This window comes from Cryptomeria japonica, chromosome 11, assembly GCF_030272615.1.
Source record: "Cryptomeria japonica chromosome 11, Sugi_1.0, whole genome shotgun sequence".
Classification (NCBI taxonomy): Eukaryota; Viridiplantae; Streptophyta; class Pinopsida; order Cupressales; family Cupressaceae; genus Cryptomeria; species Cryptomeria japonica.
This window is the reverse complement of record NC_081415.1, coordinates 146222422-146366600: the sequence shown is the minus strand read 5'-3', so window position 1 is coordinate 146366600 and position 144179 is coordinate 146222422.

The following is a 144179-nucleotide window of genomic DNA, read 5'->3' as shown; positions in this document are numbered from 1 at the left end:
TTATCACTTCATGTCTATCCTTGTCTTGCATATCAGCCTATTCAGCCTGTTGCTCCTATCCTATTCACTCAGATGGTGTTTTCTAAGTAACATCCTCTACGTCCAGAGCATCGACATCAATAGTGTCAATTGGTTCAACAACCGGATTTCCTTCCTCATTGAATACTTCATCCAGTTTAGATATTACCGGTTCTTGGTTGGCTAGACGCACTTTGTAAGAATGGACACCGGTTGTCATATACTGATGAGTGTCCTTTTTGACATCATCAACTCTTCCTTCTAACAGCAAGAGTCTTCTTCTTCTAGTGAAGAAGAGTCTTTTATTTTGGTCAATAACATCAAATAACTCAGAATTTGACAGGTTAGGAAAGTACTGTGCAAAAACTTTCTCCCTAATTTCTTGTTCCTTCTCTATGGTAATGCACCATTTATTATCTAATGACTTGTATAAAGAATCTGGTGTCTGATATTTAATCTCTGAGGGTGACTAGTCATAGGTGCACAAATACTTAATAATCTCTTATTCTACCTCTTCCTTTTCCTCATCACTAAAATCATCAAAGTAATCTACTAAGTAATGTAGCAATTTTCTCCTAATATTCTTTATTGTTCTTTGACAATGTGTCAAAGGTTTATAGGAAGAGATATCAATATTTACTGGTGCAGATGATGCTGGTTCATACTTTGTGTTTTTCTTTGTCTATCTGACCTTCTTGGGCATCTCCTCAGACATAGTCTCTTTAGAGTTTGGTTCATTGGTTTTAGTCTTCCTTTTCCTCTCAAAGACTTTAGTAGGTGACCCCTTGGTAACTTTAGGAGTTTCTATAGTAATTGGTGCCAATGCTAAAGGCACTACTTTTGCCTTCTTCACTGAAGGTTCTTTTCCTTTCTTTGTAGAGGGTTCCTCAACCGGTGTAACCCTTTCCAGATAGGTTCCAGTTCTCTTTTCCTTTGGATCAAGAGGTGAGGCAATAAGGGTAGAGGCATACCCATCTAGCATATCATACATCACCTCATAGCCCATTGGCTCCACTTCTTCCTCTTTGGGCTCTACGACCTCCATTATGCATTGACGAACTTTGATGATAAAGCAGATATCATCTTCATACTTCTTGACTATGTCACTGAATATCCTCATCCTCAGGCTCATCTTGCCTCTAAACTCATCAAAGTACCTGTTCAGAACATCAGGGTAGCTAGTTTTGACTGCTTGTAGACTTTCTTTGATCTACTTGGTTACCGGTTGGTCAGTAGACCATTGGACATCACCTACTCCTGGAAAGTAGCCATGGAGGTAAAAGAATAACTTGACCAGTAGCTGACCAAACTTGAACTTCAATGCATTATCCTGTTTGATTGATTTCAGATTCAACAAGAGTTGCCTTTTCATACCAGGGCAAAGGTTGAATGATGCATCCTCCTTGATCATTCGATAAGCAACATTTACTACTGCAGCAAATATAGAGTTAATTTTGCTGGCTGAGAACGTCCCGTATCCAATCACCATGCATGCATATTTCATGAGGTCATCCTTGATGGAATTAACAGTCATTCCTCGTGAGTCATTCATTGAACCAGTGAGCTTGGACATTTCAGTCTTTCTTACCATCCTTAGGGCTGGAACTTCCCTTGTATTGCAGAAATTGGTGATGGCATGAATTGCTTGTGGTGTAATATCATGCGTTCTCTCTAGGTACATATTGTCACCATGGACTCTACTCAGAATGATCCTAATGTGATCATCTATGAGATCTTCTAGGAAGTAAACAACATTGTGGAGCTTCTTCTTCTCGAGTATACTATACTCCGGTTTGATCTTCTTATCTTTTACACAAAATAAACCTAGCTGTGAGTGGATAGCTAGAGACCCTAAGTCTTCAATTTTGCAATCTATGTAATCTAAGATTCCTTCTTCTACTATAACACCAGCTGGTACTTGAGACAAGGCATTATATTTAGACTTGCATTGAATAAAGCTTGCAAACTCAACAGATGCACTAGAACTGGTATGAGATGTGGAAGCCATGATAGAAACTTAAAAACTTGAGAAATACCTTTTGAAAATCATGACTTTAGGGCTTTCAGATTCTCCTTCACCTCACACTCTGTCAGTTACAGAATCACCACTTTGTGTTCTTCACTTGACCATTTGCAATTTGAATTTGAATCTCCTTCATGGTTTCTCAATCTCTCAGAATCGCAACACAAATCACCTTTTCTTCACTCTACTCTTTGAAAACTTTCTTTTCTTGAAAAATGATAAGTGAGAAATGATTTCAAAATTCCTTTTAAATAGGTTCCTCACCTACCGCAATTAATGCTCCACTATTAGGGCATAAACCTTAATTTGTCTTTTATCATTTCTGATCTTCCACCACACGACAGGTATCACACAGTAGTTAAGATCTTTTATTGGTGTAAACAGGGGTTTGAAACATTTCCCCGTTTGCTCCCCCTAAGCCTTTCTTAAGCTTATTTTGCCAGTTCCATGATTTCCACACCAGGTGTAGAAACCGGTTCTTCTTCCAACATTGTTGATTTCCTCTTCTAGGTTTTGTTCATATCCACTTGAACTATTTGAACATCAATTTCTCCTTCCAGAGTGACTAGTATATCATCTGATATACTCTTTCTACTTTTCTAGAATCTTGTTGAATGACCCGGTTTGTTGCAATGATAGCAAATCATTCCAGGTGCTCTCCAAGGTCCATTATTCATGTTTCCATTCTTCCTTCTGCATGTTGTAGTAGTGTGACCATGATCATGACAAATCCAACAGTTTTCTCTCCATCTAGTTGCCAGTTGATAGCCACTATTACCTTACTGATGATTATAAGCATTAAATCGGTTGGGGTTCCAGTTCACAAAGGATTCTAGACCAGCTCCTTGAGTCCTCTGTGGATATCTTCTAGTGTTGTCCATAATAGACCTGCATTCAGATGCTCTATGCCCAAACTTGTTGCATGCATAACAATAACCATTGAACTTATTAGATCTAGGTACATTGTTTATAAAGTAAGGAAAATTATTATAGGCTTTGCTCCTACATACATTGGCAGTGTGTCCTTCTTTAAGACAGTTCAAGCAAACATGTTTTAACTTTTGCTTACCTTTTCCTTTGAATTCTGGTTGCTTCTTTGATGCTTTAGCATTTGTTCCTGAGGTTTCTCCTTCCTCATGACTGGAATAACCAAGTTCATCAGTATTCTTGATAGGTTTGGTAGATTCAAGCTTTTGCTCTATCTTGATAGTACTCTTGTTGAACTTAGCAAGTATTCCCTTTGACTCAGAGAGTTCTTTGGAAATAATAGCATTTTCCTCCATCGGGTTTGCATTCTCAGAGATGGTTGTATTTAGTTCACCTTGTACTTCTTCTTTTTCCATTCTACTTTCATGGAGTTGAGCAATTAGGGCACTGATTTCTTGCTTCACCTTGGAGATCTCATGATCTTTGTCTTTCACCAGATCTTTAGTTTTCCTCCGGTTCTCAAGCTCTTGACACATTTGGATAGTCAGTCCTTCTAGCTCCTTTCTCAAGTTGGAGTTTGATTCATTCATCTTTTCTACTTCTTGAATTAGGGCTTCCATATCCACTTCATTAGAAGAACTATTTCCAGATAGCTCCATCATTTTTTCAGCATGTTCCCTTTTGCTTGAGAGGCTTTATATTTAACCATAAGATCATCATAGGCTTGCTCAAACTAAGTGAGCCAATGAGTAAGTTCCCTCAATGTGTATTTCCCCATATCTCTTACGAAGTGGTTAAACTTATAGAAAGGTTGGCTTTGATACCAATTGATGAATACTAAGAGGGGGAGTGAATTAGTATGCCGAAAAACTTTGCACTAGAACACTTTGCTAGACTAACAGTAAACCAATAAAATAGTTTAGTAGACAAACCGGTTAGCACACATGTAAACCAAATAGAAAATAATGCATTCACCCACATAATCACAAACACCATAACACAAGAGATTTTGACATGGAAACCCAAATGGAAAAAACCACGATGAGATGGAACTCACAAGTAACTATCTATAGAATAGGAACCAGACCGGTTAAGGTCAGACTGATTAAGGTCTTACAATGTTATTTACCAGAACAGATCTTGCTAGGAATCTCAATCTCTGTTAGGAGATAAGTCTGATTAAAGACTACCTTGCTAGAGGATTTTAGATCCATAGATGTGAACCACCTTGTTAGAGGATTTACAAAAGGCTTTTGGGCCTACTTGATTAAGGGATACAGACTTGTCAAAGATGTGAGTAATTAACAAGTGAATGATCTAGCAAATAGCACAGATTGCTTGGTTAGGTCCTTGATAGCTCTTTCCTAATGCTTTCCACCATTACTTCAGTCTTCTACACATTCAAACTCTCTCTAACTCATCAACCACCTTAAACCCTAGCAACAACATTGACCATAACAACCTAGAAGCCTAGACATGATTTCCTTGTAAAGGAATCTAATTTCATGTTGGTCCAATAGGATTACAATACAATTTCCTAGGTTCAATGCACCTAGACATATTATGGTAACACAAGTGTTGGCACCATCAAACAATCGGTGGATGGTAACTCATCACAAAAATGTCAGTTGGTAACTCATCATAGAGTATTACCGGTTCATACAAAATACCTGTTCAAGCAAAATTCTGGTTGTCGATTTGACAAAAATGAAGACTAGTAAAAAATGTGTTATGCCACTTTGATCCCTCATACTGCTTGAGATCGATATGTCGCTTCAGAATAGTAAACACATTCTAAAAAACACCAATAGTCTAAAGACTACAATACAACATACTAGTCGGAACAAATACCGGTTGATCTCTAACTCATACATATAAAGGAGATCTCAATGCAAGTGTGTGTCCATCAATGACAATCACATCATAAACATAAAAAATGCCAACAAAGACATGTTTGATTGCACACATTGACGAAAGTTGGTTATGGCATAAGAGACTTTGTCATGTAAATTTTGATTGCATTGTAAAGATTAGTTCAACTAAGGTAGTAAGGGATTTACCTAAGATTGTGAAACCTCGTATTCTAGTATGTAAGGAATGTCAAATAGGAAAGCAAGTTAGAACAACATTTAAGAGCATTACTGAGAAATCCAATAATATTCTTGAGTTAATTCATATTGATTTATGTGGTCCAACAAGAACAAGAAGTCTACAGGGTGATAGATAATTTATACTAATAATTAATGATTATTCTAGAATGTGTTGGGTTACTTTTCTCAAGGAGAAATCAGAAGCTTTTGAGAGATTCAGGATATACAAGGCAATGTTAGAGAATGAAACCGACAATAAAATCAAATGTTTGAGATCAAATAAAAGAGGAGAATTTACATCTAGAGAATTTAATGCATTCTGTGAAGTGAATGGGATCAAAAGACAACTATCAGCACCTTAGACACCCCAATAGAATGGAGTTGTGGAAAGGAAGAACTGAATTGTTCTGGATGTAGCAAGAACCATGTTGATAGAAGTGAATCTACCTCATGTGTATAGGAGAGAAGCAGTGAATAGAGTGGTTTATACTTTTGACAGAGTTCACATAAAAGGTGAAACTGGTAAGACACCTTATGAACTATGGTTTGGTCATACTCCTACTCTTAAATACTTCAGAATATTTGGACTAGAAACTAAACTGTTGGATTCCAAGGATTCAACATCTAATCGGTCACATCTCTAACTATTCTTTTACTCATTCATACCGAGAAGGTAATTCGGCTGTAGACTACTTGGCCAACATGAGAATTAGTAGTTCATGTCCAAGACAGTTGTCTATGGTAGATGAGATTCCGGACACTCTAGTGTAGATTTTGAATCGGGAGAAATTATCAATCCCTAGGATAGGGATTGGATAGACTTAAGTACCTGGACTTGCCTATTCAAGATAAAAGCTGAGTTTGAGGGTCTTTCATGTGGTGAGAAATGAAAAGTACTCATTATGGCGATCACCTATCCTTTCTTAGACTGCAGAAGAAGATTTGACTGGATTTGTTTGGGTAGAAATCTCGATTTTGTCTCCTAATAGGCTATTTTAGGAAGAATGGAGGATAGAAGGGTTGTATCCAAAGTAGTATTTTTGCAAAGACTAGTCTGGTTTTTTTTTTAATTTTCTTCTTATTTGAATCATGGTTCATCATTTTGGTTTGAGCTACATGTGTCGAGAGGAGACTTTCAAAGTGCAATGCGATTGACCATTTGACATTGATGTAGATGGACAGGCAACAATCATGGTGATTATCATAGAGGCACTCAATGGAGATAGACATTGGTGTTACTATTTCATCAATGAGACCATCCTCTGCCTGTTAGTGGATACTCTTCCCTCCAAGGAGGCATGTATAGAGAAAATATATGGGTTTTTTAGGTAAGTTGATGCAAATATTGTTGGCAATGCAGTCATGGAACTTGAGGAGGTGTGGGCGAGTATTTTGGGGCCGTTTTTTAACCTTGCGTGCTTCTTGTCCGATGTAGAAGTTTTAGACATAGACGATGAGGCATAGGTTGCTGTGATGGATTTGAGGAAGAAGCAGGGAAACTTCATGGGAAAATCTTGGGATGTATTCCAAGCAGGGTTCTCCTCAGGAGAATTGGGACCATTCTGAAGGATGATTCAAGAGGAGATGGGATGGATATCTGCTAACAACATCGAAAAGGTGGCTACTTTAAGTGTTCAAATTGCTACAATTTTGAGGCTTGTGTAGTGGCATAGGTTGTGCTGGATGGTTTTTTGGGTTTTATTTTTGTTTTTATAGTTTGGGCCATATCTTGTTGTGGACCGATGCATATGTAATTTAGATTTTATCAATATAGGGTTCTATCCCCATTATAGATATCACTTACCTAAAATATATATATATATATATATTTTCTGGATTCAATAATTTTTTATCTACAAATTTTTGTAATATGCGAGAGGTCTTTCAGAAACATGGTTGGGGGGATGAGGCAGTCACAGATCCCCTGCAACCTATGGATACGTTTGGGCAGCATGTGGGCCATGTTCCCTAGTGAGTATTTTGTGGTGGGCAGTGGGTTGACATTGTTGTAAAACATGATGTTCAACATGTTGATGAGGGTTTTCATCGAAGGAAAGTTTAGCAAAGGGATTTTTGATACCATCTTGTTTCTAGCTATTTCTAAGATTTTTTTATGCAGAGGGGAAAACATGTTTGGAAGGCTGTGAATATGGTTCCTATTGTTTGGCAACAAGGTTTTAATGGGGTTGATAAACTTAGGGCTTCCAATGGTGTTAATGTGACTAAGCCTAATTTGAATGTCATGCAGAATGATGGGGCTAGGGATTCTATTGGCAAATGCATGCTCCAATGCAAAATTGTAGGTGATTGAAGGTATTGTCATTGATGGCAACCTTGGAATTCTATAGCACCAGCAGGCACCAGCACCGACAGACTCTACATCAGCAAATAGTTCACTGATAGCGACAAAGATGATTACCGACATCCTAGCCGACATATTTTTTGTTTATTGCATAATGTATTTCATTGTAATATCTTTTGTAAGCTGACATGGCATATTGTAATGAGACTCATAAGTTTGAGATCTTGTAGAAAATTTTGTATGTATGTAAGAAGGTTATGATAGATGGATATGATGAGCGAATATTGAAGTAAGATTTATGATTATTGCAAGAGCTTAAACCGGTACTGAACCTGGCATAGAAGATGATTTTTTTAGTAGTACATCACTTCGGAATTCTATAATCCACTTTTGTAAGTCAGTGAGACTTCCTTTTGTAATTGAGCAATGAGCTCTAGGTAGTGAGCCTTCCTACATGTACAGGCACCACATTTTGTAAGTAATATTCACTTATTGGCCAATGAGAGAATATTATGGGTCACAAATCCCACTGAGGTTTTTCCCACACCAGGTTTCCTTGCCAAAAATATTGTGTTATGGTGTGCTTTCTATGTTGTGTTTATTATTCTTATTTACTGCATTAATTCTGGTTTACCGGTACTCTGTTTTGGAATGTAATTTACTTAATAAGTTAAGAAAATCCACAAACCAGTTAGATATTGATTCACCCCCCTCTCAATATCTTTGGGAATTCTAACAGTTTCCTACACTAAACAAGCCTTGGTGGAGTTGCAATCGGTGGAAAACCCTAATATTTCCTCACTAGGGGAGATTTTGGTGGGCGCTACCAGTGATGATCATCCTTTGGTTGTTAAAAAAAATATGGGGATTTCAAAGCCACAATAGTTTGGATCCTAGTGCCTTCAATTGATGCCTCTATTAATCTATTGGATAAGAAAACTTAGGATCTTCAGGTGCTTACACTCATAATTCAGGTTTGGGGTGATGTTAATCCCCTTTCAAAATTGTAGTGTAGGATTCATTCACACTGGTATGGTACTTTATATTTCCAAGTCTTGTCTGCTAGTTCTTTGTTTTTTGGTTTTGATTCACCTGAAGCTAGAGATAAGGCTTTGGAATTTCCTTTTTTCTGGTTGGGAAGGAATTTCATTTTTGTGGAGATATGGAAATCACTCTTTGAGCCTTCTTAGATCTCCTCCAAATAGGTCCCACTATGGTTTAAGCCCCCTCAGTTGCCTTTTGAATTTGTTGATTCTGATATCTTGCAAAAAAATGGGGATTCTTTCAGAAAGTTCTTATTATCTCACTCAGTGTTTGAGGATGATTTGTTCCTTGTTAAAATTTTTGTGTTAGTTAATTCAAAAGTTTCTCCTCCTCAGACTTGCAATATTAGGTCTACTGCTAGTATTTGGCATCAAAACATTGTTAGGGATTCCGATGGTTTTGGTCGCTCCTTTGGTTCTATGGATTCTATTTTATTTTTTGATATGAAAAGGATGATGTCTAAATCTACTTCTAAAGAGCTTGAATCCTCTGCTGGGAGGGATTTTACTAACTTGGATTCACTCTCTTGTGCTAAAATGCAAAATATTTTAAAGGATTGTAATATCCCTTCTTTTATCCCACCTTCATATCCCTTGGGAATGAATGCTTCATCTGGGGTTGTTATTGTTCTGGATAAGACTAATTGGTCCATTCCTATAAATTCTCTGGTTACTGATATGGTTAATTGTTTTGATAAGGTTAATGGTTTGGACCCCCTGAATTCTGTACCTGATATTTTTGTTAATCCTTTTTCAAAATCTGATACTCTGGTTAAACTTCCTCATGAACAAGGAAGAACAAGTTCCCTTCCTAAATCTTCTCGTAAGGTTTTGGATAGTCCACTTATTGTTCCAAATGATCATCTCATTGCTCAAGTGTAAAATATTGTTAACATGAATATTATTACCCTTAACTCTCATATAGTAGATAAAGTGATTACCTTGATTGATAATGATTTACTTAAGTTGGATACAGATTTATCTGCATTTCCTACAACTAATGTTTTTCAGGTGCTTGATCCTAATAAGGATATGAATCCTTTTGTCCCTAGTGTTCCTTTGGGTAGCAATGGTTTTGAGGTTCTGGATCAAGATAAGGATAGGCTTCCTAGTGGACCTGATCCTTTAGGTACCACTAGTAGACTGCCCTTGGTTTAGTCTCCACTCTCTCCTACATCTCCATTTAATACCCCTTCGAAGAGGGGTCATAAACCTAAGGATGTTAAGTGTTGGTATTTTTGATATGTTGATATGGTTTTGTCATTGATGTTAACACTTATCAACTCTAGTTAGCACTTGGAGAATTGGCTATGTTCACTAGCAAGCAAGTGACTTATGCACAGTCACTGGTATCTAGTTCACTGACAGAATATATTGTTCACCGGTAGTGAGCTCTTGGTGCTTGGCCTTTTTGCATGTGTACACCCTCTATTGTATACACATACTATCTATAGTAGTATCATCTAATTGTGGGTAAGGTTTCCCACCATGGTTTTTCCCCTTACAGGGTTTCCACATACAAACATTGGTGTTATGTGTTGTAGATGTTATTGTCTTTCTATTTCATGCATTAATCTTTATCGGTACTGCAATTAACTGATAATCTGTCTACCGGCATTAAGTTTGGTTTACCAGTATTATGTTGGCATTTTTGATGATGTTGTGATTGTCATTGATGGACACACACTTATTTTGTGATCACTTTCTTTATGTATGAGTTATGCTCAACCGGTAATTGTTCCAATTGATATTATGTGCTATATTCTTTATACTATCGGTGTTTTGCAGAAGATGTTTACCAATCACAAATTGACTAAAGACCTCAAGCAGTTCGAGAATCTCAAGTGGTATGAAGGAACAAAATGGTAGTTAACATTTTTCCAGTCTTCACTTTGACAACCGGTAATCGATAAATTGTATGAATCAGTATTACTCTATGATGAGTTACCAACCAGTATTTCTATGATGAGTTACCATCCATTGACACTTTGGTAGTGATTTTGTGTTGTGTTACCAAATGTGTCTAGATGCACTAAACCTAGGAACTTGTAATTTAATCCTATTGGACCGACCTAAAATCAGACTCCTTTATAAGGACATCATGTCTAGGGTTTTAGTTGTTGATGAGGGTTTTTATGTGTGATCATAGAAGAGAAGATTAGGTCTGTGTGATGAAATGGAGTGTAGAGATATTGAAGACTGAAGTAATGCTAAATGTGCATTAAAAATGATTTATCAAGGATCTAACCAAGCATACTATGCTAGTATCTAGATCATCTACTTGTTGATTACTTGTATCTTCGACAAGTCTAAAACCCTTAACCGAGTAGGCCTAGCAAAGCCTTTATAAATCATCTAACAAGGTGGTTCACAACTATGAATCTAAAATCCTCTCACAAGGTAGTCTTTAACAAGACTTATCTCCTAATAGAGATCTAGATTCCTAATAGGAACTATTTTGGTGAAGAACAATTGTATGAGCTTAACCGGTTTGGTTTCTATTCGGCAGATAGTTACCTGTGAGTTTCTTCTCACTGTGGTTTTTCCCATTTGGGTTTCCACATCAAAACATATTGTGTTATGGTGATTGTTCTCTTGTGGGTGAATTCTTTATTTTCTATTTGGTTTTCATTTATCTTAGTTGGTTTATTAGTAAATTTGTTGTACTGGTTATCTGTTAAACTGTTTAAGAGTTTGAGTTCAACATTTTTTGGTATCCTAATTCACCCCCCCTCTTAGTATTCATCATATTAAGCATTAAGTTTGGTTAAGTTGTTTTTGGTTTGAATTTATTAGACAATTGATTCACCTCCCCCCTCTCAGTTGTCTTCGGGACCTAATAATTGGTATTAGAGTCTAGTCCTCTTTTTACAAAAGTTTAACAGCTTGAGGAGATCTAATTTCTTCTAACTATTTTAGGAAGGACAGTCCTAAACTTGATGGCACCAACTATGGCATATGGAAGATTAGGATGGAGACACATCTGAATTGCATTGGAAAGGATATCTGGGAAGTTACAAAGAATGGCTATACTGCTCCTACTCATAATCAACCTAATCCACCTAACTTGGCTAAAGATGAAGAAAATGATTGCAAAGCAAGAGAAGAACTTTTGAGCATATTATCAAATTAAAAAATCATGGGATTATCAAATAGATCTACTGCTAAATCATTTTGGGACCATTTGGAAACATTGAATGAAGGAGATTCCATAGTCAAAATTGAAAAACTTGAAAGCTTTCGAGTTAGGTATGAAAATCTGAAAATGGAAGAAGATGAAAGGATTTCTACTTTTATGGAAATAGTTAATGAAATTGTTTTGGGTATTAAATGTTGTGGAGGAGCCTTAAGTGAAGATGAAATTGTTTCAGAAGTTTTAAGAGGATTGCCACCAGCATACAAAATGAAAGTTACTGCTATAAATGAGTTAAGAACAATGCATAATAAATCAATAACTAGAGATACATTGATTGGAAAACTTTCAGCTTGTGAAATTGAGGAATTTGGCCCTGTTGATACTATAAAGGTAGATCTAGCTTTTAAGGCATCAACATCATCTGCTTCATCATCATTTGACAAGTCTGATTGGAAAGCCTTTTATGCAAGAGAACTTGAAAAAAGCAAGAGAGAAAATGAAGAACTTGAAGCACTATTTGCAACGAAAATGCCTAAGGGTCCAGTTGGAAGTAAATATGAAGGTAAAGCACACTTTAAATGTTTCAACTATAATAAGATTGATCATATGGATTCAAGATGCCTTGATAGACATGCAAGATTAAAACAAGAACTTAGAAGATCATACAAGCCTAACCCTGAATATCAGAGATATAGATTTAAGAAGAATAAAGACAAGTCTTGTTATCTTGCTGATGGAGTCACTGGTGATTCTAATGAGGATCCGATAGACAATGGATGGGTCTTTGTTGCTATAATAGAAGATCAATCGGCACCTACTATTCAACCGATAGAGCAGGCCCTGGCAGCTAAAATTGAAGTAAAGGATGAATGGATCATTGATTCAGGATGTTCACATCATATGATTGGTGATAAAAGAAAGTTCTTGACTATTCAAGAATATAATGGAGGTCTAGTAAGATTTGGAGATGATAAAGCTTGTTTGATCAGAGGAAGAGGTACTATATCTCTTGATGGTAAGAATAATACTGACAATGTTTACTATGTTGAAGGTTTAAAGCACAATCTTTTGAGTGTTGGTCAATTAGTTGAAAAAACATTTTAGTTACAATTCAAGAATGGGAAATGCAAAATTATGAACATAACTGGTTTGGAAATTGCAACCAGTAATCAAAATAGAGGTAATATATTTCATTTGAATAACAGTGAAAAGACATGCTTGATTGCACATATTGATGAAAGTTGGCTATGGCATAAGAGACTTTGTCATGTAAATTTTAATTGCATTGTGAAAATCAGTACTACTAAGGAAGTTAGAGATTTACCTAAGATTGTTAAACCTCACAATCTGGTATGCAAGGAGTGTCAATTTGGAAAACAAGTTAGGGCATCTTTTAAAAGTATTCCAGAAAAATCCAATAATGCTCTTGACTTAATTCATACTGATTTATGTGGTCCAGCTAGAACTAAAAGCTTAAAAGGTGATAGATATTTCATGCTAATCATTGATGACTATTCTAGAATGTGTTGGGTTACTTTTCTCAGAGAAAAATCAGAAGCACTTGGGACATTAAAGCTATTCGAGGAAATGGTAGAAAATGAAACCGGTAAGAAAATCAAATGTCTAAGATCAGATCAAGGAGGTGAATTCACATCTAAGGAATTTAATACATTTGTGAAGTAAATGGAATCAGAAGATAGTTATCAGCACCCTGAACACCCTAGCAAAATGGAGTTGTAGAAAGGAAAAATAGAACTATCTTGGATGCAGCTAGAAGTATATTATCAGAAGAAAATCTACCACATGTATATTGGAGAGAGGTAGTAAGCACAATAGTCTACACATTCAACAAAGCTCACATCAAAGGAGAAATTGGTAAGACCCCTCATGAACTATGGTTTGGTATTACTCCTACTCTTAAATATTTCAGAATATTTGTAAGTAAATGCTATATTAGAAGAGATGAGTATATTGGCAAATTTGAGCCTAGAAGTGATGAAGGAATATTTCTTGGTTATTCATTTAAGACCAAGGCATATAGATTTTTTAACAAGAGATTATAGAAAATTGTTGAGAGTACAAATGTGAAAATTGATGAACAATTTAGAGGAACTTCACGGTATATAGACCCTGAACCTACAACAAAGATACTGATAAATGAACCTAAATAGAACACACCAGTACAAAATGGAGATCCAGTTACATCGGTATCATCTAAAAATTCCACTATAACTGAAGAACAACAGCAAACAAAGACACCCTGGCATGTAAGATTGAATCACTCTAAAGATCAGATAATTGGGAACAAGTATCAAGGAGTTATGAAAAGAGGAAGAATAGCAAATGAAGAGGCATGTCTTATTTATCAAATTGAACCAACATCAATTAATGAGGCATGTGAAGATAAACACTAGATTAAAGCTATGGAAGAAGAATTAGAACAAATTGAAAAGAATATCACATGGACATTAGTTCCCTGACCTAAAGACAAAAATGTAATTGGAACAAAATGGGTATTCAGAAACAAACTTAAAGAAGATTGTAAGGTAATTAGAAACAAAGCAAGACTAGTGTGTAAGGGATATTCATAGAAAGAAGAAATTGATTACAATGAAACCTTTGCACCGATAGCTAGAATTCAGGCAGTAAGATTATTCTTGACTTTTGTTGCACACAAGAACTACAAAGTATATCAAATGGATATTAAATGTACATTTCTGAATGGAGATCTTGAAGAAGAAGTTTACATTGAGCAACCTGATGGATTTTCTTTGAAAGAAAACAAAGATATGGTTTGCAGGTTAAGGAAAGCCTTGTATGGGTTGAAGCAAGCTCCAAGAGCTTGGTATGCTAGATTGGATAAATATACTTTGAAGATTGGTTTTTCTAAAGGTAATGCTGACAACAACTTATACTATAAAGTGACTAATGATGACATCTTGGTTATAGAAGTTTTTGTTCATGATATAATCTTTGGAGGAGAAGATGGATTATGTAAACACTTTTCTATTGAAATGTAGCAAGAATTTGAAATGTCTATGATTGGAGAGATAAAATTCTTTTTAGGATTGCAGATTTCACAAACTAATAAAGGTATATTCTTGAGTCAATCCAAGTACTTGAAGGAGTTACTAAAGAAATTTGGTATGGAAAACTAGAAACCGGTAAGCACACCTATGACTACAAATGAGAAATTATCACTAAGGGATGAATCTACACCTGTTAATCCGATTAGGTACAAATCTATGATAGGAGGTTTAGTGTATTTGACACAAACAAGACCTGATATCATGAATGCAGTATGTATTGCTTCAATATTTCAGAGTAATCCTAGAGAAAATAATGAATCAGCAGTAAAAAGGACTTTTTGGTACTTACAAGGCACTACAAATCTTGGCTTATGGTATCTTAGAGATGAAAACTTTGAATTATGTGCATACATAGATGCAAATTGGGCAGGAGATGTAGATGACAGAAAAAGAACTATCAGCAGAGCATTTTTCCTTGGAAGCAAATTAATTTCTTAGTTGAGTAAGAAACAAAGTTGCACATGTTTATCAACAGCTGAATCAGAATATGTTGCAGTAGCAACTAACTGTACACAGGTATTATGGCTTAAGCCAATGTTGAAGGACATAAAGGTAAAATGCAAGGAACCTATAACTATCTATTGTGATAACACAACAACAATTGATATATCAAAGAACCTGGTACTACATTCTAAAACTAAACATGTCTCTATCAAATTGAACTTTATGAAAGAGAATGTTGCAGCAAAAGAAGTTAAACTGGTTTATGTGAATACTAAAGAGAAGATTGCAGATATTTTCACTAAGCCTTTGCCTAAGGAGACTTTTGAATATCTCAAAGATGAGCTTGGGGTCATACCCCCACTGGTAGAAACTTGGACAGTTGATGTTTGTCATCAACCGGCAGAACTAAAAGAGAAATCTTTTATTTCCGCTTTGATGAGGACAGCTACTTCTTAGGGGGAGTAGTTGGTATTTTGTATTTGAATCTTTTTTTTACTGCTTTGGTATTTGATGTCAAAGGGAGAGAGATTGATATGGAAAAACACAAGGAAAACACATGTTACTCCTAGGGGGAGTGACTCAATCCTTTGGGGAGAGATTGTTATTTTGGGAGATTGATTACTCTCTGTATCTGAATTTTGATTTCTTGTTATGATCTCTTTTGGGAGATTGTTGGTTTTTGGTATTTGGCATTTTTGTTTGGCGCTTTGATGGTTTTTCCATCTTGTGTTTCCATTAATGCCAAAGGGGGAGATTGTTGGTATTTTGGATATGTTAATATGGTTTTGTCATTGATGTCAACACTTATCAACTCTGGTTAGCACTTGGAGAATTGGCTATGTTCACCGGCAAGCAAGTGACTTATGCGCAGTCACTGATATCTAATTCACTAGTAGAATATATTGTTCACTGGCACTTGGAATGACATGGAAAATACTTGGTTATGTCGAAGACATCATTTGGACAGTTTATCTTGAAGATTTATTCATTGGTATATTCATGTTTGCATATTTGTTGTTATTGGCAAATAGGTCCAGGATAAGCACTAGCAGGCTTATCTATTCGAGATCAACATGACACACTATGGAGATGATTTATCAATGTTGTAAATGCATTAAGCCGACATGTTGAATCAGATATTGCATCAGTTATTGTTTTTCTTGTACATTGTTTTTATTGTAATATCTTTTGTAAAGTTGACCTATACATTTTGGTCCTAAGCTTAGGTATATATGTAAGATCTCATTTGTGAGATCAATGTGCAAATGTGAAAAGGATTGTAATTTGGTGTATGTGAGAATAAGTAGAGCTATACATGCAAACATCATTTGAAGGTTGAAGGAAGGATTTGTAATGGCATATCAGAACTGAACCGGTACTGAATCTAGCATATGAAGATGCTATTTTGAGCAGTACATCATTATTGGATGTAACCATCCAATTGTAGTCAATGTGAATCCCATTTTTGATTGAGCAGTGAGCTCTAGGCGCTTGGCCTTTCTACATATGCAAACCCTCTATTGTATACACATACTATTTGCAGTAGTATCATCTGATTGTGGGTAAGGTTTCCCACCAAGGTTTTTCCCCTTACAGGGTTTCCACATACAAACATTGCTGTTATGTGTTGTGGATGTTATTGTCTTTTTGTTTCATGCATTAATCTTTATTGGTACTGCAATTAACTAATAATCTATCTCCTAACATTAAGTTTGGTTTAACAGTATTAAGCATTAATTTTGGTTAAGTTGTTTTTGGTTTGAATTTATAAGAGAATTGATTCAGCCCCCCCTCTTAGTTGTCTCCGGGACCTAACATTAAGACCCAATGGATTCAATCAACTCTTCTTTCTCCAATGGATGCAGGTATTCAATCAAATCTGCTTTCTCCAATGAATTCTTCCAAGAGGAAAAGGAAAAAGAAGCCTTTTAGTCCACCTATTTAAAGGGCCTTGATTTCTAAAAGGTGTCTTCAGAAGGACTTTTTTGAGGGAATGATTTCTCAGACTCCCAATTGTGAAAAGAGGGGAGCCTTTGCCTCCCCTCCAGGTCAATGAGGATCATATCCTGGAATGTTATGGGCTTAAATGCCCCTAACAAAAGATGCTTGATTGAGTCCCAGTTGGACTTAATGAAGTGTGATATTGTGATGGTGCAAGAAACTAAGTTAAATTTTTCTTCAGAAGAGTTTTTGTTTTCTTCTTGGAAGCCTTCAAAATTTTGTATTTCCTCTTCTATGGGGGCTTCGGGAGGGCTTTCTTTCCTTTGCAATGATTTTTGTGTGGACCTTTCTCTCGTTGCTTCTTCCTCAAATTGGATGCTTGGTTTAGTGAAACGTAGATTTTCCAATGCTAAATTCCAGCTTTTCAATATTTATGGTCCTATTGGTATTGTTGATAAAAGGAAACTTTGGGAGGATTTAGTTGTGATTGCTTCTCCATTGATGGGTGCCTTTTTGGTTTTTGGGGGTGACTTCAATGCTATCTCAAGTCTTGATGAGCAAGTGGGTGGTATCATTCCAAACAAGCATATTAGTGGTGATTTTTGTCATTTTATTAAGGAATTACACCTTATTGAGTGTAAAACTCAAAATGGCCCTTTTACTTGGACTAATATGAGAAAGGATTTATGTCAGATTGCTGAAAGGTTACATCATTTTTTGGTGTCTGAAAGTTGGTTTAGTTTAGATTGGGATTTCTTTTCCTCAGTTCTTCCTTATACTAGCTTGGATCATTTTCCTATTTTATTTTCTATTCTTGAGGATAGGGCCCATAAGAAGCTTCCTTTCAAATATTAACCGATGTATCAATCTTTTCTGACCCTACTGAAAAATGTGGTGGTTGTCTGCTCCTCATGTTAGTGGATCTAGGATGTATTAGACTATTAAGAAGTTGGCCTTTCTTAAAGGTAAGATTAGAGAATCGAATTCTTTGCATTTTAAGAATATTTTTGGTGAAAAGGCTAGGATTCAGGAGGAAATTGGGCAGATGAATAAGGTTATTTTAAATTCTAGTATGGATTCTTTGTCCTTTAATAGGCTTAAATGTTTGAAATCCTAGCTCGAGGAAGTTTTAGCTCATGAAGAATCTTATTGGAGGCAGAAATCTAGTAACTTATGGTTATTAGAAGGTGATAGGGAAATTTTTTCATTCCTCAACCAAACTAAAGAGACAACGTAATAGAATATCTTGCATTCATGATTCCAATAGGAATTGTCTGACTGATGATGGTGCCATCGCTTCAGAGCCTATTAAATTTTTTAAGTCATTTCTTTTTGTTGAGTTAGTCACTTCGGATAATAGCTTTGTTAATTAAATCCCTCCACTTGTTAGGGAGGATGATAATAAGATTCTCATGGCTCCTTTTACTATTCTTGAGTTAAGAGATGTGGTCATTTCCATGTCTCTGAAGAAGGCTCCAAGACTAGATCAATTCATGGCTTTGTTTTTTTAAAAGTGCTAGGATTTTTTGGGGAATGATGTCTTACTAGCTCTTGAGGAGTCTATGTGAAATAGAACTATTTTCAAGGAGCTTAACACAACTCTTATTGCCATTATCCCTAAGGTGGACAATCCTAATTCTTTTTCTAATTTTTTTCCTATTGCTTTATGTAATACCTTCTATAAAATCATTACTAAGGCAATTTCAGTTAGGTTGGCTAAACTCATTCCTAGGATTGTGTTTGTTGATTAGGGTGGTTTTGTTCTAGGGAGGAAAATTTAGAGGGTGTTATTGTTGCACATGAGATCCTGCATTCCATCTCACTTCAGAAAATTCAAGATATGATTCTTAAACTTGATATGCTTAAAGCATATGATCGAGTAGATTTGTATTCATTAGTTTCTGTTCTGAATTGCTTTGGTTTTTCTCATAGTTGGGTTAAATCAGTTTTTTCTTGCATTTCTTTTGCTCGATTTTCAGTTTTTCTTAATGTTTCCCATTTTGGATTTTTCTCTTCCTCTTGAGTTGTTAGGCAAGGGGATCCTCTCTCCCCCTTTCTATTTATTCTTTTAGCTGAAGCTTTTAGTAGGGCCATTTCTTCTACTAGAGCTCCAGGCCTTTTAAATGGTATTAAGATTGATGGGTATTCGATTTTGCAATCTCATTGTCTTTTTGCAGATGATACTCTCCTATTTATTTCAGCCTCACTGGTAGAGGCCAAAGTTATCAAGAGAATTATTGCTGAATACTCTTCTTTTTCTGGGTAGAAAGTTAACAGTGTTAAATCAAAGGTGTTTTTTTCTGAATGTTTCTTCTTTAGTTCAGAGTGGATTGACTCATTTTTGGACTTTTCAAGTGGGTTGTTTCCCTTGTAAGTATTTAGGTATTCCTTTTTTTTTGGATTAGATAAGGCAATATTTTGGGATAAAGTGGTTCATGTGGTATCGTCCAAAATTTCTTCTTGGAATCATAAATGGCTTACTTTAGTAGGTAAGATTCTTTTGATTAAGTTAGTTCTTAATGTCATTCCTATTTATTTGATGTCTATTTTGATAAATCCCCCCAAGGTTGTTCATGAGCTTTAGGTGTCTTTAAGAACCTTTCTTTGGAATGACAATATTGGGGGTAAGAAGAAGATCCCTCTATTAGCCTGGGATAGGGTATGTCTTCCTAAGGACTTGGGGGCGTTCGGGTATCATAGACTTAGTTACTCGGAATAAAGCTTTGGGGGATAAACTTGTCTATAAGGTATATAAGGACCCTTAAAGTAAATGAGATTCCCTTATGTTTCCTAAATATTTGAGGGGAGCTCCTAGAGAACGGTTATTCACAGCTTCATCTCTCTCAAATGGATCAACTTTTTGGAATTTTATTTCTAGTTATAGATCGGTTATCCTTCCTCACCTATCTTGGGTAATTCACAATGCAAGAAAGGTGTATGATGATCTTTTGACAGATATCGGTCATCAACTCTATGAGAGGAAAAGAATAGCAACAGTACAAATAATTTTGAATGTCCATGTCATCGAAGTGCCATGTTGGTTATGTGCCTAAATTTGCATGATTCAAATCATATCATCGCTTCTTGTTTTTTATTTGATCTATATTATGAAAAAAAAATCTTTTATTTATTTTTAATAGGTTCCATTACAATCATCCTTTCTATGTATTTTATCTTGGTAAAATTATAGGTTTGGGGTTTGAGGTGATATTCAGAAGTTTTAATTTTAGAAGTTTATATATGTTGAGTTAGTAGATCTGCTCTATATGTTGTTGGCTATTTTTGTCTCTTTAAGTCTGTAAATTTAAAAAAGATAGAGTTACAAACATGATTTATATATTTTCTTAACTTGTTTAAATACTTTTCAACCTCTTACCTCACCTAAATTAATGAATGTGTACTTCTTTAGGTAGTTTACATGCACTATTTACTTGTTTCCTCTCTAACAATTCCATAAAGTCAACATCAGGTTAGTTGGTAAACACTTGTGAGAACACTTGACAAGTGTGTGAGCAAGTAGCTAATGTATATACAAAAGCCTAAAATTGTGTATGTGAAGAATTAAATAATGTGAATGAGACTCTTTAGGTATTCTATTACCTAAATTGTTTGATAAATTCACTATTTATGTCTATAAATTGATTCACCACTCTTTTTATTACACTCTTCCCAAAAAAAATTATGCATGAAAAACATTTGAGCTTCCCAATATGTTAACCTAACTCACTCCATTTAATATACACTAATCTCTATCTCTTACAATGACAACTTATTCTACTAAAATTATTACCTAGATCCATTATAAATTATGCACTAAGCACCACAATAGAACTCGTAACTTCTAATGTTACTCCTTTTACATATTCCCCTAAACCATCATTCTCTAATTTCTCATGCTCAAACACTATCCAATTCTAAATATGCTGAAAAATAAGTCATACATCCAACTCAACTAAGCAAACCTTTATGAATTCTTAAATTGTGACGTGTAGTCATTTGAGCATATGATGTGTCAATCAAGCATGAGCTTTCTATCATTTTAATTATCCTAGGGCACCCAAAGTTAACCTTTCTCAAACTTAGTTAATTGAATATAATCATCACTAATGTAGAATCCTTTTCATGCACTCACTTTGTCCTTCTTTTTCTTTTTCCCTTTTTTTTTAAATTCTCAACTTGTTTGAATTGTCATGGGAATTTCCAATTCATTCTCAATACACAAAATTATTAATATATTCTAACTATGTCATATAAAATAAATAAAATGACCACCTAGAAATAATATTCACAAATACACTCTTAATTTATATAGATAAATGATTGTTACTTAAAAAAAAATTGATAAAATAATCTGTAATCGTTGAAGAAATATTAGGTTTTTGTTTGATCAATTTATAGTTATATAAAATACCACTAGAAATAATAAATAAATTAAAGTGGCACACTAAATTATAGGTAACATGTGTTTTTTCCATTTATCTAACTTTGACACATTTTAGATAACTTGATTATATTGAAAATTACTCCTATTTTTTTTATAATAATATGTTTTCCATTGGCATTTTGAAGATCATCATAATTTCTCATTTTGTAATGATACTTATAACTAGCAGTTGCACATTTTTTTCGTGCAACAAATACTGATAAGATCATATTTTTAAATAAAAAATTTAAACATTTTTAAATGAAGTCTTACAATAACACACATAACAATTCCACATTTCATATTAATAAAAACAATGACCTGAACTTTAAGCAGTAATCTACTTTTTTTTCTCAATGACCGTATCTTAAGCTATTGATGAAATTTTTGATGTTACATATATTTTTTGGTACATCACCATGTTTTGGAAAATATAAATTTGAAGATTTTAATGTTTCCTTAAAAATTCTTCCAATCAAACACTAAAATGCCATCACTAACTACTAAGGATTTTTCCAATATTGGGTGAATTAGATTTCTAAAAATATTAAAATCAAAACTCATTCTAGATGCTAAATCTTTCTTTTGAACATTACTCCAAGTTGTTTGTTGCTCAACATATTCATCATTTATGTTCAACAATAAATCAATAGAGTTTGGAGGTATTTCGCAGTCTCTGTGTATAATTTGTATACCAATTGTGGATCAAATCAAGGAAAATGAGTGTATGTGGCATTAAATTTGTCTTGTGTGAATAGTGTCTATTATTTTTTATTATATTAGAAAGGAGAAGGCCCTAAACCTATATAACAAAAAAAAATAGAGAGCAGCACTAAAGATCTATCATCAAATAGCTAGCCAAGGAACCTACCAAATACTCTCCTAAATAGTAAAACATAATCATGTCTCTATAACTAAACATACTATTCTTATCTAACCACCACCCTCTCATCATAAAGTATATATTCAGACAATATAAAAACCTAACAAACTTAATAGAGTAGCCAATGGTAATAAAAGTTAAATTCATATGGCATAGAGCAACCATTATTTCAAAACAAAATACTTGTAACAACAGGATAAAACCTTTGACTTGAATTTTAGAAGTTAGAGAAAGTAAAAAATCCAATGAATCGCAACACAATTCCAATCCAATCTCAAAACCAAATCCAAATCTTCAATCCTTCAAAAATCATAGAACACATCCCAGAAGCCAACCTTGACAAATGCATAGGAAATCCATTATATAGAAAACTATTCAAAAACTATAGAAACATGTTGGCCAATCATAAAATTCCATAAAAATATATTTCATACCAACCCTCTTAAAAACCAGGGTAAAAATATTTAAAATATTATTTAAATAACTTATCTCGATATCTCAACCAATATTGAAATGGGGTAGGTGGAATAAATATAATATTTGATTAACCCATTAGGTAAAAAAGAAAATAATGATAAACAACCAATAATAAATTAAACCATGGGCATAATTAAATATAAAAGCCCAATAATGAAATAACCAAGGGTATATAAATAAATACCCAAATTAATATTAAAGCCTCAACTATATAAATGAATAATAAACCCAATGGGCTCAATTAATAAAATAAATAAACAATAAGCAATAAATATCCCAAATAGTCCAAGGGGTTGAGCTTAACTAGTTAAAACACTGGGTTCTGACTATGGAGACCCAAGTTCAATTCCCAATAGGGACATCTAAAATGGAATTCTAAGTTGTGACTCTTGGCCTTCCATAAAAATGGGGAAGGTCTAGGGTCAATCTAATCAAACATAATAATAATATTAATAATAATTCAAAATATTGAGGCTTCGGCCTATTACTTACCAAAATAAAATAAAATAAATAAATATCCTAAACAAATATTGAATTAATAAATCAAAGCTTGAATGAAATAATATTAATCCACGTCACAAAATTACTTAATAATAATTTAATATAAAAAATTTACATTAAATTAATTTAAACATTAATAAATTATATTAATCAGTTATTAGTTAATTAAATAATCAAATATTCACACCACCACAAGGCCAACATAGGGTTAAACATTGTCACACAATACTCTAACCACTGACTCAAGCCAAGACACATAAACTAACAAGGATGGCAACTTAAGCCTAGAGTGTGTAAAAGAAACTCATGCCATCTCCAATCAACTTTCCATTGGGTTGAAGACAGACTCAGAAACTAGGTGGAGTCAATGTTTTCTACCTCCAATCCTTCAATCACCAATAACCATGAAACAACATATACATAATATACATTATAAATGATTAGGCAAGAGGGGTTAGCATAATCAAGATGCCATCATAACGTCATAAGCAATATGATCCATCCAAGAGTAGTGAATGAATATAAATCATCAAATGTTAATTCATCATCATAATAATCAAAGATAGATATGATCATCCACGTAAGTCATCATATATCAAATAGATCAAATAGACATATGAATTGTCTAGCATCATCAATAAGTAACTGAGATATAGATAGAGTCATAAGTAACAATTGAAACATCACCTAAGATTCTAAATAAGTCTTTTGATGTGTAAATCAAAAGATGAATCAAGGAGGGAAATTGTATCCTCCCCTCTTTACCTAGGTTTACTCCTGGAAGCCTTAGAACAAATAGTGGAAAAGCTCTCTTATCCACACTTCATCCTCCTAAGTCATCGAAGAATCATCACTCAAGTCCCATTGGACCCTTTACTGCTCTATGTCTTGACCCTTGAGGGTTAGCCCCTAATGTTGAAGAATACACATGGGCTCTAAAGAAATCTATCCATCCTCTATGTACAATGCATTCCAATCCAAAACATGTGTCATGTCATAATAATATGGCCTCAAAATAGATACATGAAACACATCAAGGATGTGGGACAAGTTGGGCAGCAAGGCAAGGTGATAAGCCATAGGATCAATCCTCTCCAAAATCTTGAATGTTCCAACAAAATGAGGTGCTAACTTAAAGCCTTTTTTGCAGTGGATAGGACTCTTCCATGGGAAAACCATCAAAAACACCTTGTCACCTTTTGAAAACCACTTGTCCACATGATAAGAATATGCATACTTCTTTTGGTTGTTATGTGCTACCATGAAATACTCTCTAATGCATGTCACTTGGTACTCCATATCTTGCAATATCTCTAAACCAAAAAGCACATTGTCCTCCAAATGATCCCAACTCAAAGGCATATGACATGGTTGCCCATAGAATGCCTACAAAAGAGACATATCAATTGAGCTATGGTATCCATTATTATATGCAAACTCCACCAAATAAAGGTAACCTTCCCATCAAGATTTCTGGTCCATAACATACATCCACAACATATCCTCCTAAACCTAATTAACTCTCTTTGTGTGACCATTTGTCTTGGGATGATATGTCGAACGAAATTTTATCTAAGCTCCTAAATCATGCTAAAGTGAACACTAGATCATGCTCTGATATAATCTGATGAGAAATATTGTGCAATTTCACTATATCCTCCATGAAAATGTGAGCTACTACCATTGCTATGTAGGCATGACAACAGGAAGACATAGGAAATCCAACAAAAAAATCCATAGAAATGATGTCCCATTTCCAATTTGGAACTACGTTCGACTGCAATAAACCTATTCAATGCTAATTATCTACCTTCACTCTCTGACACTCCAAGCAAGAAGACACAAAATTTGTTATATCCCACCTCATTTGGGCACAATGATACAACTGCCAAAAATCTATGTCCATCTTCTTAACACCCGAATGTGTCGATTATGGTGCATGATGAGTGATGAGTCATAGTTTTATGTTTCTTTAATAAACAATTTTCCATATTTAAGGGTTTTTATATTTGCTGATGGACTTCATGAGCATACTTTAACCAACCTTATATATGATTTTTTTGATAAGTCTTATTACCTATAGTAGAAACCTTTATTCTAACAGAACCATGAACTTTATAAATGCAATTATAAGTATTTACTATTTTTATAAGTGACTAGTGAATGAGTTCAAAATGAATAGTCATGATGTGTGGATAGAATGGTTGCTCTAACCTTTGTGTGGCAGTTGCATGGAAAAATCTTTATAAGAGAACAAGGTCTCATTTATAGCAATAGGGTAACATGGACAAAGGATGGATAGCAAGGCAAGAAGAATTCAAAGATTTGTTGTGGACCTAGACACTACTGTCCCTACTCATTAAGGAGTTTGTAGACTAATCCCAATCCATTATTAAAGATTGTTAGTTGTCATGATGAATGTTAGAGAGTATATAGGAAAAATATACAAATGTTCAAATAAGGACACGAGTCCTGATTATCTTAGCTTTCCTAGATTTCATGAATTTTAAATAAAGTCTCCACCTCGATAGTGGGAAGTGGAGCAAATGTTATGGGATTTGTTGTTAGGGATGAATGTTATAAAACCTTTACGCATTATTGGGTTAGTTAGTTCTTGATCTTGTACTGAGTAATGTTATTATATCTAGTTGATTTCTGAATAAAGAAAGTATCTATTTTCTAATTCAATGGTGTTCTGATATGGTTGTGGGCTTAATCAGTTAATTCTTATTCTAGTTCTCATCTCAGGAGACTCATCCAAGGGGGACCACTTGGTGAGGATTCTATATGGTTTAATTTTATTCACTTTATTGTTCAAGTTACTTAATTCTATTTCACTTGATTGCTCACTATCAATTCCTGCAACCATAGTCTGTAACTCTGTGACTGTTCTTGTAGTTGTGGCAGGGTAGAATAGTTATTTATATACAAGTTGAAGAATTGGTATTTTGTTAGCATAAATTATTAATATCTTTAAAGTTGTGATTTCAATAAATTTCCTTTTTCTATAAATAGTTGTTTAATCACTTTCAATTGCCTAAAAGTAGGATAGACTTGTTCCTTGATATTCTTAGTGAATTAACTTTTTAATCTCATTTTAAGTTACACATCCTTAGATTGATAGATAAATGAGTTAGAAAAATGGAATTCAGATAGCTGCTCAATAGAAACTTGCATCTATATCTCGAGTTCCTAACTATGTGTCATAACCATTGTTTTGCACCCACATTTTTGCATCGTTACCAGGGATGGCGACCAACAAAGAGTTTATGGAAATAATAGGATTTGATTTGTTAAAATAGTATATTAGCAACATTTTATCCTCAATGTAGTATAAGCTATTTATGTTATTGATGAAGAATAGATGCTAACATTTTAAATTCTTTATGCATAGAAGAAGAAGAGATCCCCTCAGAATATTCCTTCCTAATTTAGATTACTCTGGCAAAGATCCATCTGAAAATACTACTGAGCTAGAGCTTGACCATTTTGTACAACTCTTTGCAGAACTAGATAATAACGGCTAAGACAAATTCATACCTCCACCAGAACCACCACCTGAAGAAAATCCAACTATTGTATTAGTCATTTACTAAGGCAATATGGCCGGTAGGGGCGGTTATGGAAATAATCCACCTTGCCCATTCCTCCACAAGGAGCCAATGCAAATCTGAAAAACATCCCTCCTTCTACTCTTCCTCACTTTTATGGCCTTGTTACAAGAAATTCAAATACATTTCTTTTGGAATTTGATGTCATGTGTAGAAGCTATGATTACACTACATATGGACACCACCTCAGGTTGTTTCCATCCACCTTGAAGGAATTTTCTCTCCATTGTTTCATGCCTTTAGGAAAATATTTTGTCATTAATGGTATTATGGATGACTTTGTCATGTGTTGCATTGGTTTTGTCATTGATGTCAACACTTATGTTCATGGAGGTCTACATTGTTCACTGGCATGGTTAGTGGCTTATGCAAAGTCACTGGTATATGCTTCACGAACATGTTATATTGTTCACTGATAGTGATGATAACTTTTTATCATTTGGAAATCATTTGGTTATGTTGAAGACATGGATTGGATGTTTGGATTTGGTGTTTTTCTTATTGTTCTAATCAGGTTCTCATGTTTGCCTTTACCGATAGATAGGACTAGGTTATGGATCGGTACATGATATCTATTCCAGATTATCACGGTACACTATGGAGATGGTCTATTGATTGGATAGTGTATTGACCTGACATATTCTATCACATCAAGTCTTATTTTGTAATTGATTTAATTGTAATATCTTTAGTGAGCCAACCTCATGTATAGGTCTTAGGTTTTGTATAAATAAATGTAAAGATCTCATTTGTGAGATATGATGGTATGGATATGGTATGAGTGTGTGCAAATATTGAAGTGTGAAAATAAGTAGATCCTTGTGCGAATCACATAGATATTATCTAAAGGTTGAAGGAAGGTTATGAAGGTGTTTTGCACTCATCTTCACAGCTTAAACTGGTACTGAATCCAACATTGTAGATGCTATTTTGAGCAGTACATTGTCATTGGATTTAACCATCCAACTATAGTCAGTGTGACTCCTATTTTGTGAATGAGCTGTGAGCTCTAGGCAGTTGGCCTTTCTGCATGTGTAGACCCCATTTGTATATACTTACTATCTGCAGTAGTATCATCTAATTATGGGTAAGGTTTCCCACCTTGTTTTTTCCCCTGACTGGGTTTCCACATCAAAATATCTATATCATGTGTTGTGGACATTGTTTCTCTTTCTGTTTCATGCATTAAGTTATACTAGTACTGCTATACATGTTAATCTATTTTATCGGAATTCAAGTTTGGTTTATCGACACTAAGTTTAAGTTGGATTAATTTGTATTTGGGTTATAATTTATATACAACTAGTTGACAACTGATTCACCCCCCCTTTCAGTTTTCCTTATGGTTCCTAACAATTGGTATCAGAGACAATTCCTATTTTTCTAGAAGCCTAATAGCTTGAGGAGATCCTATGGCAGTAAATATTTTCAGGAAGGATAGTCCAAAACATGATGGAACTAACTATGGTATATGGAAGATTAGAATAGAAACACATCTGAACTGCATTGGAAGAGATATATGAGATGTTACAAAGAATGGCTATGTTTGTCCTACTCTGAATCAACCTCATCCACCAAAATTGGCCAAGGACTTGGAGAATGATTGCAAAGCAAGAGAAGCACTTCTGAGTGCATTATCAAATCAGAAAATCATGGGATTATTAGACCAATCTAATGCTAAATATATTTGGGATAAATTGGAAACACTAAATAAAGGAGATAACACTGTCAAAATTGCAAAACTAGAATGTTACCAGGTCAAGTATGAAAATTAAAAAATGGAAGAAGATGAAAGAATTTCTACATTTATGGAAAGAGGTAATGAAATTATTTTAGGAATACAATATTGTGGAGGATCTTAAAGTGAAGATAAAATTATTTCTAAAGTTTTAAGAGCTTTGCCACCGGCTTACAAAATTAAAGTGACTTCTATTAATGAGTTGAGAACAATGCCTATTACATCAATTTCTAGAGATACATTGGTTGGAAAACTTTTAGCATTTGAACTTGAGGATTTTTGTCCTATTTCTACAGTCAAGACTGAGTTAGCATTCAAAGCATCATCATCAATATCATCATCATCATCATCATCATCTAACATAACTGATTGGAAAGTACTTTATGCAAAAGAACTTGAAGATATGAGAAGAGAAAATGAAGAACTTGAAGCACTGTTTGCAAGAAAGATGCCTAAATGTCCAACAGGAAGTAAGTATGAAGTTAAAGAACCTTTCAAATGTTTTAATTACAATAAAGTTAGTCATATGGCATCTAGGTGTCCTGATAGACATGCAAGACTAAGGGAGGAAGCAAAAAGATCATATAAGCCTAACCTTGAATATAAAAGATACGGATTTAAGAAAAATAGAGATAAGTCATGTTACTATGCAGATGAAGGTGTTATAGATAATTCAGATGAAGATCCAGTAGATAGTGGATGGGCATTTGTTGCAATAAAAGAAGATCATCTGGAACCTATCATACAACTTGTAGAGTAGGCAATGGCAGCTAACATTGAAGAAAAGGATGAATGGATCATAGATAGTGGATGCTCACATCATATGACTGGTGATAAAAGCAAATTATTTTCATTTTCGCAATGTAATGGAGGCATAGTAAGGTTTCGAGATGATAAAACTTGTTCAATCAAAGGAAGAGGCACTATATGCTTGGATGGTAAGCACAATACTGACAATGTTCATTATGTAGAAGGTTTAAAGCATAATCTTTTGAGTGTTGGTCAGTTAATTGAGAAAAGATTTCAGTTACAATTCAAGAATGGAAACTATAAAATCATAAACAGAACTGGATTGGAGATTGCAAATGGTAATCAAACTAAAGGTAATATATTTCATTTGAATACTAGTGATAAGACGTATTTGATTGCACACATTGATGAAAGTTGGTTATGGCATAAGAGACTCTATCATGTAAAGTTTGATTGCATTATAAAGATCAATTCAAGTAAGGCAGTAAGGGATTTAGCTAAGATTGTGAAACCTAATTATCTGATATGTAAGGAAAGTCAAACAAAAAATCAAGTTAGAACAACATTTAAGAGCATTGCTAAGAAATCCAATAATATTCTTTATTTAATTCATGCTGATTTATGTGGTTCACCAAGAACAAGAAGTCTGTTGTTCTCAAATTCTAATTTCCCTGATCCCCTCTATAAGAAAATTTAAAGCCTCTGCAACATGTGAAGAGGACAACAAGAAAATAGAAATCCAGAATAACGTATGACAAGGTTCAATCAAAACCTCCTACACTTTGAGCTTATCCGAAGCTCAAGTGGGTATACCTATTGTGAATACTCTTCACTAATATAATATAGGATCCACAATAACCAAATGCTAGAAACCTATGAACCTTATCACCTTAATAATACTGAAATTTTAAGAGGAAACATGTATTCATTTTCAGTCTTGACCCCAAGAAAGATATAAAAGATTCCACAAAAGATATCAGTGCCTTATCTAGGCTACAATGTCACCCAATTTAAATAAGAGTTCCAAATCTGGACATTCACATACATCTCATCACTTCGGCTTTCATTAACCTAATATATGCCTGACATATATATAAGTTTTCCTTTTATGCTAAAAACATTTATCACATTCAAGTAGAAAACAAATGATTTGCTAACACAGATATTTCACATATATTTAATTCCTCTGCTAGACAGAAAATCCTAAAACATGTTTGTAAGACTGCCTTGCAATCCCTATTCAATCAAATAACCCTAAATTATTCAAAGAAACCATTAAATCAATGAATGTACACAAGAAGACAATGAATATTTAGGCTTAGAAAGCTTTGATTTGTATATTAATATTCATTTTGAAAATCTTACATAACTCAAGGTGATTTCTAAAAGAATGAGAAAACCTTAGATATATTTTAGCAGAGTTTCTTTCTAAATTCTCGTGATCCCTTTTCCTAAAGTCCTGGTATCCATTTATAATGATATGGATGCAAACAAGATTTGGACCTCCCTAGGAAAATTTTGTTACAACCGTGATTCCTGCTAAAAAGAAATTACAATCATTTCATTCCTAACAGCTTTGAAGTTTGTTATTTCGCTATAGCATCTTCTTGAACCTCCTCTTCTTGCACCGCATACTTGTTTTTCCACTCTTGTAAAACGTCATCACTAGGCCAGGAGAAATTAACAATTTTCTTCTTCAATTTATTCAACCTTTTCCATGTGTTTCTTAATTGCTTAACCTCTGTCTCCAAAAAACCATAATGTGACTTTATCTTCTCAATTTCTTCAATTGTCCGAATAAATAAAGATGTGTCATCTGAATTGATGACTTCATTTATTCAATGGGACAAGCTATGTCCTAGCTCATCTAGCCACACCTTTTCATCTTTCAACTAACTTGAACTAACAAAACCCCTAGGAAATAGTTCAAACTTATGGTTAGCATATTCTTTTTTTGCACAAGTTGACCTTTCTCTCTACACCAGCTCTTCCTTCTACTAACCTGGTCATTCCTTTCACTAACTCACAAGTAGATTTAATATTGGCATTAGCCTTTGCCTCTTCATAAGATGAACACATAAGTTCCAAATCCACCTCCCTAGGAATCCTCTTATTCAAAATTGGCTCCAAAGTAGCCTTGTCTTCTTTTAGATCAATCAACATGTTCAAAATTATTTTCATATAAATGTACACAATAGAAGCTCCTACTATATCAGCAAAATTCAAGATTGTGCCTATGACCTTTTCCTCATACTTACTTGCAAACAGGGCTTGAGCTTGCTTCAACTTTTCCACTTCATCTTGTATGGTCTCAGTTGATTGAAAACTAGAAGTCATAGGAGAAGGGGGAAATTCAATAATTGGACTAGTGGATGGAGATCTGGAGAAGAGGCAATCATTAGGGTAGAAGATTCACCTCTCTAGTATTGCCCTACTAATTGATCCTTCAATTTGGTGATGATACTATCCTTGTGGGCTATCTCCCCTTTTACCTCATTATAAGCCTTTAGAATCACCTCTAGTTTTACCTGGATATCAACATTTTCCTTGGCTTCCTTCTCAACTACTACCACACTGAATTTTTTTTATTCCAAAATTGTGCTAGAAGCCTCTATTACCCCTGTGTCCTGCACTCGCTTCACAATCATACCTCCAAGATAGCTGGGCTCTGAGGTGTCCTTCCTCTTTCTGCTCTCATCCCTTCTTAGAGACCACATGACCAAAGCAGCATGGTCCTTGCTAAAAGTCACTCCTTCCAAAGGTTTTGTTGCTTTCCTTACCGCTTCAAGCACTAAGGCATCTGCTATATCCCACTCAGGAAGAATTAATACAACAACTTTTTCTACCATTTCTCTCCCATGCTTAGGAGTAATGGCTTTACATTCTATCATCATTTCTTGTTTCACTTGTTCTTCCACTACAGATGTATCTTTGTGGCGATGTTCAATTGTCTTCTTCTCACATTTTTCTTTAAATTGTTCAATATTTTGCCTCCAAACAAATTTCATGAAAGATCTTGTTGTAACAAAATTATTGTCACCTAGAAACTCTTCACTAGCCTGTTTGATGGCAGGGTCTAACTATTTGCCTTTAAACTTGTAATGCCCCGCTAGAAAACCCCGAAGGGGTTAAGCTAAAACACACAAATGGAGTGCAAATATTTTTTATTTTTTTAAAATAAGACACAACATTAAGATACATTGAGTTATCTAAAGCTTCGATAACATAGCGGAAGACTAAACAAACCTAAGGAGTTTCCCAACATGATTACATAACTTAACACCTATCCCATTGGGAAACTTCTTATCTTTATTTAGTCTTCTACTGTGTTATTGAAGCTTTAGATATCTCAATGTATCTTTAAGTTGTGTCTTATTTTAAAAAATATATATATTTGCACTCCATTTGTGTGTTTTAGTTTAACCCCTTCGGGGTTTCCTGGCGGGGCATTACACTTGGTATCAGAGCCCAGGTTGCAACACTGGGATCTCTGGTTTCACTTGTGCCCTTAGTTGGTGTGAGGTGTATTGACCTTATGTTGTATGCTTGTCCTCCTTATTGTATGAGTGTGATTGAGTAGACCTTAACTTGTGTGTAACGTGTGTATTCACACCTTGTTTTCACCTTCTTGATGTGGGTGCTTTGGAATGATTATATGTGCTTTGTCTACTTATTGAGGTATTTGTCTATGATTTCTCTTATTCTGAAAGAGAGTCATATGCATGTTCGTTATTGATTTTTGTACTCTTTTAACTAATCCATTTGGGTTGGTTAGTGTTTACTTAAAGTTGTTTTGAAATCTAGAACATTCTATTGCAACCATAATAATTGGAAATGTCATGTTAGGTTGTTTGGCATCCTCCTAAAACCATAGTGAAATGAAAACTGTGCAACTAAAATGATAGACTTATAGTGAGAAAATTTAGCTTGTAGTGTGATCTTGTTAATCTTGTGCCCTGGTAGGAAATAGTTTGATTATCAAACTCTCTTTTCCTTCTCTTTGCCTAAATCATAAGATTTTTAGAAATGCTACTAAGAATGCATTGATTTAAGAGGAATTTTGTTTTTTTATATAAAACATATGAAATTGTATGTTTGCTTTTGGGCTTCTTATGGAAAATTGAAAGTCTTAAGCTTCAGGAAGAAAATTACATAGTTAGTAATGGGAATTCGAATGCTTAGTGGAGTTATAGAAAGATATAGGAATGATGTTATTTACTTAGGTAATTTTGAATGATTAAGAAGAATTTCAGTACTTGCATCTAGAGTAAACTTTATTTAGTGATTCATGTTGAAAGCATAGGTAAAACCCTTCTTGAGCCTATTTTTATTTGGGGGTTTTAGTTTTCAGATTTTCTGAAAGCATTCATATGTCTGAGATTGCAGATTGGAGTTTTTAGTTATTTTTATTTAATGGGTTTGTTGATTTAGTTTATAAAATCAATTTTGGTATTCTTGGTGATTCTGGAAAATATTACAGAGACTGTGGATTTAGAAATTTGGGGGGTTTTAGTAAATTTTTATTTTATCTTATGGGGGTTGTTGATTTAATTTAAAATTTTATTGTCTAAATTTTTTTTTAAAAAAGGATGGATTTCATTTTTATGCGTAGGCTAGGGTTGGAGGGCAGAGGAGCCAAAGGCTCTACCCATGCCCTCCTCCCCATGGGATTCTATAGAGAACTGCGCCCCATGGCGGCCGCAGGGTCATACGCCCATGGAGGCCATAGGGACCTGCACCCATGGCGGCCGTCGGCACTCGTGGTGGCTGCAGGGACCTCCTCTCGCTACGAGCACCTGCAACCACAGCGTCCGTAGGGTTTTCCCATGCCCGCGGTGGCCACAGGGGCCTCTGCACCCACTGTGGTGGCTGCAGGGGGGAAGCTGCGGTGGCTTCCACCACTCCCATGATGGGAGGTGTGCCCCGTAGGGTTTCCCCACCCTTTTTACTTAAAGTTGTTTTTTTCAATATAAAAAAAATATAAATAAAAACTTATTTTAATGAAAGTTTATTTTAATGGTATTTTTATTATTTCTTTTTTATTATTAATTATTATTAATATATAGTTTATTAATGAGGGTTAATAAATATGTATTAATTAATAATTAATTTGAAAGCAGTGTATTATTAAATTATTTTTAATGTATACATTTTACTAATGGGGATTAATATAAATATATATTAATTGATATTTAGTTTGGAATTGTGTATTAGTAAATTATTAATGGTTATATGTTGTTATCCAGGGGTTAATAAATATGTACAAGTTAATAATTATTTTGGGTAATTGGAAAATAGGAATATTATATCATTGGGTGTTTTGGAAACTTAACTAATATACTATTGGAAATATTGGGAATTACATAAAGTATTGTTAGGAAAAATTTGTCAAGTAAATCAAATTTTTATTTAGTAGAATAAATTGTTAATTTATATTTTTCTCTGAATTGGGAAATAGGCAAGATTGTACTAGTGAAATTGTGGTATTGAATTCACCTTCTTGATGTGGGTGCTTTGGAATAATTATATGTGCTTTGTCTACTTATTGAGGTATTTGTCTATGATTTCTCTTATTTTGAAAGAGAGTCGTATGCACGTTCCTTATTGATTTTTGTACTCTTTTGACTAATCCATTTGGGTTGGTTAGTGTTGTCTTGAATGATTATATGTGCTTTGTCTACTTATTGAGGTATTTGTCTATGATTTCTCTTATTCTGAAAGAGAGTCGTATGCACGTTCCTTATTGACTAGTACATATTTATTAACCCTTGGATAACAACATATAACCATTAATAATTTACTAATACACAATTCTAAACTAAATATCAATTAAGATATATTTATATTAATCCCCATTAGTAAAATGTATATATTAAAAATAATTTAATAATACACCGCTTTCAAATTAATTATGAATTAAGACAAATCTCTTAACCCTCATTAATAAACTATATATTAATAATAATTAATAATCAAATTGAAATAATAAAAATACCATTAAAATAAACTTTCATTAAAATAAGTTTTTATTTAAATTTTTTTTTATATAAAAAAAAACAACTTTAAGTAAAATGGGAGGGGAAACCCTGCGGGGCCCACCTCCCATCACGAGAGTGGTGGAAGCTACCGCAACTCCCCCCCTGCGGCCATCACAATGGGCACATAAGCCCCTACAGCCAACGCGGGCATGGGGAAACCCTGTAGTCACTGCAGGTGCAGGTCCCTATGGCCACCGCAAGCGTAGGGAAACCCTGCGGCCATCATGGTAGCAGGTCCCTCTGGCTACCGTGGGCACAAGTCCCTGCGCCCTCCACGGGCACAGGATCCTGCGGCCGCCGTGGGATGCAGTTCTCTACGGAATCCTGTGGGGAGGAGGGCGTAGCTAGAGCCCTTGGCTCCTCCACCCTCCAACCCTAGCCTGCGCATAAAAATGAAATCTGCCCTTTTTAAAAAAACAATTAAAACAATACAATTTTAAATTAAATCAACAACCCCACAAGATAAAATAAAAATTAACTAAAACCCCCCAAATTTCTGAATCCATAGTCTCTGTAATATTTTCCAGAATGACCAAGAATACCAAAATTGATTTTAAAAACTAAATCAACAAACCCATAAAATAAAAATAATTTAAAACTCCAATCTAGAGTCTCAGACATATGAATGCTTTCAGAAAATCTGAAAACAAAAACCCCCAAATAAAAATAGACTTAGTAATTTTCTGAGACAAATAGAGAATGGATTCAACCAATCTTAAACAAACATTTTCATTTCCAGGCAACTGAAATTTAACAATCTTTCCTCAATACAAAACTAATTTCACAATCTTTCCACAATACAAAACAATGCAAAGCAATTTTTCCAAAGCTAAAACTCAAATCTGACAACATTTATGGGTTTTTAAACCAAAACTTCATGAAGAACAACCAAACACAATTTTCTGATTTAACAATGATATAAAAAGGTAAACAAGAAGCCTACCTCTTTTAGCAATCCTGACAAGATTTTGAAGAAGATCCCAACCTGCAGCTATAGAAAATCTTTCCTTTTCTCCAAAATCCCCAATTTCCTCCATCCAAAAATATTTTCCCCCCAAAAAATTCAACAACCCCAAAAATATTTTCCGACCTAGGTTAAATGGAATAAAATTTGACCTAATCTCCTAATTTCGAATTTAAACACTTTTTAAATAAAAGAATGAAAAATCATTCTTTTCAACTACTCAAATAATCTTACTTGCTTTTCTAATTAAAATTAAAATGCTTCTATCTCATTTAATTTTAATTTTCTCAATATCAACAAAGCTAACATTTATATTTCCCAATATTGATGAGGGTAAAGTATTTTAATTAAATTAATTTTCCAAAATCAATCTTTCACATTATATCAAATATATATATAAATTAAACAAACTTTTCTAATAAAAATTGATTTTCTTAAATAATTAAAATTAACCTTTCTATTCCAAAAAACAAAAAGGATTAAATTATTTCTATTTCAAATAACTTTAAATCTTCCCTTTTTTTAAAATGCATAAACAAAATAAATTTAGGATTTTAAATTAACCATTAAATTAAACTTGCTACAAACATAAATAGAGCGATCTTTTTAATTAATAATTAATCACATAAAAGAACCTATTTATTTTAATTCCTCAATTACTAATGCATAGATGAACACATTAAATCAAATTAAATACTTAGGATAAAATACTCAATTTTACCACACCCAGGGCACGCAAACCAAGGAAGCCAACCAAACACACGACCTGCAAACCCAAACAAAAAGGGAAACTGACGGACCATAGACGACACTCACTTGAGCATGACTAGGGTAAGATGAGGGTTTTACGACCACCTAATCCAAATTCTAAGGATGAAAGAGGTATACTCAACCTTGCGAATACTGATGAAGATGAACCTCACACCTCAGCGGTACTTTACCTACAATCTCATGTAACCAAGAGTCACACAAGCATACATACATACATACATACATATATATATATATATATATATATATATATATATATATATATATATATTTAATGAAGGAGTTAGCTCATGATCAATAACAAGAATCAGGGAAACAATAATCAAAATATCTGACTACAACATTACATCACGGTAAATCAACAATTCAAGAATGCCACATGAACAGTCAACCAAGGTCAAACCAGTTTTTACGGGCTGACTAGGGAAGGGGCTCTATATTTTTCCCCCCTAGGCTCCGACTTACTCCCAGAAGTCATAATGCTAGATGGAAATCATGCAACACGTATTAGCCCAGAAACTCATTTAACAATTATAAATTTGCACGTATGAATTCTTCCATAAATAAATGAAACATTATTGCTAAAACCTTTACGAATGTCATTATCCATTGGCAAGATACAATGAAAACCATACACTTCTTAAAATATTCTAGAAATTATCCACAATCATAGCAGAGAAACGAGAATTTTATTCCTTTCATTACACCAAATTAAAGCATTAAAAGAGGTAAGCAACAATTAATATACTCATCTATCAAACATGACAAGAAAACATGCCATCATGATCAATTTCTTTTACCAATTCATCTTTTTACAAACCTTTATTGCATAGAACTAGCTTCAAATATCAATTTCTACAACCAAGTTAACATTTCAATAAATAGGAGCAGCGTAAATAGCTCAATTGTTTACACTTTCTAGACATATAAGAACCTTTCTGATGACTATGTCCCATAACATAGTGACAAGTTAACACCATTTAATCCATGATCACACATAATAACCATCCACATAACTGGAATGCACAACACAAAAGGCCACATGTGAGCATGTCTAATGCTTGGTCAAAGATAACATGCACGATCAACATCTCTATGCCTGATCTCAAAACAAATAACATGATCATAAATATCCAACATCTCACTCAAGGGCTTGATGGTGCTAGGGCACACCATAGCGGTGCTACCTTCAATGCAAGACCCTCGTGAACATCCCTTGTTGGGTAAGGTGTTTAGCCTCCAAGAGATAGTCACCACTCATAGGTAGGTAGTGGATCCTAGCTATCTCACAACCTCACATACCCCCATCCTCAAGGTTCCCTACATCTACTTCCTCGTATACACTCAACCAAGACTGTCTCCTACATTCTTGGAGAGGAATTCACATTTCAACACAAGACCAGCATACAAAAACAACAAGGATAAACCAGTTTAGCCACCCAAGTACATAAGAATAAAGATAATAATCGTCAATTCCAATAGTAAGGCAAGAAAATAATTTTGGAATTGCAAAATCAAATCAAGTAAGAAAAAGATCGCAAGATCGTGGCTAAACCCCCAAGGTCAAAATAAAATAAATTGCTGGCCCAGAAGGAAATAAATAAATAATATCATAAGTGCACATAACATCACTATGTGACTAGAATCTAGCCACCAATGAGGAAGGAAGGAACAATCGTCTAGCTATCGTAGTAGATCATCATGTGGTGTGTCCTAGTCACACATCCGCATGGCATGACAGTGTGTACCTCGACATCACCCTGCATCACATCATCACACGGAATGGCTCTACCTTAAACCTGTCAATAGGCCACATGGAAATGTCTACTACATCTCGCATCGTGTCTCAACACGATATGGCAATACTCCAAGTGGAAAGGGCATGTAATGGTTGTATCCTGCATGGCAGTGTACCTCATGGAAAGGGCATGCACAGGTCACGCCCCGCATAGCGACGTTCCTCTTAGGATACTCGCCGTAAGCCAGAAGTATACATGGCTAAGGTCCACCCACATGTCTACCAATGCTGAACAATTGGTAGCTCATGTGAAAAATAACATACCTTTCATGAAGACAAGGCAAAAGATCCCCCAATAAAACCCATCATTCTGCTCAAGAACTAAGATCAATATGCTCAAATAAAGGATAGGAATAGGCTGGCACACATGAACCTTATGAATTGGTTCATCATAAGGGAAAGTATTGAGTACACCTATAATATAGTTTCATTACAAAACTATATTTTTCCTTGAAACAAAGAAGCTACAGTCGCTTCACGTCAACATTACTCATACACCATTCCATACTATTCAAGGAATGGTGACTTCTAATACTACCCCTTCACATACTGACTTATCAACAACCTGTGGGTTGGCACTCAGTAAGGGAACACATAAGAAAAATCACTTAAACAGTATGCTTTCCCATACTCATAAGAAAACATATCCTCCATGGTTGATTACTTCACTATCCCATGGGCACACATAACAAGCACGGGTTTCTTACAACACACAAGGAATAGAACCATTACTGGTTTAGTCACATTTATAGGGAGTACATTTCAATGCGCTATCATCTACTCAAGAAGGGTTTTACCTATGCTTTCAACATGAATCACTAAATAAAGTTTACTCTAGATGCAAGTACTGAAATTCTTCTTAATCATTCAAAATTACATAAGTAAATAACATCATTCCTATATCTTTCTATAACTCCACTAAGCATTCGAATTCCCATTACTAACTATGCAATTTTCTTCCTAAAGCTTAAGACTTTCAATTTTCCATAAGAAGCCCAAAAGCAAACATACAATTTCATATGCGTTATATAAAAAAACAAAATTCCTCTTAAATCAATGCATTCTTAGTAGCATTTCTAAAAATCTTATGATTTAGGCAAAGAGAAGGGAAAGAGAGTTTGATAATCAAACTATTTCCTACCAGGGCACAAGATTAACAAGATCACACTACAAGCTAAATTTTCTCACTATAAGTCTATCATTTTAGTTGCATGGTTTTCATTTCACTATCGTTTTAGGAGGATGCCAAACAACCTAACATGACATTTCCAATTATTATGGTTGCAATAGAATGTTCTAGTTTTCTGAACAAGAAATCAAGACAGACAATCTTTCGATAATACAAGACCTCTTGAGAACACTCACTATTCTTAATTCAATACAAAAACATATCATAATCTGCAACCTATCATTGAAAATCAAAATACGATAAGAAGATAAGTGAGGAGCTATCAACTAAATAATACATACTAATGCATGCACATCAAACAAGTCTTTCATTTGCACTTTCTAAACATAATAAGGTAATTACATATATCCAAAAGAAAGTCCAATAGAGCATTTCTAAAATAGGTCCTCAATCACACTGGTTTAAAGAAGCATATAAAACAATCTTTCATGGAACACATTAATACACTCTCAAAGCTACTATAACATGTTCCCTTTTGATACCTCTTTTACAAACAAGGTAATTTCACTTAACAACAATTCGCATATTGATGCACAGTACTTAAGATAGAATTTAATTATGTTACTTCCTAGAAAGCACATGAAGAATTCTTTAATGTAAACATACATTTTTTCCTCAATAACCAATATGAACTTTCAAACCAAATCCCTTTTATAATCTAAAACCACATAAGCATTATAAGGCTCACATAAGGGCTCAAGAAATCGTATCCTTTCTCTTGCAATAAGAAATCTCAAATAAGAGATAATTACACATATCAAAACATTTTAATTTCTAGAGAGAGAGAGGAGGAAGGGTCATAATTATTCAATTTATTACATAATAAGCATTCAATATCTACCACACTAGTCCTTCAAGCAAACAACACTAAGCTAGATCATAACCATAAACAAGCACATTTCGTACTTTTAGATTTCAAGACAACACTAACCAGCCCAAATGGATTAGTCAAAAGAGTACAACAATCAATAAGGAAGGTGCATACGACTCTCTTTCAGAATAAGAGAAATCATAGACAAAGACCTCAATAAGTAGACAAAGCACATATAATCATTCCAAAGCACCCACATCAAGAAGGTGAAAACAAGGTGTGAACACACATGTTACACACAAGTTAAGTTCTTCTCAATCACACTCATACAATAAGGAGGACAAACATACAACATAAGGTTGATAAACCTCACACCAACTAACAACACAAGAGAAACCAGAGATCCTAGTGTTGCAACTTGGGCTCTGATACCAAGTGTAATGCCCCGCCAGGAAACCCTGAAGGTGTTAAGCTAAAACACACAAATGGAGTGCAAATATATATATATTTTTAAAATAAGACACAACTTTAAGATACATTGAGTTACCTAAAGATTCGATAACATAGCAGAAGACTAAATAAACCTAAGGATTTTCCCAACGTGATAACATAACTTAACAACCAAGTCAACTCGCGACATTTGATTCAATTAAGCAGGTTAACTTAATTACATGATATTACTTAAAACATGGATATAATTTGTTCAATAATTTAAATTTGTAGATAATAGGACGCGCTCATCCCTTATGGTTGGAGATGAGTCTAACATGAGGAAATTTACCCATAGAAGTTAAAACATAGATAAGATATGAATTCATCCATTAAGGTTAAAATATAGATATCTAGAAGAGTTCATCCAATTTAGTTAAAATATAACTAATATGATGAGGTTCATTTATTAAGGTTAAAATGTAAATAACCAAATGAGTTCATCCATTATAGTTAAGATATAGATAATAAGATGAAGTTCATTTATTAAGGTTAGAAAGTGTAAATAACCAAATGAGTTCATCTATTATAGTTAAGATATAGCTAATAAGATGAAGTTCATTTATTAAGGTTAGAAAGTGTAAATAACCAAATGAGTTCATCCATTATAGTCAAAATATAGCTATTAAGATGAAGTTCATTTATTAAGGTTAGAAATGTAAATAACCAAATGAGTTCATCCATTATAGTTAAAATATAGCTAATAAGCTAAAGTTCATTTATTAGGGTTAAAAAGTAGATCACAGAACGAAGTTCATCCATTAGAATTACAATTTAGGGAACATGATGAGTTTATCCAATAATTTTTATCCATTCATTATGTTCAATTTTACATTAAATGCATTCCATGCACCTTGCTCCAAAACACACTATAATTTCATCATAACTAATGAGGTCATTTCATGCATACTTATTTTCATTAACATTAACATAATACATTCCTTCATGACCCAATTTATTACATTTAAGAGATGACTACATACATGCATATATGATAAATCTCATCTAATCCACTTATACATTCTATCAAAATGCCATCCATACATGCTAATACTAAACATGAAACATAAGAACAAAAGCATCACATAACACCGAAATGGTATCGGAGTTCACCCCTAGTGCGCTACATCTCCGGGTTTGCTCAACTGCAAGACCCCTTTCATAATTAATTAAGTTATGGGTACATAAGTTTAACATCATTTACATTCCTGCCATCAAGGCGAGCATAACCAATATACAAACGACCACATCGGTAAATAACTACATAGACAATCCCTACATAGAAACGGATCCAACTGAAAATATAAAAAGAAAATACAAAGGTCCATTGCCTGATGGTACTCTAACTAGGGGCTTGACCAACTATGGTTAACCACAAATCAACCAGATGACAAGGTCCAAACAAACATATCAAGTCTTGTTGTTACTTAAACAAAGGCGAGTATAGAAATTAAACTTGCATAAGCATTAACCAGTAGAGGCAATCTTTTCCCATATTGATTTAAACACTAAATGTCGATCAAGTTTTCTAAATGATCTAAGTTCGCAAAATACAATAGCAGAAACAAAACACCATTACAAGGTAAATTCAATACCACAATTTCACTAGTACAATCTTGCCTATTTCCCAATTCAGAGAAAAATATAAATTAACAATTTATTCTACTAAATAAAAATTTGATTTACTTGACAAATTTTTCCTAACAATACTTTATTTAATTCCTATTATTTCCAATAGTATATTAGTTAAGTTTCCAAAACACCTAATGATATAATATTCCTATTTTCCAATTACCCAAAAAAATTATTAACTAGTACATATTTATTAACCCCTAGATAACAACATATAACCATTAATAATCTACTAATACACAATTCCAAACTAAATATCAATTAATATATATTCATATTAATCCCCATTAGTAAAATGTATATATTAAAAATAATTTAATAATACACCGCTTTCAAATTAATTATTAATTAATACAAATCTATTAACCCTCATTAATAAACTATATAATAATAATAATTAATAATAAAAAAGAAATAATAAAAATACCATTAAAATAAACTTTCATTAAAATAAGTTTTTATTTAAATTTTTCTTTTATATAAAAAAAACAACTTTAAGTAAAAAGGGTGGGGAAACCCTGCAAGGCCCACCTCTCATCATGGGAGTGGTGGAAGCTACCGCAGCTCCCCCCCTGCGGGCATCACAATGGGCACAGAGGCCCCTGTGGCCACCACGGGCGTGGGGAAATCCTACGACTATCGCAGGCGCAAGTCCCTGCGGCCACTACGGGCACAAGCGCTCGCCACGGGAGCAGGTCCCCGCAGCCACCACGGCCACCTGCGGCCACCATGGGTGCAGGTCCCTGTGGCCTCCGCAGGTGTAGGACCCAGCGGCTGCCATGGGGCACACTTCTCTGCAGAATCCCGCGGGTAGAGCCCTTGGCTCCTCCGCCCTCCAACCCTAGCCTACGCATAAAAATGAAATCCGCCCGTTTTAAATTTTTTTTTAAAATAATACAATTTTAAATTAAATCAATAACCCCCACAAGATAAAATAAAAATCAACTAAAACCCCCCAAATTTCTAAATTCACAGTCTCTGTAATATTTTCTAGAATCACCAAGAATACCAAAATTGATTTTAAAAACTAAATCAACAAACCCATAAAATAAAAATAACTAAAAACTCCAATCTGGAGTCTTAGACATATGAATTCTTTCAGAAAATCTAAAAACTAAAACCCCCAAATAAAAATAGACTCAGTAATTTTCTGAGACAAATAGAGAATGGATTCAGCCAATCTTAAACAAACATTTTCATTTCCAGGCAACTAAAATATAACAATCTTTCCTCAATACAAAACTAATTTAACAATCTTTCCATTATAAAAAACAATGCAAAGCACTTTTTCCAAAGCTAAAACTCAAATATGAGAACATTGATGGGATTTTAAACCAAAATTTCATGAAGAACAACCAAACACAATTTTCTGATTTAACAACAAAATAAAAAGGTAAACAAGAATCCTACCTCTTTTAGCATTCCTAGCAAGATTTTGAAGAAGAGTCCAACCTACAGCTGTAGAAAATCCTTCCTTTTCTCCAAAATCCCCAATTTCTTCCATCCAAAAATATTTTTCCCCAAAAAAAATCAACAACCCCAAAAATATTTTCCAACCTAGGTTAAATGGAATAAAATTTGACCTAATCTCCCAATTTCGAATTTAAACACTTTTTAAATAAAAGAATGAAAAATCATTCCTTTCAACTATTCAAATAATCTTACTTGCTTTTCTAATTAAAATTAAAATGCTTCTATCTCATTTAATTTTAAATTTCTCAATATTAACAAAGCTAACATTTATATTTCAGAATATTGATGAGGGTAAAATATTTTAATTAAATTAATTTCCCAAAATCAATCTTTCAAAGTATATCAAATATATATATAAATTAAACTTACTTTTCTAATAAAAATTGATTTTCTTAAATAATTAAAATTAAGCTTTCTATTCCAAAAAACAAAAGGGATTAAATTATTTCTATTTCAAATAACTTTAAATCTTCCCTTTTTTAAAAATGCATGAACTAAATAAATTCACAATTTTAAATTAACCATTAAATTAAACTTTCTACAAACATAAATAGAGCGATCTTTTTAATTAATGATTAATCACATAAAATAACCTATTTATTTTAATTCCTCAATTACTAATGCGTAGATAAACACATTAAATCCAATTAAATACTTAGGAAGCCAACCAAATACATGACCTGCCAACCAAACGTAGGGTACACAAACCAAAGAAGCCACCCAAATACATGACCTGCAAACCCAAACGAAAAGAAAAACTGATGGACCACAGACAATGCTCACTTGAGCATGACTAGGATAAGATGAGGGTCTTATGACCACCTAATCCAAATTCTAAGGATGAAAGAGGTATACTCAACCTTGTGAATCCTGATGAAGATGAACCTTGCACCACGGCGGTACTGTACCTATAATCTCCTGCAACCAAGAGTCACACAAGCATATATATATATATATATATTGAAGGAGGTAGCTCGAGATGAATAACAAGAATAAGGGAAACAATAATCAAAATATCTGACTACAACATTACATCATGGTAAATCAACCATTCAAGAATGTGACATAAAAAGTCAACCAAGGTCAAACAAGTTTTTACAAGCTGACTAGGGTAGGGGAACTATAAAACTCATCTGTAGTCAACTCCATTTTAGCATTTGGTGGTTCTTTAGGCATTCCTTCTTGTACTTCTTCATAAGTACATGCAATCTCCCCAATACTTTCTAGCTGTAACAATTGCTTAGCCACTGCATGTTCATCACCCACATGGACTAGGGATTGGGATGGAGAATATAAAGGCTCACCTATTTGTACTTGTTTTCCTACCCTTTTCCTTTTAGGGGAATCTTGGATTTCAACTACATCTTCTATTTCTTTTTTCCCTTTTGAAGTAGAAGGCTCACCCCTTACTGGCACTAGCACACTGTATTTTGGCCTCTTGTGCATCACATATTCACCTAGAGGAATGGCCTTGGCAAAGGTAGGCTTGGCTAGAACTAACTTATCCTTTTCATGTTCATTCCTCATTATAGATTCCCTCTTCTCCTTTAAGGTTTGCATTAAGTCTTCAAAATAAAGTATCAAGAATTTAGTCTTTTCCTCAAAGGGAGTAAAACTAGACAATGGATTATAACCAATATCAATTTGGTGGATAAAATCAAGATCCCTTTTGTATGCTATCCATTTTTCTTTTCTCAATTCTTGTTCATCTAGATTGAATTCATTTCTGATCAAATCCTCAAGAAAATTGAATTCATGTGCTCTACGTTTACATACGGCTCTCTTCTTGAACATGCCATTAAAGAAATCTTTAGGGTCAGCAAACCTTGCCACTGCAATAGACAACCTATAGGGTTGAAAGTGTTGGTATTTTGATATGTTTTTGTCATTGATGTCAACACCTACTAGAACTCTAGCACTTCAGAGGTCTAGCAACATTCACCGGCAAGCGACTAATGCATAGTCACCAGTACATGATACACCAGCATGATATAATGATCACCAACACTTGAAATGCCATGGAAAACACTTGGTAATGTCGAAGACATTGTTTGGACATCTTATCTTGGAGAATTGTTTATTGGCATATTCATATTTGTATATTTTCTTTTACTAGCAAATAGGTCCAGGGTTACACTGGTAGGTTTATCTTTTCCAGATCAGCATGGCATGCTATGGAGATGATTAATTAATGTTGTAAATGCATTAAGCTAACATGTTCAATCGTTATTGCATTGGATATTGTATTGTTTGTAAAATGATTTTATTGTAATATCTTGTAGAGACGACCTACTAAAATTGGTCCTAGGTTATGGTATAAATGTAAGATCTTAAATGTAAGATCGAATGCGGAATGTGAAAAATATTTTGTGCAAAGGTATATGCGAGATTACGTAGAGCTATACACGTAGACATCATTTGAAGGTGAAGCTAGGTTTTTGTGAAAGCATATCAGCATTACACCAGTACTGAATCCAACATATGAAGATGCTATTTTGTGCAGTACATTCTTATTGGATTTAACCATCCAACTGTAGTCAGTGTGACTCCCATTTGTGTTTGAGCAGTGAGCTCTAGGCGCTTGGCCTTTCTACATGTGCAGACCCCATTTATGTACACTTACTATCTACAGTAGTATCATCTGATTGTGGGTAAGGTTTCCCACCATGGTTTTTCCCCTTACAGGGTTTCCACATACATATATTGGTGTTATGTGTTGTGGATGACTTTGTCTTTTGGTTTCATGCATTAATCTTTGTCGGTATTGCATTTATCTGTTAAATCTATCCATCGGTATAGCAAACTGTTTCACCGGTGTTAAGCAATAATTTGATTAATTTATTTTTGGTTTAATATTATTAGATAACTGATTCACTCCCCCCCCCCCTCTCAGTTGTCCCCGGGACCTAACAGAAAGAAATCATCAAAATGTTTCAAACCACCCTTGGTGATTACAAACTGATGTACAATGGTGACAGTTGGGAAAATTGTTCCTTTCCCCCTATTTGTTAATTTTGGTTCTTGCAAACCTCTGATTTTCCTCAGGATGTCTGCAATTCCTATCTTTAATGGCAGTTGATAAGGGAGAAAATATGAGGTTCCTCTGAAACCATAAACTCTAAACATAGTAGAGATAGGGTACAAATATATATCACCCCAGTTGTGAACAATCTTGATATCTTCAGTGAATTCTTTAGGCCTAAGGAACTCTAAGAGAGCTTTAGGGATCCTAGGGTTTTGTGGGCAGAAGAGGATCCTAAGCCTAGATGGAAAACAACTATCAAACTTCAAGTAACTTGCATCCTCTCTGTCCCAAGACAAAATTGTGCTCCACAATTGAATAGGCATCTCCTCATCACCCTTTTCCTTAATCAGGTCCATTTCCTTAGTAAAATAATCAACACCTTTGAATAAAAACATGTGCATAAGAAGAGAATACCATCCAAAAGGTATATCTACCTTAGCATTTTTTATCCCTATCAACCCTTCATGAATGACATCAATCAAATAAGGTGCAAAATCAAAAGTTACTGTGAGAGATGGGTTCAAAATCTGTGCTATCATGAGCATATAGTGGGTTGGCATAGTGGTTTTAGCATCTTCCCCAGAAATATGACATAGGGACCAATACATCCCTTTAGCCCTAAAAGTAAATAAATTTAGAGAGAAGGGTTCCATGGTGCTAGGGCGTACAATAGTCAGTCCTCCTCTATTAAGAAAAAAATCTTTCAAAGGGTCACTCTTGAGGTGATCTCTCTGCGCATTATAGACATGTGCAAGTGTTTCAAAATTGATGGGCTCTAAATAATTTGACACCTCACTAAGTCTGAACACTTTCCTAAACTCACCATCATTTATCTCAATTAAAGATCCCCCATTTATATTTCTCACACATCTAGTAACAAGACCATAGTTGTTTGTAATCTATGTTAATAGGTCCACATCCATGAAAACCCCTGGGACTATGAGCTTTCCAACATCTAACTCCCATGTACTATTCATTGGAGTAGGGGAATTTCTCTGGCCAAATCCCACTTTGAAAAGTCTCAAGCCTAATATTCCTATCTGAGAATCCCTTAACCAGTTCCCTTTGTTAGGCAAACTGTCACCAATTCTCAGACAGGGAGCCTTGGACATCAATTCTTTCATCTTGGCAGCGACATTAGTAGACATAGTTAATTGTTCTCAAAGGTCATCACAAATGGCTCTCTCCTGGTAATTAACCTTCCTTGTGAAATCTCTTCGTGGTGCCATCTCAGAATTACAGTTATTTCAATTAAAACTTAGACATACCTCTGAGAAATCAAGCACCCAGTGATACCAACCCAAACTGTAACTATCAAGCAATATGCAGAAACTTAGTTGTTGCCTGAAGAAATTTTCTCTATGCACTAGTTCCTCTGCAAGACTCTTCGAAATGATGCCAAAGTTTGAGTTGATGTGAAACTTATTACGGCAACTCAACATTGAATAGAAACATTAAACCACATGCTTCAACAATCAATTCACAATTGAATTCAAAAAATGGCTCCAACGGACCACAAAGAATTTTCTAAGTGTCTTCCCTTTTCGTGTTGGTATTTTTGATGTTTATGTTGTGATTGTCATTGATGGACACACACTTGCTTTGAGATCACTTTTTGTATGTATGAGTTATGCTCAACTGGTATTTGTTCCAAACCGGTATTGTATTATAGTATTTAGACTATCGGTGTTTTGCAGAAAGTGTTTACCGATCTCATGCAGAGTGAAGAATCTTAAGCGGAAGTTATCATTTTTTCAGTCTTCATTTTTGAGAACCAGTAATTGGTAAAGTTGTGTGAATTGGTAATACTCTGTGATGAGTTACCATCCACTAACACTTTGGCAGTGATTTTGTGTCATGTTACCAAATGTGTCTAGATGCAATGAACCTAGGAACTTGTAATGTAATCCTATTGGACCGACATGAAATCAGATTCCTTTATAAGGACATCATGTCTAGGGTTTTTGGTGGTTGATGATTTTTGTATGTGTGATCTTAGAAGAGAAGATCAAGTCTGTATGTTGTAATAGAGTGTGGATTTACTGAAGACTGAAGTAATGTTGAAATGCATTAATAATGAGCTATCAAAGATCTAATCAAGCATGCTGTGCTAGTATTTAGATCATTCACTTGTTTATTACTCACATCTTCGACAAGCCTGAAACCCTTAACTAGGTAGGCTTGGCAAAGCCTCTGTAAATCCTCTAACAAGGTGATTCACAACTATGGATCTGAAATCCTCTCACAAGGTTGTCTTTAATTGGACTTATCTCCTAAAAGAGATTGAGATTCCTAACAGGATCTGTTCTGGCAAAGAGCATTGTAAGACCTTAACCGGTCTGGTTACTATTCTGCAGATAGTTACTTGTGAGTTTCATCTCACCATGGTTTTTCCCATTTAGGTTCCATGTCAAAATCTCTTGCGTTATGGTGATTGTGCTTCTATGGGTGAATGCCTTATTTGTTGTTTGGTTTGCATTTGTACTAACTAGTTTGTTAGTAAAACTGTTATATCGATTTACTACTAAACTATTTAAGTGTTTGAGTTTAGTATTTATTGGCATACTAATTCACCCCCCCTCTTAGTATTCATCAATTGGTATTAGAGCCAACCTTTCTATAAGTTTAACCACTTAGAAAGAGTTATGGGGAATACACTGTGAGGGAACTTACTGATCGGCTCACTGAGACTGAGAAAGCCTATGATGACCTCAAAGTCAAATATAAGGCCTCTTTGACAAAAAGGAGAGAGCATGCTGAGAAACTGATGGAGCTAACAGAAAAAAGTTCCTCTGATGAAGAGGACATGGATGCCTTAGTTGAAGAAGTTGAAAAACTGAATGAGTCTAATGCCAACCTAAGAATAGAATTAGAAGGACTAACTATTAGGATGTGTCAAGAGCTTGAGAACCGAAGGAAAGCTAAAGATCTGGTAAAAGACAAAGATCATGAGATCTCCAAGCTGAAGCAAGAAATCAATGCACTTACCGCTCATCTCCAAGAAAGAAAAGTGGAAAAAGAAGAAATGCAAGGTGAACTAAACTTGGCTATTTCTGAGAATGCAACCTTGAAGGAGTCCAATGCTATTATTACCAAAGAACTCATTGAGTCAAAGGAAATACTTGCTAAATTCAATTAGAGCACTGTTAAGTTAGAACAAAAGCTTGAATTAGAAAAATCGGTAAATAATACCATTGGACTTGGTTTCTCTGAGTATGAAGAAGGTGAGACCTCTAGAGAAAAAGATGTAGCATCAAAGAAACAACCGACATCAAAGGATAAAGGTAAGAAAAATTTCAAACCTGTTTTCTTTAATTGTCTCAAGGAAGGACACACTACTAATGTATGTAGAAACAAGGCTTACAATAATTTTCCTTACTTTCTAAACAATAAGCCTAGATCCAATAGATTCAATGGAAATTGATATGCATGCACCAAGTTTGGGCATAGAGCATTTGAATGCAGGTTTGTCATACACAACACCGGAAGGTATCCTCAAAGGAGTCAAGGGGTTTTTCCCGAACCCCCTGGGAACCAAAATCCTAACCAGTTTAATACCTACAATCATCAGTTAGGAAGCGGTGGCTATCAAGCGGCAACCAGATGGAGAGCAACCTGTTTGATTTGTCATGGTAGTGGTCACATTGCTGCAACATATAGAAGGAAGAATGGAAACATGAACAATGGACCTTGGAGAGTGCCTGGAATAGTTTGCTATCATTGTAACAAACTGAGTCATACAACAAGATTCTGCAGGATGATTGAGAATATATCAGATGATATACCAGTCACCTAAGCTATAGAAAGGCTTAGGGGGGAAAAAATCAGTGAAATGTTTCAAACCCCCAATTTACACTGGTAAAAGACCTTAACTGGTATGCGATACCTGTCAATTGGTAGAAGACCAGAAATGGTAAAAGGAAAATTAAGGTTTATGCCCTAATAGTGGAGCATTTATTATGGTAGGTGAAGAATTCATTTAAAAGGGATTTTCAAGTCATTTTCACTTATCAATTTTCAAGTGAAGAAGTTTTCAAGTGCAGAGTGACAAAAGGTGATTTGTCTTGTAATTCAGAGAGATTTCAAAACCTTGAAGAAGAATCAGAAGATAACATCAATTGGTCAAGTGTAGAATTCAAAGTGGTAATCTAGCAACTGAAGTAGTGAGTGACAAAGTAGAATTTCCAAGCCCTAAATCTCTACTTGTGAAGGTATTTTCCGAGTTTCTCTATTTATCATGGCTTTAGCATCACACTCTAGTTCTAGTGCACCCGTTGATTCAGTAGATTTCATTCAATGAAAGGCAAAATATAATGCCCTATCCCAAATACCCACTGGTGTCATAGTAGAGAAAGGTATTTCAAATTACATTGACTATAAAATTGAAGACCTAGGATATCTAGTGATCCATTCTCAGTTGAGTTTATTCTATGGGAAGGACAAGAAGATCAAACCGGAATTCAGCATATCAGAAAAGAAGAATCTTCATAATGCGGTCTATTTCCTTGAAGAATTCACTGATGATCACATCTGCATCATTCTAATCAAAATGCATGGTGACAAAATGTATTTAGAGAAAACGCATGACATCACACCAGAAGTGATTCATGTCATCACCGGTTTTTGTAATGTTGGAGAAGTGCTAGTCCTAAGGAAGATCAACAAGACTGAAATGACCAAGCTCATCGGTTCTATGAGAAACCAATGAGGAATGACCATCAATACCATCAAGGATGATCTAGTCAAGTATGTCTGCATGGTGATAGGTTACTAGACATTCTATGCTAGCAAGATCAACTCTGTCTCTGCTGCAATAGTAAATGCTGGCTACAGGATGATTATGGAAGATACCTCGTTTGATTTATGCACCTATATGCAAAGGCAACTTCTGGTGAACGCGAAGTCAATTAAATAGGATAATGCCTTGAGATTTAAATTTGGACAACTATTGGCCAGATTGTTCTTCTACTTCCAAGGCTATTTCCCAAGAGTCGGTGATATTCAGTGGTTTGTTGACCAACCAGTTATAAAGAAAATCAGGGAAAGTCTACAAGCAGTTGGAACCGGTTATCCTGAAGTCCTAAACAAATACTTTGATGACTTCAGATGCAAGATGAGCCAAAGGGTGAGAATATTTGGTGATATTGTCAAGAAATATGAAGAGACATCTATTTTATCATCAAAGTAGATGAGTGCATAATGGAGGTTGTTGAGCCCAGAAAGGAAGAAGTGGAGCCTATGGGTTATGAGGTGACGTATGACATGCTCGACAGGTATGCTTCTACCCTACTTGCCTCACCACTTGATCCTAAGAAGAAGAGAATCAGCACCTATCTGGAAAGGGTTACACCGGTTGAAGTGCCCTCAGTGAAGAAAGGAAAGGCAATGCCATCTGTATCAGCACCGGTTACTTCAACGAGTCCTAAAGTGACCAAGAGGACACCGGCAAAGAAGAAACTGAAAGTTGCACCTGCCAAGGTATTTGAGAGAAAGCGGAAGACAAAAGACAACACACAAGACTCAGAGGACACAATATCTGAAAAATAGCCTAAGAAGAATAGGAAAACAAAGAAGAAGACTAAGGCAACTAGCAATGAAGCAGCATCATCAACATCAGTAAATATTGATATCTCCTCTTACAAACCTTTGACACATTGTCAAAGAACCATTAACAATATTAAGAGGAAAGTGTTGAATGATTTAGTAGATTATTTTGATGATTTCAATGATAGTGAGAAAGAGGAAGTTGAACAGGAAATTATTAAATATTATTTATGTATTAATGACCGATCCCCATCAGAAATCAAATTTGTGACACCAGATTCTGTATATAATTCTTTAGAAAAAAAATGGTGCATTTCCATAGAAAAGGAATAGGAAATAAGAGAGGAAATATTTGCACAATATTTTCCTGATGTGTCTAATTTTGAACTCTATGAAGTTATGTAAAAATATAAAGGCCTCTTCTTCATGAGAAGAAGGAGACTCTTGTTGCTAGAAGGAAAAGCCCTTGAAGTGGTAAATGACACCCACTCTCATGCCAAATCAGCTCTAAGAATGCACCAAGTGTCAGAAGTCAACAAGAAGGCCGAACAAGAACCGAAAACTACAAAATTGGATGAGGTGTATAACAGTGAAGGAGAACAGGCCACTGAGCAAATGGATCCTATTGATGTTGATGCTTTGGATGGTGAAAATGTCACTCCAGATACACCAACAGAAACAATAGGATAGGAGAAACATGATGAGGAAAAGAGAAAGGGGGAAGAGAAGAGGAAACAGGAAGAAGAAGAGAAGAAGCAAAAAGAAGAGGAGAAGAGAAAAGAAGAGGAGAAGAAGAGGAAGGAAGAGGAAAGGAAAGAAGAAGAGAAGCAGAAAGAAGAAGAAAGGAAGAAAGAAGAAGAGAAAATAAAGAAAGAAGCTGAGGAGTAGAAGGCAGCAGAAGAAGATAAGCAAAAATCCAAGGAAATGGAGGAAGCGGCAAAGAGTGTACATGTAGAGACCCCAAAGGCAACCAGTGGTAAAGCCAAACCGACTGACATCACCAGTCCCATTGACCTCTAGTCTGTGAATGAAATGAAGCTACTACAAAGTATTAAGCTTTCTCAAGAGTGACTCAAAGCACTAAGGAGAAAAAAGGAGGAAGATGTGATTCAAACTGCGGTGGAAACTCTCACCAGTTTGATTCCTGGTACAATTCTCCCAAGTACCAATTCCTCTCTAGCTCAATTGAAACTCTTATGCACAATTGTAGAGGACCAAGTGTAATATTTGGAAGATGTTGCTAAAGCCAATGCAAAAAAGAAGCATCAAAAGGCTCTAAACACTGCCTTGGTAAAGAAGTTAAATGAGCTTCGGTCTGATCTACAAAAAGCGTAGAAGGACATTAGAGATGTTCTGGATGAAGGGAATCTACTACTCAATAAGATATGCCAACCCTATATATTCCATGATGATGTGCTTGCTTAGAAAGACAAATTGTAAACTAATTTGCAGACATTCAGAAGCACCTTCAAGACACCATATGATTCCTTTACCACTTATGGGAAAACCATTCACCAGTTTCAACTTTAGGCTGTAAGAATTGAGTGAGAGATCAGCAACCAAACCAGAGATTTGCAAGAACTACAACTGGTTCTGCTACGAAGACTGCAAATACTTCAGAAATGCTATCTCAATCTGGATGCCTTAACAGTTACTCAAGAGATGAGTACCTTGGATGCCATGGAGGAACAAGTATCCCTAATGCAAACAGAGAGTGAGGTTGCTACCTCATTGCTTGAGTCATGGTTTGTATCCATGAAGACATTTATGCAAGACTTTAAATTAGTTTTTGACAAGTTTCACTCTTTATTGTTATAAACACTTCTTATTTTAATGCTAATGGAAACAAGGGTTATTCAACTATACTTTGTCATTGTTGGCAAAGGGGGAGTAGTACTTTGTATTTAAAATTTTGATGCATGCTATGCATACTTTCATGTTTATCTTTGTAAGGGAGTAGTATACATTGTATTTTCTGCAAAAGGGATAGTGTATATGCTTAGGGGGAGTAATTTTGGTTATGGCATAATTTTTGTTGTAAAACACTTAGATGTCAAAATTTTCCTAAGTGTTGCCATTAATGCCAAAGGGGGAGATTGTAGGCATTTTTTATGTTTATGTTGTGATTTTCATTGATGGACACACACTTTCTTTGAGAACACTTTTTGTATGTATTAGTTATGCTCAACTGGTATTTGTTCCAAACTCATATTGTGTTATAGTCTTTAGACTATCGGTGTTTTGCAGAAAGTGTTTACTGATCTCAAGCAAAGAAAAGAATCTTAAGAGGTAGTTATCATTTTCCTAGTCTTCATTTTTGACAACCGGTAATCGGTAAAGTTGTATGAACCGGTAATACTTTGTGATGAGTTACCAACCAATATTTTTGTGATGAGTTGCCATCCACTAACACTTTGGCAGTGATTTTGTGCCATGTTACCAAATGTGTCTAGATGCAATGAACCTAGGAACTTGCAATGTAATCCTATTGGACTGACATGAAATCAGATTCCTTTATAAGGACATAATGTCTAGGGTTTTAGGTGTGGGATAGCTGTTAGGGTTTTTGGTGGTTGATGAGTTTTGTATGTGCGATCTTAGAAGAGAAGATCGAGTCTATATGCTGTAATAGAGTGTGGATTTACTAAAGACTAAAGTAATGTTGAAATGAATTAACAATGAGCTATCAAGGATCTAACCAAGCATATTGTGCTCATATTTAGATCATTCACTTGTTGATTACTCACATCTTCAACAAGTCTGAAACCCTTAACTGAGTAGGCTTGGTAAAGCCTTTGTAAATCCTCTAACAAGGTGGTTCACAACTGTGGATCTGTAATCCTCTCACAAGGTAGTCTTTTATTGGACTTATCTCCTAATAGAGATTGAGATTCCTAACAGGATCTATTTTGGTGAAGAACATTGTATGACCTTAATTGGTCTGACCTTAACCAGTCTGTTTACTATTCTACAGATAGTTACTTATGAGTTTCATCTCACCGTGGTTTTTCCCATTTGGGTTTCCATGTCAAAATCTCTTGTGTTATGGTGATTGTGCTTCTGTGGGTGAATGCCTTATTTGCTATTTGGTTTGCATTTTTATTAACCAGTTTGTTAGTAAAACTGTTATACCGATTTACTGCTAAACTGTTTAAGTGTTTGAGTTTAGTATTTATTGGTATACCAATTCACCCCCCCTCTTAGTATTCATCATTTCTCTACTTCGCGAAAGATTAAAACCTTGCATCTTTTCATTGTGAAACAACGCCATAAATCAGATCCTAAAAGACATGCATGTTCTTTACCTTACCTGAGTCATCCTACTTAGAAATGGCCCCTGCCTTCCTTTAGCTATTTCGTGAAGCATAAACCTCATGCTTCTTTTCCATGTGAAACAATGCTAACCACTGGATCTTCTACCATCTTCTCAACTGTTACTCTCCATGGTGACCACTAGTCTATTCAACTAACCATATGAGACCTTCATCGCTAAAGGTTTTTGTTGTTTCACAAAGGTTAATCACCGTGTTACTTTGGGGTATGAAACAACACACATCGTTGGATCAATTTTGAGATGCGTGGCCTTTAACATCCTTTAACCTTCAAAGTGGGCCCTTTGCTTGGAATCCACTTGCCCTACTGATTTTCAGCAAATAGCTCCCACGTGTTAGCCATTCATTCATTCAAGAACTCTATCGGACTCCATATCTGAACTGCCACATGCCTTGTTTAGCCATGAATTTCATCAACATTGCCACTTAATCAAACGGGCCCTTCACGATCCATTCAAAGCCACGTGTCCTACTAATAGATCATCTTTTCCCTCAGAAATTCTGCATTGCCACCTCATCCACCACATAACTACTAGCTCCTTTTCACTACCTCACAAAGAGTAAACTTCATGTTGCTTTAGGCTGTGAAAAAATGTGCACCGTTGGATCTTCTTGGAGATGTGCTTCTTTTATCCTACAAGCTACCCTTTCGCTGGGCCCACTACCCTTTCGCTACTTTACAAAAGGTAAACTCCACACATCTTTTCCATGTGAAATAACATTGACCACTAGATCTTTTCGGAGATACTCAGTCTTTAACGATGGGATCCGCTTACCTTTGGGGCCTGCCATCCTTTCACTACTTTGTGAAAGTTAAACTTCGCTCGTCTCTTCATCGTGAAACAATGTGGACCATTTGATCAACCGAAAGATACTCAGCCTTTAGCCTTCCCCATGACTACTTTTCTTGAGCATGCCACCTTTTCATTATTTCGCAAAGCATAAATTTCATGCATCTTCCTTTCGCGAGATAGCGCACATCGTCGGATCAACTAGAAATTGCACAATCTTTACAAAACCTGACAAAGGAATAAAAACTTAGGAAAAGGCAAAAAATTAAAATATTATTAATGACCCGCCTAGGGAAAAAATTAAAGGGGGGACCTCTTCTCATGACGGACTGACCCTTCCACTTAAGTGGAAAAAATAACAAGGAAAAAGAACATAGGGATTTCAAGATAGAAAAGGGTGAATTACAAAAACCCTAAGCCCTTAGACCAATAACCCTCAAAGGGAGAATGAAGCACAATTATAGACTTTAGTGGATTAAAGGAAAAAATCACCCAATAATTAAAATAGTGATAACAAAGTCTATAGGCTAATAGATACTTTATGCTAATAATTGATGATTATTATAGAATGTGTTGGGTTGCTTTTCTCAGGGAGAAATCAAAAGCTTTTGAGAGATTCATGACATACAAGGAAATGGTAGAGAATGAAACCGACAAGAAAATCAAATATTTGAGATCAGATCAAGGAGGAAAATTTACATCTAGATAATTTAATGCATTTTGTGAAGTGAATGGGATCAAAAGACAACTACCAGCACCCTAGATACCCCAGCAGAATGGAGTTGTGGAAAGGAAGAACTGAACTGTTCTGGATGCATCAAGAACCATGTTGATGGAAGCAAATCTTCCTCATGTGTACTGGAGAGAAGCAGTGAATACAATAGATTATACTTTCAATAGAGTTCAGATCAAAGGTGAAAATGGTAAACCACATATGAATTATGGTTTGGTCATACTCCTACTCTTAAATACTTCAGAATATTTGGAAGCAAATGCTATATTAGAAGACATGATTATAATGGAAAATTTGATCCTAGAAGTGATAAAGGAATATTTCTTGGTTATTCATCTAGAAGAAAGGCATATAGATGTTTTAATAAAAGATTGCAAAAAATCATTTAAAGTAGGAATGTGAAGATAGATGAATATTTTAGAGGAGATTCAAGGTCTATAGATTCTGAACTGGCAGTTGAAATGATTATAAATCAACCAACACAGATTGCACCAGTACAAAATGTAGATCTAGTCACACTAACATCATCAGAGAACTCAACTATTACTGAAGAACAATAGCATGTGAATGTAAATCAGAATAAACCCAGGTATGTAAGATTGAATCATTCAGAGAATCAAATAATTGGAAACAAGAATAAAGGTGTTATGACTAGAGGAAGATTGGCAAATGAGGAGGTATGTTTAATTTCTCAAGTTGAACCAGCATGTGTTATTGAAGCATGTAAGGATGAACATTGGATAAAAGCAATGGAAGATGAATTAGAACAAATTGAAAATAATAATACTTGGACATTGATTCCTCGGCCTAATGACAAAAATGTAATTGGAACTGAATGGGTATTTAGGAATAAACTTAATGAAGATGGTGAAGTAATTAGGAACAAAGAAAGATTAGTTTGTAAAGGTTATTCTTAGAAATAAGGAATTGATTATAATGAAACCTTTGCACCAGTAGCCAAAATTGAGGCAGTTAGACTATTTCTTGCATTTGTAGCTCATAAGAATTATAAAGTTTATCAGATGGATGTGAAATGTGCATTTCTGAATGGAGATCTTGAAGATGAATTTTATATTGAACAACCTGATGGATTTTCATTGATAGATGATAAGGATATGGTTTTCAGGTTAATGAAAGCTTTATATAGATTGAAGCAAGCTCCCAAAGCTTGGTATGCTAGATTCGATAAATATCTTTTGAAGCTTGGTTACACAAAAGGTAATGCTGACATCAATTTATATTACAAAATCACTAATGATGACATTTTGGTTATTGAAGTCTTTGTGGATGACATCATTTTTGGAGGTGAAGATGGATTATGTAAAGGCTTTGCTAACAAGATGTTGGAAGAATTTGAAATGTCTATGATTGGAGATAAAAAAATTTCTAGGTTTGCAGATTTCACAAAGAGATAAAGGTATATTCATATGTCAAACAAAATAATTAAAGGAACTTTTGAAGAAATTTGGTATGGAAAACTCTAAACCGGTAAGTACTCCTATGACTACAATTGATAAATTGATATTGAAGGATGATTCAACTCCTATTAGTCCAACAAGGTACAAATTTATGATTGGAGGTTTACTATATTTGACACATACAAGACTTGATATAATGAATGCAGTATGTATTGTTTCAATATTTCAAAGAAATCCTAAAGAAAATCATGAATCAATAGTAAAAAGGATTTTTTGGGACCTACAAGGCACAACAAATCTTGGTTTATGGTATCCTAACAATGAAAATTTTGAGTTATGTGCTTATACAGATTCAAATTGGGTAGGAGATGTAGATGACAGAAAGAATACCACTGATGGTGCATTCTTTCTTGGCAAAAGATTTATTTCATGGATAAGCAAGAAGAAGACTTGTACATCTTTACCAACAATAGAAGTAGAATATGTTGCAGAAGCAACTAATTGTGCTCAGGTATTATGGATCAAATAAATGTTGAAGGATATAAAGGTAAAATCCAAAGAACTAGTAATTATTTATTATGATAATTCAACAGCAATTGATATATCAAAGAATCCGGCATTTCACTCTAAGACAAAGCATATTTCTATTAAGTATAATTTTTTGAAAGAGAATGTTGAAGCAAATGAAGTAAGATTGGTTTATGTGAATACTAAAGAGCAAATTGAAAATATCTTTACAAAGCCTTTGCCTAAGGAAACTTTTGAATATCTTAGAGAGAAGCTTGGGGTAATTTCCCCACTGGCAGAGACTTAGGTGTTGAAGATTGGCATCAAATCGATAGGGACTAACAAAAATTGTTTTTTTAGGCTTTGATGGAGGAGAGCTACTTCTCAGGGGGGTAATTAGTTGAATGTTATGTTTTGATTCTTAAGTGCTTTGGCATTTGATATCAAAGGGGGAGAGATATCTATGGAAAAACATTATACCTTCAGGGAGAGATATACTTTTTGGGAGAGATGTATTTTGTTTTATGTTTCTGTAATAGAACTTTGTATTGATCTATCCTTGGGAGATTGTTGGTTATCTGGTTTTTGGCATTCTGTTTTTTGTCACTAGATGTTTTTCCATCTAGTGTTGCCATTAATGCCAAAGGGGGAGATTGTTGGTATTATGGATGACTTCATCATTTGTTGCATTGGTTTTGTCATTGATGTCAACACTTATCTTCATGGAGGTCTACATTTTGCATCAGCATCGTTAGTGGCTTATGCACAGTCACTGGTATATGCTTCACTGATAGGTTATATTGTTCACTGGCAGTGATGATAACTTGTTATCATCTGGAGATCATTTGGTTATGTCGAAGACATGGATTGGAAGTTTGGATTTGGTGTTTTTCTTATTGGTCTAATCAGGTTGACATATTTTCCTTTACTGGCATATAGGACTAGGTTATGGACCAATACATGATATTTATTCCAGATCAGCACAACATTTTATGGAGATGGTTTATTTATTGGATAAAGTATTGAGCTGACATATTGTATCGCACCAAGTCTTTTTTTTTAATTGCTATAATTGTGATATATATAGTGAGCCTACCTCATGTAGAGGCCTTAGGTTATGAATAAATAACTATAAAGATCTAATTTTTGAGATATGATGGTATGGATATGGTATGAGTGTGTGTGAATATTGAAGAGTGAAAATAATTAGATCCTTGTGTGAATCATGTAGATATTATCTGAAGGTTGAAGGAAGGTTATGAAGGTGTTTAGGACTCATGTTTAGAGCTTAAACTGGTATTGAATCTAGCATTGCAAATGCTATTTTGAGTAGTACATTAGCATGTGCAGACCCCATTTGTACACTTACTATCTGCAGTAGTATCATCTAATTGTGGGTAAGGTTTCCCACCATGGTTTTTCCCCTTACCGGGTTTCCACATCAAAATATTTATGTCATGTGTTGGGGATGTTGTTTCTCTTTTTGTTTCATGCATTAAGTTATACCGGTACTGCTATAACTATTAATCTATTTTACCAGCATTCAAGTTTGGTTTACCAACACTAAGTTTAAGTTGGATTAATTTGTATTGGGGTTATAATTTATATACAACTATTTGACAATTGATTCACCCCTGCCCCCCTCTTAGTTGTCCTTCTGGTTCCTAACAGTCACTAATTGGGACAACATGAAAGAAAAATTTCATAGGAAATACAAGTATTATTGTAGGGGAAGTGATATGAGGGGAGATGACATTTTCAGGATGTAGCAAAAAGATGAAGAGTCCCTAGAAGATTATGTAGGAAGGCTCCTCTTTAGTTTGAATAAATCCCAACAAAATTAGTTGAGTGAAGATTTACAAAAAATGGTCTTCTTAAGGGGAGTTAATGAAGAGTGTATACATTCTCTTAACCTCATGGTTGTAGGTGATATTACTCAAGATACATGGAGTGACATACAACTAATTTGCCAAAAATTTTCAATAGCTACATTAAGGAAACCTAGAGGATCCAAGTACATATCATTAGGAAGCAAACCTAACTCTAGGGTCTCAAGAATGGAGTTTACCAATCTTCTCAAAAAATTTCAATAGGATATCATCAATAATATGACCACACAAATTGACACTCTTCAAGCCAAACAAAAATAAGAAGTTGCAGAAGCAATTGTGTCTAAATTTTGTCCACATTGCAGATAGAAGAAAAAGGAGTGTAGATGTAAAAAATTGGTTGGTATTGACAAAAAAATATATCAAATAGACTTTCATTAAATTGAGGATGATGAAGGACAAATTTTATTTGTGGTACATAGAAATCTATGGGTTCCAAGACAAGGTATGCCACTTGGTCCTTTATCTTTTAATGATCCATATTCATATGCATCTAATAATCAATGGAAAAACCAATATCCTCCTAATATTGGCAATTATGGGAACCCGCAATGGAACTACCAACCTAATTCTTGGGCTAGACCTTAAGCTCAATAGTAGCCACCTCAAGAAAAATGGTAGGCTTAGAAATCTGGTTGGCCATAACAACAACCTTGGAGAGGGCAACAATGGCCTAATCAGGTTAATCCACCTCCCACCACCCAACTAGTTATTATGCAACCTACAAATGTTTTGCCAAGACGTACTCAACTTGTTGCATAGTTTACACCTAATTCTAAACATAAATCAGAACACCAACATGCATATTCAATAGAGTTTAACCAATATCCTCCCTACTTAGTTAATATCAATGATGTTCATCTAACATCAGAAAAAACTTGCAACCACTAACTACTCCTGTAATCACAGAATTAACAAATGAGGAGGAAGAAATAGTTGAACCTGCCTCAACCTTGTTACTTAATGAACCTAAGGATCTGAATCCTCCATTCCATCAAAGATTGGCTCAATCAAAATTTATTCTTTAAGCAAAATTTGATTAAGGATATACCTATATATAGCAAAGCTATTAGGGAAGCTTGTTTAAAGAAACCTAGATGGAAGAAAAAGGACCCTACAATAATTCATGTCATTGGTAAACTAGCTTACATTATGTTAGGAAAAGTAATCATGTCTAAGCACTCAGACCCTAGTAGCCCAGTTATTGCAACTATGATAAATGGAGTCATGATTCAAAATGATCTCATAGACCTAAGAGCTGATATTAATGTAATGACCAAGGAGATTATGAAAAATCTAAATTTGGCCCGTATAAAACCTACTCATACAATCCTCCTGTAGACGTATAAAAATGACCATATTCCTAAATGAATATTTAATGTTCATTTTATTCTCATTCCTCTATTTAGTTAAATCTAATTGAATTAAATCATCCACATTCTTCTATTTAATTAAATAAATTATTCAATTTATTTATTTAAATTCACTTAAGCCCTTCACATCATTTAATTGAATAAATCATTTTATTTAATTAAACTCCCTTCTCTCTACTTTTAATTAAATTTACATTTAATTAAATAGTTCACCTCAAATAAATAAATCTAATTTATTTAATCCTCCACTTACAACCATAATTAAAATAAAGCAATTTATTTTAATTAAATCCTATTATCCCTCACCCACTTGCATTTTCCTACATCTCCCACTTGCCTCCTAATCCTCTTTCTAGATTCTTCTAGAATCCATCTAATCCTAATCAATTAGAATAAATCTTTCATTTATCCCCTTTCCCCAAATTTGAGGATGTCACTTCTCAGAATTGGAGAAAAGTCTTCCAAAGGCATTAAAGCCTTTATGCCTTAAACAAGCTAACTTGTTGAATACCCCCAAATTTGGAAGGACTCTTACAAATTTGTCCCCAAAGTCTTTCAAACAATTAATGGTTAACTAACCCTTTGTGGCATGGTTAGAGACATTTTGACTAACTCAACCCTCATCTAACCTAGGGGTCTCGTCAAGCATTCATTGCTTTGACCATGGTTATCCCTTTAACCCTTGCACAAGATTTTACCCTTTGGATAAAAGCTTTATCCAATGGATAACCCTAACCTAACCTTAACCCTTACCTCCTAAGGTAACCATGAGGTCCTCTCAAGCATTTAGTGCTTCTCACATCCCCTTTGAAGCAATCTTATGTTGACAATTGCCACCATTTCATTGGTGAGAATTGTAAACATGGATTGATAACTTTCAATCCTGACCCTTGATAAGATCCTTCAATCCTGACCATCCATTGCCCTATTTTTCCTATAAATAGAGCTCTCATTCCCTCATTTTTATTATCCAAGTCTTTAGCATCATACTTATACTCAAGTTTAGCAAGCATCTAGCCTCTCTTTATAATAGAAATACATCTAATAATCATTTTAGAAGCATTTCTATCCTGTTAGTTTAAATCATATAACTAGTATATCATGTTAGGATAGTATTTTGACTAATCTTGTCATCTTATCATCTAGTTTAGTTCATTTGTTAGATTCATGCATAGATAGGATGCATTCATACTAAATTTGATCAAAAGCATCCCTCATTCTTACATTTGTCATCCCTAAGTCACTTTGCTTAGTGATTTGAGAGAAAAGGCATTGGCTTGAGGGATCTTGTGAAGATAGAGAACCATGGAACACCCCTTGGGAAGTTGAGCTATTCCTCATAGCTCTATAACTTGCACCAAGAGTCCCATGGGTGTGTGGCAAGTATTTGAATAAATTTTCACAATTTCAGTTTCGTTGAACCACTTTTCTTGCATACATTTTTGGTGCCCACCATGGGGCATAACCCCATTAATCAAATTGATTTTTGAATATGACCAACTTTGCAGGTACATGGGAAACGAGAATCAATGCTTAGGGAACATCTCTTAGCACATTTGATTTAGCACATCTAGTCTATTGTTTAGTGCATTGGACTCATCCCTTAGCACGTAGGAACCCATGTTTAGCGCATAGATTTTTTAGTATTTCTTGTAGCTTTCAGCACGGAAATTTAATAGTCCAACACATTTGGCAAACAACTTAGCGCATCGGGTTTATTTGATAGTGCATTTGGTTAAGACTTCAACGTATCCAGTGCATTCTGTAGCACATCATAGACAAAAAGAAGGAAATGATTTGTAACAGAGACCTCAAAAATTAGACTTGTGGAAGTCCACAAAACCATCTTTTGGCTAACTGATTAACTGGTTTTTTGGAGGTTACTAATAGTTTGATTGCAGGTTTAGAGTTTATTTTACTTAAGGATTAAAGTAGTTTCAATTTTTTTAGTAGCTTTGATAAGTTAGTTAAAAATTAAAATTTCATTCATTTCTTGTTTAAAATTGAACTCACATTTTGTTTTGGGCACCTAAAAAGAACCACAACAAGAATATTTCTTGCTTTCTTAGAAGAAATTTTTTATTTTGGGCATCTAGAAAGAACCAACAAACTTTTATTTTTGCAAAGAGCTTTAAAAAGAACCTCACCATCCTTTGGTGTATAAAAGGATCAATTTTAATTTTTACAAGGTAAAAGAACCTCACTTTTCAAATTTTATTCCAAGTAAAAGAGGGAAATTCTTCCCCTTTGTCGATTTATTTTTGTTGACCAAGTCGAAATCTTTGCTTTGTTGACCAGGTTTCTTTTCACTAGATTAGACAGTCACTGATTTAGGGAAATAAAATAAACACCATGATTTTGTGGAGCAATATCTCCATATAGACTTAAACAAATAATTGCGATAAAAGGATAAAAAGAACATTTGTGTGTCTGTCTTCAAATGTGGAAGGTATATGCTCTCCCCTTAACTAGGTGATAAAAAAGACAAACCACTCTTATGCTTTCAGTGTTTTTGAGCATTAAATCCTTTAGAAGGCCTACCCTCCCAAGGATTTAACAACTCTTAAAGCCATTCTTTGGCCGATGTGAGGGGAACAACCTAAGCGGGGAATGACTTTGATGCCAAGTGTTCCAACCCACTATAATCAAAAGTCAAAGGTGACAAAAGTCCTCTTCAACAGTTGTGCACAATGATTAGCCTTCACTTAATATCTTTACAATATGTAAATCCTTTGTTCTAAAGGTTGGGAAGCCTCCTGAGGGATTTTATCACTAACGATCGAATAGGAAGCTTGATTACAAACCTTAGCATTAGAAACCTTGAGCCGAGTCAGTATCCAGACATTTGCAATATCATAGTGCAAGGGTGGGGAAGAATCTGCCACCAAGATTACTCACCATATATCTCCCAAGATAGCTACTCAATTGTAAAGAAATTCACTTTGAGTTAATTTTTGGCAAAAGGCGAAAAAATGGGTGCCCCCTAGGGGGTGACAAGGTTGTTTGATTTGATGGCATATCGAGACTAGTGAGCTATGGTATTGTCAATGACCCTTGAATAAAGAGTTTGATTGAATTGTGTTATTTGTATCCAAACTTGTTAAAACACTAGGGATTTGAACACATCCTCACATAATATACACTCTTTGTTTAGACTAAGTAAATTGGTTATCTCTTTTGTGTTGTGCTTTCATTTCTTACTTCAGAAAATCATCCATCATAGTTGAGATGAACTTCAAAAATCATAGAAAAACCACCAAGTCAAACAACCAGGGCAGTTTAGTGCATAAGAGCAACATCCTAGCACTTTGGAACCATATTTTAGTGCGTGCAAGCTTCAACATAGCACAGCAGTTCTGAATTTTAGTGCATTAACAATACCAACATTCAACAGTTCAAACCTTAGCACTTGCTGAAAATAGCCTAGCATGTTGGAGCAACAGCTTAGCACGTTGAGATCAAACATTAGCGCATGGAGGTCAAAAGTTCGTGTGTTGGTAGAACATATTAGCGCATAGATTTTAAAACTAAATCCAAAACAAAAAGTCCAAGTTAGCATGTCAAAAAGGAAGCTTAGTGCATTGAGATCATTCTCTAGTGTATTGGAGACATTTGGTAGCATTGAGTTTCTCGCTTAGTGCATAGCCGAAACTGTGAAAACAGAGAACAAAATAGAAACTTTTTTTTTGAAAATTCTAAAAAATAGTTTAGGAAGCCATTTTTCCTCACTTGGATTCCATCAGATAGAAATTCAAAATTAGAGTATCAAAATCATTCCAAAAGCAAGATTTCCTTAGAACAAAGTTGTCAAAAGCCAAAAACTAGTCAAAGAATTAACACATCTTTCCTATTAGAATTAGGTAACACCATCACATGTATAAAAAGGTCCTTCAATCAAATGGATTTTATCCCAAAAACACACCTTTTTCAAACTCAAAGTTGTCAAATCGAGTTTCCATATCGGGAAAGCTCCTAATCCATAACATTTGATTCACTTTGTCATGAGGGGGTAGCTAAACCTTCATTTGACAAAAGTAAAACTTAAGTTTCCAAAACAAGTTAATTTGAATCTAAAAAAAATGAAAGGAAACCATTGATCACCCATGCATGACTAATCCTCATATTCTAAGAAGAAAGAGTATTTTATCACAACACTAAGTTGAGGAAACAACAACCTAGTTCTCAAAAACTTGCCAAACAGAATAGGTTTCTATACATCAATTGCCAACTCTTCAAATATCATCAAACATTCCTCTATCATATTCATTTGTATCTTCAAGACACAACAAATGAATTTGACAAGGAACCATTGAGGAGTAGAGAATTCTGTCAAAAAGAGGCATTCAGCCAACACTTGAATCACGGAGGAAAAATCAACCCAGATTTCTTCCCAGAAGTTTGCATTACCTACAACACACCTCGAGTAGAGCCACCAAAACTCGAACAAGTCACATAAGAGGAATTTGCTCCCTTCATAATAGAGAGTTTCTACTAGATGCCCATTGTCACTCGCTCTCAATGAAACAAAGAAAGTGAAACACAACCAGAGTCCAATATGGGGCTATCATTATCAAATACCTTTGACTATCAAAATCTAGAAGACATGGAGATCACTGAAGAACTCCTTGAGGAATGCCAAGAAAGTGCCTCATTCCAAAGACTCATGGAAAGACTCATAGAGGCTGACAAAGAAAAATGTTTACTCATGCTCACAAGTAAATGAGTTAGGATTCCAGAAGACTTTGATTCAAACACTTTTAGAACAAGGTCTCGACTCTATACTTATAAAGAACAACAAAGAGAAGAGGACACATGCGACCCCGAGAAAAACATACCTGAGCAAAATATACCCAAGCAAAACATCCTTGAACAAAGCATACTGCTACACATGCCATTCCAAACTAGACACAATGAGAAGGAAGAACTCTTCCCTCAGCAAACAAAAGCACCCTTGGTTGCTCTCACACAGTAAATGCAAATGTTGCAAAAGAAAATGCAAGACATGCAACAAGGATCAATAGTATGGTATTGCTTGAATAAAATTTGTCCTTATCCTTTTGATAGAAGGTTAAACATGGTACCTTTTCCCCCAAATTCAGACATTCCCAAATTTGACAAATATGATGGGAAAAGTGATTTGCGTGATCATGTTTGGGAATTTTGTACCATAAGCCTAGAATTTGCTCATGATGACACGTATTTGATGAGACTATTCCCAAGAATCTTGGGAGGGCAAACAATGGAATGGTTATCCAAAATCACACCTCCTGTCAGATCCTTTGATGAATTAGTCAACAAATTTACCACTCAATATTCCTACAACATTCAACATGCCATCACCATGTCGGATGTCTGTAATACCAAACAAAAGAACAATGAAACATTCATGGTGTTCCTTTAATGTTGGCGATGAATGGTTTCGAGATATCCTCGAGATGTGCCTGAAAAGGAAAAGATGAAAATTTTCATCGACAACTTGAATAGCGAGATGAGTTACATACTCAAACTCCAATGCATACCATATTTTGCAAAACTGATTGAAAATGGCATCCAAGTAGAGGAGGAATGTGTAAAGAAAGGAACATTGAAATTCTTCAAAGAAGGAACAAATTCATCCAACTCTAATTACAATAACCAAAACAACAATAACTTAAACAAATCTAGGTTCTAGACCAGAAACAAAAATACTGGAAATGAAGGAGAAAATGAAGCTAATGATGTGAAGTCCAAACAACCAGTGTTAGCTTTATCAGGAAATCCTGAGACTACCAAGAATCAAAAGAGTGCTAACCAAGGCACTAACACTTATACACCCAATACCAATCAAGATCATCTTAACACAAACACCACCAAAAATGCCCAAAACAATAACACCAATCGAGGACCTAATACAAACTCATGAGGTAACACTAGCAACTTTCTTAAACAAAATTACACACCATTAGGGAAATCATTGGAGTCTACATTCAAAGAGCTCCTAGCAAACAAAATTATCTCCTTACCGGCAATCAACAACTTTGAACCACAAGTCAAACCACCTTGGTGGAATGACTCACACTTTTGTGATTTTCATCGAAACAAAGGACATCAAACAAATGATTGCATGAGGCTGAAAAAAATTGTTCAAGACATGATTGATAAAGGTGATTTAACAGTCGATGGTCTCAAGACAAATGGTAACTATGTATCCTTTAAGAATCCTCTTCCAAACTACAACAAGGATGGAGTTTCAACCTCAAATGATACACATGGAGTTTGTATCAATCACATATATAATAACACCATCAATCATATATCAACTGATGACAATCAAGTAAATGTTATAACAATCAGGGACAAACGTGAACATGAATCAATCAATGTAACCACCAGAGCTCAAAAATATGTCTTGAAGGGGCATACGTCAGCAACAAACACCATACCAAAAATTAAATATGATCTGGTTAGTCAACTGCACAAAACTCCTGCTCAAATATCTATACTTGAGTTGCTGAAACTTTCACCAAAACACAAGGACATCTTCGAACAGGAACTATTGGAAACAAATGTACCTCAGGATCTAGATACTGACAAATTTCAAGCCATGGTGGTTCACATGATAGGACCTCATAATCTCACCTTTTCTAAACTGGTTAATATTTCATTGAGCCATCCACACAATACTCCACTCCACAATTAAGTCTTGGTCTACAAATATTGAGTCAAAAGAGTATTAATAGATGGAGGAGTTGGACTCAATATTTGTACCTTAAAACTTATCCATGCATTAGGCTTCTCTGAGTAGTCCATTGATCCATGCAAAAAGATCACTATCAAGGCATATGATGATGAAGAAAGATCATCCAAAGGGACAATGGTGTTGCCAATTCAAGTGGGACCGATACAAAAGGACACTATGTGCCAAGTCTTTGACATAGACCTCACATATAATATCTTATTAGGTCGACCTTGGATACATGAAATGCAAGCGATACCTTCAACTTATCACCAGTGTGTTAAGTTCCCATATAATGGACAAGAGATCTCTATTTCAATATATCATAACCCTTTTCAACATTTTAATGCTATGGGGGCAGCTCAAGATAGTTTGGTTCCATAGAATAGAAAAAAACATATTTCCTTAGCACCATATTTTCAGCAAGAAAAGCCTAAATCTTTATCTATGGATTTCAAACAGAAGATGAAAATCAAAGAACAAGGCATTGGAGAGTACTCTTTGGAACCCTTGTGTTTAATCAACTTACCAGTATTGCCTAAATCTCATGGGCTACCTTTAGCATCAACACGTCAAGCAACACAACCCATCACCAAGTTTGATGGCAAGTTTATTCAGCTAGGGACACTAGCACATGAATCAGAAGAAAAGGACATCCTTAGTTGGCTATACAAGGATGAAGAAGAAGTCCAAGTAGCTACTATGGAGGTCGCTATACCAACACATCTATATGGAAAAGGCTACCTAATCATGCAACATATGGGATACAATGGCAAAGGACCTATTGACAAACGTCAGGAAGGTGTCACAAAACCATTAGATCCTCCTTCACAATTTTGTAAAGACAAAACAAGATTGGGATGTGAACAATCTCTACCACCAAGGAAGGCACCAAGTAAATATCAAAAACCTTAGTGGAAGGCAAAGAAGAAATACAAGGAAGACTCATGGCAAGAGGCACTATTTGAATCAGTAGAAATAATACAAAAGGAACGTGAATACCAAGAAAAAGAGAAACATCAAGAGCAATTAGTCATTCAAAAGACAAAAGCACCTTGTGCAAAGGTACATCATGTTTAGGAACCTATTTCAAACAAAGAAGAATCACCCCCAAAAAATATCATTACTCCCCAAGAAGAGATAGTATATGAACAGATGCAACGAGTCGAAGCAGGATCTGATACGGAATTAGAGAAGACCATTAGACTAGTATCAATTATCAAAGACCTATTTTCACCCTACAACATACCAGTCCACAACACTAAAAGAATCTAGGATAATGCCTCTGAGACTGATTCAAATGAATACGAATGGGGCAGCTATTCCAATATTACTAAAGATATTATTGAATACACCAGTCATACACCCCTTTCTCAAGAAGAACAAGGCATAAAGCCTAGATTAGTTGAATTTGGTCCACAGAATATCTATGATGCCAAGGAAAGCGAGTAGTGACATTACAAGAAATTTTACATGGAAGATGATACCATCAAAGAATTCGACAACATCATTAACTTATTCAATATCCCATCCAACCTTGATGATACCTCCTTCCTAACACTTACATCAGGTGAACTCGACCCACCCAATGACTCTTTACCACTCATCTTTCTTGACCTCATAGATTGGAATGAACCTAAAAATCATGACATACCAATATTCCTAAATGATGAGTCCATTATCCATTACTTATGTACAGTTCACCCAGAAATAGACTCTACCAGTGAACAAAGTACCAACATCTACAATCAGGGGAGTGCCAAGTCTCTCAGTCACAAAAATGAAAGAAACAAAGGATCTACTATTGAAAACCAGTCAATGGTAGCACTATATCACAAATAAATAAACATAAAGGACACATCTAGGGGTGAAAACCTTCTTGAGGCACCTAAAGATGAGAGACTTGACACTCTTCCTGAACACTAGCAGAAGCGGTCACCCATATTGATTGAGCCCACTCAATCAATTTGTCATTATTTTGGATATGTTGATATTGTTTTGTCATTGATGTCAACACTTATGAACTCTGGTTAACACTTGGAGAATTGGTAATGATTCACTAGCAAGCAAGTGATTCATGCACAATCACCGGTATCTGGTACATCGGCATGATATATTTTTCACTGGCACTTGGAATGAAATGGAAAATACTTGGTTATGTCGAAGAAATCATTTGGACACTTTGTCATGGAGATTTGTTCATTGGTATATTCATGTTTGGATATTTGTTGTTACCAGCAAATAGGTCCAGGATAAGCACCAACAGGCTTATCTATTCCATATCAACATGGCACATTATGGAGATGATTTATTAATATTGTAAATGCATTAAGCCGACATGTTGAATCGGATATTGCATTAGTTATTGTTTTACTTGTACATTCTTTTTATTGTAATATCTTTTGTAAAGCCGACCTATACATATTGGTCCTAAGCTTTGGTATATATGTAAGATCTCATTTGTGAGATCAGTGTACAAATGTGAAAAGGATTGTAATTTGGTATATGCGAGAATAAGTAGAGCTATACTTTCAGACATCATTTGAAGGTTGAAGGAAGGTTTTGTGAAGGCAATCAGAACTACACTGGTACTGAATCCAACATATGAAGATGCTATTTTGAGTAGTACACCATAATTGGATTTAACCATCGATTTGTAGTCAATGTGACTCCTATTTGTGTTTGAGCAGTGAGCTCTAGGTGCTTGGCCTTTCTTCATGTGCAGACCCCCTATTGTACACACATACTATCTGCAGTAGTATCATCTGGTTGTGGGTAAGGTTTCCCACCATGGTTTTTCCCCTTATAGGGTTTCCACATACAAAAATTGGTGTTGTTTTTTGTGGATGTTATTGTCTTTCTATTCCATTCATTAATCTTTACCAGTACTGCAATTAACTAATAAACTGTCTACCGACATAAAGTTTGGTTTACCGGTATTAAGCATTAAGTTTGGTTAAGTTTTTTTTGGTTTGAATTTATTAGACAACTGATTCACCCCCCCCACCCCCTCTTAGTTGTCTTTGGGACCTAACAATTAGTATCATAGCTAAGCCCTCTTTTTTTAGAAGTTTAATAGCTTGAGGAGATCCAATGACTTCTAACTATTTCAGGAAGGATAGTCCTAAAAATGATGGAACCAACTATGGCATATGGAAGATTAGGATGGAGACACATTTGAATTGCATTGGAAAGGACATCTGGGAAGTTACAAAGAATGGCTATACTACTCCTACTCAGAATTAGCCTAATCCACCTACCTTGGCAAAAGATGAAGAAAATGATTGCAAAGCAAGAGAAGAACTTTTGAGCGCATTATTAGATCAGAAAATCATGGGATTATTAGATAGGTCTACTACTAAAGCTATTTGGGACCATTTAGAAACATTGAATGAAGGAGATTCCACAGTCAAAATTGAAAAACTTGAAAGCTTCTAGGTCAGGTATGAAAATCTGAAAATGGAAGAAGATGAAAGGATTTAAGCTTTTATGGAAAGAGTAAATGAAATTGTTTTGGGTATAAAATGTTGTGGAGGAATATTAAGTGAAGATGAAATTATTTCAAAAGTTTTAAGAGGTTTTCCACCGGCATACAAAATGAAAGTTACTGCTATAAATGAGTTACAAACAATGCCTAATACATCAGTAACTAGGGATACATTGATTGGAAAACTTTCAGCTTTTGAAATTGAGGAATTTGGTCTTGTTTCTACTATAAAGATAGATTTAGGTTTTAAGGCATCATCATCATTTGCACCATCATTTGATAATTCTGATTGCAAAGCCTTTCATGCAAGAAAACTTGAAGAAAGCAGGAGAGAAAATGAAGAACTTGAAGAACTTGAAGCACTATTTGCAAGGAAAATGCCTAAAGGTCCAATTGGAAGTAAGTATGAAGGTAAAGAACCCTTTAAATGTTTAAACTATAATAAGATTGGTCATATGGCTTCAAGATGCCCTAATAGACATGCAATATTAAGAGAAGAAGCTAGAAGAACATACAAACCTAACCCTGAATATCAAGGATATAGATTTAAAAAGAATAAAGACTAGTCTTTTTATCTTGCTGATGAAGGAGTCACTGATGACTCTGATGAGGATCCGATAGACAATGGATGGGCCTTTGTTGCTATAACAGAAGATCAACCAGCACCTACTATTCAACTAGTAGAGCAGGCCCTAGCAGCTAAAATTGAAGTTAAGGATGAATGGATCATTGATTACAGATGTTCACATTATATGACTAGTGATAGAAGTAAATTCTTAACTTTTTCAGGAATATAATGGAGGTCTAGTAAGATATGGAGATGATAAAGCTTGTTTGATCAAAGGAAAAGGTACTATATCTCTTGATGGTAAGCATAATACTGACAATGTTTACTATGTTGAAGGTTTAAAGTACAATCTTTTGAGCGTTGGTCAATTAGTTGAGAAAGGATTTCAGTTACAATTCAAGAATGGGAAATGCAAAATTATGAACAAAATTGGTTTGGAAATTGCAACCGGTAATCAAACTAGAGGTTATATCTTTCATTTGAATAATAATGAAAAGACATGCTTGATTGCACATATTGATCAAAGATGGCTATGGCATAAGAGACTTTGCCATGTAAATTTTGATTGCATTGTGAAAATCAGTACTACTAAGGCAGTTAGAGACTTACCTAAGATTGTTAAACCTCATAATCCGGTATGTAAGGAATGTCAATTTGGAAAACAAGTTAGAGAATATTTTAAAAGTATTCTAGAAAAATCCAATAATGCTCTTGACTTAATTCATACTAATTTATGTGGTCCAACTAGAACTAAAAGTTTACAAGGTGATAGATATTTCATGCTAATCATTGATGACTATTCTAGAATGTCTTGGGTTACTTTTCTCAGAGAAAAAATTAGAAGCACTTGGGAAATTCAAACTATTCAAGGCAATGGTAGAAAATGAAACCGATAAGAAAATCAAATGTCTGAGATCAGATCAGGGAGGTGAATTCACATCTAAGGAATTTAATACATTGTGTGAAGTAAATGGAATCAGAAGACAGTTATTAGCACCTCAGACACCACAACAGAATGGAGTTGCAAAAAGGAAAAATAGAACTATCTTGGATGCAGCTAGAAGTATGTTATCAGAAGAAAATCTACCACATGTATATTGGAGAGAGGAAGTCAGCACAATAGTCTACACATTCAACAAAGTTCACATCAAAGGAGAAACTAGTAAGACACCTCATGCACTATGGTTTGGTATTACTCCTACTCTTAAATATTTGAGAATATTTTGAAGTAAATGCTATATTAGAAGAGATGAGTATATTGGTAAATTTGATCCTAGAAGTGATGAAGGAATATTTCTTGGTTATTCATCTAAGAGCAAGGTATATAGATGTTTTAAAAAGAGATTGTAGAAAATCGTTGAGAGTATAAATGTGAAGATTGATGAACAGTTTAGAGGAACTTCAAGGTATATAGACTCTGAGCCGGAAACAGAGATACTGACAAACGAACACACATCGGTACAGAATGAAGCTCTAGTTACACCAGTATCATCTGAAAATTCCATTGTAACTAAGGAACAATAGAAAATGAAGATACCCCGGTATGTAAGATTGAATCACTCTGAAGATCAAGTAATTGGGAACAAGTATCAAGGAGTTATGACAAGAGGAAGACTAGCAAATGAAGAGGTATGTCTTATTTCTCAAATTGAACCAACATCAATTAATGAGGCATGTGAAGATAAACACTGGATTAAAGATATGGAAGAAGAACTAGACCAAATTGAAAAAAATAACACATGGACATTAGTTCCCTGGCCTAAAGACAAAAATGTAATTGGAACAAAATGGGTATTCAAAAAAAAGCTTAATGAAGATCGTAAGGTAATCAGAAATAAAGCAAGACTAGTGTGTAAGGGATATTCACAAAAAGAAGGAATATATTATAATGAAACCTTTGCACCGATAGCTAGAATTGAGGCAATTAGATTATTGTTGGCTTTTACCGCACACAGTAACTACAAAGTATATCAAATGGATATTAAATGTGCATTTTTGAATGGAGATCTTGAAGAAGAAGTTTACATTGAGCAACCTGATGGATTTTCTTTGACATATAACAAAGATATGGTTTGCAGGTTAAGAAAAGCTTTGTATAGGTCAAAGCAAGCTCCAAGAGCTTGGTATGCAAGATTGAAGATTGTTTTTTCTAAAGGTAATGCTAACGTCAACTTATACTATAAAGTGACTAATGATGACATTTTGCTTATATAAGTTTTATTGATGATATAATCTTTGGAGGAGAAGATGGATTATGTAGAGACTTTTCTATTGATAAATGTATATTCTTCACTCAATCTAAATACTTGAAGGAGTTACTAAAGAAATTTGGTATGGAAAACTCTAAACTAGTAAGCACACCTATGACTACAAATGACAAATTATAACTAAGGGGTGAACCTACACTTGTTAATTTGACTAGGTACAAATCTATGATAGGAGGTTTACTGTATTTGACATAAACAAGACCTATTATCATGAATCCACTATGTATTGTTTCAAGATTTCAAAGTAATCCTAAGTAAAATCATGAATCAATAGTAAAAAAGATTTTCGGTACTTACAAGGCACTACAAATATTGGCTTATGGTATCCTAGAGATGAAAACTTTGAATTATGTGCATACACAGATGCAAATTGGATAGGAGATGTGGATGGCAGAAAAATGACCACCAATGGAGCATTTTTTCTTGGAAGTAGATTAATTTCTTGGTTGAGTAAGAAACAAAGTTGCACATCTTTATCAATAGCTGAATCAGAATATGTTGTAGCAACAACTAACCGTACATAGGTATTATGGCTTAAGCAAATGTTGAAGGACATAAAGGTAAAATGCAAGGAACCTATAACTATCTATTGTGATAATACAACAACAATTGATATATCTAAGAATCTGGTATTACATTCTAAAACTAACAATTTTCTAAAAGAGAATGTTGAAGCAAAAGAAGTAAAACTGGTTTATGTGAATACTAAATAATAGATTGCAGATATTTTCACTAAACCTCTACCTAAGGAGACTTTTGAATATCTCAGAGATCAACTTAGGGTCATACCCCCACTAGTAGAGACCTAAATAGTTGATGTTTGTCATCAACCGACAAAATTAACAGAGAAATCTTTTATTCCAGCTTTGATGAGGAGAGCTACTTCTTAGGGGAAGTAGATGGTATACTGAATAAATTGGTATTTTGTATTTGAATCTGGTTTTTGTATTGCTTTGGCATTTGATGTCAAAGGGGGAGAGATTGCTATGGAAAAACATAAGGAAAACACATGTTACTCCTAGGGGGAGAAATTGTTATTTTGGGAGTGATTGATTACTCTTTGTATCTGAATTTTGATTTCTAGTTATGATCTCTTTTGGGAGATTGTTGGTTTTTGGTATTTGGCATTTCTGTTTTGGCACTTTGATGGTTTTTCTATCTTGTGTTGCCATCAATGCCAAAGGGGGAGATTATTGGTATTTTGGATATGTTGATATGGTTTTGTCATTAATGTCAACACTTTCAACTCTGGTTAACACTTGGAGAATTGGCAATGATTCACCAACAAACAAGTGACTCATGCACAGTCATCGGTATCTGGTACATCGACAGGATATATTATTCACCAGCACTTGGAATGACATGGAAAATACTTGGTTATGTTGAAGACATCATTTGGACACTTTGTCTTGGAGATTTGTTCATTGGTATATTCGTGTTTGCATATTTGCTATTACCGGCAAATAGGTCCAAGATAAGCATTGGCAGGCTTATCTAGTCTAGATTAGCATGACATGCTATGGAGATGATTTATTAATGTTGTAAATGCACTAAGCTGACATGTTGAATTAGATATTGCATCAGTTAATGTTTTACTTGTAAATTATTTTTATTGTAATATCTTTGTAAAGTTGACCTATACATTTTGGTCCTAGGCTTCAGTATATATGGAAGATCTTATTTGTAAGATCGATATGTGAATGTGAAAAGGATTGTAATTTGGTATGTGCAAGAATAAGAAGAGCTATACATGCAGACATCATTTTAAGGTTGAAGGAAGGTTTTGTGAAGGCAATTAGAACTACACCAGTACTAAATCCAGCATATGAAGATGTTATTTTGAGCAGTACACCATTATTGGATTTAACCATCCAATTGTAGTCAGTGTGACTCCTATTTGTGTTTGAGCAGTGAGCCCTAGGTGCTTGGCCTTTCTACATGTGTAAACCCGCTATTGTACACACATACTATCTGCAGTAGTATCATCTGATTTTGGGTAAGGTTTCCCACTATGGTTTTTCCCCTTACAAGGTTTCCACGTACAAATATTGGTGTTATGTGTTGTGGATGTTATTGTCTTTCTATTTCATGCACTAATCTTTACTGGTACTGCAATTAACTAATAAACTGTCTACCAGCATAAAGTTTGGTTTATCGGTACTAAGAATTAAGTTTGGTTAAGTTGTTTTGGGTTCTAATTTATTAGCCAATTGATTCACCCTCTCCCCCCTCTCAGTTGTCTCTAGGACCTAACACAATCAACATTGATACAAAAGAAGCAGCCAAAAACATACACCTGGCAAAATCTCTAATAGAGGCAGAAAAACAAGAGTTTATCAGATTCTTTAAAGAAACGTAAATCAATTTTGCTTGGTCATATGTAGATATGCCCATGATGGATCCACATCTAATCATGTATCACTTATCTATTGCTCCAGGAGCTAAGCCAGTTAAGAAAAAATTGAGAAAGATGAATCCACATGTGGCACTCATGGTCAAAGCTGAGCTAAAGAAACTATTAGACATCAGATTTATTTGACCTATAGACTATGCTGAATGGATTTCCAACATTGTGCCAGTTTCAAAACCAGATGGCAGTATCCATATATGCACCACTTTTAGAGATGTCAACAAAGCCTATCCAAAGGATGACTTTCCTTTGCCCAGTATCGACATAATTGTAGACCTCACAGCGGGCCATGAAATGTTATCACTAATGGATGGTTTTTCTGGCTATAATCAAATCAAGATATCTCCAGAGGATCAAGATAAAACAACGTTTACCTGTCCTTGGGGAACAAAATGTTGGAATGTCATGCCTTTTGGCTTAAAGAATGTTGGGGCAACTTATCAATGAGAAATGACAAAAATATTTCATGACATGATGCATACCTTCATGGAGGACTATATGGATGATTTACTAGCTAAATCATTTACCCGAGCAAAACATCTAGGCATCTTAGAAAAGATTTTTGATAGGTTGGAGAAATTTCAAGTTAGGCTCAACCCTAAGAAGTGTGTCAAGCAATGGTACAAGCCATCATGGATATGCCACCACCTAAGAACATCAATCAACTCAGATCCTTACAAGGATGACTCCATTCAATCAGGTGATTCATCACTCAACTAGCAAATAAAAGTCTACCATTCAGTCATTCGCTACATAAGAATGTACCCTTTAGATGGGAAGCCAAATGTGCAGAATCATTCTATCAAATCAAGCAATATCTAATGAACCCACTAGTTCTAGTACCACCAATAGCAGGGAAGCCACTGATTCTCTACATATCCACAATAGACATATCATTGGGGGCACTGTTAGCACAAGAAAATTAGGAAGGAAAGGAATGAGCTATCTATTACATCAATAGAACTTTGAATGGATATGAGCTCAATTATACATTCATTGAGAAAGCTTGTCTCATAGTGGTATTTGCTTCTCAAAAGTTCTGACACTACATACTAGCTCACATAATCAAGCTAGTAGCAAAAATTGATCATTTAAAATACTTACTCAACAAAGAAGCTCTCATAGGCAGATTGGCTAAATAGGTAATGATTCACAGCAAATTTGATATCCACTACACAAAACGTCAAGCTATCAAAGGACAAGTGATTGTAGATCAATTAGCCGATGCACCACTACCAAATAAACAATGAATGGAGATCGAATTTCTAGATAGCGATGTTCTTGCTATTACCACCAAGCAATGGACCCTATATTTTGATGGTTCCTACACTCAACATGGCTTAGGTGTTGGCATTTTGTTCATCACTCCTGATAGACACACCATACCAAGATCATATAGGATCATGTTTCCATGCACAAATAAGATTGCTAAATATGAGGCATTGGTTATAGGGATCAAAATGGTCATGGAATGGAGAATCACAGAATTAAAAGTCCATGAAGTCTCACAACTAGTCATAAATCAGATCAACAATGACTATCAGACAAAAGATGACAAGCTGCTACCATACAAACAAATGGTGGATGATTTCAAACATTATTTTGTACACATCACCTTCGAGCAAATACCAAGGTTGGAAAATAGAGAAATTGATGGAATGGCTACTATCGCTTCACTGCTACAAATTTTTTAACAACAGAGTCGTTATGAGTTTCTGGTAGAGCAATTATTTTCCCCAGTCTATGACAATTCCACATCCCATGTTATCTATGCCCTAACCGGTTCAGACTCTCCATTATATGGAACAATATATGACTATCTCAAAACCAATACCCTACCCATTGACCTATCTCAAAAAAAAAAATGCAACTTTATCCGGCAAGCTGCCCGTTATACCCTCACTGGTGATACTCTTTACCGTCGAGGTCTAGATGGTACTCTTCTTTGTTTCCTTGATCATAATGAATCTAAATCAGCTTTACAAGAGCTTCATGAAGGTATTTGTGGCACACATTCAAGTGGTCCTACTCTTGCTAAAAGACTTCTAAGAATGGGATATTACTAGCCGACAATGGAAAATGATTCTTATCATTTTGCAAAGAAATGTCCTAAATGTCAAATCCATGGCAATCTTATACATGCACCAGCATAGGAACTGCAGCCTTTCACAACATCCTGGCCCTTTTGCCAATGGGGAGTGGACTTAGTTAGTAAAATACACCCTTCATATTCAAATGGCACAAGTTCATTATCACTGCAATAGAATATTTTACCAAATGAACTAAAGCAATCCCCATGACCATGGTAACTAGAAAACAAATTACCTCTTCCATTCTTAATTATCTAGTCTACAGATATGACATTCCAAGTTCCATCATCACAGATAATGGATGACCTTTCAAAAACCAGGATGTGTGAGAACTATGTGAACAATTCAAGATCCAACATCATTTCTCTACACCTTAGTACCCATAGGGGAATGGTCAAGCTGAGGAATCCAACAAAACAATATTGAAAATCCTCAAGAAAATAGTAAATGATGCAGGAAAAGATTGGCACGTGCAACTCAATCCAGCACTTTGGGCATACAGAACTAGCATCCGCACACCTAAAGGAGCTATGCCATATTCATTGGTGTATGGATCAGAAGCAATTTTACCCCTAGAGGTAGAAATCCCATCTCTCAGAGTATCTTTGAAAGGCCTCATTCCGGATGAAGAGTATCGAGTAAACAGAGTGCAAGAGCTAGAACTTCTAGATGAAAATTGACAACATGCCTATATTCACCTCAAAGAATATCAGTAACGCATGTGCCGAAGCTACAATCACAAGGTCATCCCTAGGATTTTTAAAATTGGTGATCTAGTAATCAAAGAAAATCCTAGAAATCAACAAGATCTAGAAAAGAAAGGGAAATTTGAACCTAGCTAGTTAGGTCCCTACGTCATCATATCAGCTTATGGATCAGGTGCCTATCAATAAACAACTTCAGAAGGAGATGTGCTTGATGAACCAACCAACAACATCCATTTGAAGAAATACTACACTTGTGCAATCTAATGCATGGAAAAGCCAAACAAAAAATAAAAAATCCCCAAAAATAAAAAAATCAGAAAAAGCAAAAAGGTGCAATAAAAACAACTAGTGAAAACCTGGCAATAAGCGCTATTGTGAGAGGACAACTCCTCTATCTATCTTTACTCTCTAACGTTTCTATCCATGGTCAAACACTACCGGCCATCACCCAAAACTTTATCAAAATAGCATTATCTAGGACATACTTAGCATAGTCACTATCCTTGTTTATCCAAATATCATTTTGTCATATCCCACCTTGGCTTGGTAATCATTATACGTATCCACATTAAGAGGTAAATTTATCTAGAGGCAACATTAATTGACATTCCATACTAAGTTGAGACTTATAGCAGACTAAGAGCATCATGTCCAACAAACAAATCAACAACCAAGAGAACAAAACATTGATCACTTGAATGGATTCACAACACATGATGGATGATTTTATGAAGTATAAAATGTTTGCATCTTGCATAAAGTTTTGATTATTTATTCACTTGAAATTTTTTTATTTGATCCTCTACATTTTCTCAACGATGCGTCAAGCTAGAGAAACTCATGAGGACTCCAATATCATTTTAGTTTTCTATTTGTGAGGCAATCACTTGTACTATACAAATACTTGTCTGAGGACATGATTCAAAGCATATCACTGAAGACATGATTCCACTTTGTGTATACAAATGGTTTAATCTTGTTTGTTTATACACAAGCCACACTCAGGTCATCTTGGTTCAAATTATACCTCGACGCTTGTGCCATTTTGCAAAATCAAAAATCATGTAAATTTTTCTCAGGTCATTATGGTTCAATTATACCATTATGCTTGTATAAATTTTCCACATATCCCAACAGCTCAATGATGATAAACACACAAAAAAAAAGTAATCATATGTGATTATATAGGAATGACAATCAAAAGAATGAGGATGATCAATTAGTTGGATATCATTTTACAATTAGTTGTACATCATTTTATAATTAGTTGTATATCATTTAAAAATTAGTTGCACATCATTATCATTATCATACATCTCATTTTCAAGATACATTGCACAACATATCATTATCATACATCTTATTTTCAAGATACATCTCACAACATATCATTATCATACATCTCTTTTCTAGATACATCTTACAGTATATCATTATCATACATCTCATTTTAAAAATACATCTCACATGTCATATATAAAGCATCATCGCATCATTATCCATCAAATATAAAATCACATGCATCTATCTAAACATTGAATCATTATCACATAATCATCAAAATCATATAGAAAGCATCATCGATAAACTATCACATGTGGATCAAAGAAAATGGTGTCATATATATATCTCAAAAATGATCAAGTATACAAAATATGTCACGTTTGTCCCAAATACAACAAAATGATCAAAGTACAATGGACACAACATCTCTTAGGTATGACTATCTCCTAAGGATGATAGTCTCACAACAGATGTCGCAGCATCTAGATCTCTAGGTGGATCCTTATGAGTTGGCCTGGTCATGCCTCTCCTCTCTAGCCTCGAACCAGTCTGCCTAGATTGACTTGATCTCATCACCATGAAACTAGGAGCTCTGCACTCCCTGGGTACTAGATCCTCATATAGATGCCTGTAGTACTCAACCTCCTTGGTTGTATACTGCATCTCCCTCAGAGTGTCTCTCATCAAGCCACCAGCCGCCACTCTCTCCAAACTATCAGCTCAAGCCTCAGCTCGACCCAAGCACTCCAAAACTGTATCATTCTCAGTAGTCATCTATGTAATCCGACACTGATGCCAACAACTATGTATGTAGATGTTGCACTGACAACTATAAGGATCTAATCAGAGCATCCTCATGGTGGGTGGGATTTTGAATCTGGAGGGGTACCTATGTAGTGGTACCCCCTATCCCTCTCCCTATCCTAGGCACTGGTGAGGGTAATACATCTGACCTCCTCCTCTAGGCTGACCATCTAAAATAATATGTCCCACCCACAACTGCTATCACCTCCCCTGCTCACTCCCCACCACCAACTCCAATCGCCAACCCTCCCCTCCCTCTATCCTCCACTTCCCATTGCACTACTCTCTCAACCCATATCCCTCTATCCCCACCAACTCCACCTCTATCTCCTCTCCTCCCCCGATCTCCTCCCCCTCTATCCACATGCCGATCTCAACCACCTCCTCCACCATCATCACCTCCACCATCCCCACCTCCCTCATCAAGCTCCTCTTCCTCCTTTGTCTGTCTCCCTAGCCTCTCAGGCTGATAATCCTCATCATCATCAAAAGAAAGAATCATCTCTGCTAGATCCCATATCCTAGCCACAACATGAGCTGCAAAGAGCACTAAGAACTCCTCTGTCATGCTTGCATCCACTATCCCATAGGCATAATCCCAGATCTGGCTAGTTAGATGCATATACTCCTCAACCACGCAACACTATCAATGGTAGGGCCCCACTCTAGCACATCCTACCTTCATCGAGCATATAAGCAAGCTCCCTGTGGAATCCCCTACTATCATCCATACTGTCGATGAACTTGGCTATGCAGGAATCTCTCAATAATAAAGGGCATCCACCCTATCAAATATGAGGACATGTAGACATAAGGCATCTCCATCCCATCCTCCATGCACACCTCAAAATCCATATATGGTCTCTAGATGACCATGCCAATATCATCAAGCACTCGCCTCTAGTGCTCTAGTTTTCCCAGCTTACACTGGACAACTATACCTGTATATCCATAAGCATAGGCCCATCCAACTAGCCTATCCCTATCTGCAAGTGGCCTCGTTGCGATAATGTGGTCCCACTCCCACACCTGTAGCAATGTAACCTAGCTGATAGACTACCATATCCCAAGTACACCACCTGATGTAGGTCCTTGTATAAGTGGGCCAACATAGCTGACGCTCATGTAAATTGGCAACCCTATGTCACCATGTCCTCTAAGACCAATCCCCATGCCACTGCTAGTCCCTTTGACCTACAATCAAGACATAAGAAATGACCTATGAATGCTGCCAGTACTGATGGTAGAGGAGCATAATCCAAATCAATAAACTCCTGTAGGGGATCTCATATCCACAAATCATATCATCCTACAGAATCTAGTGAGGGGCCTCTATCCCGCCCTCCTTTGTTTGCTCATATGGAAATAGTGCACCTACCACAAGAATCCGCAAAATCTAGTAGCAATCCTAAGGTGTCACTGTAATCTCACCTGTCACCAAATGAAAGGTGTCGGTGTCACTATGCCACCTCTCAGCCAAAGTTGTCAATAAACTTGAGTTAATGATATACCGAGGCATCTCTAACAAAGAGGATAGTCCACATCTCTCAATGATGTCCCTATCTTCCTATGTGAGTCGTGGTATCAAAGACCACAGTCTCAAAAATTGCTCTCATGACTGCACAACCCCAAGCAGCTCCTATCACAAGCAAAACATTTCCAATATTAGCTCTACTATCATATCAAAAATCAATATCAACAGATCATATCAACTTAAAAAAATGCAAATCAAATCAAGTTATCTATCAAATCCATATCAACTTGAAAAACAAATCAAGTTTCACATCCATATCAACTGGAAAAACAACTCAAGTTTCCCATCCACATGAACTTGAAAAACAAGTCAAGTTTCACATCCATATCAACTTGAAAAACAAATCAAGTTTCACATCCATATCAACTTGAAAAACAAATCAAGTTTCACATCCATATCAACTTGAAAAACAACTCAAGTTTCACATTCATATCAACTTGAAACACTGAAAATCAAATCAAGTTTATATCAAAAATCCATATCAAAATCCACATCATATCAAATCCATATCAACATCAGATCAACATCAACTTAAAACATTGAAAAACAAATCAAGTTATCTATCAAATCCATATAAAAAATCCATATCGAAACACCATATTAGAACTCATATCAGAGAATTTATCAAAACAACAACAAGAGGCATGCAGATTGACTATCACACCCATCCCAGAAAAATTGGCAGACACTGACTTACCCCTACCTATCTTCATTCTGCTCAAAATTCCTCACAAAATCCAATTTTCTTTAACATTTTCAGCCTACGCACTAAATTTTTTTATCTACGCACTAAGCTGCTAGCTATGTGCTACCACAAAATCCGTGATGCACTACCAAATTCACCCTATGCGCTAAACTACACATATGGGCTACCCTTTTCTAGATTTGCACCACCTAAATCACCCTATGCACTAAACCTTGTCTATGTGCTACCCTATTCTACTACTGTGCTGCAATCCTAACCCTACGCGCTAGGTTTTACCTATATGCTAGCTTATTCTACATATATGAACCCCTGTTGACCGTATGTGCTAGGTCTTACCTATGTGCTACCCTTTACCCCCTACACGCTACCATGTTAGTCATATATGCTAAATTTCATCTATGCTCTGTCCTACACTACCTATGCACTACCCAACCCAACTTGGATGCTACCCTAGCTTTTAAAAATGGACGTGCTATCCTTTTTATCGTATGTGCTAATGTGCAGACCCTACGCACTCAACCATTAAAATCTATGTTAAAAAATGAAAAACATGACTAAAAATGACAAAACGAAAAGCAAAAAGGGGCAAAAATTGATGACTTACCGCTGGTCTATACATCGCGGGTCTCTGATATTGCCGAACACGCTCAAATCAATGAGAAGAATAGGGAACAGACATTTTGTCTTTCTCTCCAAATGTCACTTTCTCCAAAGTCAACAAGCACAAATGATACAAATGAAACAACTTTTCACCTTTTTATAGGGTAAATGGAAATTAGGGTTACATGGTGGAACATGTAAATTTCTCGTGATCTCACTTCTAACCCTAACAAACATCATTATCGGGAGATGAATCAAATTGACACATTCAACATAAACACAATTTTCAAATGCGATGAAATTTATTAACAAATATCAAAATCAAATTAAATTTTCAAAATTTTTGATTCATCTCTTGAGGGGGCATTATCAACATCATTTATCAAATCTAGGCCATCATTTATCAAATTTGGGGCATGACATGAACATCTCGATACATGACATCACATTGATCATGATCAAATTTTGATGACACATCAATTTTCTTTGAATCAACATGTGCACACATGTCACTTCAAAGAGGGGCAAAATGTAGGTGTATAAAAATGACCATATTCCTAAATGAATATTTAATGTTCATTTTATTCTCATTCCTCTATTTAGTTAAATCTAATTTAATTAAATCATCCATATTCTTCTATTTAAGTAAATAAATTATTTTATTTATTTATTTAAATTCACTTAAGCCCTTCACATCATTTAATTGAATAAATCGTTTTATTTAATTGAATCCCTTCTCTCTACTTTTGATTAAATTTACATTTAATTAAATAGTTCACCCCAAATAAATAAATCTAATTTATTTAATCCTCCACTTACAACCATAATTAAAATAAAGCAATTTATTTTAATTAAATCTTATTATCCCTCACCCACGTGCATTTTCCTACATCTCCCACTTGCCTCCTAATCCTCTTTCTAGATTCTTTTAGAATCCATCTAATCCTAATTAATTAGACTAAATCCTTCATTTATCCCCTTTCCCTAAATTTGAGGATGTCACTTCTCAAAATTAGAGAAAAGTCTTCCAAAGGCATTAAATCCTTTATGCCTTCAACAAGCTAACTTGTTGAATACCGCCAAATTTGTCCCCAAAGTCTTTCAAACCATTAATGGTTAACTAACCCTTTGTGGTTGTTGGCAAATGCACAATCCAATGAGAAATTGTAGGTGATTGAAGGTATTGTCATTAATGGCAACCTTACAATCCTATGGCACCAGCAGGCACCAACACCGATAGACTCTACATCGACATACAGTTCATTAGCACTTAAAAGATTGATTATCGGCACCTTGGCCGACACGATTTTGTTTATTACAAATTATAATTAATTGTAATATGTTTTTGAAAGATGACAAGGAATATTGTAATAAGGCTCATATATAAGTATGAGATCTTGTAAAACATTTGAAATAGGAATATGTAGATGGATATCATGTGCGAATATTTAGGTAGACTTTGAAGTTAGGTTTATGATTATTGCAAGAGCTTAAACTGTTACTGGATCTGGCATAGCAGATGCTTTTTGTAGCAGTACATCTTATTGGATTTCCATAATCCATTTTTATAAGTTAGTGAGACTTCTTTTGTATTTGAGCAGTGACCTCTAGGTACTTGGCCTTCCTACATGTTCAGGCCCCCATCTTTGTAAGTAATATTCACTTATTGGCCAGCGAGAGAATATTGTGGGTCACAAATCTCACTGAGGTTTTTCCCACGCTAGGTTTCCTCACCAAAAATATTGTGTTATAGTGTGCTTTCTATGTTGTGTTTATTTCTCTTATTTACTGCATTAATTCTGGTTTACTGGTACACTATTTTGGAATGCATTTCATTTAATAAGTTCATTAAATCCATTAACTAGTAGATACTAATTCACCCCCCTCTCAGTATCTTTGGGAATCCTAACAATTGGTATCAGATCTTGGTCCTCTATTTTCAAAATCCCAATAGCTTGAGGAAGATTCTAACATCAGTAGAGATGGAAAACTTGAGAAAGCAATTGGAAACAACTCTTTCAAACTATGATGCAGAAAAGTTGAAGAACATGAAACTTGAAGATGATCTGAAGGCTACATAGTAAATCATTCAAGGACTTCAAGAAAATCTCACTATTACTAGGAAAAAAAGAAAAGAACTTTCTGAGAAGATGCAGAGTAATGATGATGAGAAAAAATCTCTTAATGACCTTGTGAGCAAACTGAGACAAGAAAATAGTACAATGAAAAATGAGATGCAAGATATGACTATGAGGACTATTACTAGGAAAAAAAGAAAAGAACTTTTTGAGAAGATGCGGAGTAATGATGATGAGAAAAAATCTCTTAATGACCTTGTGAGCAAACTGAGACAAGAAAATAGTACAATGAAGAATGAGATGCAAGATATGACTATGAGGTTTTGTAAAGACATTGAAGATAGAAAGAAGAATGAAGATGACTTGGTTATAAGACTAAATGATGTTGGAAATGAAAACACAAGAATTAGTCATGAAAATGATATGTTGAAGATAGATTTGATGCATACACAAAATGACAGAACTGAACTCATGAGATAGAAAGGAATCCTGGAAAATGAATTGGCTGCTGCAAATCAACACAAAGAAAAATTCAAGAAAAGCTTAGAGGAACTTGATGACATGCTGAAGAATCAAAAACCTAATGGAGATACAAATGGCCTTGGCTTTGAAGTTGGTGAAAGCTTCGGTACTACAAATAATCATGATCATAGTAAACCGGTAAGACAACCTAATGCTTACAAATTCAATGGGAAATGCTTTAACCGTAAAAAGTATGGTCATAGAGAAAGTCAGTGTAGATCTAGAAATTATCAGAATATTAATGCACCCACCGGTCAATGTTTTAAATGCAATAAGATTGGTCATAACTCAGAAAATTGTAGAATGAATGCAAGATGTTATTTTTGTGGAAGATTTGGACACTTATCTAATCAATGCAGAACACATACCGACATCGGATATGGAAAAGCTATTTAGAAAAACAATGTGACTTGTTATGCATGCAACAAAATTGGACATATTGCAAAATTTTGTAGAAGTAAGGCATCACCAACAAATAACAAAGGACCTAGTTTGAAAGGCAAAGAAAAAGTTGAAGAGGTAAAGGAAGAATTTTCAGAAAAATGGATTATAAAGTCAAATCAGAATGTTAGTGAAACTATTCCTTCATTGGTAGAAAAGAGTATTACTCCACCGGCAAGAGGTTCTTCATCTCACTCAACAAAAAATCCTTTGGGGGTATGACAACAAATTGAAAACATGCTAATTTACCCTCGGTTGATGGTGAGAAGTGTTAGGTCCCAGAGACAACTAAGAGGGGGGGTGAATCAGTTGTCAAATAAATCAAACCAAAACAGCTTAACCAACCTTAATGCTTAATATTGGTGAACCAAACTTTATGCCGATAGACAGTTTATCAGTTAATTATAGTACCGGTAAAGATTAATGCATGGAATAGGAAGACAATGACATCCACAACACATAACATCAATATTTGTACATGAAAACCCTGTAAGGGGAAAAACCATGGTGGGAAACCTTACCCACAATCAGATGATACTACTATAGATAGTATATGTGTACAAATGGGGTTTGCACATGCAGAAAGGCCAAGCACCTAGAGCTCACTACTCAATCACAAAATAAGAGTCACACTGACTACAATTGGATGGTTAATTCCAATAAGGATGTACTGCTTAAAATAGAATATTTCTATGCTAGATTCAGTACTGATGTAGTTCTGATTGTCTTCACAAAAACCCTCCTTCAACCTTCAAATGATGTCTGTGTGTAAAGCTCTACTTATTCTTGCATATACCAAATTATTTCTTCCTTTGCATTCCACATTTGATCTTACATTTATATCATAACCTAAGACCAATTTTAGTAGGTCGGCTCTAAAAGATATTACAATAAAACATTTTACAAGTAAATCAATAATCAATGTAATAACTGATTCAACATGTCGGCTTGATGCATTTACAACAATAATAAATTATCTTCAAAGCGTTTCGTGTTGATCTGGAAAAGATAAACTTGCTGGTGCATAACCTGGACCTATTTGCTAGTAACAACAAATATGCAAACACAAATATACCAATGAACAAATCTCCAAGACAAAGTGTCCAAACAATGTCTTCGACATAAGCATCTATTTTCCATGCCAGTCCAAGTGCCGGTGAATATTATATCCTGTCGGTGTACCAGATACCAGTGACTATGCATAAGTCACTTGCTTGTCGATGAACATTGCCGATTCTTCAAAGTGCCAGAGTTGATAAGTGTTAATAGGTGTTGACATCAATGAAGAAACCATATCAACATAACCAAAATACTAACAATCTCCCCCTTTGGCATTGATGGCAACACAAGATGGAAAACCCATCAATGTGCCAAAATAGAAATGCCAAATACCAAAAACTAACAATCTCCCAAAAGAGATCAAAACCAGAAATCAATCTCTCCCCTTGAGAGTAACTTGTGTTTATCTATATCAATTTATCCCCCTTTGACATCAAATGCCAAAGCAATACAAAAACCAAATTCAAATATAAAATAAAAGCCAATTTAGTATACGAACTACTCCCCCTGAGAAGTAGCTTTCCTCATCAAGGCCGGAGTAAAAGATTTCTCTTTTAATTCTATCGATTGATGACAAACATCAACTGTCTAAGTCTCTACTAGTGGGGGTATGACCCCAACCTAATCTCTGAGATATTCAAAGGTCTCCTTAGGTAGAGGTTTAGTGAAAATATCTGCAATCTACTATTTAGTATTCACATAAACTAGTTTTACTTCTTTTGCTTCAACATTCTCTTTCAAAAAATTTAGTTTGATAGAAACATGTTTGGTTGTAGAATGTAGTACCAGATTCTTAGATATATCAATTGCTGCAGTGTTATCACAATAGATAGTTATAGGTTCCTTGCATTTAACCTTTATGTCCTTCAACATTTTCTTAAGGCATAATACCTATGTATAGTTAGTTGTTGTTGCAACATATTTTGATTCAGCTATTGATAAAGATGTGTAACTTTGTTTCTTACTTAACCAAGAAATTAATCTACTTCCAAGAAAAAATGCTTCGTCAGTGGTGCTTTTTCTATCATCCACATCTCCTGCCCAATTTGCTTCTGTGTATGCACATAATTCAAATTTTTCATCTCTAGGATACCATAAGCCAAGATTTGTAGTGCCTTGTAAGTACCAGAAAATCCTTTTTACTGCTGATTCATGATTTTCTCTAGGATTACTCTAAAATCTTGAAACAATACATACTACATTCATAATATCAGGTCTGGTTTGTGTCAAATATAGTAAACCTCCTATCATAGATTTGTACCTAGTCGGATTAAAAGGTGTAGATTCATCCCTTAGTGATAATTTGTCATTTGTAGTCATAGGTATTCTTACCAGTTTAGAGTTTTCCATCCCAAATTTATTTAGTAACTCCTTCAAGTACTTGGATTGACTCAAGAATATACCTTTATCAGTCTGTGAAATCTGCAATCCTAAAAAAAAATTTATTTCTCCAATCATAGATGTTTCAAATTCTTGTTGTATTTCAATAGAAAAGTCTTTACATAATCCATCTTCTCCTCCAAAGATTATATCATCAACAAAAACTTCTATAACCAAGATGTCAACATTAGTCACTTTATAGTATAAGTTGTTATCAGCATTACGTTGAGAAAATCCAATCTTGCATACCAAGCTCTTGGAGCTTGCTTCAACCCATACAAAGCTTTTCTTAACCTACAGAGAATATCTTTCTTATCTGTCAAAGAAAATCCATCAGGTTGTTCAATGTAAACTTCTTCTTCAAGATCTCCATTTAGAAATGCACATTTAATATACATTTGATATACTTTGTAGTTCTTGTGTGCTGCAAAAGCCAAGAATAATCTAACTGTCTCAATTCTAGCTACTGGTGCAAAGGTTTCATTATAATCAATTCCTTCTTTATGATAATATCCCTTACACACTAGTCTTGCTTTATTTCTGATTACTTTACCATCTTCATTAAGTTTGTTTCTGAATACTCATTTTGTTCCAATTACATTTTTGTCTTTAGTTCAGGGAACTAATGTCCATGTGTTATTCTTCTTCCATAGCTTTAATCTAGTGTTCATCTTCACATGCCTCATTAACTGATGATGGTTCAATTTGAGAAATAAGACATATCTCTTCATTTGCTAGTCTTCCTCTTGTCATAACTCCTTTATACTTGTTTCCAATTATCTGATCTTTAGAGTGATTCAGTCTTACATACCAGAGTGTCTTTGTTTGGTGTTGTTCCTCAATTACAGTGGAATTTTCAGATGATACTAGTTTAACTATATCTTCATTTTGTATTGGTGGGTTCAATGTAGTTTCATTTTTCAGTATTTCTGTTGCCGGTTCAGAGTCTATATACCTTGAAGTTCCTCTAAATTGTTCATCAGTCTTCACATTTGTACTCTCAACAATTTTCTACAATCTTTTGTTAAAACATCTATATGCCTTGCTCTTAGATGAATAACCAAGAAATATTCCTTCATCACTTCTAGGATCAAATTTTCCAATATACTCATCTCTTCTAATATAGCATTTACTTCCAAATATTGTGAAATATTTAAGACTAGGAGTAATACCAAACCATATTTCATGAGGGGTCCTACCAATTTCACCTTTGATGTGAACTTTGTTTAATATATAGACCGTTGTGCTTACTGCCTATCTCCAATATACATGTGGTAGATTTGCTTCTGATAACATACTTCTAGCTGCATCCAAGATAGTTTTGTTTTTCCTTTCTACAACTCCATTTTGCTATGGTGTTTGGGGTGCTGATAATTGTCTTCTAATTCCATTCACTTCACAGAATGCATTAAATTCCTTAGATGTAAATTCACCTCCTTGATCTGATCTTAGACATTTGATTTTCTTACCAGTTTCATTTTCTACCATTGCTTTCAATAGTTTTAAATTCCCAAGTGCTTCTGATTTTTGTCTTAGAAAAGTAACCCAACAGATTCTAGAATAGTCACCAATGATTAGCATGAAGTATCTATCACCTTGTAAACTTTTAGTTCTAGCTAGACTACATAAATCAGTATGAATTAAGTTAAGAGCATTATTGGATTTTTCTGGAATACTTTTGAAAGATTCTCTAACTTATTTTCCAAACTGACATTCCTTACATACCGAATTGTGAGGCTTAACAATATTAGGTAAATCTCTAACTGCATTAGTAGTACTAATTTTTACCATGCAATCAAAATTTACACGATAGAGTCTCCTATGTCATAGCCAACTTTCATCAATATGTGCAATCAAACATCTCTTTTCACTGTTATTCAAATGAAAGATGTTACCTCTAGTTTGACTACCAGTTGCAATTTTCAAACTAGTTTTGTTCATAATTTTGAATTTTGCATTCTTGAATTGTAACTGAAATCCTTTCTCAACTAATTGACCAACACTCAAAAGATTATGCTTTAAACCTTCAACATAGTAAATATTTTTAGTATTATGCTTATCATCAAAAGATATTCTACCTTTACCTTTGATCAAACAAGCTTTATCATCTCCAAATATTACTAGACCTCCATTATATTCTTGAAAAGTCAAGAATTTGTTTTTATCACCAGTCATATGATGTGAACATCCTGAATCAATGATCCATTCATCCTTAACTTCAATTTTAGCTACGAGGGCCTGCTTTACCAGTTGAATAGTAGGTGTCGATTGATCTTCTATTATAGCAACAAAAACCCATCCATTGTCTGTCGGATCCTCACCAGAATCATCAGTGACTCCTTCATCAACAAGATAACAAGATTTATCTTTATTCTTCTTAAATCTGTATCTCTGATATTCAAGGTTAGGCTTGTATGTTCTTCTAGCTTCTTCTCTTAGTCTAGCATGTCTATTAGGGCATCTTGAAGCCATATGACCAATCTTATTATAGTTAAAACATTTAAAGGGTGCTTTACCTTCATACTTACTTCCAACTGGACCTTTAGGCATTTTCCTTGCAAATAGTGCTTCAAGTTCTTCAAGTTCTTCATTTTCTCTCCTTCTTTCTTCAAGTTCTCTTTCATAAAAGGCTTTCCAATCAGACTTGTCAAATGATGGTGCAGATGATGTTGATGCCTTAAAAGCTAAATCTATCTTTATAGTAGCAACAAGACCAAATTCCTCAATTTCAAAAGCTGGAAGTTTTCCTATCAATGTATCCCTAGTTACTGATGTACTAGGCATTATTCTTAACTCATTTATAGTAGTAACTTTCATTTTATATACTAGTGGCAATCCTCTTAAAACTTTTGAAACAAGTTCATCTTCACTTAAGTTTCCTCGACAACATTTAATACCTAAAACATCTTCATTAAGTCTTTCCATAAAAGCAGAAATTCTTTCATCTTCTTCCATTTTCAGATTTTCATACCTGACCCGGAAGCTTTCAAGTTTTGCAATTTTGACTATGGAATCTCCTTCATTCAGTGTTTCCAAATGATCCCAAATAGATTTATTAGTAGATCTATTTGATAATCCCATGATTTGCTAATCTGATAATACGCTCAAAAGTGCTTCTCTTGCCTTGCAATCATTTTCCTCATCTTTAGCCAAGTTAGGTGGATTAGGTTGATTCTGAGTAGGAACAGTATAGCCATTCTTTGTAACTTCCTAGATGTCCTTTCCAATGCAATTTAGATGTGTCTCCATCCTGATCTTCTATATGCCATAGTTGGTTCCATCAAGTTTAGGACTATCCTTCCTGAAATAGTTAGAAGACATTGGATCTCCTCAAGTTGTTAAACTTCTGCAAAAAGATTACTAGGCTCTGATACCAACTGTTAGGTCCCGAAGACAACTGAGAGGGGGGGTGAATCAATTGTCAAATAAATTCAAACCAAAACAACTTAACCAACCTTAATGCTTAATATCAGTGAACCAAACTTTATGTCGGTAGATAGTTTATCAGTTAATTGTAGTACCAGTTAAGATTAATGCATGAAACAGAAAGACAATAACATCCACAACATATAACACCAATATTTGTACGTGGAAACCCTATACGGGGAAAAACCATGGTGGGAAACCTTACCCACAATCAAATGATACTATTGTAGATAGTATATGTGTACAAATAGGGTCTGCACATGTAGAAAGGTCAAGCACCTAGAGCTCACTGCTCAATCACAAAATAAGAGTCACATTGACTACAATTGGATGGTTAAATATAATAAGGATGTACTACTCAAAATAGCATCTTTCTATACTGGATTCAGTATCGGTGTAGTTTTGATTGTCTTCACAAAAACCCTCCTTCAACCTTCAAATGATGTCTACGTGTAAAGCTTTGCTTATTCTCGCATATACCAAATTATTTATCCCTTCACATTCCACATTTGATCTTACAAATAAGATCTTACCTTTATATCATAACTTAAGACCGATTTTAGTAGGTCAGCTCTAAAATATATTACAATAAAACATTTTACAAGTAAATCAATAACCAATGCAATAACTAATTCAACATGTTGGTTTGATGCATTTACAACAATAATAAATCATCTCCAAAGAGTGTCATGTTGATTTGGAAAAGATAAACCCACTGGTTCATAACCTGGACCTATTTGTCTGTAACAACAAATATGCAAACACGAATATACCAATGAACAAATCTCCAAGACAAAGTGTCCAAATGATGTCTTCAACATAACCAGGTATTTTCCATGCCATTCCAAGTGTTGGTGAGCATTATATCCTACCGGTGTACCAGATACCAGTGACTGTGCATAAGTCGCTTACCGATGAACATTGCCAATTCTTCAAAGTGCCAGAGTTGATAAGTGTTAATAGATGTTGACATCAATGAAAAAACCATATCAACATAACCAAAATACCAACAAGAAGTTGAATTACTTCTTTACCGACAAGATGTGCTAAGTTTCACTTAACCGGTAGGCATTAAATGTGGTAGTTGAAGAAAATAACATTATAAAGTGAGTATTTTTGGCTCTCTTTCATTCACCGAGCATTCAAACTCTAAAGAGTGCAAAAATCTTGAGCGAAGGCATCCATAGCGAGAAGTGAAGAAAATCATCCTAAAGGTAGACTAAGGTATTTATAACAATGGCTTCCTCCTTTACACCTGAATTCATTGCAAACCCTACTGTGATTGAATATATTAAGCACCCTAGACCCATGTTTAAGATTATTCCTGAAATTGCGAAGAAAGATGATACCCTAGGAGAATTTTCAAAAATACCTAAGGGAGTAGTATATGCTGAAGATCCTAAAATCTATATACATTGTCATGTTGAGGAATTAGGAGCTGAAAAAATAATGAACATGTATAGAACTGTTATTTGTGATGAAAATCAAAATGTTAAACCGAAACATAAGATAGTGGAAACCCTAGGTTTTGTAGACATTCTCAATATCCCTAATTTTCCTAAGGATGTGATAAGGATTGTCTTGAGTAGAGTACATGGGGAGTTCTTCTGGTTAGATTCAATCCATAAGATTACCAAACAAGCAGTTAGGGTAGTGACAGGCTTACCTTCCACCGGTAGCAGGCCTGATAAAACTAAAAAGGTTCCAAATGACACTGTGATGAACCTAACCAGTACAACCTTTGATAAGAGATCCCTAAGAGTCAATGATGTACAAGATATCAATGTTAGATTTATTAGTATGATTCTTGGTTACAAGGCTACACATGCCAATAGACTAAACTCTGTTTCTAGCTTGTGTATCAAAAGTGCATATGACATGGTGAATAACAATGCAAAGATTGATGTATGTGAGTGGCTAAAGAATAAGCTGATAGACAATTTGAAGAAAATTAAAGGTGATAAGAAAGGGACTTTCAAATTTGGCAACCTGCTTGTGTGTTTAATGTTGTACATTACTAAACAAGTACTCAGTATTGGTAGAAATGACTTTGGTTTTGACATATCGGTAGGAAAACAACTTCTAGACATACTAAACAATATGGGAGATGATAGGGAGAAAAACATAAATAAACATTTTCAAGCATTGAAGGCTAGGATGAAGACTAGAATAAGGCTATCTCAATCTATTGTTGACAAATATAAAAAGGAAATATGCTTTGTTATCAAGAAAGATGAAATTTGGATGGAGGTAGTTGTCCCTATGATTGTTTGGATCATGGAGATGGGATATGAGGTAGATGAGAACATAGTTGAAACCTATGCAAAATCCCTCCTAGAAGCCCCTAAAGAACTGATAGAAAAAGTATTTGGCAATGCTATAACTATTGAAAGCAAAATCCAATTAGAGAAAAGGATTAAGAAAACTGAACAGATAGTTAGGAAGGGAACAAGGTAGGAAAAAGCAATAAAAGAGGATGTATTACATAAAATTGGTATTAAGGAGAGTGACTTAGAAGGACTACAACCAGAAGCACATCTTTCACTGGTTGCTACTTCCTCGGATAGTTATATAACAGCTAAATTCAAAAGGGTAGAGAGAAAAATAAAACCCTCACCTACACCCAGAAGGACAAGACAAAAACAATAGGCAGTTAGGCCTCTGGCTAAAAAACTGACTCCAAAGAAAAGAAAAGAAAAACAGGTTATTCCTCCACTAGAAAAACTTCTGAATGAGATAACTGAGGATGGAAAATTGACAAACATCAGCAAATTGTACAAAACTTTTAGCGATGATGAAAAAGAGAGCATAAAAAATAGTGTTATATTACACCTTGATATCTATAAGAAATTTTCAATGGAAATTGTTGATGATATACCAATTGACTTGTATAGAAGGTTAGAAGCTAGAAGGGTAGCTATTGTGGAATTAGATAAAATGATCAAAATAGAAAATCTACTTGTAGTTCACCCAGTGAACTCAACTCAAGAGATTGATGAGTTAATCAGTGAGGCCAACTAAATAGTATTCTCAACTAGTCACCGACATGTAGCATTAATGGCAGGAAGAGTTAATGAAATATCAGAAGAAACTGTAGATAAATGGGACATATTTTTTGTTGAAAAAGAAAAACAAGAAGAGATTAAGAGAACAAAGACTATCATAGTCTACCAAAAAGATAAGGATAAGGGGAAAGGTAAGGTAGGTGGACCTCCAAGCATAAAGATAACTGATAACTTGCCCCAACCTCCTTCTCATACTCCATTGGTACAAACTAATGACACACCACCGGCAAAAGAGAGCATGGAAACAACACATGAGGACACCAACCCTAATTCTGAGGTGTTATACACAATGAAAATTAACACACAGGAAGTCAATATTGTGGTGGATAAGGAAACAACTGACAAGAGTCATATGACAATAGAGCCACCGACAGGAAATATCATAGTTGGAAACACTAAAATTGGGAATGAGCAACAAACTGAATTATCAAATGATCCCCTAGATATAGGAAAGGCAAATACCATAGGTGCACACACTAATGTATCTACTATGCCACTAGTAATTAATGTGAATGAAAAATCTACTGAGTCACCGACAGTAGACAATATAGAGGCAAACAAAGAGAAACATGTAGAAAAACTAGAGCTACAATAAGAAAAACCGGCAGTGGATACCATTGTAAAATCATCAGAGGCACAAATAGAGACACCATCAGGAGAGAGCACAGAGAAACAAGTAGAGAAATAGGCTCCTTCATAGGTACACACAGAGATAGTACCACCGGCTACATCTAAGAAGCCTAAACCTTTGGTAGCTTAAATGCAAACACAAACTGACCCTCCGAAGAAAGAGGAAAGCAAAGCTATTACTACCACCAGCAGATTGTAGACTGTGAAGATAGTTGGACAGTCATCTGGAACATCCATGACTGAATTTAGGCCAACTAATGTAATAGAGGTGTTTTTAGACTCAATAAAGAAAATAACAGAGTGTAATGCACAGACATATATGACTATTGATGACACTTCACCAATTTTGAAGATGATTTCTCCAAAGTGTAACATTGAAAATAAATATTCTTTGAGCCAACTAGACACATTGTCTAAGTATATAAATGGCAACTTACTAACACTAGATCAGATAAATGAAGACACCTTCAGAGAGAAAATGAATAAAGAGAAGGAAAAATTCTTTGAGGAGACAGTTAAGAAAAATAAGGAACATATGGAAACCTTATTACTGGTACTAGGCAGAACAATTTTGGATTTCAAGAAATTGTATAGAGATGCATGTAAGACTAACTTTTTGATAGAGGATATTGATAATGAGATCAGAAAAGCTAAAAAAGAAATCAGTAATATTACTGACAACTTAATAGGTTCATCAGATTCATTATCGGTAATAGAATAGGAAATTGAAGTTCATGAAGATTAAATTGAAAAATGGGAAAAAGATAAAGTCTAAGGCAAAGGATTTGAAGTGTAAACTAGGTCCTAAATTGGATATCCTCATCTCTTTGAGAAAAGAGATCTCTAAGGCTCTTGTTCTAGGATCTAAGACACCAGAAGAGTAAATGTACATACTCACTGGTACAATTCAGAGGACAAAAGAAACACTTAAGGAAAGTGAGAGATTTAGCAATAGTCTAAATTTTGCACTAATAGATATTTATCACGTTGTAACCCACTGATTACAGGGAACCATATAGGAACTACACTCAATTGTCATTGAATGAAAACATTTGTAATTGATGCCAAAGGGGAGTAGTTGAGGATGAGAAAAAGGATATGAAAGAAGAGATCATCTGCTCAGGGGGAGCACTCAATTTTGAAGCAGATAGTTTTGGTAAGTTCTTTGGACAACACCTTTTTGGATAGACTTTTTGGCTTTTTCTCATGTGTGTTGCCATCAATGCCAAAGGGGGGGATTGTTGGAAAATTCACACTCTAATGAGAAATTTTAGGTAATTGAAGGTGTTGTCATTGATGGTAAGCTTACAATCCTACGACACCAGCAAGCACCAACACTAGCAGACTCTACACCGGCATATAGTTCACCGACATCGAAAAGATTGATTACCAACACCTTGGCCAACAGGATTTTGTTTATTGCAAATTGTAATTAATTGTAGTATCTTTTTGAAAGCTGACAAAGCATATTGTAATAAGGCTCATATAAGTATGAGATCTTCTAGAACATTTGAAATAGGAAAATGTAGATGGATATCATGTGCGAATATTTAGGCAGACTTTGAAGTTAGGTTTATGATTATTACAAGAGCTTAAACCGATACTAGATCTAGCATAGCAGATACTTTTTGTAGCAGTACATCTTATTGGATTTCCATAATCCATTTTTGTAAGTCAGTGAGACTTCTTTTGTACTTGAGCAGTGATCTCTAAGCACTTGGCCTTCCTGCATGTGCAAGCCCCCATCATTGTAAGTAATATTCATTTATTGGCTAGTGAGCGAATATTGTGGGTTACAAATCCCACTAAGTTTTTTCTCACACCGGGTTTCCTTACCAAAAATATTGAGTTATGGTGCGCTTTCTATGTTGTGTTTATTGTTCTTATTTATCGCATTAATTCTAGTTTACTGGTACACTTTTTTGGAATGCATTTCATTTAATAAGTTCAAAAAATCCATTAACTGGTTAGATACTGATTCACCCCCCCCCCCCCCGCCCCCTCAATATCTTTGGGAATCCTAATAGTGGCATGGTCAGAAACTTTTTTCCTAACTCAACCTCATCTAACCCAGGGGTCTCATCAAGCATTCATTTCTTTTACCATGGTTATCCCTTTAACCCTTGCACAAGAGTTTACCCTTTGGATAAAATCTTTATCCAATGGATAACCCTAACCTAACCTTAACCCTTACCTCCTAAGGTAACCATGAGGTCTTATCAAGCATTTAATGCCTCTCACATCCCCTCTCAAGTAGTATTATGTTGACAATTTTCACCATTTCATTGATGAGAATTGTAAACATGGATTGATAACATTCAATCCTGACCCTTGATAATATCCTTCAATCCTAACCATCCATTGCCCTATTTTTCCTATAAATAGAGCTCTCATTCCCTCATTTTTATCATCCAATTCTTTAGCATAATACTTATACTCAATTTTAGCAAGCATCCAGTGTCTCTTTATAATAGAAATACATCTAATAATCATTTTAGAAGCATTTATATCATCTTAGTTTAAATCATATAACTAGTATATCATGTTAAGATAGTATTTTTACTAATCTTGTCATCTTATCATCTAGTTTAGTTTATTGTTAGAATCATGCATAGATAGGATGCATTCATATTAAATTTGATCAAAAGCATCCCTCATTCTTACATTTGTCATCCCTAAGTCACTTTGCTAAGTGATCTGAGAGCTAAGGCATTGGCTTGAGGGATCTTGTGAGATAGAGAACCATGGAACACCCCTTGGGAAGTTGAGCTATTCCTCATAGCTCCATAACTTGCACCAAGAGTCCCATGGGTGTGTGGGCAAGTCTTTGAATAAATTTTCACAATTTCAATTTCATTGAACCTCTTTTCCTGCATACATCTCCAACTAGTTAATAGTTCTATAATTAAACTAGATGGTATCATAGAAGGCATTGTATTAACTCTTGAGTCTTGCGAGTAGCCTGTTGATTTTATGATTCTATCTCCTAAGACTACTTTATGAGGATATCTAGTTATCTTGGGAAGATCCTAATTGGCTTCTATAGATGCTTATATTGGTTGTAGATATGGGAACATAAGTATTTAAAATGGAGACACACTAATACATTTGGCCTAAAATTCTGACAAAGGTTTCTGATGTAGGTTTCTGATGGAGAAGGTATATTGTGAACAAATTTGATTTTTTTTTTAAAATGCACGCATTCGTCAGAATTTTGATGATTATTCAATATTTGGTTTTGACAGAGAAGGAATTCACAATGAAATTTGTGTTTTTCTAGAAAAAGTGCACGGGTTCATCGAAATTTCGACGACCGTGACCATTAATTACAAAAAAAAAAGACCAAGTCATTTGATAAACATTATTCCTGCCTCTTCATCCCGTTGACCTCTACCATCACAAAAAAATTGGGGCATTACAAGGAGGGAAATAGTTCTGGATTGGGGTGCCACCAAGAACCGCTTGAAGAAAAAAGGTAGGGTATAATCAACCAATTCATTTTTATACATATTGTTTTAAAAAATATTATTTTCTTTTCAAATATCTACATTCAAAGTTTATTATAGATTTATTAGATTAATTGCCAATAGTAGAGATGGTGAGAGGTTTCCGTAATATGATATGATCAATTTAAAAGAATAATTTCTTACAAGACCTAAACCCTTGAACAATCCTACAATCATGTATTAATTAAATTCTACAGTTTAAATAATGAACAATTTGATAATAGTTACAAAGATTGACTTTTTTTTATTTGAAAAGTTACATAGACCTGAAATAGCTTTTGTAACCTCCAATATCTTCAATAACAAATATGTATAAAATAAAGTTTGGATATATTTTGTTGAGCATTGTCAGCCTGAAACATATTAACACTAATTTCCATATTTAAATTATATCCTAATTAAGGAGCGGGATGACCTAAACCTGTGTGATCAAATAGGGAAGAACCACATGTTGTGCCACTGTTGTATCCGACATCTTTTGGAAGTGGCCTGAATGTAGGCTCTAGGTAAGGAGATTACCTTGGGTATGGATGCTGGTATATATGGTTGTGATAGAAACTCCCTGTGCCTACAGGACCGTGAGACTACTATGTAGTGGTCGAGTGCCATTTTTTGGCAATGTTTTGGAAGGGAGGATAAGTGTATCATGATAGGAAGGTGGTATAAAATGGAATCTAAGATGTATAAGGCTATGAAGTGTGTGTTAGGATAAGATAAGGAGGTAAGTGATGAAGGATGTAAGGGTGAAAGATTAAGTTAGGATATGTTAGGGGTTTGGAAGCTAAGAAAGTGAAGGGGGGGAGATAAAAGGATGTGAATGATGGAATGGGGCTAGGTAGGTGTAGTAGAAGTAAATGTGTATGAGGTTAACATTTAGGATAGGACATAGGAAAGTGAAGGAGGTTAAGATAGGGGATATGAAAGGTAGATGGAAGGTAATAATGATAGGAAGTTAGGTAAAGGTTATGAGGTGTGGGTTAGAAAATAGGGTGTAGGAAATGGAACAAATGGTCATCCATGTCGTAGTGCTTCAAGAGGAGCACATTCACATGAGGGACAAGAAGAGTCATATCACTTTAAGAGTTTTCACCAAGATGAGTAGCCTGAGGATGGACCTCAAATCTTACAAGCCTTATATAATTTGATAAATGTGATACAGGATAGGTTTTCACCCACAACAGAGACACCTCATGAGGATCCACTTGTATTAGAGGAGCATATACTTTCATCTTGGGAGCTTATTAGGATTTTGCCTTTAATTTGGAAAATACACATAGAGGAGATAGAATATTGATAAATACACATTACCTAGCCTTATCATGCATAAATATAAGAGGTAAAGACTATAGCATATATCATGAGCCAATGGATCATATTCAAGAGCTGCTTCATCTCCAATCCCTTACATTTTTAAGATCCACAAATGGGGTTGAGGCTAAGTATTGGTTACTTGACTTGGACATATGCTTTGGGTTGCATTTATATGTGAGCACCCTAAAGGAATAATTTTCAATGTAATTTTTGAGAGGACTTGCTTCCACCTTGTGGTACTAGGAGGATAAAATGCACCAACTCACATTGGAAACCCTCTCATAGGATAATATTTTGGAGTGCTTCAAAGTGTTTTCTATTTCAAAATATTTTTGACAGAGATGCATAGATGAGTTTCACAATTTACATAATGAGGTTTTGTAGTGGCTCAAAATGAGAGTTAGTTTTTGGAGTTCTTGTAGTTTGTAGATTACATTCAAGACAAGTTACTTGTCAATTATTTCATTATGGGTGGAAAACCCAAAATTTCAGTTGTTCTACACATGGCCAATCCAAATGACTTTAGGGTTGCTATGGAAAAGACTCTTATGGAAAAGGAGATACATGGGAGGACACAAGAGGGATGAGAGAAGTTTGTATCCTTGATCAAGGGACTAAAGTGTCCATAGGCCTCCCAATCCTTCAAAGGAGAATTTAGACTTACTATAGGATTTCAAAGAAAAACCCAAGAGTATCAATATTAGGGACCATCATTGAAACAAGGATATTTTAGGTATGAGAGACTATAGGGCTATAAGGCTAGGCCTTCTATGACTCAACAACCTTTTAGGGGAGAATCTAGTGTTTTTAGTATTTAGGATATTCTAATTATGGTGGGGCCTAGCCAACATAGGGTTATATGAGAGGCACATGTTATGTATATTTTAATATCAGAAAGAGAGTGCCCACAAGGTTTTAGAGTAGGTAGACACTATCCTAGAATGTCAAAGTAGATAGTTGATATGTGGGTCTTTACCCTCCCAACCACTTAACATATACCACCATGGGTCTTTACCCTCCCATCCACCCAAAGGTCAAATGAATATTCACTGCTGCAACACTCACTTTTTGTGACAGTCTCAAGCCTTTAAGTACACAACCTTAGATACACAATTCAAAAATTTTGACATCATACCAATGGATAACAATTAGATCTAGGAATCGTCAACCCTGAAAAAAATATGAATTTAAACAAATAAAATTTGGACCATGCCCATTATCTAGCCTAAGGATAAAATCATATATTTGATTCTTATATGATAAAAAAACTAGCACATATGATTATTTAAACCTTGCAAGATCAAACTGCAAAAGGTCAAAAGGTAGGAATCTTATGTCTAAGGCTTTTATTGTGAAGTTAGGGTGGTTGTAACCTATGTTTCCTTTACTCAATGAAATTTGTAACAATTTGTTGAATCTTTACACCTCAAATTAATTATTGATAGTGTTGAGTTGGTTGATGATAAGTGATGAAATGAGGGTAGAAACAAATAATAGCTCCCTCATCTTGTGTCTATGTATATTTGTCTTGTGGTACACTAGGTTATCCTAAATCAAGACACATGTCAAGGTTCGTATAAGAGTGTATTTGAGTGTAGTGTGTTTGCTATGTAGAATTTTTTTTTTGTGAAGATCGAATACCAAAATAAAATCAGAATACAAAGTCAAGTTACAATAATAGTGACCAAGTTGATTACTCCATCAAATCCCCAACCAGGCTAAACTACCTTAAAATTAGAAGAAAAAAAAGAATCATTTTATATGATTAAGAGTAACGTGTAGAACTTTGAGTTAACGTCAAATTACATCAATATTATATCATCTATTGGAAAAATATTCAAAAAGATAGATTGTAATAGCTTATTAAGATTCATTATCACTATCATTATGTGGATTCTCCTCTTTCTCTTCTTTCTCTCCATCTTCATTATTAGATTCTTTATCTTTTCCTTTGTCATTATTCTTAGGTTCAATCCTACTAATTTGGAAAGTATCAAATTCGCTTCCAAGGGACGCAAAGATTCTCTCTCAACTAGAGAAATCAAAGTTTTGGTGAGCCATTTCTAGGTGTCTTATAACTTCACCCTTCTGTAATTGATATTGGTGTTCTTTTTGGTATTTATTGTAAAAGTCTATATACTCTTCCTATAATTTCATCCCTATCTTTCTTAAATCTTGGGGTCAATAGGCAACATCCTAATGTCTTATTTATATATTGAAGAGGAACCTTCATCCAATATCTTCATGACTCTTCCTATTGGTATCTTCAATGTAAATGATACCTATTCAATAATCATTAGCATTGTGATTCTAAGATTACACTCAATAAGAACCCTCCCTTTACCTTGCAACACATTCTCATTCCTTCTCTTCCAAAGAAACCAAAGAATTTAAATAGACAAGAAAATCCAAAAATATTAAGACTGTTTACTCAGATTGTAGACATACCAAACAATAATTTCAAGCCATGAGAAATTATCAACAATATTCCCTCTTAAAATGTTCTAATGATTGACAATCATGAATTTTCTCCTGATTAATATCTTCCATGGTTCATTCCCTTCTAAAGCCTTGACAAACTATTTGATTTCTAAGGAAATAGATTTTTCCTTGAGGTCTTTGATCCCCAATCAACCTAAGTCCTTACTCAAGAAGCACCATTTCCATTTAACAACATGCATCATTTTCTTACCTCTTCCATCTAACCACAAAATTGCACTGATGAGAATGTTGTGGACCTGACAGTTTGGTCGTTAGTGCATAAAAGCATTGCATGAGTTCTACTTTTAAAAATTACATAAAACATTTTTAATTTAGTTGATTGAGTCCTATTTGAAAAAAAGATTATCAATGATGTTTCCTTTCTCCAAGAATTGGATCTAGGATCTTTCTGTCAGATAATACGTAACATCCAATGACTAAATATTTTCTTTATAGTTATTTTATTTGATCATCTGAGTTTGAATTATAATTTAAATCTGTGCAGAAGTAGAAGATACAATCTAAAGAGGCATGTGCAAATAAATTTCATAAAAGAAAGCAAGTAGGCATTATCTTGAATGACATGGAAACAATATCATCAACTACCCAGAAGAGAGCAACTCAAGAAAAGAAGAGGAAAGTGTTAAAGGCTAATAAATACATAGAGAGTATCCAATACAAACAAACAATATGTGGAGTGTGTGATGTGGTCTCTAATTTATGTTGAGAGGAACTAACTAGTTTTGGAGCTCCTGAGAAATTTATTGGGGCACACTTGGAGGAAATCAATGTGTTTATGCAAGGGCGACCTTTTTTCTATTATGAGAATGATGCTTTTGCACTAAAGGATATTTAAAAGACAAAATCCAAAAAATTATATGGTGTGGAACTAGAGTTGGTGGACTCAAAGTACTTTTCAGCTTCCAGAAGACAAAGAGGTTATGTACACAATCTCCCAATAGAAGGGCGATTTGAAGCATTACCTCTCCCCCCCATGAATATTCAACAAGTACTTCCTCAAACAAAGGACTACTAGCCTCCATGGTATCAAAGAAAAAATTGAATTGCCTAGACTCTAGTCGATGTGGTAGTGTCCTTCGTGAAGAACATTGTACTATAATTGAAAATTCATGAGGGAAAATGCAAGATAGTGAAAAAAAATACATTCTTGAAAAGTTTGAAGAATGGAACTTGGTTTGGGTGGGGCCAGGTCAATTGGCTACTCTAGAGGTAGATGAGTTAGAAATTATATTGGGATTTGAAAAAGATCATACTTGTGGAACTTCGTGTGTGACTGATCGATTGGATTGTTTGGGTAATGCTTTCCAAATAGATACAGTTGCATACCATTTATCTAACTTGAAATTATTTTATCCTGATGGCATTAAAGTTCTTTCTTTATTTTCTAGTATTGGAGGAGAAAAGGTTTTTTTGCATCGACTTGAGATACATTTAAGTTGTGTTGTATCTATGGAAATATGTGAAATAATAGGCTTTCCCTTAATAGTTTGGTGGACAAATACCCAACAGACAGGTAGGATGATTCAGAGGGAAGATGTCCAAGATTTGAATATAGAAGTACTGGAGTTTTTTATTAGAGTTTTTGAAGCTATCTTGAACTAGAGTTGTCATTAATGCATTTTAACTCTTTTAACACTTCAAACTTTTCCTTATGTGATTTAGTGGCTTACTTTGTTGTAGAGGATGCCAATCTCATTCCCTTAATTCCATTATCTATTCTTTAGTATTGCTGACTAGAAGACTGCCATGGATAGAATGAGAGAAGGAGGTTAAGTGCAAGTGATATAAATATGCAATCATTCATATTATTGAAGATAAAACTAGTCAGCCATAATTTTAAGCCATTTTAGGTTGGTCCTAATTGAATTTGACATATTTGTTTATGAAATTTCAGTAATCATGTAACATTTTACTGTTAGGTCCTGGGGACAATTGAGAGAGGGGGGTGAATCAGTTGTCCAATAATATTAAACCAAAAACAACTTAATCAAATTACTGCTTAATACCGGTGAGATAGTCTATTATACTAGTGGATAGGTTTAATAGATAAATGCAATAACGGTAAAGATTAATGCATGAGACTAAAAGACAAAGTCATCCACAACACATAACACCAATATTTGTACGGGGAAACCCTGTAAGGAAAAAACCACGATGGGAAACCTTACCCACAATCAAATGATACTACTGCAGATAGTAAGTGTACATAAATGGGGTCTGCCCATGTAGAAAGGCCAAGTGCCTAGAGCTCACTGCTCAAACACAAATGGGAGTCACACTGACTACAACTAGATGATTAAATCCAATAAGAATGTACTGCTCAAAATAGCATCTTCATATGTTGGATTCAATATCGATGTAGTTCTGATATGCTTTCACAAAAACCTAGCTTCATGTTCAAATGATGTCTACATGTATAGCTCTGCTTAATCTCGCATATACCTTCACACGCATCATTTTTCACATTCCTCCATCGATCTTACAATTAAGACCTTACATTTATACAATAAACTAAGACCAATTTTAGGTCGGCTCTACAAGATATTACAATAAAATAATTTTACAAACAATACAATATTCGATGCAATAACCAATTGAACATGTCAGCTTAATGCATTTGCAACAATAATTAATCATCTCCAAAGTGTGCCATGCTAGTCTAGAAAAGATAAACCTACTGGTGTAACCCTAGACCTATTTGCCGGTAACAGGCAAATATGCAAATATGAATATACTAATAACCAATTCTCTAGGACAAGATGTCCACATGATGTCATCAATATTATCAGGTGACTTCCATGCAATTCCAAGTGCTGGTGATCATTATATCCTATCGGTGTACCATATACCGGTGACTTTGCAAAAGTCACTTGCTTGCTGGTGAATGTTGTTGGATCTCCAAAGTGCTAGAGTTTTAGTAGGTGTTGATATAAATGACAAAACCATACCAAAATACCAACAATCTCCCCCTTTGACATTGATGGAAACACAAGATGGAAAAACCATCAGAGTGCCAAAATAAAAATGCCAAGTATAAAAACCAATAATCTCCCCAAAGTAACAATCTCTCCCTTGAGAGTAATATGAGTTTTCTTATGTTTTTTTGTACCAATCTCTTCTCGAAAGATAATGTGTTTTTCCATAGATATCTCTCCCCCTTTGACATCAAATGCCAAAGTTAAAACAAAATACCAACCAGTTACAATATACCAACTACTCTTCCTGAGAAGTATCTTCCACATCAAAGACGGAGTAAGAATATATCTCTGTTAATTCTGTCGGTTGATGACAGACATCAAATCTCTAAGTATCTACTAGTGTGGGTATCACCCAAAGCTATTCTCTAAGATATTCAAAAGTCTTCTTAGGAAAAGGTTTAGTAAAAATATCTGCAAGCTATTCTTTAGTATTCACATAAACCAATTTTATTTCTTTTGCTTCAACTTTTTCCCTTAGAAAATTCAGTTTGATGGAAACATGTTTTGTTTTAGAATGTAGTACTAGATTCTTAGATATATCAATTTCTGTTGTGTTATCACAATAGATAGTTATAGGTTCCTTGCATTTTACCTTTAAATCTTTCAACATTTGTTTAAGCCAAAGTACCTATGTACAGTTTGTTGTTGGTTCAACATATTCTGATTCTACTGTTGATAAAGATGTACAACTTTGTTTCTTACTCAACCAAGAAACTAATATGTTTCCAAGAAAAAATGCTCTACGGGTGGTGCTTTTTATATCATCCACATCTCCTACCCAATTTGCATCTATGTATGCACATAGGTCAAAGTTTTCATCTCTAGGATACCATAATCCAAAATTTGTAGTGCCTTGTAAGTATCAGAAAATCCTTTTTACTGCTGATTCATGATTTTCTTTAGGATTACTCTGAAATCTTGAAACAATACATACTACATTCATAATATCCAGTCTTGTTTGTGTTAAATACAGTAAACCTCCTATCATAGATTTGTGCCTTGTTGGATTACCAAGAGTAGATTCATCTCTTAAAGATAGTTTATCATTTGTAGTCATGGGTGTGCTTACCAGTTTAGAGTTCTCCATCCCAAATTTCTTAAGTAACTCTTTTAAGTATTTTGATTGACTCAAGAATATACCTTTGTCAGTCTGTGAAATCTGCAATCCTAAAAAGAATCTTATTTCACCAATCATAGACATTTCAAATTCTTGTTGCATTTTATTAGAAAAGTGTTTACACAATGCATCTTCTCCTCCAAATACTATATCATCAACAAAAACTTCTATAGCCAAGCTGGTATCATTATTCACTTTATAGTATAAGTTACTGTCAGCATTACCTTTAGAAAAACCAATTTTCAAAAGATACTTATCCAATCTTGCATTCCAAGCCCTTGGAGCTTGCTTCAATCCATACAAAGCTTTCTTTAACCCGCAAACCATATCTTTGTCATCTATCAAAGAAAATCCATCAGGTTGTTCAATGTAAACTTCCTCCTCAAGATCTCCATTTAGAAATGCACATTTAATATCCATTTGATATACTTTGTAGTTCTTATGTGCTGAAAAGGCCAGAAACAATCTTACTACCTCAATTCTAGCTACCAGTGCAAAGGTTTCATTATAGTCAACTCCATCTTTTTGAGAATATCCCTTAAACACTAGTCTTGCTTTATTTCTGATAACCTTACCATCTTCATTAAGTTTGTTTCTGAATACCCATTTTGTTCCAATTACATTTTTATCTTTAGGTCAAGGAACTAATGTCCAAGTGTTATTTTCTCAATTTGCTCTAATTCTTCTTCCATAGCTTTAGTCCAATATTTTTCTTCACATGCCTCATTAATTGATGATGGTTCAATTTGAGAAATAAGACATACCTCTTCATTTTCCAATCTTCCTCTCATCATAACTCTTTTGTATTTGTTTCCAATTATTTGATCTTAAGAATGATTCAATCTTACATACCAAGGTGTCTTTGTTTGCTGTTGTTCCTCGGTTACAGTGAAATTTTTTAGATGATACCGATGTAACTGGATCTTCACTCTATACTAGTGGATTCATGTAGTTTCATTTGTTAGAATTTATGTTGCCTGTTCAGAATCTATGTACCTTGAAGTTCCTCTAAATTGTTCATCAATCTTTACATTTGTACTCTCAACAATTTTCTGCAATCTCTTGTTAAAACATGTATATGCTTTACTCTTAGATGAATAACCAAGAAATATTCCTTCATCACTTCCAAGATCAAATTTTCCAATATACTCATCTCTTCTAATGTAGCATTTGCTTCCAAATATTCTGAAATATTTAAGAGTAGGAGTAATACCAAACCATAGTTCATGAGGGGTCTTACCAGTTTCACCTTTGATGTGAAATTTGTTGAATGTATAGACCGCTGTACTTACTGACTCTCTCCAATATACATGGGGTAGATTTGCTTCTGATAACATACTTCTAGCTGCATCCAAGATAGTTCTATTTTTCCTTTCAACAACTCCATTCTACTAAGGTGTCCGAGGTGCTGATAGTTGTCTTCTAATTCCATTCACTTCACAAAATGCATTAAATTCCTTAGATGTAAATTCACCTCCTTGATCTGATCTTAAACATTTGATATTCTTACCGGTTTTATTTTCAACCATTGCTTTGAATAGTTTAAACTTTCCAAGTGCTTTTGATTTTTCTCTGAGAAAAGTAACCCAACACATTCTAGAATAGTCATCAATGATTAGCATGAAATATCTATTACCTTGTAAGCTTTTAGTTCTAGCTGGACCACATAAATCAGTATGAATTAAATCAAGAGCATTATTAGATTTTTCTGGAATACTTTTGAAACTAGCTCTAGCCTGTTTTCCAAATTGACATTCCTTACATACTGTATTGTGAGGTTTGACAATTTTAGGTAAATCTCTAACTGCCTTAGTAGTACTGATTTTTACCATGCAATGAAAGTTTACATGACAAAGTATCTTATGCCATAGCCAACTTTCATCTATATGTGCATTCAATTATGTCTTTTTACTATTATTCAAATGAAAGATATTACCTCTAGTCTGATTACCGGTTGCAATTTCTAAACCAGTTATGTTCATGAGTTTGCATTTTCCATTCTTAAATTGTAACTAAAATCCTTTCTCAACTAATTGACCAACACTCAAAACATTATGCTTTAAACCTTCAACATAGTAAACATTCTCAGTGTTATGCTTACCATCAAGAGATATTGAGCCTTTACCTTTGATCTGACAAGCTTTGTCATCTCCAAATCTTACTAAGGCACTATTATATTCTTGAAAGTTCAGGAATTTACCTTTGTCTCCTATCATATGATGTGAGCATCCAGATTCAATGATCCATTCATCCTTTACTTCAATTTTAGCTGCCAAGGCCTATTCTACCGGTTGCATTGCAGATGTTGGTTGATCTTCTATTATAGCAACAAAAACCCATCCATTGTCTATCGAATCCTCATCAGAATCATCAGTCACTCCTTCATCAGCAACATAACAAGATTTGTCCTTATTTTTCTTAAATTTGTATCTCTGATATTGAGGATTAGGCTTGTATGTCCTTCTAGCTTCTTCTCTTAGTCTAGCATGTCTATCAGGGCATCTTGAAGCCATATGACCAATCTTGTTGCAGTTAAAACATTTAAAGGGTGCTTTACCTTCATACTTACTTCCAACTGGACCTTTAGGCATTTTTCTTGCAAATAGTGCTTCAAGTTCTTCAAGTTCTTCATTTTCTTTCCTGCTTTCTTCAAGTTCTCTTCCATAAAAGGCTTTCCAATCAGATTTGTCAAATGATGATGCAAATGATATTGATTCTTTGAAAGCTAAATCTATCTTTATAGTAGCAATAGGACCAAATTCCTCAATTTCAAAAGCTGAAAGTTTTCCAATCAATGTATCCCTAGTTATTGATGTATTAGGCATTGTTCTTAACTCATTTATAGTAGTAACCTTCATTTTATATACCAGTGGCAATCCTCTTAAAACTTTTGAAACAATTTCATCTTCACTTAAGGTTCCTCCACAACATTTAATACCCAAAACAATTTCATTTACTCTTTCCATAAAAGCAGTAATTCTTTCATCTTCTTCCATTTTCAGATTTTCATACCTGACCCAGAAGCTTTCAAGTTTTGCAATTTTGACTATGGAATATCCTTCATTCAATGTTTCCAAATGATCCCAAATAGCTTTAGCAGTTGATCTATTTGATAATCCCGTGATTTGCTGATCTGTTAATGCACTCAAAAGTGCTTCTCTTGCTTTGCAGTCATTTTCCTCATCTTTAGTCAAGTTAGGTGGATTAGGCTGAATGGAAGTGGTAGTAGTATAGCCATTTTTTGTAACATTCCAGATTTCCTTTCCAATACAATTTAGATGTTTCTCCATTCTAATCTTCCATATGTCATAGTTGGTTCCATCAAGTTTAGGACTGTCCTTCCTAAAATAGTTAGTAGACATTTGATCTCCTCAAGTTGTTAAACTTCTGCAAAAGAGGACTTGACTCTGATACCAATTGTTAGGTCCCAGGGACAACTTAGAGAGGGGGGTGAATCAGTTGTCTAATAATATTAAACCAAAAATAACTTAATCAAATTACTACTTAATACTGGTGAGTCAATCTGTTATACCAGTGGACAAGTTTAACAGATAAATGCAATACCGGTAAATATTAATGCATGAAACTAAAAGACAAAGTCATCCACAACACATAACACCAATATTTGTACATGGAAACCCTATAAGGGGAAAAACCATGGTGGGAAACCTTACCCACAATCAGATTATACTACTGCAGATAGTAAGTGTACATAAATGGGGTCTGCACATGCAGAAAGGCCAAGCGCCTAGAGCTCACTGCTTAAACACAAATGGGAGTCACACTGACTACAATTGGATGATTAAATCCAATAAGAATGTACTGCTCAAAATAGAATCTTCATATGCTAGATTTAGTATCGGTGTAGTTCTGATATGCTTTCACAAAAACCTAGCTTCATCTTCGAATCATGTTTTCATGTATAGCTTTTCTTAATCTCACATATACCTTTGCACACATCCTTTTTCACATTCCTCCATTGATCTTACAATTAAGACCTTACATTTATACCATAACCTAAGACCAATTTTAGTAGGTTGGCTCTACAAGATATTATAATAAAATCATTTTACAAACAATACAATAACCGATGCAATAATCGATTGAACATGCTAGCCTAATGCATTTGCAACAATAATTAATCATCTCCAAAGCATGCCATGCTGATCTCGAAAAGATAAACCTGCCAGTGTAACCTTAGACCTATTTGTCAGTAACAGGAAAATATGCAAATATGAATATACCAATAACCAATTCTCCAGGACAAGATGTCCACACGATGTCTTTGATATTATTAGGTGTCTTCCATGCCATTCCAAGTGTCGGTGATCATTATATCCTATTGGTGTACCATATACTGGTGACTATGCAAAAGTCACTTGCTTGCTGGTGAATGTTGCTGGATCTCCAAAGTGCTAGAGTTTTAGTAGATGTTGACATCAATGACAAAACCATACCAAAATACCAACATTTACATTATGTTTTTATTGCAAAACTATTTTTCCATTACTTTCTACCCTTGTTCGACACTTTTCAAAAGAACTTTAGCCAACAGATATGAATCCTAGTTGTGACATACTAGTAGAAGTGATCAACTCATTGAAGGTAGGGTAAAATGCTCCAAAATTGAAAATATTTTTCTTTACTATATTTTTAATACATGTCAAATTCCTTCCTAAAAATATGTTTTATCAAACCTCAGGTTGCTAGTAACTCTCCACATTTTCTACAACTTGCCACTGTTGCTTCTTAAGGAGAGGGAAACGATCTACAAGGATCTGAAACTTTGATGAATTTGAATGAAATGGTAGTACTTCATTACATATATTTCTTCACCACTACCTTTAGCACATTTCCTAAAACACGTGTTCACATTGCAGCACTCTTAACTCCTTTTCATTTTAATCTCACAAGTTTGACAATGACAATGCTATTTTGGTTTACAATTTTTCAAGAAAACAAAAAGACATGGGACATGAATGGACAAAAAGTGAGTGGTTGTGGGTCTTGTAACTTCCATGACACTCATCTTTACTCTTTTATAATAATGTAATACAGTTGTTCCTAGACAAAAGAATATAAGACTACAAAAGATAGACACCTGGAAGATACTTTTTCATAAACAATCTTGCAACCTACAGTTTTAGCACAGTGTCTTGTCATTCTTGAATTTCTCCTGTTGTGTGACACTGATATGTGCTCTCTAATACATTTATATTCATTTTCATGTGTTTCCTCTAGGCACACCTAAGCCCTAGATCACTAACATAGGGTTAACCATTATGTTCTACAATAGGTTTCTTTTTCAAAACTTCAAATAAACATCACTCAGAGTGAGTCAAACATATTATAGTCAGGTACCATTTTTAGACCTTGGTTTGTTGAAACAATAGCTATCTTGGATACCTATTGTATGCACTTGTATTATCCTCTATTTAAATATGTCATTGGGCTAGACCCAAAATGTAACATTGACATAATCTTAAATTGGGCTAGATCCAAATGTAGCATGAAAAATGAATTCAATGTGTCATTAGGATGGGCCCAAAATGTAACGTGCTAAGGGAAATTAAACAACTATTGGGCTGGACCCAATATCCAACGTGGGAATATAGAATAATAATTTATTATTATTTGCAAGCTGACCTGAGGGTGATTAGTGCCTAAGGTTTGTATATAATTCTCCAAGATGAATTCATTTGGAAACATAATGAAATTCATATTTCTTCTATATGTTCTGCTAGCAGTGATTCTCCCTAATGTGAACTTGTGCAAGGCAATTATGCAAGGTTGAAGATAGAAAAGTTGTCAAAGTATCTTGTGCAAATTAGATCCAAACTTCTACTACTCTGCTTTATCATCTATTGTTAAAGGGTTGCATTCAACACAAATTTCTTGAATTGAAATATGAGCTAAGTCTTGTAAACTATCTACATTTGAAATAATACATAACACATTTAAAAGCTGGGTTTTTCACCTCCAAGAGGGAGGTTTTCCCATGGTATTGGTGTCTTGTGTCTTGTATTTTATTGATGTTACTATTCTTGTGTCTTGTGTTTTATTGTTATTACTATTTATATATAATCTGATTATAATCAAATTGGTTACATTAACATTTGATTGTTTAAAATCTGGATAGCCAAGCTCTTGAACCGATAATTCTAGCAGGGCAAGATATAATTCATTGAAGGGTAAGATCGATGTTGTTTACTTGACACATGTTGTTTACCTATTGGACTCTATGGCATTTCATTCACTAAGACCTAAAGGCATCTACTGAGATCTTCGGAAGTTATTAAAAGCATTGTCTGCTAAGTCCTCCAGTACTTTTGTATTCAAATCTTGGACATCTTCCCTCTGAATCAACCTACCTATCTATTGGGTTTTTGTCCACCAACTATTAAGGACAAGCATGTTATTTTCACATATTTCCATAGATACAACGCAACTTAAATGTATCCCAAGTCGATGCAAAGCAACCTCTCCTCCACCAATACTAGAAAATAGAGAAAGAACTTGAATGCCATTAGGATAAAATGCTTTCAAGATAGATAAATGGTCATATGTAATTGTATCTATTTGGGTAATGTGCAATCGATCAATCACCCAAGAAGTTCCATGAGGAACCACCTGACTCAACCCCACCCAAACTAGGTTCAATTCTTCGTACTTTTTAAGAATGTATTTTTGTTCACTATCTTGCAGTTTCTCTCGTGAATTTTCAATTATAGCACATCATCTAGAGTCTATGCAATTCAATTTTTTTCTTTGATCCCATGGAGGCAAATAGTCCTTTGTCTGAGGAAGTTCTTCCTAAATAATCATGGGGGGAGAGGTAATGTTTGAAATCACCCTTCTATTGGGAGATTGTGTACATAACCTCTTGGTCTTCTGGAAGCTAAAAAGTACTTCGAGTCCACCAATTCTGGTTCCACACCTTAGAAATTTTTGGATTTTGTTTTCCAAATATCCTTTGGTGCAAAAGCATCATTCTCATAATAGAAAAAAGGTGGCACTTGCATAAACACATTGATTTCTTCCAAGCACTCCCCAATAGGTTTTCCAGGAGCTCCAAAACTAGTTAGTTCCTCTAGACATAAATTAGAGACCACATCACACACTCCAAACATTATTTTTTTGTATTGCATACTCTCTATGTATTTATCACCCTTTAACACTTTCCTCTACTTTTCTCAAATTTCTCTCTTCTAGGCAGCTAATGAACTTGTTTCCATGTCATTAAAGATAATGACTGCTTGCTTTCTTTTACAAAATTTATTTGCAGATGACTCTTTATCTTGTATCTTCTTCTTCTACACAAATATAAATTATAATTCAAGCTTAGATGACTAAATAAAATAAGCATCTGTAAATAAAAGATTTAGTCATTGGATGTTACATATTATCTGATGGAAAGATCCTAGATCCAATTATTGGAGGAAGGAAACATCATTGATAATATTTTCTCAAATAAGACTCAATCAAATAAATTAAAATTTTTTTATGTAATTTTTAAAAGTAGAACTTAGGCAATGCTTTCATGCACTAATGGCCAAACTGTCAGACTCACAACATTCTTGTCGATGTAAAGTTTTTGATGCCATCAGAATTTCGATGACAACTAGAGAAACATCCAATAAGGATGTTGTATGTTTGATGACACTTCCTTGTCAGATGAACATCAAGGCATGGGAGTGGGGGAGTGCCAAAATTCTGATGGCCATCCGATGACATTTTTGGTTGGAGGAGCAATCATAGCAGTCGTTGGAGGTGTTAATTGTGTCATCAAAATTCTGACATTCAATGGCATCATCTAAAAGTCTAACGATGAGTTTTCAATAGCTACATTTGTCAATAGTCCGATGAAAAGTAGTTGGACTTGCGATGATAGGCCATCGGAAATTAGCCCCAAATGTACTAGTGAAAGTACAAAAAAATTAAAACTCTTTCCATCTGCTCAACCTCAGGAAGGATCAAAATATGTTATCTGGCCTGATTTGGGAGATGAATCTAAAGAAGATGCCAAATATGTGGTAAAACTTATGATGCTTGATATAGGCCCCCTTCTCCACCTCTATGATGAAGATAATCTCTTGATACAAGTGTTGAACAATACATGTACACAAGGAGCTCCAATAGAAAATATTGCTAGTAATTTTTAATGCTCCTTAAAATGGCTATTACAAACATCTGATTTACTTACTCCAATATTTCTTCACACCTTGCTACCTGATGAAGTCAAGATAGATAGTTTGAATGAAGACTTAATGAGACAAATGACCAAATAAATTGAAGTGTTAATTGGAAGGAAACTCATTATCAACAATCATCATTCAACACAGCAGGAGCAGTCATTGAGAGAATTGTTGCATGAAAAGAAATATATATTTTCTTGGGACTACACTGATATGGTAGGATTAGATCCTAAGCTATGTACTCATAAAATTTACCTTCAAGAGAACCCTAAACCAATCAAACAACCACAAAGAAGAGTTAATCCATCTCTTAGAGAAATTGTGAAGACAAAATTATAAAAGCTATTAGATGTTAGATTCATCTACCCCATCTTAGACAATCAATGGGTCTCACCATTGGTAATTGTTCCTAAAACAAATGGAAAATGGAAAGTATGTGTACATTATAGATAATTGAATAAAGCTACCAAAATGTATCACTTTCCACTACCCTTCATTGATCAGGTACTCAACTTTGTGGTAGGCAAGAAATATTTATCATTTCTTGATGTGTTTAGTGGTTATAATCATATTCAATTTGCACCAGAGGACCAGGACAAGAAAAAATTCACTTGTCCCTAGGGATTTTATGCTTATTCTATCCTCCCATTTGGGTTACATAATGCTCCACCAACATTTCCAAGAGTAGTTCTAAGTATTTTTGCAAACATCTTGCACAATTGTATGGAGATTTATATGGATGATTTCATGACATATGGTGATGAATTTCAAGAAACACTTGATAATCTATCTAAGGTGCTATAGATATGCCAATATTATAATATATTCATCAATAGTGAGAAATTCTTTCTTATGATGCAAGAAGCAGTAGTATTGGGACATTACATTTCAGCCAAAGGAATTCAAGTGGACCCTACTAAAATTGAGGTAATCCAAACTCTTCCAGTCGCTCCCAAGAAAAAAGATGTAAGTAGTTTCTTAGGTCATGGTAGTTACTATAGGATATTTATCAAAAAAATTATTACCATAGAAAGCCCTTTGTATGTTCTTTTGTTAAAATATATCAACTTTCAATGGATAACATTTTGTGATAAAGCATTTCAGGAACCCAAAATAGTATTCACACAAGCACTTGCCCTACAAGGACTTAAATGGATCCTTCCTTTCTATATATATACATTGATGACTATGATTGTTTGTCTAAAAAAAAGAAACAAGCCCAAGTTCACCTACAAACTATATATGAAATAGCCACTTTCAATCAATGAAATGCTTTAGGGATTGGACAACATAACATAGGATCCTAATGATAATCCTACACTTCAAGTTCTGCAAGACCTAGGAGGGGACATCCTTTGATGTATAAAATTAGACCAATGACACACAAGAAAACATCAATAGGAGCAGATAGATCTCATTTAAGGTTCAAAAACAAGGAGAGTACTATAGATAGGCTAAATCTACATTGATAACTGGATAGGTTTGAACATGAGATAAGTGGAACAATTCCACAAAACATAAAAGAAAGATATTATGATTTGATTTTTTTAAAGTGCTACAAGTAACCTCTAGTTGTAACAGATCAGTACCTCAATCTGGGCATAGAGTCAATATAAATAACCACAAATGAAAATCCAAGATGCACATCCAATTCATTGAAAAGATATCCCTATATTAATGCCTGAAATTAATACATTCTAAACTCAAACAAAGGATCATACATATCCAAATAATAGTTTAGAATTCACAATTTGTGCTCTTCAAATTTAAATCCTTTCTATAAAGGATACCCAGGAATAGGAATTACACTCTCTCATGGGAGGATAAACCCAAACTCCCTTGAAGACTAGATTTATTGAATTTGAAAAATGCCTGAAGATGATCCAATGGAACTGCATATATGCCTTACATATACGCGACCTTCAACTAAGAATTTATAGCTAAATTCATCTATTTAATGATAGAAGAATGAAAACATCAACAATTACAACCAAGAAAATTAAATGCATAAGACTGGAACCCCTCTTGCAAATCTCCTTCAAGAATTTATCAAAAATTGGAACCCTTACAAAAGAGAAGAACTCAAGATATATAGAAGAGGGAAAAAGATTAGATCTCCATTATGAATTGCCGAGTGTCCTCTTTTCCCTAATAGAAAATATTCTTTGCAATTCCCATGGAAAATTCTCTTGAAATATTTGATATTTGTTGAAACTCACAGCAAAATTAAATTCCTCATTCCGAGAGCTTTCCAATGGTATATAACATGTCTATATTAGGGCAAAAGAATAATCCCTCAAGCGAATCAAATCTCTCAGGATGCAGGTTGGTTATTAATTTCCCCTTTTACAATAGTCTAAGATTACATTTTAAATCTTTGAAATTCCCGTTTAGACATCTGTCATGCATCTTTGTCACATGGTAGCTCTAGATTGGCCTTGAGTCTCTCTGTGCGCCACATGTCCTGCCACCTAAGCATGGTTGGACCCACGTATCACTTTGGTTTGTTTGGCCAATCTTTCAACCAAACTTCCTCTTTGGCAAACCGCCTCCATGTTTCATTGAACTCGTAGTCTCATCAAAAAATTATCTTTGTTGGATCCCACCACTTGGTCTCCAAGTCACGCTGATAGCCATTGAGCAATTATCCATCATGACATGGCGGCAAACATTGGATCATCTTTGGTCATCGTTGATCTTCCTTGACTTTCTCATCTTTTATCTCTTGAGCCACTTCACCTTAACTGCTTGCATTAACCATAGACATTAACCATAGGCATTAACTGTTGTCTTGGCCCGCAACTGGTAGTTTGTCGCCAAGTCATGACCATTAACCATCGGGCATCTTCATGCTATGATATAGTGACAATAGTAGATGTGCATCAAACTCACCTAACCTTTATCTCTTCTGAGCGGCTCCCTCTATCACTTTGTCTTGTAGCGGGCCCGACACATGCCACATCCTGATTTGACTTTTGATCCATCTAGATGCCACCTCAACTACCACCTGGCTAGTCATCGCTATGTCATAGGTGATAACCATCGAGCATCTTCATGCTATGGTATAGCGATGGTTGTAGTTCTTCCCTCTACATGCTCATCCTTTAACCTTGCGCTACTCTGCTTCCTTTTCCATATGTCACCATGGGTACCCTTTGATTCTCTCATGAGATCTGCCCTGGCAGCCACGTCACCTTTGATTTGCCACCTATCCACCTGAGAGTGGCCTCATCCACCACCTCAGCACCACCAAGCCCACCACCTCACCCTGGTCTATCAACATTAATCTTTCGGTGGAAATTAGCCAATGGTTCACATGTCCTCTCAAACTAGTAGTTTCATTGACACCATTTTATATCAATGAAACTCACCTATTTTCATCGATGCCTTCACTTTTTGATGGAACTAGTTGATACTTCTTCGATGTGCCCTTGTCAATGGATCCGATCACTTGGTAAACTATTTTCACATTTTTTCAAAAACCCTAGTTTCATCAACACCATTCTATATCGATGAAACTAAGCCTTCGGTGAGTCCTCTTGGAAAATTATTGATGCTATAGTCTACTCGACATTCGTCATCACTGGGTTGGCCACTTAAACTTCTGAACTGGTTTAACCATCAAACACATTGAACCACTGAAGCCTTTGAACCACTTGAACCCTTTGAACCACTTGAACCACTTGAACCATTTTAACCATTGAACTAGTTGAACCATTGAACCATTTGAATCATTGAAACAGTTCAAAGTTCAAGTTCAAAGATGATCTTTTCTCATCCGTAGACCTTTTTCTTGTAAAATTAAGCCGCTCTGAGATCCATGCGCACACGGGGGCCGACCAACTCCTTAATTAGCCACTTGCCAAAAGCTTGTAAACCTTGACACTTGATATACATGGGGCTTTGCATTAAAATATTAAAATATAATAAATAATGATGAATGATAGATACCCCAACCGGTACTGAGAGTGGGGGTTGAATCAGTATAGATAAAACTTTCTCAAGAGCTCATTTAGCTGAAACAATACCAACTGGTTGTCATCATTACTGAAACTTTAACCATGACAATACTGGTCAAATATAGTAAGACACTAGACACCATAAACTAATAAGTCTCAACACTCCAAGTACAATCAATACATGACATCAACTTGACCCATAAACATATACATGTGGTATGCTAGCAATATCATAACATATTGACTCTACATGCATAATCTTTCTACCAAATAATTCAAAAGCATCACATGAAAAATGCATAATACATAACACACAAATTTTTCACGTGGAAACCCAAATGGGAAAAAACCACGGTGGGGATGAATACCCACAAGCTTGTTTTGAACTCTTTTGAAGCTCACCCTATTAGGAGCCTAGTCTAGTTAAAGACTTTACAATAACGTTATGTTAGGAACCGATCCTATTAAAGATCACCTAGTTAAGGGATGGCTATATACCCTGTTAAAGGTTGAAACCCTGTTAAAGGTCACCTCACTAGAGGATTTGAAGAACTCAATGATCTTGAGTCACTTGGTTATGGGTTTTACAATAATTCTGTTAAACTTACCTGGTAAAGGGATTTTCCAACTATTAAAATGATTAGGAGACAACAGGTAAACACTCTGTTTCGATAATAGCACTACATGCAAAGTCAAATCCTTTTCATATCCTCTACTTTGCAATCACACTTTGTTGTTTCCCTCTTACTGGTTTAGCAAATATTAAGTATGTCTTCACTTGGATACACACACACAACATTTGCCAACAACTTTTCGATACAAACATCATCAACCTTATAGGTAATAGATAGGTTGGTAGCATAAACCCTAAACCCCAAGCATCTTAGGTTTACAACACAGTGATAGTTGTGATACTAAATGTTTAGTACAGATGCCAAGCTAATAAGATGAGAGGGGGGGGTGAATCATACAAACTTAATATTGCATAAAAACAATAGATTCAACCTCAGTAACCTTATCAGAAAAACTATAAAGCATGCAAACTCATAAATAGATAAGATCACAAAACATAGTGGGATTTCAGACCCACTAAGAAATATACTCTTCTAGAGTATGCTCGGTTACAAGTAAATCCTATTAAAGATTACAAAACACATTGCTAGATGTGACCCGGTTAAGGGATTTCCCTCATATCTATTAGGATCTTCACCTTGTTAGAAGTGACCTTGTCAAAGGATTTCAAACACTCAATTAGAATGTCACCTTGCTAGAGGATTTACAAATAAGACTGTTAAGTCCACTTGGTTAAGAGATTTTCTGTCATTTTACAAAATAACAGTAATAAAAATCTATCTGCAACTTCACATCTAAAATGCTAAAGAAGATTCTTATTTGCTCAATATGATCTAGTCATAGGACTTATCTTATCCCTTTGTTGGGCTCTATACTTTGTTTTCAAAATAGGTCTTCAAGCTTTTGTGCTCGATAAATACTGTGTAGCATCCATGTGCTTACACTTGCCTGCATACATTGTTTATCAATAGTTCCTTATTTATAAACAGTTTGCCAACCGCGTAATCTCCTTGATCATATTTCCCATTATCAATCATAGCCATCAGATCTTCAAGATTGACTAGGTTCAATGTATCCTTTGATCTAAAAAATGTTTTACCCCACCTTGGAACTTGCATACATTTCTTGGAACTTGTGCTAGGGTATTGCGGTTCAATCTAAGCTGTAGATCTTCTTGCCAATCTTCCTTTGCCATAGATTCTTTAACAATCTTCATGCACGACTTACTAATAATTTAATCAACTCCATCTCATTAGCTTCGTTCATTAAATAATGCATTCAATCATTTAATGCATTCTGTTATTACTTGGTTGCAACTCGGTGATTACTAAACTTCACTCAGTAGACATTTCACCTTCATTAATCGATAATGATAACCTGAGGTTTTACTGACTAGGTTCCTTAGGTTTTACCGACTAGGTTCTTTTCTCGATAACATAGTATAGTATTATCCTTACAAACAACAACATATGTAAGATATCAAAATAATCTAAAATATCATGATCTCATCATTGTCTAACTTGGTAATAGTTGCCCATTGAATAACTTATTTCTCCCCTTATTCATCATATTATTTCTGTGTCTTTTACCGACTTCTTTATACTCATCAAAACATACTTCTTAAGATATGGCAACATCATACTGAATCAGAAAATCAATTTCTTGACATCAATGACAAAATAATAATGTTAAGATAGTAAATATCCTTAATTGGTTATATCCATAATCATCAACAACCTTCTCAATATCCTTATTGAAATGCCAACAATCTCTCATTGTAATTGGAATGCCAACAATCTCTCATTGTAATTGGAATGCCAACAATCTCCCTTTGTCGGTATAATGCCAACAATCTCCCCCTTTGGCATTGATGGCAAAACCAATTGATTTGACCTAATTGATTCGGATTCAGATTGCTGTAAAATGCTGAAATGCTCTCCTCTTGTCATCAGAATTCTCCCCCATACATTAGTCTTCTCCTCCTTTCTTTAGTCTTCTACCCCTTTGACAACAATGCCAAAAAATAAAGAACTAAAACATAATTTCTTTCATTGAGAAGTGAATTCCTTACTGATATGTGTCAACTCAGTCTCAGTCAGAGCATTTTGTCTTCAATTCCTCTTCCCTATTATTGTTTCCTATACACCTTTAGTAAACCTCCTAAAGTGTGTAAATCAGCATCAACTCCTGAAAGATATTTTATAGATTCATCAAATTGATGCCTTCATCGAACTCAGCCAGTGAATGGAAGATAGGGGTAGGACCCCTAACTTACTTCTGAGATACTCAAAAGTGTCCCTTGGCAGTGGCTTGGTGAAGATATCTGCTAATTGTTCCTTTGTGCTAACATACTCCAACACCACTTTCTTCTCTTGAACTTCTTCTCTAAGATAATGATATTTGATAGAGATGTGCTTTGTCTTAGAGTGCATAACAAGATTCTTTGAAATGTTAATGGCACTAGTATTGTCATAGAATATAGTTACTAGCTCGCTAACTTGCTCATTTATGCCTTCCAACAATTGTTTGATCCATGCTATATTAGTCCAATTCAATGCTGTAGCAACATATTCAGCTTCTGATGTTGACTGTGAAACACATCCTTGTTTCTTGCTAAGCCAACTCACTAGTATTTCTCCTAAAAAGAAGGCTCCTCCATTTGTTCTTTTCCTATCATCAATGTTGCCTACCCAATCAGCATCAATATAAACTTTTAAATCAAAATCATTTCCTTTCTGATATACTAAGCCATAATCTTCAGTGCCTTTCAAGTATCTGAAAATTCTCTTGATTGCTGTCATGTGTGTTTCCTTGGGATCTGTAGAAAATCTTGCAACTATACCTACTGCATGTGTTATATCTAGTCTATTGTGAACAAGATATTGCAGTTTTCCAATCATAGATCAGTAGAGTGTCTCATCAATAGATGTAGATTCATCATTCTTTGATAAATTACAGTTGGTAGTCATAGGAGTACTTACTGGTTTTGAATCCTCCATTCCAAATTTCTTCAAGATTTCCTTTATGTACTTGGATTGGGTAATGAAAATCTCATTTTTCATTTGCAGTGTTTGTAGACCTATAAAATACTTTATCTCACCGATTAGTGACATCTCAAATTCTTTGCTCATTTCATTTCCAAAGTTCTTACATAGAGGGTCATTTCCACAAAATATAATGTCATCAACAAATATGGCTAAGATCAGTATTCCATTGTCTTCATCATTCTTAATGTACATATTACTATTTTCACTTGTTCTTATAAAACCAATTTTGATCAAATAAGAGTGCAATCTCTCATACCATGCTCTAGGTTCTTGTTTCAAACCATATAAAGATTTGTTCAATTTACATACCCGATCTTTATTCTTGTCTTCCACAAATCCTTTAGGTTGTTCAATAAAAACTTCTTCTTCTAATATACCATTTAGAAATGCAGATTTGATATCCATTTGATATATCTTGAAATTCTTGTAAGTAGGATATGCCAACAATGTTCTTACTCCTTCAAGTCTTGCCACAGGTGCAAAAGTCTCACCATAATCAATTCCTTCTTCTTGAGCATAACCTTTGCAAACTAGTCTTACTTTATTTCGAATGACCTCACCTTTTTCATTCAGCTTGTTTCTAAAAACCCATTTTATACCAATTACATTTTTGTCCTTCAGTCTTGGGACTAGTGTCCATGTGTCATTTTTCTTGATTTGATCAATGTCTTCTGTCATAGCATTTATCCAATCTTCACTGTTAAATGCCTCTTTCACTATCCTCGGTTCAAATTCAGATATCAGACATGTGTTCTATCTTAGTTTGTTTCTTGTCATCACTGGATCATCCTTATCTCCTATAATCTGACTTGATGCATGATGTATTCTGACATGGCTAATACAGGCTCAGTAGACTCTGTATGATCTTTCTCATTACTCAGTAACTGGATATTCTCTTCATTTCCTTCAACAGTCTATTTGGTAGGACTTCTTGGTTGAACATAGACAAATTCTTCATAATCTTCTGGTTCTTTGGAGTTTCCTTCATTATTTCTTTCTGCAAATTCATCAATTTTCACATTTGCACTTTCTACTATTTTGTTAGATGATTTGATCAGACATTTAAATGCTTTGCTTCTAGAAGAATAGCCTAGAAATGTTCCTTCTTCACTTTTCTGATCAAACTTTCCATTTCTATCATCTTTGTGAACATAGCATCTACTTCCAAAGATTTTAAAATAACTTACATTAGGTTTCTTGTCATACCAGATTTCATAAGGTATCTTCAAAGTTCCTTTCTTCAGTTGTACCCAGTTCAGGGTGTAAACTATTGTGCTTATTGCTTCTCTCCAAAATGTTTGTGACACTTTCTTTTCAATCATTAGGGTTCTGGCACAATCCACAATAGATCCATTTCTTCTCTCAGCAATTCCATTTTGTTGTGGAGTTCTCAGTGCAGAGACTTGTCTTTTAATACCATGATCATTGTAGTATAAGTTAAAATCATCAAATGTGAACTCACCTCCTCTATCTAATCTAAGACATTTCAGTTGTCTTCCTATTTCATTTTCAACTCTTGCATTGTACCATTTAAACATTTGAAAAGCTTCTTATTTTTCTTTTAAAAACATTACTGACATCATCCTTGAGTAATCATCCACAAATAATATGAAATATTTATCACCATAATAACTCTAAACTTTCATAGGACCACAAAGATTAGTATGCACAAGATCTAAAATTCCCTTAGAAGTGTAGGACTTACTTGTAAAGCTTGATCTTTTCATTTTACCCATCTAGCATCCTCAGCACATAGCATTCTTAGGTTTTTCAAGACTCGGTAGACCTCTTGCTCGGTGCTTCTTACTTATTTTGATCAGATTATCAAAATTTACATGACAAAACCTTTTATGCCATAACTAGGTATCATCTATCTTTGCATATAGACACTTATTCTGAGTTGAGTCAAGGTGAAATGTGTTACCTTTTGTTTGTGTTCTGGTAGCAGCTAACTTTCCATGCTTGTCATGAACTTTGACAATTCCATTCTCAAATTCTATTCAGTAACCTGTGTTGTTTAGCTGTGCTACACTCAACAAATTGTATTTCAAACCTTCAACCCAATAAACATCATTGCATTTTTCTTTGTCAAGAAGTTTTATAGATCCTTTACCTCTTACCAGACATGGTGCATCATTACCAAATCTTACATAGCCTCCATCATAATCTTCTAATATAACAAACTTGTGATTATCACCTGTCATGTGATGTGAACATCCACTATCTATGATCCAAGAATCATTTTTACTTATATGAGATAGTAGGGATTTTTCTTCATACCTTTCTTCATCTGATCCATCTTTGATAGCCACATTAGCAACTTCCTCTATATCAGTTTCATTTGATTTATCATCATTATATTCCTCATCAGCTATTAGGCATGTCTTCTTATCTCTTCTTCTGAAATCGCGGTGTCCTCTTTAATGATTATCTTTCTGTCTGTCATCTCGGTAATCTCTCTTTTCACTAGATTCTCTGTCAGGATAGATAGAAGCCATATGTCCTATCTTATCACAATTGAAATATTTCAAAGGTAGCTTTCCTTTATACTTACCTTTGCCTCTCGGTAACCTTCTGGCTAATAATGCTTCAAACTCTTCTTGTTTCCTGATTTCCTCATACAGCTTGTGTACTTTTTCCATATTCTTGCCAAATCTCTCACTTGCTCCACTATGATCTCCTTTAGTGTACTTACTCATTCTATCATTGTAATCATTAGATTCATCAAGATGAAAAGAACTGAAAGAAGATTCAACTTTATTTACCGATGACCCACTGTTATCAAAATTACTTAACTCAAAAGCATGTAGCTTGCCAATAGTAGCATCTAAAGAAACTGGCATATTGGGTATAGACCTCAATTCATTGATTGCAGAGACTTGGATTGCATAAACTGGTAGAAGGGTTCTTAACAACTTACTTGTTATATCCTTTTCTTCAATAGTTCCACCTGCTCTGATTTGATTGACAATCTCTTTTAACCTTGTGTTGTACTGGGTTATGTTCTCACCTTCATTAATCCTCATAGATTCAAGTTGTCCTCTTAGACTATCCACTTTTGCTCTTTGAACATGTTCATCACCACCATACATAGATATGAGCTTATCCCACATTGCCTTTGCATCATTGCAGCCTTCTAGATCATTAAACTCTGAGTCGGTCAATGCAGATGTTATTTCAATCATTGTTTGGATATGTTCTTGCTTTGCCTTTATATCTTCCATTGTCAATGGATAGGTTCTTTTTGTAATGAAATTATTCTCTAGATAATATACAACATATTCTCCAACTCCTGATAAGTGCAACTTCATCCTTTTCTACCATGTAGAGAAACTTGACTTGTTCAGTTTCGGTGCATCCCTCTTATACATCTTTGGATCTTTGCCTCAAGTACCTTCAAAATTTTTCTTTTGGAGTCCAAAGCTCTGATACCAATTGATAGTTCTGATAGTAAATGTTTAGTATAGATGCCAAGCTAATAAGATGAGACGGGGGGTGAATCATACAAACTTAATCTTACATAAAAACAACAGATTCAACCTCGGTAACCTTATCAAAAAAACTATAAAGCATGCAAACTCATAAACAGGTAAGATCACAAAACATATAACACTAGATTTAACATGGAAACCCAAATAGGGAAAAACCACTATGGGATTTCAGACCCACTAAGAAATATACTCTTCTAGAGTATGCTCGGTTAAAAGAAAATCCTATTAAAGATTAAAAAACACATTGCTACATGTGACCCGATTAAGGGATTTTCCTCAAATCTATTAGGATCTTCACCTTGTTAGAAGTGACCTTGTCAAAGGATTTCAAACACTCAATCAGAATGTCACCTTTCTAGAGGATTTACAAATAAGACTGTTAAGTCCACTCAGTTAAGAGATTTTCTGTCACTATACAAAATAATAGTAATAAAAATCTATCTGCAACTTCACATCTAAAATGCTAAAATGGATTCTTATTTTCTCAATACAATCTAGTCATAGGACTTATCTTGTCCCTCTGCTGGGCTCTATACTCTATTTTCAAAACAAGTCTTCAAGCTTCTGTGCTCGGTAAATACTGTGTAGCATCCCTATGCTTACACTTGCCCGCATACATTGTTTATCAACAGTTCCCTATTTATAAACAATTTGCTAACCGCATAATCTCCTTGATCACATTTCCCATGATCAATCATAGCCATTAGATCTTCAATATTGACTAGGTTCAATGTATCCTTCGATCTGAAAAATGTTTTACCCCACCATGGAATTTGCATACATTTCTTGGAACTTTTGCTAGGGTATCGCGGTTCAATCTAAGCTATAGATCTTCTTGTCGATCTTTCTTTGCCATAGATTCTTTAACAATCTTCATGCACGGCTTACTAATCATTTAATCAACTCCAGCTCATCAGCTTCCTTCATTAAATAATGCATTCAATCATTTAATGCATTCTGTTATTACTCGATTGCAACTTGGTGAATACTAAACTTCACTCGGTAGACATTCCGCCTTCATTAATTGAAAGTGATAACCTTAGGGTTTACTGACTAGGTTCCTTAGGGTTTAGCAACTAGGTTCTTTGCTCAGTAACATAGTATAGTATTATCCTTACAAACAACAACATATGTAAGATATTAAAACAATCTAAAATATCATGATCTCATCATTGTCTAACTCGGTAATAGTTGCCCATTGAATAACTTATTTCTCCCCTTATTCATCATATTCTTTCTGTGTCTTTTACTGACTTCTTTATACTCATCAAAACATACTTCTTAAAATATGGAAACATCATACTGAATCAAAAAATCAATTTCTTGACATTAATGACAAAATAATAATGTTAAAACTATAAATATCCTTAATCAATTATATCCATAATCATCAACAACCTTCTCAATATCCTTATTTGAAATGTGAAGAATCTCTCATTGTAATTGGAATGCCAACAATCTCTCATTTTAATTGGAATGCCAACACACAGGCGGTCCAATCCTGACTGTCCAAACATATTGCATAGAGCATTATAATTTCAAATAGATCACAAGACAATCTGCATCGTTAATTCATTACCCCACATGGGAATGAGTAACCCATCATGTTCTCCTATCATTCCACTAACAAGAATGATCATTCCCAAGGTAGACTTCAAACATGGTCGATCTTCTCATGCAAGATCCTTAATAAAATCCTTCATGTGCACAAAGATGACATGGCACCTTTGATCTCATTCATATCTCTTAGCTAACTCATCATAGAGTCACTGGTTGTATGGCACAAGCTAGATCACCAAACCGATAACCCTGAAGCTGAGATTATCAACCAGTAATCACAGTTAGTGAAACCCTGACATTGGTTCATTGAATCTCCTCATACCTCTTCATACTAGTTCACTTGAACTTATTGACATCAATGACAACATAGAGTATCATCATATCAACATGCCAGTTCATCATTTGCCAATGATATCCAAGAATCTTCCCCTTTAGCATTGATGGCAATACATAGTGTAATATTGCAACTAAAAACATTATAGACCAGTGTATCTTCATCATCAAATATTTTCTCCCCACACTTCAGATATCTTCTCCCCCTTTGACAACAATGCCAAAGTAAAGGCATAAGCTTCCAAAGTCTACTATGCTGCTCCCCCTAAGGAGTAGCATCTTTCAACACATCAATCCTGAACGATTTGTCATTTGTAGTACTTGACTGAGGTAGAGCACACATCTATTAGCTAACTTCATGAAGGGGCAAGACCCCTAAGTCACTTCTCAAATAGGTAAATGTAGTCTTCGATAAGGACTTAGTGAATATATCTGCTAGCTGCTCCTTACTAGAAATGTGTTGCAGTACAACCTCCTTGTTCTGCACTTTTTCTCTCAAGAAATGATATTTAAACTCAATGTGCTTAGTTCTAGCATGCAATACCGGATTCTTGGAAATGATTATTGCACTTGTGTTATCACAAAAAGTGTTCACCGGTTCAGATAGAGGTACTTTGAAACCTTCCAATACATGCTTCATCCAAATTGCTTGAGTGCAATTCATAAATACTGCCACATATTCTTCTTGTAGATTGAGATGTATGGCTCTGCTTCTTACTTGTCCATGATACTAATCTTCCACTAAGAAAGAATGCTCCACTAGTTGTTCTTTTCTGGTCATCCACATTACTTGCCCAATCGACATCGGTATATACCTTGAGATTATAGTCACCATTGTATGGATACCACAATCCATAACCAACCGTTCCCTTTAGATATCTAAGAATCCTTTTTAGAGCTACCAAGTGGGATTCCCTTGGACATTTCTGAAAATGAGCTACTATTCCTACTGTATCAGCAAGATCCAATCTGTTGTGCACCTCATAGTGTAGCTTACCAATCATTGACCGATACTCCTTTTCATTCACTAGTGTTGAATCATCCTCTTTAGTCAATTTACAGCCAGTTACCATCAGTTTACTAATCGGTTTGCTTTCCTACATGCCAAAAGTTTTCAATACCTCTTTGACATACTTACAATGGGTAATAAAGATACCCTCTTTCATTTACTGAATCTGTAAACCAATGAAGAACTTTATCTCTCCTACTAAAGGCATCTTAAATGCTTTGTTCATTTCATCCACAAATGCATGACTCATTTTATCATCTCCTCCAAATATTATGTCATCCACAAACACTTCAAAGATTAGAATCTGATCACCTTCTGATTTCAAGTAGATGTTGCTATCTTCACTTGTTCTTTGAAATCCAATCTTCACAAGATGATAGTGTAGTCTTTCATACCATTCCCTAGGTGCTTGATTCAGTCCATATAGGGCTTTGTGTAATCTACACACCATGTCACTATCTTTTGATAAGGCAAACCCTTCTGGTTTCTCTATTTACACTTCCTCTTGTAGGATTCTATTCAGAAAGGAAGACTTCACATCCATCTGATAAACCTTAAATCCCTTAAATTCTACAAATGCAAGTAGCATCCAAACACCTTCTAGCCTAGTCACATGAGAAAAGGTTTCTCCATAGTCTTCTCCCTCCGCTTGAGCGTATCCCTTGCATACAAGCCTGGCCTTATTTCTGACAATTGTGCCTTCTTCATTCAACTTATTCCTGAAGACCCATTTAGTACCTATGACATTTTTATGTTCGGGTCTGGGCACCAAAGACCATGTTGCATTCTTTTCTATCTGATCTAGCTCGTCTTCCATTGCTTTAATCTAGTCTTCATCTGTAAGAGCTTCTCTGGAAGTCTTGGGTTCAAATTTAGAAATCATGCAAGAGTTCTCCTTTACTTTCCTTATTTTGAGTATCCCTACATCTTTATCTCCTATGATTTTCTTTGGATCATGATGCAACTTCACATATCTTGGAATGACTCTAGCCTGATCTGCTCTGCTAGCTTTTCTTCTTCTTCTTCACTTACCTCTTCTTCTTCTCTTACTACAGCTTATGTAGGAACACTAAGATCTTTACAAGTTTCTTTCTTAGCCGGTTCCTAGAAGGCTATACTCGGTTCATCTTCTACTTCTTCACTGCATGTTTCCTTAGGTTCCTCAAGGGATTCATCAACCCTGACATTGATACTTTCAACAATTTTTTGAGTTCTATTGTTGTAGCACTTGAGAGCTTTTCTCTTAGTGGAATAACCTAAAAATATTCCTTCATCACATTTTGCATCAAATTTTCTCAAATGCTCACCTCTCTTGATATAGCACTTACTACCAAACAATTTAAAATAACTTACAGTGGGAGTTTTCCCTATCCAATACTCATAAGGGGTTTTATTTTTTCCTTTCTTGATGAGTACCTGGTTCATAGTGTAGACTATAGTGCTCACCACTTCTCTCCAAAAAGTGTGAACAACCTTTCCTTGGATCAACATTGTTCTAATTGCTTCAACTACAATCCTGTTATTTCTCTCTGCTATGCCATTCTGTTGTGGTGTCCTTGGGGCAGATAGCTACCTCTTAATACCCTTATCTTCATAGTACTTATTGAATTCATCATAAGTGAATTCTCCACCTTGATCAGTTCTCAGGCACTTTATCTTTTTGCCACTATCTTTCTCTACTAATGCTCTGAAAGCTTTGAACTTTCCAAATGCTTCAGATTTATCTTTCAATAATGTGACCCACATCATTCTTGAGTAGTCATTAGTAAGAATCATAAAATACCTATCTCCCTAAATACTTCTAGTTTTCATAGGACCACATAAATCAGTGTGCACAAGGTCAAGTAAATGCTCTGCTGAGAAATACTTACCTTTAAAAGTTGAGGAAGACATCTTCCCAATTTGACATTCTCTGCACAAAGAGTTCTCAGGTTTGTCCAACAATGGTAATCCTCTTACCACCTTGATCTTACTATATTTAACAATATTGTCAAAGTTCATATGACAAAGTCTCTTATGCCATATCCAACTATCATCAAACTTAGCCATTAGACACCGACTTATCTTGGCATTCAACTAAAATAGGTTACCTCCGGTCTACTTACCGGTCACAATAAGTTCACCACTCTTCCCATTTATACTACAGACTTTGCCTTTCAATTCCAAAACTAGTCCTTTATCATTCAACTGAGCAACACTCAATAGATTTTTCTTAAGACCTTCTACCCAATAGACATCATCTACACTGCTCTTTCCATTCAGTGAGATGGATTCTTTACCTTTTAACAAGCATGGAGCATCATTGCCAAATCTGACAACACCTCCATCATATTCCTCTAGAGACAAAAACTTTCTCCACTTGCCAATCATATGGTGAGAACAATTACTTTCAATTATCCACTCATTGGAGTTGTCAATGTGAGAGGCAAGAGATTTCTTGTTGGATACTTCTTCCTTTACTACTACAAATACTATGTCTTCATTTTCTTCATCCTCTGATTCTTCATCAATGACACCTTCATCCATAACAACTAGACAATTTCTTCCATTTCCTCCTTTATATTTATTGAACCTCTCTGGTTTATCCTTATTGTCATTGTTAGGGAAATTAACAACTATATGTCCTATCTTGTTGTAAGAAAAACATTTCAAAGGGAGATTACCTCTATACCTCCTAGTTCCCTTTAGAAGTGTTTTAGCAAGAAGAGCTTTGAACTCCATCAGAATCTCTTCATCATCCATATCTTTGCATTATCTAGATTCATAACTGGTACTAGTTTCTTTTCCTTTTCAGGATGGTACAATAGATTCTTTAAAGGCCGACTCAGTCTTCTAAACACTACCATCATATCTATTCAACTCATATGCAGTTAAGTTTGCAATAATAAAATCTAAGGATACCTTGGTTTTATCAATAGACCTTAATTTCTAGATAGCAAAAACTCTAATTGCATAAATTGGTAATAATGATCTAAATACTGTACTAACAATAGTGGTATCATCAATAGTTCTACTAGCACTTTTGATATCTCCAACCATAATCTTAATCCTAATGCCATACTACTAAATGGTTTCACCTTCAACCATCCTCATATCCTCAAATTTACCTCTAAGGCTTTCTTCCTTAGCTTGATTTACATTCCTGTCACCACCACAGATGTTTTCCAATGCATCCCATACTTCCTTAGGTGTGTCCTTGTCTTGAACATCAATAAACTCAATGTTTGATAGGTTACTGATAAGAGCTTCCATGACTTGCCCATTTTCCTAGATTTCTCTCTTTTGATCATCAGTCAAAGTGCCACTGGGAGTCACAAATACATTCTTAACATAGCTCTAGTGTTGAGCACCCATACTCTTGATGTAAATCTTCATTCTATCCTTCCATATCTTAAAGTTATCTCTATTGAACTTAGGACCTTCCATCTTCATCATTACAGTAGGATCTTTTACCTCAAGAAGTTAATCTTATATCATCAAGGACTTGGAGATGCTTTGATACCAATTGATGAATAATGATGAACAAAAGATAGCCCAAATAGTACTAAGAGGGGGGGGGGTGAATCAACACAGATAAAACTTTCTCAACAACTCATTTAGCTGAAACAATACTAGCTGGTTGTCATCATTACTGAAACTTTAACCATGATAATACTAGTCAAATACAGTAAGAAACCAGACACCATAAACTAATAAGTCTCAACACTCCAAACACAATCAATACATGACATCAACTTCACCCATAAACATATGCATGTGGTATGCTAGTAATATCATAACATATTGGCTCTGCATGCATGATCTTTCAACCAAATAATTCAGATGCATCACATGAAAAATGCATAACACATAATACAAATTTTTCACATGGAAACCCAAATAGGAAAAAGCCACGGTGCAGATGAATACCCACAAGCTTGTTTTGAACTCTTTTGAAGCTTGCTCCGTTAGGAGCCTAGTCCAGTTAAAGACCTTACAATAAGGTTTTGTTAGGAACCGATCCTGTTAAAGATCACCCAGTTAAGGGATGGCTATATGCCCTATTAAAGGTTGAAACCCTGTTAAAGGTTACCTCGCTAGAGGATTTGCAGAACTTAATGATCTTGAGTCACCTGGTTAAAGGTTTTACAATAAGTTTGTTAAAGCTACCTAGTAAAGGGATTTTACAACTGTTGAAATGATTAGAAGACAATAGGTAAAAATTCTGATTTGATAATAGCGCTACATGCGAAGTCAAATCCTTTTCATATCCTCTACTCTCCAATCACACTTTGTAGTTTCCCTCTTACTGGTCTAACAAGTATCAAGTATCTCTTCACTTAGATACACACACACAACATTTTCCAACAACTTTTCAATTCAAACATCATCAACCTTATAGATAATAGATAGGTCAGTGGCATAAACCCTAAACCACAAGCATCTTAGGTTTACAACACATACGGTCCAATGCTGACCGTCCAGACATATTGCATAGAGCAATACAATTTCAAATAGATCACAAGACAATCTGCATCATTCATTCATCACCGTACATGGGAATCAGTAACCCATCACATTCTCCTCTCATTCCACTAATAGGAATGATCAATCCCAAGGTAGACTTCAAATGTGGTTGATCTTCTCATGCAAGATCCTTAAGAAAATCCTTCACATGAACAAAGCTAACATGGCACCTTCGATCTCATTCACATCTCTTAGATAACTCATCATAGAGTATCATCGGTTGCATTGCACAAGCTAGATCACCAAACCAATAACCGTGAAGCTGAGATTATCAACTAGTAATCACACTTAGTGTAACCCTGACACTAGTTCACTGAATCTCCTCATACCTCTTCATACCAGTTCACTTGAACTTATTGACATCAATGATAGCATATAGTATCATCATATCAACATGTCGGTTTATCATATGCCAATGATATCCAACAAAATACTCCTCCCTGTAGCCAATGTGGGACAAAAAGCTCTTCACCATGCCTGGACTGCTTTTGTCTGGTCACCGGGACAACACTGAAGCCACTCATCCTAAAAGCTGATACTTCCTACAATGCATTTGGACATCTCCATTGGGTCATTAGGAAGACAACAAAACCTGACCTCCAATAACTAATATCATCTTTATGTGCTCTACACTTCTCATTGATTCATCGGAGTAGCCTGAAACCACTACACCCGATACTTGATGACTTGCTCCACTCTATTCCACACTCCAGTGACCTCATTGAGTTAGGTTAGGTCGATCGGGGTAGGTTATGTCGATAAGGCAAAAATTCAAAAACTACCAGAAACATGCCAGGATGAATTGAAAATGCAAAATTTTGAAATGGGCCTCCTAAATGCAGCAAAATTTTATAGGTCCCAATAGTGGCTCTGACTGGGGATGGTTGATTGCAAGATCAACAAAAGAATTCATAATCATTAGTAGAGTGGACCACCCAAAAACATGACACATCTCTTCCTTTTAAATTCTTTAAGGAGCTTCCCTCTCTAAAATAGGGGTTCCTTATTCCACTTAAATAGCAGGGCTCCTTATTGGAAACCACAAAACTAAAGAAAAACAACTGTACAAAATATACAACTTATTTACAGATGGCCCTGGGCCATCAAAAATGTAATCAATGGTTACCTCTTTCAAACACATGATTTTTATTTCCATAAACTAGAGGTAAGATGGAAGTTTCATTGTTATCTGCCTGATCAATCACACTTCCATTTCTAATCAGCTGATTACATAAAACATAATCATCAACATGTTCATAATCATTCAATCTTTGAAAACCAAATGAATGCTGAAAGTGTCAGTCATCAAATGACACCTCATTTCCATAATATTTACAATTATCTCCCAGCTAAGAAGAAAAGTAACCCAATTCCATTTGATCACTGGGAACATCAGGTGCATGCTGACTGCTAGTTTGCATAAATGGAAAACACTCTTCCATAATACAAGGTTGCAAACTAGAGAGGAAAATTTCCTCATAAAATGACTGCAATTTAGCATGTCGGTTACACCTTATATCAGCCATTTGCAAACATAGAAATACATCATCATCTGTCAATGGTTCATTTACCAATTGCAAATCTAGAAAAACTACCTCACATTTGACTTTCTCTTTAAAACCAAGATCCACACCATGCATTTCAAGTTCTGATTTCATATCAACATATGAGTCCACATTATCACATTTATCAACCTTATATGCATTTTCATCTTGTCCATTGTTCAAATCAAATGTAGGGAAAGAAATATCATATGTATCATACATCACACCACCAAGAACATCATCAATATCAAAACATATATCCTGATTGGGTATGATAGACTGAGGACATTTCTAGATGTATACATCTTAAGATCAACAACTAAGAGTTATGAGATTTGTTCACTACTTAGTATACCTTCTCCTTCATTTTTATTTTTCTTGGCTTCATCTTCTGTGTTGCGAACATTGTCCCAATTTGATGCAGACATTAAATCTACAATGCTCATGTCTTCATTCATATTTATTTTATCATTACAACAACTTGCATCTGCATCATGACCTTTATCATACTGATCATAAAGTGTTGCTATATGTTGCAACATAGTTTCATAACCTTGGTTGCAAACACTTTGTGGATTGATATTAACAACAAGGTGATGTATATTATTCAAATCTAAAACCTCAACAGGCTCAAGACTATTTGAACAACAACTTATGTTCTCACAATTTTCTTCTTGCTCTGAATACACATTTGTCCTATCATGTTGGGAATAAGAGTCACCTTCAACATCATAGGAGGTACATCCACTCACAGATTCATCTCCGTCACTGTATTCAAAACTATGTTTATTTTCAAATCTGGTCATTTCTATCTTGTCTATCCATTCTTTAATACTAGCAACACTTTCTTCCCTCAAGGTTGTAGACCAATTTACTGAGTTAGGCTCATCAATCTCTAAAAATAACTCAATCCAAATAGACTCATGGGGTCTAACATCAATTGGAAGCTCATTTACTACAGCAATAAATCTTTCATAAAAAACATATGATGATTCAACCTTTCTCTTCCCCACTTTCTTTCTTAAAAACAAGATCCATTTTTATTGGATCTTTTGAAGACATATTTCAATCTCCATATAAATGTCATTCAAATTTGATAAAGAAATTTCAGAACTAGAAACCACATCTAGATCCATTAAATTTGACACATCTATTGAACCATTACCATGACAATGCATCTTACTATTTTACTCTCCTTTCAAAACATATGTAGTCATTAACTTCATAACCAGACATACTTCTCACCATATTTTTGACTGAAACTTTTCCAAAACAAAAAGTATGTAACTTTAGAACCAATACTCCTTTTCCTAGTGACTTGCTTCACCTTATAAGGAAAAAATAATTATCTCATGAATGGGAAATGCCTAGAGTAAATTTTTCTGTTGCTGTCCACTTCACCTCTGACTAAAAATTTGAAGAAAACCTCCAAACCTCAGGTTTGTTCATAAAGAGTTTCCATCTCCTTGAAGAGGAATAAAATTTAACCACTAATCTTCCCTCTGAAACCCTTTCAGATTTATGGGTCATACCACACATAGTAGAGTCACATAATATTTTCAAATTTCATAGCAACAAGACCTTCCAGGGTATACACTTTCAAATTTGAAAATTACTTTCAGATTTGTAAACTTCTAAGACCCTTCCCCAAATGAATTTTGGCCAGACTCATGGGTGTGACTTGACAGAATTATTTACATCATTCTCCCCAGTTCATTTTCTCCCCAACAGTGTCACCATTTTGCTGGTCTAAAAAAAAAGAGACAAACCCAAGTTCACCTGCAAACTATCTATGAAATAGCCAATCTTGATCAATGAAATGCTTCAGGGTTTGGATAATACAACATAGGATCCTAATGATCCTCCTACACTTCAAGTTCTACAAGACCTAAGGGGGGACACACTTTGATGCATAAAATTATACCAATGAAACATAAGACAACATCAATAGGAGCATATAGATCTCATTAAAGGTTCAAAAACAAGGAGGGTATTGTAGATAGGCTAAACATACATTGACCCAATGAGAAGTGCGAAGTGCAGAAAGATGATATGAGTCATTGGAGGTCAGGTTTTGATGTCTTCCCAATGACATCATGGAGATGTCCAAATGCAGTGTGGAAGTTATCAACTTTTAGGGGGAGTGGCTTCAGTGTTGTCTGGATGACTAGATGAAAGCAGTCCAAGCATGGTGAAGAGATTTTTTCCATTGGTCGCAGGGAGGATTATTTCAAAATTTAAATGAAAAGCCCCATGTATATCAAGTGTCAAGGCTTAAGAGATTTTGGCAAGTGGCTGATTAAGGACTTGGTGGGCCCCCACATGTGTGTGGATCTCAAAGCGACTCAATTTTGCAAAGAAAAGGTCTACAGATGAGAAAAGATCATCTTTGAACTTGAAATTTGAACTGGTTCAATGGTTCAAATGCTTCAATGGTTAAATTGGTTCAATGGTTCAAATGGTTCAAGGGTTTCAACTGGTTCAAAGGGTTCAAGTGGTTCAAAGGGTTCAATGGTTCAATGCCAACGGTTAAGGTGAAGCAGCTCAAGAGATAAAAGATGAGCAAGTCAAGGATGATCAATAGTGATGAAAGATGATCCAACAGTTGCCACAATGGAGAAATGCTTGATGGCTATCAGTGCAACTTGGTGACCAAGTGGTGAGACCTAGTGAAGATGAGGTTTCAATGAGACTGCGGGTTCAATAAAACATGGAGGCAGTTTGCCAAAGAGGAAGTTTGGCTGAAAGACTGGCCAAACAAACCAAAGTGATAGGTGGGTTCGACTGTGCTTAGGTGGCAGGACATGTGGTGCAGAGAGACTCAAGGCCAATCTAGAGGTGCCACATGGTAGAGATGCATGGCAGATGTCTGTACAGGAATTTCAAAGATTTAAAATATAGTCTCAAGACTATTGTAAAAGGGGAAATTAATAACCGACCTACATCTTGAGAGATTTGATTTGCCTAAGGGATTATTCTTTTTCCCTGATATAGACATGTTATATACCATTGGAAAGCTATTGGAATGAGGAATTCAATTTTGTTGTGAGTTTCAATAAATATCATATATTTCAAGAGAAATTTTCATGGGAATTGCAGAGAATATTTTCTATTAGGGAAAAGAGGACACTCGACAATTCATGATGGAGATTTGATGTTTTTCCCTCTTCTATATATTCTGAGTTCTCTTTTGTAAGGGTTCCAATTTTTGACAAATTCTCGAAGGAGATTTTTAAGAGGGTTTCCAGTCTTAGCATTTAATTTTCTTGATTGTAACTGTTGATGTTCCCATTCTTCTATCATTAAATAGATGAATTTAGCTGTAAATTCTTAGTTGTGGGTCACATATATGTAAGGCATATATCCAGTTCCATTAGATTGTCTTCAAGTATTTTTTCAAATTCAATAAATCCAGTCTTCAAGGGAGTTTGGTTTATCCTCCCATGAAAGAGTGTAATTCCTTTTCTCAGGTATCCTTTATAGAAATGATTTAAATTTGATGAGTAGAATTATGAATTCTGAATTAATATTTAGATATGTATGATCCTTTGTTTGATTTTAGAATATATTAATGTCAGGCATTAATACATCGATATATTTTCAATGAATCTGATGTGCAAATTGGATTTTCATTTGTGTTTATTTGTATTGAATCTATGCTCGGATTGAGGCATTGATCTATTATAGCTAGAGGTTACTTGTAGCACTTTAAAAAAATCAAATCATAATATCTTTCTTTTTTATTTTGTGGAATTTTTCCACTTATCTCATGTTCAAACTTGTCGAGTTATCAATGTAGGTTTAGCCTATCTACAGTACCCTCCTTGTTTTTGAAACTTTAATGATATCTATATGCTCCTCTTGATTTTGTCTTGTGTGTCATTGGTCTAATTTTATGCATCAAAGGGTGTCCCCCCTAGGTCTTGCACAACCTGAAGTGTAGGAGGACCATTAGGATCCTATGTTATGTTGTCCAAGGCCTGAAGCATTTCATTGATTGAGATTGACTATTTCATAGATAGTTTGTAGGTGAACTTGGGTTTGTCTCCTTTTTTGAGACCAACACTGATCATGCAATAGGAGTAGTTCTTTCTCACAAAGAGGGAACCATACAAAATGCAATGTATTTCATCAACAAAAATCTGCAGGGAATTGTACTCAATTACACTATAATAAAAAAGGAGATGTTAGTACTCACATATGCTCTCAATAAGTTTTGACATTATATTACAGGATACCGAGTCTTTGTTTATACTGATCATATTAAAATAAGATACATTATGAACAAACGAGTTGTTTCAAGAAAGCTAGCAAGATGGCTCCTTTTGATGCAAGAGTTTGATATTACCATCATTGATTAGTAAATAAAGGAAAATGTTGATGTTGATTTCTTATTCAGAGTTACACACCATCCTGATGATTCTATAATAGATGGTTCTTTTCTTGATGAGAATTTGTTTTTTATCACATTGCACATACCATGGTATACAGATATAGCTAATTATTTAGCTATGAGTAAGGTTTTCTAACTTCTTATATTCAAAGGATAAGAGAATTATAATTGAAAAGAGATTTCCATACACATGGGTAAATGGATGTTTGTTCTATACTAGATCAGACAATGTTATGAGAAGATGCATTAGAGAAGATGAAATATTTGAGATCCTCCATGCATGCCATGATGAACCTTATGGTGGCCATTTTTTAGCCAAAAGAACAACAATCAAGATACTTAACACAGGGTATTATTGGCCTACCCTACTTAAGGATGAAACTAACTATAATAGGAAATGTGATGGATGCCAAAGGATGAGATGCCCCTGCATCCATTGGTAGTTGTTACCCCTTTTGATAAATTGGGAATGGACTTTATTGGTCAAATTGATCCTCCATCTATTAGAAAATCCTACATCTTAGTCTATATCGACTACCTAATCAAATGGGTTGAAGGTGAATCAATGAAACATGCCAAAGACAACAAAGTTGTAGAGTTCTTGTATGAGGATATATTTACCAAATATGGAGTACCTAGAGAACTTCTCACAGATCAAGGTGCACAATTCACATCTAACTTGATCACTACTATGATATAGGAGTATAATATCAGACATAAAAAGTCTACACGCTATCATCCTTAGGCCAATGGTCATGTTGACGTGACTAGCAGACAAATTGAGGCCATCCTCACAAAAAAAGTTGTACTACATAAGAGAGATTGGGAAAATTTCCTTCTGGAACTAGTCTGGGCCTACTGGACATGCTGGAAAACAACAATAGGGTTTACACCCTTTGAGCTAGTTTATGGTAAACATGTTGTAATTCCCATTGAATTTGAGCATAAATCTTTGCGTACAATAGTAGAATCTGGTATGCCCCAAGAAAGAATATGACATCTCAATCAGTTGCATGAGTTGAGGAAATCAATGTTGTAGAATATGCTTTTAGTCCAACAACACCGCATGAAGTGGCATGACAAATGTATCAAATCTAAAAATTTTCATACTAAGGACTGGGCTTTATTGTATGATTCTAGGTTTAATAATAATCTAGGAAAATTACAAACATGGTGGCTAGGTCGTTATGAAATTGAACATGTTTGATA